The sequence below is a fragment of the Erithacus rubecula genome (genome assembly GCF_903797595.1).
Source record: "Erithacus rubecula genome assembly, chromosome: 14".
Classification (NCBI taxonomy): domain Eukaryota; kingdom Metazoa; phylum Chordata; class Aves; order Passeriformes; family Muscicapidae; genus Erithacus; species Erithacus rubecula.
Genome location: NC_136666.1, coordinates 10,223,408 through 10,367,586, shown reverse-complemented (window position 1 = coordinate 10,367,586; position 144,179 = coordinate 10,223,408). Strand labels below are relative to the sequence as shown.

General features: G+C 39.0%; 4 protein-coding genes across 4 annotated transcripts; 2 read left to right on the top strand and 2 right to left on the bottom strand.

The window, feature by feature from the left end:
- Window positions 1-59,394: 59,394 nt before the first annotated feature.
- On the top strand, window positions 59,395-80,882 carry TMC3 (transmembrane channel like 3; the record flags this gene model as incomplete). The annotated part of the gene is made up of 22 exons (XM_079318302.1): window positions 59,395-59,504; window positions 60,756-60,899; window positions 62,195-62,270; window positions 64,770-64,851; window positions 65,244-65,350; window positions 66,813-66,911; window positions 67,012-67,154; window positions 68,493-68,640; window positions 69,923-69,966; window positions 70,118-70,265; window positions 71,019-71,128; window positions 71,282-71,360; window positions 71,859-72,071; window positions 73,617-73,745; window positions 74,418-74,485; window positions 74,735-74,863; window positions 75,697-75,807; window positions 76,199-76,324; window positions 77,664-77,742; window positions 77,939-77,981; window positions 78,584-78,881; window positions 79,421-80,882. The coding sequence occupies 22 exons, from the start codon at window positions 59,395-59,397 to the stop codon at window positions 80,259-80,261; spliced, it is 3,327 nt and encodes a 1,108-aa protein (XP_079174428.1). The 3' UTR covers window positions 80,262-80,882.
- A 202-nt stretch (window positions 80,883-81,084) lies between these two features.
- STARD5 (StAR related lipid transfer domain containing 5) lies at window positions 81,085-85,469 on the top strand. The gene is made up of 7 exons (XM_079318301.1): window positions 81,085-81,425; window positions 81,526-81,575; window positions 81,671-81,803; window positions 82,650-82,767; window positions 83,434-83,527; window positions 84,010-84,418; window positions 84,474-85,469. The coding sequence occupies exons 1-6, from the start codon at window positions 81,336-81,338 to the stop codon at window positions 84,155-84,157; spliced, it is 633 nt and encodes a 210-aa protein (XP_079174427.1). The 5' UTR covers window positions 81,085-81,335; the 3' UTR covers window positions 84,158-84,418; window positions 84,474-85,469.
- A 1,821-nt stretch (window positions 85,470-87,290) lies between these two features.
- IL16 (interleukin 16) lies at window positions 87,291-125,964 on the bottom strand. The gene is made up of 22 exons (XM_079317781.1): window positions 125,634-125,964; window positions 116,420-116,473; window positions 111,817-112,222; window positions 104,082-104,218; window positions 103,318-103,450; window positions 102,486-102,579; window positions 101,894-102,030; window positions 100,105-100,215; window positions 99,674-99,788; window positions 99,407-99,480; window positions 99,100-99,313; window positions 97,984-98,101; window positions 96,780-96,912; window positions 95,978-96,065; window positions 94,791-95,263; window positions 93,120-93,261; window positions 90,794-91,874; window positions 90,082-90,265; window positions 89,776-89,877; window positions 88,862-89,114; window positions 87,856-87,981; window positions 87,291-87,632 (listed from the first exon to the last, which is right to left on the bottom strand). The coding sequence occupies exons 2-22, from the start codon at window positions 116,467-116,469 to the stop codon at window positions 87,439-87,441; spliced, it is 4,365 nt and encodes a 1,454-aa protein (XP_079173907.1). The 5' UTR covers window positions 116,470-116,473; window positions 125,634-125,964; the 3' UTR covers window positions 87,291-87,438.
- A 13,239-nt stretch (window positions 125,965-139,203) lies between these two features.
- Window positions 139,204-143,675, bottom strand: CFAP161 (cilia and flagella associated protein 161). The gene is made up of 7 exons (XM_079317543.1): window positions 143,553-143,675; window positions 143,351-143,440; window positions 142,927-143,180; window positions 142,220-142,304; window positions 141,194-141,352; window positions 140,471-140,544; window positions 139,204-139,524 (listed from the first exon to the last, which is right to left on the bottom strand). The coding sequence occupies exons 1-7, from the start codon at window positions 143,613-143,615 to the stop codon at window positions 139,347-139,349; spliced, it is 903 nt and encodes a 300-aa protein (XP_079173669.1). The 5' UTR covers window positions 143,616-143,675; the 3' UTR covers window positions 139,204-139,346.
- Window positions 143,676-144,179: the final 504 nt, after the last annotated feature.

The window sequence follows — 144,179 nt, the reverse complement described above, 5'->3', positions numbered from 1 at the left end:
ATGATTGGTAAATTCTCATTTATTGAAGTTGGATGCCATCATCGGCAGGTACCTTACAAAGTTTCTGTTGCCAAAACTGCCTATCATGTTTCATAGGTTGGTTATTTTAAAGATATTTTGAGGAAATTTCATTCTGAACTAGTTTAAGTCATCAAAGCTCCATTCATTTTTAAAGTTCATTAGCATCAGATGTTACTACCATCCCAGATTCTGTAATTTCCATAGTGTTTGAGTAGATACAACCTTTAAGTCCCATCTTCATTAGAATAGAGCTATTTTTTATTTCTATTATCCTGTATAAGATGTGTTAATATAAGAAAGTCATCTGCCATCCCTAAAAATTTCTTTGAATTTTGCTTCTAAAACTGTTCTTTGAATCATATTTTCTAGAACCTCTTAGGGCCTTGTGCAAAAAATCATTCTCTTCAGCATTACACAGACATTGACTAGGAAATCTCTTTATCAGTGGTTTGAATCAAAAGTAATTTTTTTTCCTAGAATCCATTTTAGTCTCCTGTACTGCTGGTTCTCAGTGTGAAAGAATCTATTTAACTGCCTGCTTTTTGGATGGCTTTTAATGTTGTTTTTAGATTTATACAAAGAGTATTTTGCCAATGAGCCTCTTCATCTTCACCACTAGAATGACTTTTAATGGACATCCAGTAGTTTCATACTAAGTAGTTTCTTTTAGCTTTATTCTCCCTAGGGAGGAATGCACTGAATGGCTGGAAATGTCAGCAGCTGCATTAGCTGAAGAGTTTAGCTGCTGCCACCTCCTAGATAAATCTTGCCCTTTCTCATTTCTGTATTTCTTACTGTTTCCCTCAAAGTCAGCCAAAGAAACTTCCTGTCTGGCATAACACAGATTAGGAACTAAATTAGCAGTTATTATAGATGGGCATTTTTCTATTTATTTCAAGGCAAAATCCATTAAAACTGGCAGAAAAATTGGCTCCATTTCCATAGAGTCAAAAAAAAAAAAAAAAAAATCAAACAGAAGCATGAAGCTGAGAAAAAGGAAGGAATGTGTGCAGCTGCTGGGAGCCCAGTCCAGCTGAGCCATTGGGAAGTGTGACAAGGACCTGTCCTGACCAACAGGAGGTGGATTCTGTGGGCATGGACACTCCCTGGCTGGTTTTGACACACAGATGAGGTTTAACATGACAGTAAATTTGCCAGCACAGTCACCCTTTCCTCCAGAGTATCTGATCATGGGCCTAGCTGGAGATGGGAAATTAATTAAGTGAACCTTTGCTATTACTCAGCCAGGCAGTTTCTGTCTTGTCCTCATGAGCTGATAAAATTTAGTATTGCTGATAGTGATGACTTAGTCATGTGTTTTGTCTGAGAATGCCTAGACCCAAGTCTTCTCTGAGGCCATGACTATTCTTGGTATTAATTCTTATACTTCATTTGTAGGCATGTGGCACTGGTTGAAAATAACAGCTGAATGGTGGGGAGAATCCTCTGTGTTGTAATATTTTGGGAGTTGTTGACCTCTCAGGAAACATCTGTGATATGAAGTATGTGTCTTTTATTCATGTCATGTGATCCATACATTCAGAATTTTGGTTATCCTGCTCATTTTACACAGAAGCATGTCAGCCTGTTCCTTGGAATATAGCTCTGGATCTGTCCTTCATCCAAGTTCTTCAAAGAAAGAAGAGCTTGTGCTTCACAGTGACAGAATCACATTAAACATATATAGCTGCTTGATTAGCACTGAGATCTTGTGTTCAAAGTTCTTGATGTTAAACACTGGAGTCAGCATATCTCACAGCTGTGCAGTTATTTCCAGTGCCAGAAATCAGGTTTGTAGCAAAGAGATTGTATGTCTTGAGTCATCAGTACAGATTAGCCCCCAGAAATGTTATTCAGTGTGATGGGTTATCAAACTTCACAGTGATTTTCAGAATGGGTGTTTTTACAGATTACTGGCAAAAATGTAATATGAAATCTTATTTTTTGAACTGCTAAAATGCAGGCCACCTCATTGCCATGGTGCATATGTTGTTAATGAAAGTACTGGAAGGCTTTTAAAAAAAAAAATTGTCGCTGGTTTTGAGTTAGTCAAGCATTCAGTTTCACAAGTTTGTTCCAGTTAGAAGGAGAATTTGATGTTGGAGACAAATGTCTTTCATCTAATCCTGTTTATTTAAAAAGACATGCCAAGTACCTTTTCCTTGAGCATAGGAGGATCAAACAACAGGAGATTGTTTTCAGCTGGTACTCAGTCTCAAAAGCTGTCTAGGATTTTCTTTGTGCTGCATCCCACATTTGCCCAGCCTGCATCTGGATTTTCTTTCTAAAATTCTGCCTGTCTATTGTCCTTTTCATCATACCCACCAGTGAAACAAACAATCCTTTACATAGCTTAAATTCCTGACTGTTCTTTTCTATTCCTCTTTTGGCCTATGATAAGCTGTGTATTGGGTTCAAGATTTGGCTCAAGAATATTTGTTTCTTTCTTTTCTTTGTCTTGTCTTCTGTTAGTAATGTTATTTCTAAATGGTATTCCTTGGTTTGTACTACTTGTGAGCACATTTTATCAGTCTGCTGCTTGCAGAACAGAGAGGCTCTGTGGACAAGAGAAAGGTGAATGCAGCACAATGGTAGAACTAAGACTCAGGTAACCTGCCAATTCATTGTAGGAGAAGAGGAATATGCATAAATTTTCTTGAATACTGATTTCAGTGATTATTTTCTTATTTTCTTTTTTCGGCACTCAGGTTACAGAATATGCAAACCAGAATTCTAAAAGGATGATGGTGGTGGTAATAATAATAATAATAATGATAATAGATTGTGTCTAGAAGCTGAATAGTTCTGGTTGTGCTTCATTATTTACAAATCCCAAGCATAATTTAACATAATTTTCCCAAGCAGCACAGTGCTGTTGTACCATGTCCCCTCCCCAGATCATCTTTCCTTATTGCCAAAATGTCCCCAGATTTTCATTTCTGAATGGGGAACTGTCAGTTCTGTAAATCCAGCAGGCAGGACCAGCTTTCCAATGGCATCAGGACTCTTGCAGCACCCCCTGAGCTCAAGGCCACCCATCTGCAGCACCAGAACTGGTTTAAAATCCCTTTTCCTCAACACTCTCAAGCAGAGACAGGGGCACAGGGCTGAGTTTGCCACTTCCACACATACTTGTGGATAACTTACTCTCAGGATATCAGATTTGCAATAACCTAAAGCCATTAGAAATGGTTCATGAACATTCAGGCATGCATACATAATTCATGTTAACTGAATACATTTATGTGCACACTCATAAAATGGAAACAGGTTGCAACTTATTAGTGGAATAAATGGAATTGCTTCTTTATGGTGCATGTTTTATGCTTCTCCCTAATTTAAACCTAGATCATTAAAATATATAGTTGGCTGATAATTACAATAAATATTCCTATAACGTTTCTACTTGCCAGCTTGATCTTCCTTTGTTTCTCTTTAAAAACATTTATTCTTTTTTCAGTTTGTTCAGTGTATGCCATGAGGATTTAAAATCTGTGTACTGGTGGGTAACTAACTTCTAAATGAAGGCTTGAGGTAAAGTATCAAGTTTTACCTGAGTTAAATTAGTTTTCATTGAAAGGATTGAATCCACTTCACAATGGCTGTTGCTCTTGGCTAAATTCCTCTTACATTATTGGGCAGCTTTTCCAATGTTATGTCACTGTTGTCTAGAGGGAGAAAATAACCCACAGTCAACATCACTCATGTTGAGTAGGGAAAAAGTGGTGGAAACAGGCGTTTCTTCTGCATAAAAATATTTGTATTTTGCAATATTAATATTTAAAATAGAATAACTTCCAACAATTTTAATCTGCATGAGATGGTGAAGGACCACCTCACATGTGACATTCCATTAGGCTCAGAGAGATGTTTGTTTTTGGGAAATACACTGTGTGTCTCAGCACTATGAAGGAACATGCAAAGGCTTTTTTAGTAGGGTTTTTTTTTCAGTGTTTAAAAATAAAAAAGTCCTTACATAGTTACAATTTTGAGCTTCACTGCAGCAAAAATTAATTTTCGCTATACTCAAAAATTTATGTCTATCTTGGGGCTTGATATTTTAGATTAATAAGCAGCCATGCAAGTTTAAATCCTATTGCAGTCAGTGCAGGAAAAGCTGTCCTGTGGAACTCAATTTTCATCAAGGCCTAGAATCTGAGTGTTTTATATGTCTACAATTTTAAATCTGATAATTTTTAATAATTTCAATTATTGAATTTAAACAAGTGCCAATCAACAATTTCAGATTTAAGTTTTATTAGATGGATTTAGATCATGGTGATTTATACATTTGCAAATAAAAAATCCAAATGTATTCATTATTTATTCTTCATCTCACTTTAGTACTTGCCTTATTTTTGGGATGAACGACCTTGTCCTTATCCTAAAGAAGGAAGGTGGAATTTCAAAGTCACAGCTCTTGCACAAAGACAGTTAACTGAAGCTAGAGCAATTGGAATGACTTTTATTGATTCCCTGATGTATTCTTTTATTGTTTTTTCCACAAAGTGAAACAATTATAAACCTTAAATCTGTACACATTGATATAGAATGTAATACTTCCTGTTCTAATGTTCAAATAACCTTTTTAACAGGATTTGTTAATGAAGTTTCTTATATCTCTTTCTTATTTTATGGCAGTTGAAATACCAGTGGAAAACAGAAATGTTCTGGATTTTTTTTAAGACACACACGGTTGGATTAAGCTTTTCTTTATGTCATCCTAACACCCTCAGTATTTTCATCTTTGCTGTTCCTCCTTAGAATGAAAACATTTGTCCAGTTTTATCAAAGCTGACACCCCAAGCTCCATACTACACATCTTCCCTGTTTAGAAGGGCTCTAAATCATTCAGTTTTTGTTGTTGGTTTGGTTTTGTCTAACAGAAATCCAGGAGCTTCCAAATTCTTTCTTGTGTTGCATTAATGGAGGCTGGATGGTACCTGGATATCAGGAACAGCAGACAGGAATGTTTGCAGACAAACTTGGAAGTTTGGCTCTGGCACAGAGCAATCATTGCTGCAATCACCCCAATTCTTCTTTGGCAGGATGTTTAATGGCAACCTGGGGTATGTGGCCATGGGTCTGGTGTCTAGGTCAGACTACCCAGGATGGTTAGAACTTTAATTCCCTTGCATTAATCCTTTTGATGTACACCATGAAAGCATAGCCTGTAGCTGTCAAATTATATATGCACTGTGGTTGTAGTCTGTTTAAGTTCAGGACTTAGCATCATGTATTCCAATTCAATTTATTTTTATATCTCATCTTTCACACAGAGGGTCTGAAAATGCTCAACAGTGAGAGACAGAATAATGAGATAATGCTTTACAGAACTGTGAAAAGTGACTTGCATATAGATAGCAAGCAAGGCAAAGGTTGGACTTGCATGAGAGAAGACAGCTGTAATTTAAAAGCAGGAGTAGTATAAATGCAGAGTAATTCTGATAGAAGAGACTTGAAAAGTGTAGGGAAAAGGTTTAACTTGCTGTAAGAGTCAGTAGTAGAACAGTAAAGCTTTAACACATTCAGTGATGAAACTTGGTGCTAAATGATGTTTTGCATTGCAGGAATTTGTGTTATTGTGACTGAACAGCATGCTGCTAAATTTGTTACTTATGGCAGAAATAATATAAGGATGGAAAGGTAAAAATCTTTTGATAATATCTGGCTGGTGATAGAGTTCCTACTGAGGGGCTGAATCAAGACATGATTAAACTAGGAAGGAAGGAAAAATATCGAGGAGGGGTATAAGGATTATTTTAGACAAAACTTATTCTGGTCTCAAAAAGAATCAAAATGGAAGTATGGAAATAGTGGGAAGCCTTCTGGTAGGGAATTGGGATCAGGTGATAAAAATCTAGGAGTCTGTGGAGATGATTAGGTATCTTTGGGGGGTGTTCATTCCCAGATCATTTCACATGTCTTTCACCCAGAACATTTTCTCATTTCTCCCAACCTGCAATATCCATCACTGCAAAAAAGAAAGCAGATTTTCCCATAATGGGATTTTATCCTGGTTTTCTTTGTTAAAGTCTTTGTGACTTTCTTGGTAAGGTCTGAGTCTTGTGATGTTTAGTGAAGTAGTAAAAACAAGTTCTTAGCTGGAGACATTAGTAGCAGACAGAACATTCTACCTTTGAACTCCTCTACAGAAAAACACAACATACCAGTAGATTCACTTCCCCCACATTCCTGGATTACCTTAGTTGCACACAATCCTGATGTAGACCAGATTTGAATTGAGGACCATGGATAAATTTACATCAATTTCATAAGATTGATGCACCAAGCATAGAAGCTGAGGGGGAAAAAAAGGACAGAGCCTTCAGCAGTGAAGAATGGCAAAGGTATATAAAGGCTAAAAGCAAAAAAAAGCTTCAAATACAGATTTTGCTTTTTGAGGACAGCATCAAAAGCTGACTGTTGGAAAGGTTTGGGAAGGACAGAGTATAAATAACCAGTGCTCTTCTGGTCACTCATATTCATTTGACTACATGTAGGCTGCAGTCTGAGGTTTCTTGTGTCCCATGAGACTGAGTAAATAACTAAGTTTTAGATAAAAAGCAGATGTCAATGTATTATCAAATGGTTCATGGTCAGAAGCAGTTAGAAAAAAAGGCATGGCAAAAAAATATGTCATAAGGAAGATATCAAGTAAAAGTAAATGGATCTCCTTGTTGGAGTCAAGAAGAGTCTTGCCCCAAAACTGTCAAGTTAATTTGGTTGGTCTTTGCTGGCCTTCACTGAACTTCAGAAAAGGCCTGGGTTTAGAAGGTAATATCTTTCTGATTTGCAGAGTCATGAGCATCTGTGTACAGCTTCCTGCAAATTTTTGATATACACCTTAATATGCAGTGTAGCATGCTATGGAATTACCACAGAAGTTGTTTTGTTCCCAAAATTCCTTTAATAGAAATGAGCTGGCTGGAAATAGCAGACAATTGTGGGATGTTTCATACCCAGTGATGAATTTGTCATAGGACCACAATATAACTAGTTATTAAATATTGTGAATATATTAGCTACTAATAAAAAAGTCATGCTGTTTAGCATCATTACACTAACAAGTCACAATGACCCTTAATATAAATCCTGACACAAATTATTTTTGTTTACACAGACCTCCCAGAGCCTGCTAAAGGCAGTTTGCCAGTCCAAGTTTTGCAACTGTGATGCCTCAAACCTTTTATTCTTCACATCCAGGACAGGGCTGTAGTGCAGATTACTGGTGTAATGCATAATCAGTCCTGATTTCTGCTCCTTTTCTGCATATATGTTATGGAAGCAGAAAGGATGTTTGAAGTTGCCCAGGTAATCTGAGAGGATGCTATCTTTCATCTTCCATCTATCCTTTTTATCAATAACTTTGTAATAGTTGGTGGAAAATTGTAGCATGTTGAGAAAGGGTTTGGATCTAAAATATTTCATCACCTTTAAATGACAGTCAGTGAGGGAGCTTAACTGAACACATGCACTTTCTGCTCTATGGAGTAGTTAATAAAATATGAACTTAGCACACAGTCTAATATTGATTTCTCTGGGAAAGACTGGATTGATATTAGATAATGATGTTGCATATGGACAGCAAATGACTTGAAAGACCTACTCAGCTTTTTGATATTCACACTGCCTTTTCAGCAGATTCTGCAAATATATCAGAACATTTCCTATCTAACCAAAATCACTGCACCTGATATTTGGTAGAATGTTGATCAGCATTCTCCCTGTGCCTCAGTGAAATGCTTTAGGTCAGGTTTTGCAATCTGGGAGCTTAGTTGGAGAAAGTGGGGATGCACCCTCTGAAATTCAGAGAAGGAAACCTTCCAATATACCCCAAAATATCAAGTGTTGACTTTCAGAAAGTGAGTCAAAGAATGCTCTGACCATTCTCTGGGGAAAGCAAAACCTTGGCTTTCCATTCCCTTGCACTGCTAGCCCACAATCTGAGCTGTATCTCTACAAAAACATGAACATAGTCAGGAAAGTGTCAAGGAATGTCAGAAAATTGGTTAATATTCAGGGAGGGAAAGGAAGAGCTCTGTTAGCTACTGTAGTGTGTGTTGGGTCAATCCTTCAGTAGCTTTTGGTACTGAAGGTATCTTAAGCTCTTTCATTTATTAAACTACAGATCTAGTCAAAGGACCAAATATAAAGAAATTCACCTTTGCTCATACTATCTCTTTGCAGAATGTTGTATGAAATAATGCTCTGTGTAATTGAGAAGGGTGCATCTCCTATTTTTGGAGCCTTGGAGTTTTGCAGTGAGCCCCAGCCAGCATTAGGGTACAGTAAATTTAAAAGAAATGGTTTAGCAGTGGATAATGAAAGCCTAGGAACAGGAACAGGGTGGGAATTTGGACAAGAGGTTGGAGTCTGGGCTCTGTGGCATAGAGGGGTGTAGTTAAGACTGGAATTAATGTTGGTGTCATGGGTACCATCAGACTGTCCTAAATAGGGGGATGGATATTTTCCTTCTATAAAGTCTCAGTATCCTTTTGAAGAAGCTACCATAGCTCAGTCTGCAATTGTGAACCTCAGCCAGAAATAACTGAGAGAGGACATTTGGCTTGTGGTGTATGGTAGTCAGGCTAGATGACAGGAATTGTCTTTTATGGCTTCAGAAATATGACTTATTTGTTTTTCAAAAGATGATGAAGTCTGGTGATTTTTTTTTCTTTGTCTTGTAGATAATCACACTTGGAGTCTTCTGATATCAAATTCTTAAGCACACTTAATGCCATAGGAAGGCACTTGCTTACCTTCAAGTGAGATAGCACAAAAAAAATTTGAACATTTTTTTCGAATTAAGGATACATGTATTGTTTACTTCCGCAAACTTTTCTTTAGGACTCAAGGCTTAAATGACTGTTCACTAAGTTTATTGCTTTATAAATGAAGACTGAGGGTTTCTGAATGTAAGTCTACAGATAAAAAGCTGCCATATTGAAATTTATTAAAAGAATGTCAGAATCCTATATGTTGTTACTTAGCCCATGGTGAATAACTTATTTAAATTGTAAGAGGACCTGAAAAATCCATATGCATTTCTAATTGCATGCTTCACTCTTGCTATGTGGTGGCACAAGTTCAAATGATTTTGTATTTCTTTCTCAATAGTGTGATTTTTATTTGCCACATCTTTTAAATAAGGTAGACTGCTTTTTTTCAGAGTTTGGAGTAGGGATTTTTAAAAATATATTGATCTTATTTTCCTTTCATAATTAAAACTAATACAAGTAAGGTCAAAAGAGAAAAGTTAAAGAATCCACTCAGGGATGTATTTAGTCATGAGAAATAGCTGTGACAAATATTTCTTATCATTAAAACTTTAATCTAGTGAGCCTTGGAGCTTTGGGAGTGTGACATGCTCTGGGAGCAAAGTGCTGATATTGAGATTTGGGCAACCTGAGCTGCAGGAGCCCCAGGAAACTCAGCCTTTGGTCCCATTGCAGCATGGGCTGCACCAACCACACAATTCCTCACCCTGCTGAAGTGACAAGAGGAAATCTGATGGGCTGTGAGCCCCAGAAAGGAACCTTGATTGCCACTGATAATCTGGGAATGATACTTTGGCATCTTTAACCTGGTGTGGTGAAATTCTCTCTTCATCATCCTCTTCCTCCCAGGGCATCTCTGGGTTTGACAGCACGAGTGCTTTGGTTCCTCACCAACTCCAAGGGAAGGCTGCCACCTACTGAACTCAACATCTGCATTCACCAATTTCTCACCCCAGGCAGTGACCAAATCCTGATTTTTATTGCAAGGAATGTGTGATGGTCCAGGTTCCTATGACACATCTCTGAATAGCACTGCATTGGAGGGGATTACTGCAGCCTGGCACTTGCTAACAGATGTATTTTTCTCTTTTTGTTGCAAGCATTGGAATGTGTGTTTGAACACACCAATTATAAGAGATGGCAATAAAAGTGAAGATAACAGCCCACATAGCATTGCTATTATCTGACCCTGATCTGAACTCCTCACTGCTGTAAGTGCTAAACTGTTCTGCTAAGGATTTCTTTGGAAATTCATTATTAATTGGTGTGATATTTCAGTCCCAGCTGCATACAATTTAGAAGTGTCTTTAAAAATAATTAAACCAGTAGACTCCTCACACTTCCCACTAGATGCTCAAATGAATTTCATCAAAGATTGTCATGCAAAAAATTTCAATTATCATTGCATAGATATGGATGAAATAAAGTATGTATATACCCCATAGACTTTTCTATTCATTCCAGGATGACTGAAATTTCAAACCTATTCATTGTTTTTCATTCTAAAAATCATTCTTTTGGCAAAGCAGAAGGAAAGAAATTCCATTTTTGGATATGTCCATATTCATTCCCAAAGGACAACTTCAGTTTCATATAAAAACTGAATCTCACCTATTATTTTGAACACCTTTTAGATACAGGTTCAAAATTTTGTTTAAAGTTGGTGATTTGGCTTCTCATGGATCATTTGGATTAGAGGATGACTGTAGTAACTTCAAGAAGCAAACACAAATATCTCCATAATATAAAGCTTTGTTTCACATGCCTCTGCTAGGGGAAAAAAAAAAAAAAAAGAGAGACTGAATTAAAGTTTAAAGGGAGGGTCTTTTTGATTGGAAAAAATACTTTGAGAATTCTATGAAAGTTTATATTTGCATCACAGTTTTTTTATGACCTTGTGTAAACAGACTTCAACATCTGATAACTTGAGGTGCTTCCTTTAGGCAGCTTCTGGACCATTTGTAAAATTAGGATTGTTCATAGTTCCTGCCACACCAGCAAAATCTAGATGCTTCCTCAAAATCTGGCAGAAAAGACGACAATGGATGGGGGAAAGCACAAAAACACAATTGCAGAAATATCAAATCTATATATTTTATTTTATTTTACTTTTTTATTATTATGTCACTAAGCAGAGTAGGCAGTGCTGTTCTCTGCATCCTGCCTGGCAGAAGATTATCTTCAAGCAAAATCAGCAACATCTTGTGTCACAATTCAGTTCCTAGTATTGTTAGACTACAGAGGTAACTCTTGGCCAGAAAATTCCCATTACTAAGTATGTTCTGTAGTTAATGTTGCTTTTGGTTGTGCAGTGTATTTCTTAAGAGCTCACAATTGGTGTATTTTAGTGGAGGTAAAATTTCTTCAAGGCTGCAAGTGGTTCTAGATATTCCACATGTTTGAAAAGCCAGGTTGTGACTCAGTCACAGCAGAATATATCCATACTCCTTCACCTTGATTTTGCACTTCTTTAAAGGAATTATCTCATGGATTCATCTCTTTCAGGAATCAGAGCCCCTGCTGTAGCTCTGTACTTGGGGGAGAGTGCAGATAAGACCTGGTATAAATTAGCCAAAATGCTCACTCTGAGCTTAAGGGAAATAGGGGATCCAGCCCTGGTTTTAGTTTAATTACATCAGCACTGCTCCAAGCATCCTGAGCTGGTTGTTTTGCTTTTGGAAAAGAGCAGCTGACATAACCACACTTATTTTGTGATGAAGCAGAAAATTCAGTGGAAACAAGCTGGTATAATGTTTTCTGCCTTTTTCTTTGCCCTCCTCCATAGTTTCCATTCTTGGCTTCTTTTCAGGTGAGTTCTCCCACTCATAAAAGCTGACAGGTTTCAAAGGATGTTCAAACAGCTGTTTCTGAAGAAATGGTTACCTTTTCCAGCAGGCATTGGCTTGAAACCCATCAAGCCTTAGCCATCTTTCATAGGGATCAAGGGCTCAATTCTAAAAAATATTGAAGCATCCAAACACTTGTGATTGCAGTGAGATTACTCATGGGCTTAATGGGCTTAGTACCTGACTGATTCATGCTATAATAGGAGCCTCTTTGTGCTGCAGAAGGAATTAAAAAGAGGCTTGACTCTGCAGCTCGTTAGGTGAAGTTGTATAGTAAAGCTCTTATCACCAAATAGTTGGTATTTAGGGAATGATTCTATTTATAGAAGCACACTTTCTTTGTTTTATTTCCTCGCACTGTTTATTCAGAGATTTATCTTTTCTGATTATCATAAATATGTAGGTTGCTAGAGGTGCTTTTATATGTCATGCTTCTTCCTCCGTGCAAGAACAAACTGATGCTTTATTCTATTTGCAGCAAATTGTTGCTGAGTATAGATGGTGCAGAGCAGAGAGCTTCATGTGTTTTCTTTGTTTCTTTGCAGAAAAATGAAGTGACAGGTGCTTAGCCTCATTTTTCATGCTAGCTTTGCCATGCCATTTTCACCAATAATGAAGGCAGCTGCCAGAGCTTGAGGAAATCAGGCGAAAAATTCAGCTGGCAGGTAGACCCAGTCACTTTAAGAAATGTAATCTTATGTTAGCAGATGGTAATTAAAAGGCAGAAGAAATAAAATTTTGTCTCAGTTTTCTGCACTGTTACATCAATTAAATCTGCAATAGAAATGCAAGCAGAAAATATAATTCATTTTCATGTGGCTACACAGTATGATTGTATGCAAATCTAATGATTTGTTTTGCAAAGACAATTGCAGGTTTTTTTAACCTAAGTAGAAGAACTGATCATTTCCAGAGAGTAGGTGTGTGCAGTTAATCTTCAGTCTTTAATATGCCTAATGCAATGAAAAGCATCTCCTTGTTTTCTATTCGTTGTTAAACCTCAAATTATGTTCTACTGTCTGTACACTTCCAGCTTTCAGTAACACCAATTTAAATGTGAGCAGTTCAGTCTATCTGAGTGTGGAGAGCTAATCTAGCTCAGGCCTCAGCAGGGGTGCATCCTGTTAAAAGAGAATATCCAAAAAGTGCAAGATTGAACTGGTAAGAGTTGTTATAATCTTGCAGGAAAATGATGTTTCAGCTCTGACAAGATTTCCAAGGATTTTCTGTTGTTCCTGCTACTTGCAGACATCTAGCTTTGAGGACAGAGCATTATCATTTCTCATATGTTGCTACTTATGGCTTCTAGGATCACGAACAACATGTGCAGATCACTTGAAGTGTGAAATAATTCCATAATTAAAGCTCATTATGGCAGAGGGGAAATGCTGGTGTAGCTGTGTCACCATTTCCAGAGCTGGCTGGGACTTGCAGGGCTTTTATGAGTCATGCACAAATATTCACCCAATTTCAAAAAAATTCACCCAATTTTGAATGTTACAGTATAATCAAACTTTAATGGTATTTTACTGCTGTTCTTTATTTTTAAAAGATATAGGGTTATGTAGTTTAAAATTGACTGATCAGGTGTTTATTTTGTATTTCTGCAGGTCCAAGTCAGCTTTGTCTATGATGCTGAAACCAAATTTCCTTTCTTACCTCTCTTGCACCAAGTCTGCATTAAAGACAAATAGAAATAACCTAGATGTGTTGTTTAAAAGGGCAGCTCCCAGTTCTTCTGTCCCATTGACTGATTGCTGATGGCTTTGAATGTAATGGAAATTTTATCAGTGTAGATCCCATTCTAGTGAGACTGGCATGGCAAACAACATTTTTTTTTCAGCTTTTCTTAAGTTCTCAGTTGATCAGAAATGCAAACACACTCTTTAAAGCTGCAGTGATCAAAAGCATCTCTTCTGACCAGCGAGCTAATTCTGGTTGTGTCTGATGAAATTCCTGCTCATTTAAACATATAAAAATAGATGATCATATAAATATCTGGGATTTTTATAAGCTCTTATGAGTAACAGTGAATATTAGTTTTGAATCAGAATTCACATATATTTCACATTTGCCCATGGAGAATCTCCTTGTGTTTGACACATCATTGAAGGATGTGCTGGTGGGCAAGCAGAAAGTGGAGTGCTGGAGTCTGTACTAAAAAAGCCTCTTTTTGTGCACCTGGGCAGCAGCAGCTCACTGAGCCTGGGGATGTCTCTAGAACCCTCAACATCTCCTTTGCTTTTGCTGCCATCCTCACCCAGAATGTTCTTGGTAGTTAATTCTTTGGGCTCTTGTTTTCCCATGCAGCTATTTTCAGGTGGTGTGATGCTCAGAAACACATCTGTTATTTTTCTCTAGAGACCCAGGCCAGGGCTGATGCTCAGACCTGAAAAGTTTGGGCATTTAATTCATCCTTCCAAATATCAGCTTGTAAGTTCCAAGTTTTTGTGGTGTTTGCCTCACTACATTATGAAGCATAATTCTGAGTATCAGAGATTACAAAGGAACAAAATAAAGCAAGAAATTAGCAAGGTAAGAGTACAAGTGTGAGCAACTTTTCCTGCCTGCTCTGTGTTAAATGGGAGAGCAACTGATAAAGTTGGTTAGTATTTTTATTTTCTTTTTTTCTTTTTTTTTTTTTTTTGTAGTTATCATTGTACTTGGGCATTGAGTAAGGTATTCCACCACTGTTAAGCCTTTTGCTTTCTCTAGACACTGACATTTAACCTCTAAGTTGTTCAGCTGCAGGTTTTAGATCTGGAAGCTCCATTTGCACCTGGCTTTGCAAAGGTAAGTCTGTAAGAGGCACTGAATGCCTGGGGTATCTGAGGATGTTCATTGTTGTCTGAGAAGCCAGTGCTGCTGGATTTGAAATTTCATTTGTGCCCTCTGAGAAATGATCTTTTGCTATACCCAGAGGATAAAAAATGAATGTTGTATTTCTCCTGCCAGGACTTTGTCCTGAAGGAAACAGATGCTTCTCTTGATTTCTCCTCTCACACAGAAATCAATAAAAAAGGTAATATGGAGTCAAATTTTGAAAATGTGCAAAGGAAACTCAATGCATACTTCCACTGGGCATTCTATAAAATACTTCAATGCCCTCAGGAATCTTGTGGCCTTATTCTTAAAGTGTCCTATACAGGGCACTTAGACAAACCCAATAGTCTTAAAACTGAATGGCCTTTTCTGATAAATTTGGATTACTGGGGGTGTTGCATCCATCATTAAAATAACTGACAATAAATAAACAAACAGACAAACAAATAAATAAATACTGGCTCCAGTATTTATGCCCTGTCCCTTGTGAATCTTCTAAGCTGTATCCTCCTCCATTTTCAGAGTTGAAAGAAATTATGTGAGTGGTTTGAGAAATGGCAGAGGTGTTTGGACTAGGAAATGCTGTGGTCTGAAAATAAAATCAGAGGGGTTAAGCATGCTCTAAAAGAGGGAGGTGAAGTGGGAGAATAAGAAAATAGTTTGGATTCAGCTTGACATTTTCTTTTATCATACTTGCCCTCAGTCAGCTTGTTCAGCGATAGCAATTTCTCAGCACAGTGTCAGGTACATAAAAGAATGTGACAGCCTTCCCTGCTAACCCAGGCTGCCTGATAGAAATTATCATTCATTATCATTATTAGTGTAACTAACCAACCCCAAATCTGATCCCATTCCAGTGGCACTGAAATGGCAAAAATCCCAGTCACATCAACAGTCTAGGCTCAGGCCTGAAGCTCTATTATTTGAAGAAATCCAGTGGTGATTACTGACTGGAGTTCTGTTATTTTATCTGGGATTTATGATCTGTTTTTTAATGGAGTGTGTTAAATGAAAAGCTTTAAAAGACTAGCTACTACAAGAAAAATAATTTAATGTGATTTTATAGTTTTTATGTATGTTACCAGATGTAGCAAATCAATCAATGAAACAGCTTTTCTTTGAGAGCATTCTACTCCAGTGGCTAAACTTCCATAATTGCCTTACCACCATAATTAAAAATTATCTAGACTCCTTTCTTTAGTTTGTTCAAGCTGATGAGAAACTGATAAGATGGAGTTTCAGTGCAAGTGACATCTTATCACTTGGCAACTTTCAAATGCAGATTATTTCAAAACCAAATCTCTACGACTGCACATTACTTTGAGGAAATGTGTCAACAAAATGCTGTCAGCTCCTTGCCTCTTGACAAGCTGTACAAATTTCAGATGACTCTTAACCGTAGCTTGTCCATCAAATCAGCAGATGTCCTTTTTGGCACTACTGGTAGCACAGTTAGAGTGGCTGGTGGCTTTTTTAACAGGCAGGAAAGGGTTTCTGATTGTAACTGAGACATAAGATCTAGTTCTAAATGAGTAGAGAGGAACAAGCAATGCCTATTGCTGATGTAGCTGGCAGTGGGAAGAAGGAAGCCCTGAAGACTTTGGCATTTTGCTCTTTTGATCTCACATGGGGATGGGGTGTCCTGAAGGACAAGAATGACTAATTGGAAGCTGCTTCTCTCAGCCCTAGAAAATGAAACAAATGCTCAGAGCACTTGTTCAGGCTGCACAGTGTCACAAGTTTTCATGGTTTTTAGGGCTGTCACTGCAGTATGCAATTTCCACCCTTTCAAGAGGGACAGCACTGAAGCAGCACCATTTCCCAGTCTGAGAAAAGCCTCTGCCTGGGAGGTTCTTCTGCCTGCTCTTATCCCTCCTCCTGTGCCTTGGCTCAGCTGGAGAGGTCCAGCTGTTTCTATTTTCATTGAAAGGGACTCTAGTACACAGATTCAGCAGGGTTAATGTTTTCCATGCCAGTTTAATAGATTGTTAGGCTGGAGCATCTTGTCATGAGTTGAGAGATGGTGGAGTGCCTCTCTCAGATTTGTGTGTCCTGTGGGTACCCTGTGCTGTACTCACCTAGTGCCTTTTTGGGCTGCTTTTATTCCCTAAGGCCACTGTGCATATGCTTCTCAAATAACACAAAACCAAAGGCTGTTTGTAGCTTACCAAAAAAGGGTTTGAAGAAAGGAAAGCTGATCTTTTACATCATATGAATTCCTCAGTTTTAAATTTAAACTGGTTGAAACACCTTTGAACAGTTACACTTCAAAGGATATTTCTGTAGAATGTGTGTGCTTTGACTCCATCTTTGCTTGCAAATTAGATCTGATTTCCTTACATTCTGTAATAGCTTGCAGTTTTGTTTTTCCTGGCACAAAAGCTCTTCCCATTTGTCCTTCAGTTATTCAAAGGTAGAAGGCTCTCCCTGAGAGAGAGATTAGTTTTTCTCACTAGAATTTCAAACTGCAGCATGACAGTCTTCTCTGGCACACACTAAGCTCTCCACCATCCTCAGTATACATGAAATCATAATCAAAGACAGATGCCTTTGCCTGTTATAAATAATCAGTGCTGCTTGCACAGAGCAGGAAAAATCCTTGTTTAGACTGGTCTTACTTTCCTTCTTGGACCTCTGTATTTCCCTTGGCCTTCCTTTTTTTTTTTTTTTTTTTTTAATCCTTTCTCTGTCTCTAATTCTAGATATTTGCCTAAGGAAATAAAAGGAATGGGGAAAGTAGATCTTGGCACTCTCTGAATTCTCAGTGGATTACCCTATGGAGTGAAATTAAATACACATGACATATAAAAGGGAACAGCCTTTTAATTTATAGCAAAAACCCCAGTTCACAATAAATCTGTTCTTTCCTGTTTGTTCATGTGCATGATGAGAACATGTCATATGCCTCTGTGAAGCTGATATAGGAGCTCTTTGTTCTGTGTAGGATTAATTTGTTTTGAATTGGTTAAAGGTTCTCTGTAAATATCAAATAGCAATTGTGAATACACTTTTAAATTGGTGATCAAGTTCACTTGCTTTTACAGCAAACCCCAGTACAGCAGCACCTATTTTAACAGCTACTTGTAAAGGCATTGTCCTGCCAACTACAAATTGTCCTTGAGTAGTGGTGAGATTTCTGTCCTGTCAGGGCTCAGGTTAGAGCCTCTTTTGGGGGAGTATTTTCAGATCTTTTTGTGGAAAAATTCTGCTCTGGGGGTGGATGCCATTATGACTTTTTGGCCCTGGGCAGTGCACAAAGTACTCCTGTGCTGAGTTTTGGGTAAGGTACCCTATGCTTCTGCTTCAAATGTCCTGAACTCTTCCTGACTAAACTGTCTGAATGTTTTGCTGTGGTGTTTTGTCCTCTAGGCTTCTGAATTCCTGTGCTGGTTAATTTTTATAGGAGTGTATAGAGTGATGAGGCAGGGATTGTGAAAAGAGCCTCACACCACTAATGGGCTGCTGCTACACATCTAAGCATTTTCTGTGTTCTTACAGGAGTTTTGCCTGACACTAAGAAATGAGAGTATAATTTTGCTTTGTGTTTTTAATCCCAATGGTTTACCACAAAAAACACCACTGCCAGTGCTCTGGTAGAAATCCAGGCTGGTCCTGTTCCAGGAAACCCAGGCTTTTCCCCCAAAGGTCAACTTGATCATGATAAAGTAGGGTTTGAGAAATCTCTTTTTTCTTTCTCTCTGCTTGGTTTGTTTTGTTTATTGTGTGTTTTGGTTTTTGGGTTTTTTTTTAACATATGGGCTAATTCCAGTATTAACTGCTTCAACTCTTATTTCACCATGGTAAAAAATAAATTGCTATAGTTGCTTGCCCAGTACTATTTATAGCATTCTCCTTTGCTGACTGTTTTCCTCCTCTGCACAAGACCATAAATACATTAAAGAGCAAAGGAAGGAATGATTGGTTTGTCTTTGACACATAGGCTCTCAAGCTTGTTGATATTAGTCACATTAATTAATCATCTTATGGACTATAAGTTTTATTAATGGAAGCATCATCTGATTCAAGTAATTAATCCACTTCTGAAAAACACTCTTGGCATTAAGGTGACTTATTGATACCAGTTGCCACAAAAACCATGCCAGATAGGTCAGATGTGGTTAAACTGGGTCTTGGATTTCTGAGCAGCATCAGGCTTTGCCTATTATAATTTTCCCTGATTTTCCACTTCTCTGGGAATTATTTAAGAATATAATAATGCAAGTATAATGAGCTGAAATCCCCCTGCTTCAGCTGCCTTGGTAATACTATTTTCTCTCTCCTCTGCAGTGAGAAGGGTCTGACTCAATTCAGCCACTTGCATTTTCCTCTCACTGAAAATTTCCTCGGTCAGCAGAGCAGGGAGTGTGCAAGGGAAGGCCCAAAGCAGTCTGTGTTTTCAAACCTGCTTTTTCATTCATAGCCTGTGCAACTTTCACATTGTTCTCTTATGATATGTTCTAGGGAATGAAAATCCTGTGGGGCAAGGTACATGCTCAAGCTATCACTGAAATTCCTGCTCTATCTGGACTGCCACTGAGTCTTTCTGAAGCCTTTGAGTTAGGAAGTGGCATGTTTCCTGAGAGCTGATACTCTGTGTTTTGGATAAAGTCATGGCAGAAATGTCACACTGAAAATATCCCAGATTTTTACACCCATTTAATCATCCTTTGGAGAATTGAGGAGTGTCTCACTGGTGATATGAATGCTGTGTATTGACTTTCCAGCTCTATTGGACATAACTTAATCACATTTGGTTAATAAAAACCAATACATAAATTGTGCTTTGTTCCCTGGAAGAGGTTTCCTTTTTCCCCCTCCTCTGTGTTTTCCACCCTGTTATTTTATTTGTCTGTTTCTGATAAAATGACAAATTAGAATGAAAGTGAGCTAATTAACTTTATAAGGGAAAGCAGAATTATATACTGTCTTTGGGTCACAGTTGCAAACAGAAGCAGGAATTTCACTAAAATGTGGCATAAAATCCATTCAGTTAAACCAATGCAATCTGCTTCAATGTTTGTTCTTGTGGATGAGGGAAAACCAGCTGATAAATATTTTAAGATGAATCATGTAGTTACTACATTAAAGTGAATTAATATAGATTATTCTTTTGTGACTGACCAGCACAAGCTATGTTCCTGTAAGCCATCTGAAAACAATCTGCATCTCCAACCTTTTTGAGGCTCTCTTTCATCTAAACCAGGCAGTTTACCTGTATCCTTTGTCATGTTCTGCATGCAAAAATAAGGCCACTGCCACTGAGACAGTCTATTAGACTGATTTTTCAAGCACAGAAAAAACACTTTCTAGTGAGTAATTGTATATTTGACCTAACACACTATGTTTGCAATCCTTGCAATTGATGTCAGTTGAAACTAATTCATCCTTCCCCTCACCCGGAGGAGGATATTTGTAAACCAAAACCCAGGCAGCTGTGATTTCATCTTAATACCTGTTACACAGCTGAGAAGCCTGGCTTAATGCTGCTAACTGGTAGCCAGCTTGTCTGTGTCAAAGCAGTGAATGAAAAAAAGAATATTTGCTGTTTGTGCACAGGAGTGTAACATCAAGGATTTCAGTAGGGATGCTGTAAATAAAAAAGTTCATTACAGAAATAACCAGTTATGCACTAAGGATATTTCACTCTCAGGCATGAGTGAGTTAGCCTCTAGTAATTAATCAAAGCTCAGGTGTGTAGGACTAGGTAAGCCTGGATTATTTTCTCTAATGATGAGTCCACATCACAAAGTCACTTTGAAGAAAGTGGTTTTGGGACAAACATGAGGCAATAGATCAGAGCAAGGTGAGTGGCTGGCAGTGCAGAGCAGACCTTCAGATGTGAGAGCTGTTTGTGTGTGAGATGTCAATGAGTGGATCTGTGCTTCAGAGGCAGGTGTGGCTAAAGGGGAATGGCCAAGAGCAGGGACAGGGACAATATTAGACTGCTGAGGAGCAAAGATGGAAGGTAATATGGGATGTAACAAAAGCAAAAAGATTGTGAGCTGGATATGGACCAGCCTTCTTTTTCAGTTTCCTGGACAGAATTAATTCTGTCCAGCACATTTCATTTTAGATCATGTCTGTCTTACTTTTGAGTAGTCTGCTTCTGCCATTTGTTAGATATTGAAATGGCCTTTCTTACTTGTTCTTCATCCTGGCAGTTTTTACTGGGACTGCCAAGAAAACTAAACCCCTCTTCCTTATTCTTTGAAAGCATAATCAGGGAGTTAAGAAGCCAAGATTAGTCTTGCTAATAAATGTGTACAATATAACTCCTTTGGGGATTTCTGGTTTTCTAACTATTTGTTTGAAAGGACTGTTAGTTTCTACTTCCCTTGGGAGATAGGTGGAGTTTGTCTTGTCCTTGTCTGTGCTTGCAAGACCAGTCAGTCTGGTCATCCATTTTCCAAAAGACCCTTTTTTCACTATTTTGGCAGTGGTGGTGTTTTGCTTTCCAAGGACACTACTGAGACACAGCCCATTCCCTGAGGAACTCTGATCAGTACTGTTTCCTCCAGGGAATAGCAGCAGCCATGGTAGCTCTGTCAAATCAATGTGTGTCAAGGTCACCATTCCTTGCAGGGGCTGGCTGGCTTGGCTTGGAGCAAGAAACAAGGGTCTCTAGGTAAACAGAAATTGCTGTGTGATAATGAGTGTGCTTCACAGGCATCCAGAATCCTTATTTCAGTTTGCTTTAGGCTGTCTGAGAACAGGTCTCAGCATATCTTTGATGTCAGCTGTGCATTGGAAAAGGAGCAGGCACGAGCGGGTGGAATTCCCACTAGGGAACAGAGAACCTGCCCAGCAACCCATCACCCAGCATGTCCAAAGAGCATGAATAGAGCCAGCCTGATCAATGACTGTGTGCTGGCTGCAGCCACTGATTACTCTGAGACCATTCATAAATTATGGCTTAAACAGAAACATTTCTCAAGGGCTTGAAACAATTATGTGCATAGATTGAAATAACGCAGTGTCACGGTAGTTTTACATTGTGTGTCTGGAGTATGTGGCATTTTGTCTTCGCTGTTAGAAACCACCATCTGTGCAAACATTTTAAGTGATACCATTCTGAAAGAAATTTGATGAGTTGCAGGAAAAAAAAATAATGATTTGGTTGCACATATAGACATGTAATCCCTGGTCAGATGCATTCAGACATTTTGGGTCTTATATAAGCAGCATGGTTCATCTTTAGATAGCCAGTTACAGGCACCAACAATGAAGTTAATACAGCCAAAAAACCCTTTATTTCTGGGGGGTTTGGGGTGCTGTGTGTGTGTACTTTATCCCTCACCTCCTCTCGTGTTGCTGTTTTTGCCTTTTCAGCACAGCAACAACCCCTTCAGCTGAGGCCCATTGGATTGCTTTGATATAAACATTCAAAAAGATCAAAGAGAAAGCCAGGCTCAGCTGGTGGCCTTTCCCTTTAAAGCAGTGACTTTTAGGCCATGTCTCTGCTACAGATGTTTGCTGGCAGGGCTGTGTCAGAGCAGGTTTGATGGGGAGTTTGATCTCTGCCAGGCAGATTTCTCTGAGCAGATGAAATCTTTCTGGTTCTGCTGCATGTGCTTGCTGGGCAGGAGTGAGCAGTGAATGGGCTGATTGTGCTCCTGGTGCAAGGGCAACTTTGTGAGCTCAAAAGGAATTTTTGAGGTAACTCTGTCCTGCTCATGCAGTAGTGCCCAGGCTGAGCAGTGTTCATGGATGTGGCTGTGCTGCCCTGGAAGCAAAGCAGCTGAGACTTTAAATTGATACTGCTCTGTTGGCAAAGGCTCTGCAAAAAATGTAAAACAACTCTCTGGTGTTGAACTGTGTTCTGTTTTAGCAACTGGTTTAGCCTGTGCTGGCACAGAAACCCTCTGTGAGGCAGGCTTTATTCAGCTGGAATGGGTTTATCCTCTCTAGTTTAATTCTATTTCATTTGTTGGAAAACCTTTCTATGAAAGCAGGATGTCAGTTTCTCCCCATAGCTGGATTTTTAGTAGAAATCCTGCTGTGAAGATCAAGAGAGAGAAGATGGACCTCTAAAATGTGACTGGCCTCAGAAGCCTTCCCATTTTTGGTGGAAATGCAGTGCTTCAGTGTTTGCCAGAATGGATCATAATTCCAATGTTCTAAGAGATGTTTCCTCTTGGTAATGACTTGAACATGTCAGTAATTTGTGTGCTTAAGAATTCCTTTCATTTCCAGGATGCTGAGTTTGTAGTGCCAAGGAGATGCATTTTGGGGAAAGCAGCTTATTTCTGAATGACTAAAATGGAATTATGGGCTGCTGAGAATGAGCTTGCCAGAGGTGCTGCTCAGGACACACATCTGTGCCTACAACCAACATCCAGAGCTGCACTTCTGGAGCAGAAAAAGAAATTACTTTACTTCTTGCAGTGAGAACTGTTCTTGGCTTGGTCCTCAAACAAAATTTAGGGTGTGATCCTGTCTTCTCCTGACACAATCTAGACATAATTTAGACTAAATTACTTTTCCTTTTATTTAATTTCTTACTGGTTTTGTTTTTTTGGTTTGGTTTCTCTTTTGTATAGGCATTAAAGATGGTCCAGATTGTGGATTAGATGTGAGCTCCAATACATATTAATGAACCCCCCTACTGTGAATTCAGGTAAGTGCTATTTAAGCACAAGTTTTGTTTGGTTGGGGGTTTTAGTAAGATAAATTACCCTTACCGAAAAACAAGTTTATTTGCATGCTGTTTTCTAATGCCTCCATCTTTTTGAACACAAGTGGAATTTGCCCCTTTCCTAAAAGTTTTGCTTTTATTTTATCTAAGGTTTTAATTTTTATACTGTTGCTAGGTTTATTGAGCTTCCAGTAAAGGATTTGGAAAGGATTTTATAATTTTTTGGTTTTTTTCATAAAGATTTGAAGGTGTGAAGCTTTTTTTAAAGTATGGTCTTCAAGCCTACTTTTGCAACTACCTACTCAGTTGGGGGACAGATCCAAAGCTCTCTGAAATCAGTGGAAAAACCTCCAGAAGGTTTCATGAGCTTTGGCTGAGGCCTTTTTTTGAGAGCATGAGAATGAAGGCATTTTTGGTTTTCACTGTTGCATTCTTTAATCTGAATAAGCAGAAAATTGGATTTATTACTAATAGAAGCAGATCTACAAAAACAAAGGACCTGTAGTTCTCTGCTGTAAGGGATATGGTTTGGCAAGATGTAGAGCAGGTAACTCTTACAATGTGAAAAATGTAGACAATGGGAATTAACTGCTACCAAATGTAGCCTGGAAGCAGGGCTGTAATTTATAATGCAGTCAGGAATGCACTGCAGACTCCTCAATCGATAAGCTAATGGGGAAAAAGCCTGCAATTAATTACAAATCAACTGGGTCAATATCCTTCAAATGAAAGATATGAAATTGCTAACATTTGGATGGAACTTCTCTGCCAAGTGTATTTATAAACCTCATGTAAAATATGGTATTTATAAAAAGAATAAAAGCTCCTTTCAGTGTTAAAAGGCAGTGCTCTGAATGCCTGATTTCCTTTGGCTCTAAAAATTCAACTGAACTGACTTTATTTCAACAAGTTTTCTACTGTGTACAAAAGAACTGAAATAATATTTTACCTTAATTCAGGACCTTACAGTGAAGCACAAGAGGTATAAATAGGACTCACAGGGTGATGCTGCCCATGACTTCATGGTCAAAACACCTAAATTGATGAAAGTTTGTGGCCAAATGCTTCCCTTAGTCTATGTCAGGACCTGAAGCATTCTGACTGGTGATCTTGGCAATCTCACATCTTGTTACATTTCTAGAAATAGCCCCAGAAGGGGCAGGCAGGGCAGGAGGAGATGGGCTAATGCTGGCACTTGAAAGCAGCTTGTTTTCTGTGGGGTCTCAGCTTCAAACAACTCCTTTACAATTTGCTAAACTGGGAGTGCTGCTTACCCAGAACCCTTTTCATCTGGCACTGATTAATTTTTCCATATATATTCTATTACACTTCTGATTTTTATTCAAAAGGCGGAGGAGAATCATTGCCAAGGAGGAAATAATATAATTAAACTTGCGAATCTCTACTTTTTTATTTTAGATAACTTTGTTTAATTACTTTGCTGCATGATTTTTATTGTCATTTTTTAGGATTGCAATGTAATTATATAATATTAATGAGATTTCAACTGAAGAGTAACTGTTCTTGAAATGTAACACGTTCATTGAGAGTGAATTTTTTCCAAGCAGGTGGACAAAATGCCCTAAAAGACATTGACAATAAAGGAAAAGGAATACAAGTTTAGGGCTTTATTACTTAGTTTCTCCTTCACTGCAGTGTCTGCTGGATTTAATCTTCATCATCATAGAATTTCAGAGATATTACTGAGCTTCCCAGGTTGTCTGATGTTCCTAGAGTTGCTTGTTCACATTAAAAATATTCCAGTCTTCTTTGCTGCAGAGATGAGCAATTTTTTTCAACATACAAACCAGGAAATCAAATTCTGCCCACACAAAGTTCCTGGGTCCACCATGGAATTCCAAACCACATTATCCAGGGGCGTTGCTGAGGTGTGATGTGTGAACAGCATCCCTTTGTTTTCTTCATCTTTTAGGGTAGAATGAGACTGCAATTTCCAAGTCAGTGACAGAAAATATGAACCTGTGGGAAGAGCTGGAGGATCTGGAGGAGCAGTGGGAGTGGGTGAGCACTGACCCATTGAAAGGGGGTTTTTCCCAATGGCAAATGTCTGCAGCAGCCCCTAGCAGCAGGACAGGAAAAGGAATGGTTACTAACTTTGTGAACTTGCCTAATTCAGAAATACCTTGACAATGTATTTTTATTTTCCACTTTGTCTTTTAAGAAAACAAAAAAAAAATCAAAAAAACCAAAGCTATGAGCACTAAACCACCACTAACTTAGCAATATTTTAGGTAAGCATGGACTGTCTCAATGTGAATTACATTCTTGCCTCACAAAACACTTCTGCTACTTGGAACAAGAATGTGATCTGTTTCCAGTCCTCTTCACTCTTGTGACATGATTTTTCTCAGCCTCTTCCAACAAAATCTAGGGAATTTACATTATATAAAAAAACATAGATCTGTTGGTACATTGCAATATGCTCATTAGTATAAAGGCAGGAAGTAAGAAAACTACTACTGCTCATGATTCCACCAAAGAAGTCCATTTTTTTTGCTGAAAATTATATCATGTTGGTTGTTCGTTATCACAGAAACCAGGAATTCCTGCTATTTAACCCTTTTAGTATATTTTATATACATCCCAGAAGTTGTCATGCCACCTATTTTTCACCTCCAGCCTTTTTGGTCATCTCATCTGTCACTTTTCTGGAGTCTGAGTTCTGATTTCTCATTTGCAGTGAGAGAGAAAAATATTGGTCAGCCTAACCTGGAAAATAAATTTATTATATAAATTTCTAAGCTGTTCCTTTATTTATTATTATATATATATATATATATATATACACATAGGCTCCTTATGAGAAACCAAAACAGAATATTTTTTTAAAATTCCAAAATGAATGAATACATGAATGGCTGATACTATTTCAATAAAAGTATTAACTTTTATATCATTGGCTTAGTCAAAATGTTAGTGGCATCACTGGTGATGATACAGACATGTGCAAATTACCAGAGAAAATGCCTGAATTTCACATCTATAGAAACAGCACTGCAAAGCTAATACTGCTCATTCCAAACACATTCCACCTGCTCAGAAAGTTACAGATAAATTAGAAATGTTGATGAAATCTGTACAAGAAATTCTGTTACAGTGACATTAGCTGATTTCTCTTCAACCGGCAGAAACACAACCATTTTTTTTCTGAATTTGCTTCATTATAAATTCATAATAAACACACAATACCTGCATTATTAAGAACGTATTTTTATTAAGCTACAGAAAATAATTGGCACTGAAATTTCTTTTCACATGCAATTCATGAGGTTAAGTCTTTTGAAAACTGAACCACAAAACAAACACAACAAAGAAAAACCTAATTAAACTAAACCTACAACAGTTTTACACAGAGATATCTGCATTTCTGGTCAATTAAAGAATGCTGCCTCCACCATTCTGTTCTAGGCCACGCTTCATTTCTTTTGACTTTCTCTTCAGTCAATCATTGGGTTTCATAAATACAAATGCATTATGACAATAATCAGGTTTTAATTTAAATTTAAATGCATTCCTTAGTGTATCAAGTCAAGCTGTCTTCCTTCCTTCCTTCCTTCCTTCTGATGTGGCTCTTTTGGGGGAAAGTGAATGCAACTTCATAGGATTTTCTTCTGTCTTTGTCATTGTTTGGTCAGTCATTCCTTCAGAGACAGACTCTGACCCTTTTACAGTCATTGGCACGGTGAGGCTGTTGGCATTGGCTGGTCTAAGTGTAAGTGGGAGTGGAAATGGTTCTATAATGAATTTGTGAATCTGAACAGAGGGGCTGAGAGAGCTGGGAAGGGAAGACATTGAAAAATATGAAGCTGGAGACATTTCTTGTCTTATGCTGAACTTGCTATTACAAGAAATAGCAGTGATCAGTTACTTAAAAAAGGAAAGAAATACTTACCCCACTATTGCAGGCTTCTTGTGCTTGTTTATTTTGATCACTAAAATTCTGTGCCACATAACAGTATGGCCCTTCAATAGCTGAACAGCTGGCAAAATACAAAACTAGGCAAAGCAGCTTCTTTGGTGGGTCAATTCTCACCATACAGGTGTGTTCTTTTATCTGAATTTCAAAGTGTAACATTTTCTTCTTTCAAAAGGTTGGAGCAGGGCTAATCTACAGTTTGTATGGTCCTTATTCCTTATTAAGGCATCAGGTGGGGAGTGTCTCAGGTGTGCTGCTTATATCCAGTGGCCTGAGTTCAAATAAATAATGAAATAGCATTTCTTGCTTTTATTTCCAAGTGTGCTGTTACTTTGTTCCATCACCTTGCTCAGTTCAGTTCAATTTACCTGTTTGTAAAATGTGTTCCATAATATTTGCTTGATTTACTGTGATTAAATCCTCTGTTATTAGTTTAGGTCCACTTTCTTCTTGTTACTTTATAAGAAATCAAATTTTCTTCTTTGGAGGAAGTATTACCTTCATACATAATGTAAACAGAGCAGCACAAAATTCTAGGATGAATTAGGGGAAGCAGGGTAGCTGGGAGCACAGAAAATAACATGGACATTCTTTGCAAAGAAAGCTGGAGGTGTTGAACCAACACCTGGGAATTCATCAATACATGGCTTATCTGCTCTTTCTTCTAAAGGGGCTAACCTGATTTTTAAACAATTTATGAAAGCATTTTAGGAACTCCTTGAAAGCTTCCAAAAATAATTATATAAACCACATATGTATTTTGTGTACAAAGTGAGGCATAAAACTCAATATATGGTAGGAGTGGGGTTTTTTAAAACATGCATTTTATCAAATTGACAAATGAAAAACTTTGTTTTCTAAATTAAAAGAACAGCCAATTTGTCATGAATTTTAATATAAACTAACTCCTGACCTTTCCTCCTTGCATGTCCTCACATAATTTCTGTAATTGGTTTTAGCAGTTACGTGTATTTATTTAAATTCCGTATATGGAATCAAATACTCCTTTTGGTTTAGATTTGAGTTAAAAACACACGTTCTGGATGTTAAGTCAGCCTATAACAAAGCTCAGTTGTTTGGCTCTTATGAGACAGAAGTGTAGCAGTGTTACACATGGGTTGCTTGGAACCAGCTACTGAAAGTTGTGCTGTACACAACATTCTCCTGGATTTAAAAATTATTTTAGCATCCTGACACAGTGCCTCATTGGTATAAACAGCTGCCAACAGTAGATACAAATTTAGTGTGTCCCCAGCCTGTTTTGTAAAATTATGGCACAATATTTTGGAACAATGCCAGTTTAGGATGCAAGGAAAAGTGCTGCTAGCCCTGGCTTGCTACTGTAAATGTAAAACATTAAAATTATGATTAATGTGAAATTGATGGAATTCCATCCTGCCCAGGAAATTCAAAGACCTAACAGGGAAAGGAGACAGAAATGGGTATCACAGTTCTGGCACTTGATTTGTTTTCTTGAAACCTGATTCTCCTCTGCCTGAAATCTGCTACAAGTTAGGGAAGATCAATAGTGTTTGATTGTGAGACTCAGGCAGGAAGGGAGTGCTCTAGGTTGTGCTAACATGGGATAATTTCGATTTGCTGCTATTCTTATTCCTCTCTCTTTTCTAATCTGCAAATTCACTGTACTTTGGCACTGTTTGGTCTGTGACCTTTTCTTCTGGCTTCTGGGGTTTGTTGTTTTCCTTTGTTGCCATCATCATCATCCCCAGTGCTTGCCACACCCTACTGCAAAGGTAGGAGTCAGAATTCAGATCCAGGAGGAAGCGCCTGGGCAGCATTGACAGCTGAACCTCACCTAGGGGGTAAAAGTCAGTAAACTGAAGAGTTGGTCAACACGCTTTCCCCAGTTTTTTTAGCATAGTTATGTGGCAGGTTCCCTTGTGTCAGGGAGGCAGTAGAGAGAAGGAGGAAAAGAAGCCTCTTGAGAACTTCACCTTACTGTCTGAAAAGCTCTGTTAACTCTATTTTGTCCCTGTAACTATTTCAGCCTTCTAAATGCCTCTGTTGCTGCAGCTGTAAAACAGCAATAGCACATCTGCTACCTGATGCTGAGGTGATTCTTGTTTTGAAACTCCTCTGAACACATAAAGTGTGAGGATTGCTTATCTGTTTTTGCTTATCTATTATCCTAGCAAGATTTCACCATGGGCATTCATATTAATTGCTCAATATATTTATTCCTCAGGAATCCTCTCACCCCTGTAGTTTGGAAATGTGGGTGTATCTGAATGACACACAAATAAATCTGACTGGGGAAATGCTGGTATACTGAAGGTATATTGATTTGTCCCTTTAGTGCAATGTTTATGACAGGTGAAGTCAAGGGAAGAGAACAGTAATGTCACTTATGCAGAAGAACCTTCAACAGAAAAAAAAAAAATCTTCACTAAAGCTGCCAGAAATGCCCACAATTTCATTCTGGTCACATTGAGGTAACTTAATCCTTCAGTATCTGGTACTTTTGTTTTGTGGTTATGTTATAGCTGTGCAACAAAATTGAAAAGAAATAAGTAGCGTGCTTGGGGTGAATTTCATGTCATTAAATTGAAGCATATAATTTCCTTTAAAAAGTTAACATGGCAAGAGATTTAAAAATGTGTTTTAATTTTAATAGATACAAATCACTGTAATCACATCAAGAGATAAATTACTATAATCATGTCCCTTAAATCTTTCAGTGATTATAATGCCCTTGTTTCAGTGTCATGTTTCTAACAAGATATTAATTCCTTGTAGTGATGGTCTCTGATGGATATAACCCTGTATCTCTCTTGGGTGGGACAACTATCACTTTCAGTGGCACAACACAAGATGGGCAAAGCAAGAGAAGTTACAGCAGGTGGATGTGCAAACAGGATAACTCTGAGTTTATCCTGTCCTCTCTGCTGGAGAGCCAGGTCATCCCTGCTCCCCTTGGGAACAGCTGTGGGGGCTGCACAGGGACACTGGAATCCAAGGAGGCATCCAGTGCCAACACTGGCTGCTCCCAGGTCAATGAAAAGAGGGGAGGGGAAGGGAAAATCTCTCCACCAGCATCTCTGAGGTCTGTGTGCTTACAGGGGGTTTTTCCCTCTGCTGCTGTGGAAGATCCTGGAATCCACCAGGACACTGCACAGAGACCCTCTGTAGAGAAACCTGTGCCCACATTGCTGTAGGTATTTATAATGACTTAAGGAAATTCCTGTGACAGTGAAAACCAATGGGTTTTTTTTCCTAAAAATCTGAGAGTAAAATGCTATACTATTTAGGTCCTGTTTTGATCAAAATCCATGTGGAATATTTTTGCAAGTCAAAACAATGGAAAGAAGTCTGTTCTGTAACATTTTCAGTACGGGAAAGGGAAAAGTTTTGCATTTGAAGCTCCTGCAGCATATTCAGCGGGGTGTTCACAATTTTTGGATGTTTTCTGTGTCAGGGACTTTTTCCTGTCTTTCTTTTGGGTTAATTTTCAGGAAAAAAAGTTGAAAAGGTAGAAAGTGACTTTTAAACTTCTGATTTGCTTTTTGTCAACTTGTTGCTTGATAGCAGCTTTGGCAACCTATAATTTAAATAACTGTGCTTTTGAGAAATATATAGTCCAGTGAAATATTTTCTTTACTTCTTCTTAATGACTAGGACTGTTCATTGAGAATAAATATGTAAATAATGTTATTACCATGGAGGAGAGTTAATAGCCTCTAATGGCTTAGAACCTGTGAACAATTATGCCCATGAGGAACTCCTTATACAAATAGTCCTGGTAAACTCAACAGGAGTCTTCATGTGGTAAAATTACTCATACAAGTGTTTGAGAGGAAAATGTCATTGTTCCTCTCCCACATTCCTCCTGTTCCTCCAAGAAAGAAAGCCAGAACATGAACATCAGAAGGCATTTTTGGTCTAATATGTCCCAAATAAGGATTTAATCTAGACTAAACAACTGTTTTGAATATTTGCTGTAACTGTTATTGAAAATGTTTTGAATTTTTCTGTTCACTTTCTAGCTTTTGGTTCTTGATTTAAATCATCTGTAGTGTTCCTACTTCATGCGTTCCCTTGGTATTTAATGTTTATAATGTCTGTTTAATACACTTCAATAAGCTCTACAGTTCAGCTGCATTTTACTTAAAAAGCATTCATTACTCTAAAAAGGTTTTGGAATGAGTGATTCATCAAAGAAGCTAAAATAGCTCAATCTTGTGTCCTGCTAACAAGACACAAGATTTATTTTTTTTTAATTTTAAGTGCACATTCAAAGCATTTACACTTAGCTGTAGTGTAGTTTTGAAAGAAATACTGTCTAGAAGGAGCTGTCATTTTTGTCTGACAGCAGGTTAATCCAAAAGTCACAATTCCCCTGAAGGCACTGAAGTTATCCAATTACACTTCTTGTTTGTTTATTACAATTTGTGTGTTTTGGTAGAGATCTTTCATGGAGAAATGAAAACTAGCTGATGAAACAGCTCTTTGCCTGAACCAGGTAATAAAACTGATCACAATATACCTGTGAGTTTTGGGAGCAGGTGTGCAAAATTTCCTGGGGTGATTTTAGGGGTTTGGTTGTTTGGGTTTGTTTGGTTTTTTAGTTTTTTGGGTCTAGTATATAATCCTTGTCCTAAAGGCAATATAATAACTAGCTGCTTTTCATTTAGGCTGATTGAGTCAAGTCTGTATCTGCTGAGGAAGTTGACTGATGCATCCTCTAATTAAGTCCCTGCAGCACTTTCCTCTTGTATAAATGGGCAGGTGGATTCCTGGATGTTTTCCTGTGGTCACCAGTGCAGCTGAGGGACCCATCTGAGTGACAGGTACTTACATTCATTTGGAATTTTTAATCACAGCTTAACACTTGTCAGCTTCAAAGCAGACACTGAAGGGAAATTAGTGTCACACCGTGTGATGCAGCAGTTGTAGGGCTGCAAAGAAAACAGATTGTTTGATTGTTTTTTTTCTTCCATGGCTAAGGTTAACTGTCTGTGCAGCTGAGCCTTCAAGGCACGCTGCTTTATCTGATTGGTCTCAGTCTTGATCTGGCACATGAAAGGAAATGTGAGGAAGTCTCCAGCAGAGATCATTTTGCAAGTCCAAAGATAAGGGCAAGGCCAAGTTCACTTGTGTTTTCACAGTGTCTTGTTGCAAACATCAGCCCAGGTGCCAGCAGACACCAGGTCAGTCTGGCAGGGGTTTGCACTCACAGGAGATTTGCCTTGCTGGGGTTTTCTTCATGTTCTGCTCACCAGAAAAACCCACCACAGCAAAGCAAGAGGTGACTCAAAAGGTGACTTTTCCTTCTAAGGACCAAACTCAAGGTGATTTTACCCAAGTTTTGATGTTTAACTTGCACAGGTGTTGCCAGCCTCTCACAGGGCTGCAGGGGAACATCAGAATTTAGTGAAGGAGTAAGTTGTCATTATCTGTGTTACATTATTTTAATCCATAAGGTTTCACCTCTAGGAAACTACCATTTCTTCCATGCCTTCAGAACTCTGGGAGTTACTGCAGGAATATATGAGATGGGAAAATACAGCTTCTTCATTTTATCTTTTTAATTTTTTTTTTGTTTTACAGTGTCCTTTATGGTTATTGTGAGTAGTATGTGAAACTTGAGACTTGTGGCCTGAGGGTGGGAGAAGCTGTCTCTGCCCCATGAGGCCCACGAAAAACATTTCCTGAGTTATGGATGAGCATTGCCTTACAAAACCCAATCCTACACACTGCCCTCCCCCTGAAAACTCTTCCAGTCTCAGTTCTGGCTTCTCAATTTGTAAAATTTTATCTTAATTCTGCCAAGGCCTTGATGAGATTTCCTAATTACTTTTTAATTTCTTAATTATGTATATTGTTATGCTGCAATGCTTTATGTAATCAGTTTTTCTTATGGCAGAGTTGTTGGTTATCAGTGCACTTCAGTAAAAACCACAATTTAAATTTTTCTCTTAGCTGTTGCTACAAGCAGTAAATTCTGTGGTTAAAGGAATATTGAGTGAGCCTGTGCACTCTTCCATTCAATCACCTCAAATGCTGTTTTGTGTATGCTGTGCATGTGGAACAGGCCTGCACACTTGTGACTGCAGTGTAATGTGATAGTTCTCAACATCTTCCACAGAGAAGCAGAAGTTGTGAGGGGTTTTCTTTCCCTTTTCTTTTTTTTTTTTTTTTTTTTTTTTTTTTTTTTTTTTTTTTGAGGTCTGCATTTGTCATTTCAGAAAGGAAAGTTGTCATCCCCCAAGATAAAAATCCATATAGTCAAATAAGTTGGCCTCCTTTCATGAAAATATTTGCTGTCTACCATGAAAAAAAAAGGATTAGAAATTGGCTATAGAATATTTTGATTGCTGTCATGCAAAATATTCTACCGTTCATTACTAAACACAGTCAGTACACTGGGTAAAGAGATGCCTTCCTGATCTCTTTGGGATATCTTTTCACAGAGACAATTACAATGGAGCAAACTATAATACAATTGTGAAATTAAGGTGAAGTGAATGATGTGCTGCTATACAAAGCTTGAAAAGATCTGTTAAAAATGAGTTATGGTTTTATTGTATTGTAAATTCTCCAAGGTTCTAGTCTGTTTTGGATTTTGAAATGGGTGGGTGGTGGTAGTTCTGTCTTTGGAAAAGCATCTTTTATAATTAAAGAGGCACCATCCTGGGATGCTCTGGTCACTTGGATGGTTATTAGGGGAGCTGTGTGCAAGCTGGCACTAAATTAAACCCTCAGTCCAAATCCCCACTGTGCTCTGAGAGGAGATTCATACCAAAAGGAGTGTATCATGTCCTCATGTCTCCTTTGCTGACATTACTAAGGGCTGGGATGATTTCCTGGGAATAATGATAGGAGCATGTCCAGCTCTCCTGCAGCAATCCATGCAGAAGTGGGAGCAGAATGTGCCCAAATGTTCAGTGCTAGCTTCAGTTTGGGCAATTTCTGCACTATTTTTATCACTTCATTTAAAAATCCTGGCTGTCTCAAAGCATTTCTCTGCTTATCTCTTCTGTTTTCATATTTTTTTCCTAATACCATGAAATCATGTTTAACTTCATGTTGTGCTTTCTTCCAGGGAGAGCTGAACTCCATACAAATTTATCCTGATCAATCTGTGTCCAATCTGTTACTGGCTTGATCAGATAGAAATGGATGATATCAGTGAAGCTGGCACATTGCTCCTAACCTTTCCTGATGGTATATTCAATACTTGAAAATACCAAAGGTCTAAATTTAAAGGAAGATCTATAAAATCACTGTCCCTTTTCCAAGAGATATGTAATATGTATCTCACGTCTCTAAAAGTCCTAATTTGAAACCATGTGGTCTTTATTCCCATTTAATGTTTAGGGTATGACATATTCCCCCAAGTTTCCCCTAGTTTTCAAGTTTTCATCATTATTTTGTATGCTTTTAAAAATAAAAGTAATGAGCATTTGCCTTTTAGTGAACCTGCCCTTCCTTTTCAAAACTGTGATTTTTTATTATTGATTTTCAAAGAGCAAATCAATCCCACTAAACTGCCATACTTTTATCCTAATTATTTTTTCAATTGCTCCTTTTCTTATTAGTATATCTGCATTAGTATAACTTTGGTTTTTTGCCTTTTAAACATACCATTAATGCTCATTTATGTCTTTTTACTTTCCAGCTTTATGAAGGCTCTATTGACTCTCACCTTTGTAAATGTCTGCCCTCAAAGTTTTAAATGTTTGCAATAAACACACAATTTTGCTGCTATCATTAGCAGCCACTAGCCATAAATAAGCTACTTAATTTCAAGTTCAACTTCCATTTCTTCAAAAGTACCATTTAGAATCCTTCTGTCCTGGCCAGCCTTACACTGGTGGAGTAGGGAGATCAATTTCAAAATTTTAAGAACCACATCAGTGTAATTTTGACTGCAGTCAGGAATATACCCTCCTTAAGTGTTTTCTTCCTTTTTCTTGGCTAGTGGAAATCCTTTGGATAGTTCTGACAGTGTTTGCCCCCTGGAATGTCTCAGTTAAATATCCAGACATTCCAAGGCATTGGTGGCAAGCTCCTGAATCATAGCCGTAATAAATTTCTGGTGGGTGTCACTGCCTTTTTAGGTCCCACCTTTAATCCATGCAGTCAGACCCTCCTCTGCTGTCATGACTGTGACTGTGAAGGACCAATTGTCCACTAAGACAATTTTTTTCAGTGATGTGTCCATGTGACCTGACTGATTCTGGGGTGACAGCACTGGCAACAAGGAGACTCTGGGTAGGTATGGGCTCTTATTTTGGTCCTTAGATAAATATGGCAAGTGTACTGTAAGCATGGGATGGACTGTATGGAAGAAAACATTGTTTGTATTTCTCTGGTTATCTGCATTTTTAGGTTGCTCACTCAACCTAAAAAGAGTTAGAGTTTGAAAAGCAAAGACAATCTAAAGGAGATTGTTTTGGAGAGAAGTGATGGCTGATCTGGGATAGCAGTCAAGAAAACCTCAGTGGTGTCACTATTCAATTACAAGGAGTTAAAAATGTTCTGACAAGCTCTTCCATGTGAACCAGGTTTATATTGCAGAAATTCTGTGTGTTCTGATGTTGACTTGCCATTGATATTCAGCATCCACACACCAGGGGAGGAGCAGAGGCTGCCTGGGGCTCCTGGGGAAGCACAGCATGTTCAGCAGCTTCACCTCCCTCTAATTCAGTCTCCCATCCCTTTCCTCCCAGGACTGGGTGCATTCCTCACCTGGTGGTATCTGTGCTACAGACATTGCTCTTCACCCTCTCACTGGAACAGGAGAGATACTTGTCTGAGTTGGCAAGGTGATCTCAAAGCTGCAGAAGCAGATTTAAAAGCCTTGGTTGAAGGGAGACACCAGAGCAATACCCAGTCATCTAAAAAGATTTTACTTCAGTTACAGAGACCTGCTGCCCTCAAACAAATTGGGAAACCACAGTGATAAGCTTTGTTAGGGTCAGTCTGTGGGGAGGTGCTGCTTCAGAAATCCAAATGTTTTGTTCTCTGATTTTTAATTATTATTTTTTTCTGCATTTACCCAAATCAATAATCCCTTTGATAAAGTTGCTCCTGACTTGCACACAAATGTGCCAGTCCCTTTTGTTCCTGTCTATCTTAGAAGAAGCATGAGGAATTCACCTTTTCCTCACTTAATTTTTAGTAAAACATAATAATTATTTTTAAGTAGAAAATAGACTCAGGCTAGGGATCTTGCATTTTGAAAGGCACCATTTAAAAAACCAAAGACAGATTGTCTATTGTACCCATAATTTCTTCTTATAAAATGCAATTTGAATTATTCTCAATGGACTCAGAATATCTTTTTTTTTCTAGGCATAAGCCATTAAAAAAATTTTTTTCCCCTCCAGCTTACAGAGGAATATACACTAGATAATAAATACTTAATGCATTATTTTTTTGCTCACTGTGAGATGCCTCTTAAATATCTGCATTGTTTACATGTACATGTATTGCAAGCTAATAGTAATACAAGCTATATTGAAAAGTCATGTACATTATTCAGATATTTTAATGTATAGAATCCAGTAATTTTTTTACAGAATTGACAGGAAAATATTTAAGGATGCAAATGTCCTAGTAAATGAATCCTTCAATATTTCAATATATGCTACAGATGAGGCCAGTAGGGAGGACAAAATGCAGTGGGCTCTCCACTGCTTTTAGGACAGCTGTTGTCTGTGCCCTAAGGCTGCTAATAATAATAATTTGGCTTCAACTAGTGCAGCTGTATGTCTTGCAACTCAGATTTATATGGATTTATTGATACATAGTGGATATTCACATGTCCATTTTAACTACTGTGTGGTGCAGTTCTTCCTAAATCCTCTTTAGAGCCAAAGGGGAGAAAAATATTCATGCAGAAGGTGCTTCAGAGAAACCTTGGGTTCTCTTTGTCCAGGTAATCCTCTCTGCAGTGATAGCAGAGGGAGATAGAGCAGCTGAGCTGGCTGATACAAACTGCATGGTGTTTGTGGTTTCCACTGAATGCACCCCCTTAACACAGGGCATGCACAGTCTCTGGCAAAGCCCTGTGTCATGAAAATTCATTTGGTGCTGTTTCAAAATACCACATCAGCTTTAACAGCTAGTAACAACCATAATGCAACTACTCAGTTTTGTGGCCATGAGCAGAGCAAGACACAAAGGGGCTTTTAGTTGGGGGGTGTGGGGTTTTTATCATGCAGTGTAAAATTTGCTGTATCTCCTAAGGCCATGAGGAGCCTCTCCTGGCCCTTGCTGGTGCTCAGCAGGGTGGGTGGGCAGCTCTCTGCCCCTGCTGCCAGCACAGAGCCCAGCAGAGGAACAACAAAGATGCAGTGAACAGGGTGGGATGGGGACTGAGGTCCCACAGTTTGGTGGCTCTGCAGTAAATGTTTGTGGCAGAGCTTTGCCCCTGAGCTGTGCTGGAGCTGCCACACATCCTGGTCCCATGGGACTCCAGCCCCTCCTGTTCCCTCACTTTTGGGGAGAGAAGCAGTGGAACAACAAAAGAAAATTTCTGACACTTTTCTCTGGCTTTCCCCCCCTCTCTCTTTGTCTGGGATTATGTTGAATATAACTTAAACCCTAGTGCCCTCTTCTGATCCTGAAATAGGTGTCAGCTCTCAGCACACCTGTCCCTGCAGCTCCTGCTCAGCCAATTGTTTGAAGTTAGGAAAGCATTTGTGGACACAGATATTTTAATTTGTAATCAGCTTTAAAGCTTTAAAGCTTTCAACATTTACTCTGATCAGAAACAGGAGTTTAGGCATAAATTAGCCTTTTCTATTTAAAAAACATTTTTTTTTCCTTGTCTCCCAGCAGGAGCTGTAGGCTTGATGTGAAGTCCACAGAAGTGAAGGGATAAACCCTTATCAGCTCTGGCCCAGCCCTCCACACAGTCACTTAGGCTGAAAGAGGTAAACTACTGAGAGATCTTCAAGGAATAAAGACTAATTAAGGATAATCTTGTAGAAAATGTTACAATTTTTAGGATGTATTTAACATGAGAAATACTGGTAAGTCATAATTGTACAATTCCTTGGCTTTTCAGAGCTGGTAACCCAAATTTCGTTTGTGTCCTTATATCCAGCCATGTGTAATGTATATTAGGTATATCTCTGACACTCAGCTGCAGACTGTATGAATCAGTTCATTCATCATTTCCAGGCTGCCACCTCTGGGATGGAAGGCAGCAGCTGGCATGGAGCAACAGCAGCTCTGCACAGCAGCCTCAAAGCCAAGCCAGAAACCCTGCATCCAGTTTGTAGTGTAGGGTGGTTCCACACAGGGGGATCTAGAAACCTCTTCTTTGCAAAAACACACATTTACTTTCTAAAATAATATTTTTTACTGATAGCCATTGAAAGAAAAAAAAAATAAAAAGTTTGCCCATAAGGCACACGATATATACAAAGTATGCTAAATGTTGCTAAATCTTCTAACACTAAATTTACTGCAAAGTAAGGTTATGAATTAATTTTCACAGTCCTGGCTTCCCTAGACTGTAGCTGTTTGCTTATGTTTTAAGCAGATAATATTCTGCAAACTGAGAGTTGTGCAACTGCAAATAAACATTCTCTACTGACCAAAGTACTTGTTGATAATTTTAGATGGGAATTTTTGAGAGACTGATGGGCAGATTAACACTAAAGGCCTCTCTAGCAAGTGGTTTAACAACACATTAAGCAACAAAAGGGATATTTATAGCACTTTGCTGGAATATGTGTTCTCCAGCTCTCTATTGCCATCTTGAGTCCCTGACTGCCTTCAACAGAAAAAAACAAATTGGGGCGTAACACTGAGAGAGACAAAGGGAAAATACATTTCCATCCTGATGACCAGAACCTCTCCAGTTATCAGGGAAAAGTCATCAAGTATAAAATAAACAACTTTATTTGCTTTAATTGAGGTTATGCTCACTGTGACACAGTGCAGGGAGATGCCAGGGTGGTGTCAGTGCAAACCAGATCTAAGGGGTGCAGAATGAGGCTCTTGGAAAGCAATTGGGGAATTCTTGGGCATGTACATCACCTCTGGCTGTCAGATAGTAAGAGTTTAGAGCATATTTGCAGGTGGATTGTAAAATTCTGAGGGGGCTATTCTTCCTCCTATGCAGAGGTTTTGCTGCCGTTCTCTTTGTCCTATAATTGTCCTTCACAAATTCCTCACCTTCCTCTGAAAATCACAAAGATGGGAACTGCAGCACCTGATCCATCCTATGATATTTTAGTGTGTAGTTACTAGATACTAAAGAAAACCTATGGATTGCCAAGTTCTTTGGGGTAGGTGGCATGAAGGGAAGCCTGAGGCCTTTCCTATGTGGGCATTTCTCTAACACCTCCTGCTTTCTACCTTGTAATGTTCAAACTCCTTTTTATTGGTTTGCAACTTCCAGAAGTCCTTCTTTTTATTGTTATTATTCCCTATTCACTCCCACTGCCTTATTTCACACTTGGTAGCAGTGTTTTCAGCTCAGTATTTTATGAGTAATGAGTGTCCCAAGCAGCAGGAATACATTGTGAGATCATTTTAACTAATTGAATACTTGGTGGGGGATCTCTTCCCCTCCACTGACTGCTTGACATAGACTAAAAATAAGTTGCTAAAACTTGTCTCTAATAAAATCTACTGCCCACAGCCTGTTTTAGACTCATAAGTGTATTTGAGCATAATATTAGCCATCCCAAGTACTTTCCTCTTCCAAATAAAGAATGTTGTTTTAAGGTGCCATTAAAACTCATTTTTAATAAATCTCAGAGTAGCAGCTGACACCAACACAGTTTGAACTGTGCTAGCACAGAGTTTAATCTAACTTTGATGAAAACTGTTTCTGCTGCTGCTGTACTGCAGCAATATTGGTTCTCCCTCCCTCCTGGTTTGTTGGTCTGGGTGTTTCTGCAGGGCCAGGCTGGTCCAAAGGGCTCCTCAAACCCCTGCCTGGGCTGGGCTGAGATAAAAGTGCCATTCCTCAGTGCCAAAATACAGTAAAACTGTGAAGGTGCCAGGCCTCTAGGCTATTATTCCATAGAATCATTGGCATGAAAGAAAATTGTATATTTTGTGAATATTTTGTGCTAGCTGCATTTGAACAAACGAGTGTCTCTCCAGACTTCTGAAATCTCAGGTAATGTGGTTTTGTACTCATTTCAGTACTTGCTTTGCCCTCCTAGGATCTGGGTGGTTCTTCAGGTATTGGTTATGTATCAACCTTAGAATTTCTTCAAAAGAATGGCCCCTTTTATTGGATTGTGCCTTCTGCACCCTGCTGGCATGGCCTTCCAAAGGGGTGCTTTGCACACCCATCCTGGGCTCCCAGAATTCACAGAGCTGATTATTTTTAATAACATTCTTGGAATAATCTCTGGATGGTGTATATTTGCATTTGCATTGATGTCATCACACTCAGTTCTGACAGAATTGCAGTTTTGTCTTCAATGCCCTTTTTTATACATTTCCTGCAAGTGCCACATTAAATGATCATGGGATTCTTGGAAAAGCAACAGGAAATTATATAATGGTGCCCACAAGTCTGTGTATTGACTTTTCCACAGACTTGCTGGTCTCTGAACCTAAAAATTGTTGGTAAAACAAAGATATTTGATCTTATTTTCTGTTCTTGATTCTTCTTACTGTCTGAGAAGTCCTGATCTTTTGCTGTTCTATTATGGAAAAACAAAAAATATAAAAAGAAATAATTATAGAGGTCATTGTGGATTTGATTAAAAGGATACTTGTTTAATTTAGTTGGTTTACATTCTTAACTAACTATCAGCAGGAAGGTACAACTGGCACTGAGATGAGCAGAAATGTCTATAATAGAATCATAGCTCTGGTATAAAACTTATAGGATATTGAAAGAAATAACTGCCTTTTAAGTCTATCTCATATACTCAAAAAAGTCTATCTCAAATAATCAAAAAGCATAACCTATAAAAATGGAGAAAAGCTACAGGGAAAACTGATGTCTGTGGCATTGTTTCTCAGAAACCTTACACAGGTCATGAGCTGTGGAGGACAAGGCAAAGGTTTCTATGGAAAACTGTAGAAAAACCCCTGATGCCCATGTCCCAGAAACAGGAATAGCTGTAAGGCCTGGACTTTTGTCTGTATCTAAGGGGTTCTCAAAGTGCTTCATGGAATATTTTGAATATTTATAGCTGAGAATTCAAAATCCTTCTCTTTGTTGGCCTGAAAATAGCCTTGCTTTTGAATATACAGTGACTATTGTGGTGATTTTACCAAATAGCTTTCCCCTCTTATGGGTTTAGTTTTTATCTGAGGGATAATATATCCCCTAGATGCTGGAAATAAACAACATATTACATTGCTTGGAGCTTTACAGTCTCTTGGATAATTCCTTCAGTGAATTCCCTTCTCATCCAGGATGGTTCTTGGCCAAGTTGGGTTTTCAGCACATTCCTTCAGAAATCTCCTTGCAGGGTGAGTCCCAGTCCATGTCTCAGAGTAGCACAGTGAGAGGTGGTGACACAGAATTCACAGAATGACTGGGTTGGAAGAGCCCTTCAAGATCATCGATTCCAACCCATGCCCTAAGACCTCAACCAGACCATGGCCCCAAGTGCCACATCCAGCCTTTTATTAAACACATCCAGGGGTGGTGACTCCACCACCTCCCTGGGCAGACCATTCCAGTACTTCAGCACTCTTTCCATGAAAAACTTATTCCTAACATCCAACCTGTATCTCCCCTGGCACAGCTGGAGAGTTTTCTGTCCCTTATGCTGCCAGGGACCTGCCAGGATCCCCCATGGCACAAACTGGTGATAAACTGATGGCCACAAAGCCAAGGAGAGCCAAAGAGCAACCAGCCTGCTCTGAAACCTGCAGTGAAGCCTTTCTCTATTAAAATAACTCTGGTACCAGCAACAGTCTAATCTGACCAGACTGAGGTCAAAAAGTGCTGCTTTACCCTGCAGCAGAATGCTTGACTCAAGCAGCAGATGAAATTAATCTCTCTTGATCTCTCCTTTGGGACTGCTGGATGGTTTCCAAGGTCTGAGCAGACCTGTGGAGCATTAGCTCGAGTATTTCAGGGTTCCTGTGGTCCCAAAAAAGACACATCCCATAAATGCTGTTCAGGTCTCCTCTCCAAGCACTGGCAGCTCCATGGATGCAGGGGCAGACATCAGTGGCTGAGATGTTTTTTTACTGAGCTTCATCACAGGACTCAACCCAAGTGCAGCTTACAGCTCATCAGTCCCACATTTCCCCCTCCAGAACAGAGACACTGGCAGTTCTCCTAAAGCATTAAGCTCTTACATGGTGATTTAAACAAACAAACAAACAAAACCCAAAGACATTTGGGGTGTGACTGCAGAGAGTATTTTAACTCCACAGGCATGAGATTCTCACACCTACTGTAATTCCTGAGATTCCTACTTCACAGTTAATTGAAATTGATATTAATTTGTGTTTTCTAAATAAGAACAACCCCTCTGGCATTAATTTTAAGATACACAACTTTCAACAAAAATTTGGAATAAAACTCACACTGACTCACTATAGTAACATACTGAACAGAAAGTTTACTGAAAAATTGTTAATTTCCCCCCCTCCAGCACAGAACCACTGTTTTACTGTGCTGCACAAGCTATTTGCTTCCTACTGCTTGGGAGTTTAAACTGTTTGGAGAGACTGCAAGTGAGAACAAAAAGTATTGGAAAACTCTAGTGTATTTCCTGAAAAAGTAATCCTCTTTAGTTGTTTACTTAAATCTTTTCCCAAAGTAGATTTTTGTAGCCACATTATACTATTATCGAAAAGATTTGATTCAGCCGAGGAGGTAAATGAGACCAATGTGTTTTGTCATGAGTAAGAATGAAGAAAAAATTAAGCTTCTTTCCATTGTAAATATTTGCACATTGGGTAGTGTAAAAATTTACTTTGTGGTATTTTCAGTGGAAACACCAACTGTTTTTTAAATAGCCACAATGTTCTGAATGTTGTTGCTAGAGCTTAGTTACTCTTTCTTCTTTGTTTTGTGACAGCTTGTATGATGAAATGTCAGGTAATACACTTTCAGAGCATGAACCACCATCCTGTTTTATTGGTTGAATCAGTGTGAAAGGAATGATTTAATTCATTATCTAATTACATTCCTGACTATGTTCATGTTAATAGGCTCAGTATTTCCCTAATTTATCTGCTAATCATCAGAAATGCATCAGAGACTGCAGTGTCCTGGGTTTCAAGCTGGGATTAGCACAGTTCTAAGCAATTCAGAGCAGGTCTGTAATGGAATTAGAGGATCCTGCACACACTCAGGTGAGAGCAGCTGGGGCTGGTGGTTTGTGTGTGCTCATCTCCACAGGCACCCACAGAGGTCAAGATTTTCTCTGGGGTTGATGCAACTTCCTTAGCAGGGTTTAACTACCAGGAAAAGTGCATACAGTGGCAGAAAATCAGTTTACCACATAGTTAAACTGGTCTTGCACTTGCATGTTTTTGAGCTGGGTGAGTGGATTTAAGTACTTAGATTGTAGTGGTTGTACTGTAAATGCATCTCTGTTTTCTCTGCAATAAAAAATGTTTCTTAGAAAAATTTACCACCTGGGTGGAAACTCCTACCAGGTGGTAAAACTTCTACCTTTCCTGGTAGGAAAGGGTGAGATTTGCTTGTAGCATTATCACAAACTTGTTCAGCACAAATCTGAAAATTGAATTAATAAATCAGGGGATTAGTTTTGCTAGGATACTTTCCCCACAGCAAATGAAATGCTTTGAAAACACTGTTCATCCTTCTTAACTAAACAGAAAATATTCTTTATTATTTATTTATGGAGTTATGAATATTATTGATTTCTGCAGTGTTCTCTGTATAACTCGATGTTTATTAGAAATAAGCCAAGCCTGAGTACTGAAATTAAATAGATTTTTTTCAATGTCTAAAATTTTATCATGTTATTTGGATTTGCCATAAAAATAGTGCCAAGAAGGTTTCTAATAAGTCTCAGGGTATACTGCTGCATAAGAACTTCTCTCAAAAGTAATATTTTAAATATATGATTAGGTGATTTCATCAAGCCTTGAGTCTTTATTCCCCTGCAAAATGCAGTGTTTGGACATGATATGATGTTCTGTTTCCTGTTGGTTGTAATCAGACCAAGAGAGCCAAGCTTCCCAGACCTCTCCGGAAATAGGCTGATTCCCAAAAAAAAACCTGACAACAAGAGTTATTAATGTCCCCAAAAGCAAACTCCCACTCTGCAAGATAAATAGAAATAGTTCAGTCTTCTGCAATAGTGTCAGTAGAGTTAGATAAGTTAAATAAAAGTCAGATAAGATCCGGGGTCAAGAAGAAAAGATAAATAACTGAAAGTCACTCTATAGTCAGTTTAATATTTTGTTACAGCTGCAGTATTTAGCCAAGTGCATATAGACACAACCCAGTTTTGATGCACCTATCAGAGAAATTATATAATTTTAACGGAGCTCCTTTAAGCAAAATATCTATTTTGATCCCCTCTTGGGGAAACACATTTTCGTGTTCCAGGATGAAACACTTGTTGCTTTTTGCTCTTTATGTTTCTAGTTCTGCAGTGAGAGTTGATTGACAAACAGCAAATGCCATATGCCTCCTCCTCACCCTGCAACCAGAAGGTTGGGGTTAAAAGTGAGAGGGAAAAATGGGAAAAGAATAAATGAGAGCAAAAGAAATTTGGCAGCATCAGAAATCTGTATGTACAACGAAGTGCTGAATGACACATAGAGACAAGTCAGCTTAATTATGAATTATATGTGATAAATTTCAGGATAAAAGCATTTTAGAAACTAAATCTCATATTGGTGTGTTGCGTTATCCTGAAGTGACCCTGGGCAGCCAAATGTTCTTGCAGTCTGTCCTTGGCTCCTTTTTGCATTATACAGGTTCCTAAGCCAAATTTGCAAAGTTAAACATCTGAGCTGTAAATAAAGATCCCTAAAGCCTACTGTGCTTTCCTTGTTCTAAGAGTCCCTTCACAGTATGGCCTCAATTCAGCTAAGTACTTAATATGTACTTAAATCCCACTTAAATCAATGGGATTTAAACATTTGCTTAAATGCTTTGCTAAATCATGGCCTATTAAACTGTCTGTGTTGGAGATCAAGCTGTAATTTATATTGCTGTGATTTCTTCTTGTGGTGTTAAACATGAGACCCCAAACTGCATTTCATGTAGTCTTGCTTGACTGAGGCTGAACTGTTTAATGGGAATGTGTGCAAGACCTGTGCAAGAAACAGGTTTTATTTATTTTGGTCATCAGCTGTTGTAACTTATGTTCCTGCTAAAGTGAAGTCAAATAAGCTCCATTAAGAGGCTGAGTGTGTCTCACACCATCATTGTGAAGATGAATAGCATGAAATTTTTCTTTTTCAGTAATGAGTGCAGCTCTTGGTTAAACACAGGAACATACAGTTATTTGTACAAAATGGAGATACATGAAAACATTTGGAAAGGAAGGGGGAAGATTTTTATTCTTTTACTGATTTGTTGGTAATCTCTTCCTGGCTTTTTTTTTTTTTTTTTTTTTCTTTCTTTCTTTCTTTTTTTTCGCAAATGCAACTAGGGTTGACAAGAAAAACAGCCTTTTGTAGCTGAGGAGGCAGCAAGAAAAGAAGTTGCCAAAAGAGCTGTCAAGACTCCCCATGCAATTGGATGTGTGGAGAAAATATGTCAAAATTATTGCAACTCTATGTAGCATAAATTTTTCAGAAGAAGGTCAGATGTCCCACTATGCCTATAGAGACTACTCTGGCCTTATCACTGTTTTTTTGGAAAAGAGTGAAGATGAATGGTGGGAAAGTGAGGACACTTCTTGACTTCTTCTCTTCTCTGCTTGTAGTGGAAACCAGCCAAAAATACAGCTCATATGCCAAGAAAGCCCAAATTAAGAGATGAGTGGAAAATACCAGATGCTTAAATTTGTCTTGGATTTTCTCAAAACTGCTAAGACTGGTTTTCTCCTTAATTAGCCAAATAAGGGATGGAGTGCATTTCTTTGTCATGTGCAGATAGTTTTTGGATCCTCTGGGTTAACCACCTCTAGGGCACTGCTGTCCATGTCAGAGGAACAGAAAACATCAACAGGAGAGAAGTGCTGAGAGCATCCCATCCTCCTCACCCACCCACTGCTGCCCTCCCCGGATTCCCCAGACTGAATTCCTCACACTCCTGTTGTCTGTCACTTTACATTTCTGTCCTGAGAAGGAATTACTCTCAATGCATGATTTTTTCCACGTAGACAAGATATATTTTCAGTCCAAAAGTTGTCTTTTGTTCAGTGCTTAGTTTGTTGTGTCACTTGTAATGACTATAGTAATATCTGGAAAAAGAGATAACTAGAAAAGCCTAGAGCACTTGATTACTCTGCTCAGAATATCTGATAGAACCCTTCCAGACAGCAGATGTAAGTGGTATGAATGCATACAGTTTTATAGTAATCTTAATATCCCAGTCATTTCCATAATTTTATACCATATACAAATATATTAATATTAACGTCACACTTGGAAAAATGAAATACATGCAAGATAGTTTATGGTTTAAAATGAATGGATATAAAAGTAATGTTTATATTCATAATATTTTTTAATAACAATTGACTACTAATATTTAAAATCCATGTGTCATTTTTTGGTAAAGAAATCCTACTTAAGAATGTAAATGATTCAAAAAATTTTAGGGTTCATTGCTGATCTGAAAATGCTTGTTATTAATTATTATATATATGTGTGTATACATGTATATATAATAAAATTGTTTCTTAGCAGGTTTTTTTAAACTCTACAGTCAATCATTACAGAACTTCAGTGAAAGGAGAAAATAGTGGTTTATTGAGCAGGGGAAATGCATCATCTTCTCATACATCATCTGTTTTTACAATCTCTTCATATCTGTGTGTTTATTGAGAAATCTTTCTTTTGCAGCTTTCTTTGTTCCCAAGCCTAGATAACAATTACAACTACTTTTAAAAATCTTTTATAAGGTTTCAGCACACTTTGTTTCACCTCAAAGGCTGATTTTTGAAGTGAACATGAAAGTGCTCCATGTTTTCATGTTAGTTTTTTTAAGATTTAAAGTTTCCACAAATATTTACAGCTACCCACTCTTTTCTCACAACTAAGAAGTATAAATATAAAAATCCATCCCCTCTGATTTTCACACTCTTTATCACATACTGAATTAAATTAGAAGGGAAAATGGAAAAGAGATTAAATTGCAGTTACATTACTTTCTGCAAATGATCATAATTTGATTTAATTTCAAATAAAATATTAGCAAAGTGCTAAGTTTTCTTGGTGGGAGATGCCATTAATGGAACAGTTTCCCAGGGAAACAGAAGCAAAGTGATTAACTGTCCTTTCTGCTTCAGTAATGAGATCTTTCTAAAATAAACAGTTTTGCCTTGTTTAGCATTTGTCTCAAGTATTTATGCCCAGTTCTAGAAACACAACCTATGCATGGTGTGTTCTGGACCTTGTTTTAGGGTCTCTTAAATCTCTGTTTTAATTGTCACACTTTTTGGAGGTTGTAAATTGCAAGTAAGCCAGAAGAGAATCCTTTTTAGATTCTGTAATAAGAAATAGGGAGGAAATAATATACATGTCTAATTTCAGTGACACAATGACTGAAAGTATTTTAAAAAAAATAAATGTGCAATATGTCCATATGCAACTTCTCATGAAAAGATTCAGAGGTTCAAAATTAGATCATTTTAATGTACTCTCAAGGTTGGTTTTCAGTTAGAAAATTGAACTCCAGAAATGTCCCCCTGGCTAAATGAGGGTTTTGCAATGTTGAAATTAATCAATCAACCCTCCAATAAGAGCCAAGCCTCAAATCCACAAGCATGAACCAACAGCTAGTAATGGCTATGTGAATTGATTTCAGAAGGTTAAATGTGCACATTCAGGGCTTAGAACAAAGTTTTGTGGCCTTATCCAAAGGGGATATCTGTGTGACTCACATACTATGCATACACTGTCATAATGAAAATTAAGGGACTGGGTTTAGATGAGGCCATAAAGGTTTATTCATGGTCAAAATTTAGACCAGAGTTGCTTTTTTTCCTGATGAACAAGGTCCGTGAAAGTCTGACACTGAATAATTTTGTTCTCTCTAGGGGCAGAAAAAAAATGATGTAAAAAATCCAAAGGTACTAAATATATATGTGATGGTAGACTTTTTTTTGTTTTGTTTTGTTTTTAATTGGTTAATGGTTGGGCACATTTAAAGGATAAAATAGGAATTTTTTCTTAGACCTAGCTGAAAATTAAAATTGACAACAGCAAAAGTTGTTGGCTTCTATGCTGAGCTTGTGGCTAAGGCTGGCATCAATTGTTTGTTTAAACTTTAGAAGAAAAATGGGTTCATGGTAAGAAGAGGGTGTAAATCTGTAAGTAAACATGCCTAAAGCCAGGCTGGGTAGAAATAGGTAGGCTTTGTTTACTGTTTAGCCAAAGTTTGGCTAAACAAAGTTTGCTCCAATATTGGCATAATTAATGAATTTGAACAAGTGTAGCAATTCTGAGAGGCAGAGAAACTTGACAATGAGCCAGGCTTCAACCAAGAGTGGGATAGAGATGGATTTTGGAGAAATGACATGTAGGTTTTCTCTGTGGGACCTTCCAAACTAAGGCTGTTATTAGATATGGGCTAAAAACGGGACTCTGGCTAAAATCAATGCTTTGTCCTTCAGACCCCAGAAAATTCCAGTTGTCATAAGGGCATGTGGATGTCCCTGGACTGAAGTGTTTGTGTTACCCATGCTGAAACTGCTCCAGACAGATGAGGTAGAACTTGGATTTCAGCTGTTCTCACTCAGAGGAGTGGGAGTCCTTGGCTGAGATTGCTGTTCAGGTGCTGTTATCTTCCCTGCCAGGGCAACACTTCCAGGGCTAGGTGAGCAGCCAAGCTTCTCCTGCTCCAGCCTGTGTTTAGAATTATGCCTGAGTTCCTTGGCTGAATTGGAGCTTAAGACCCACAGCTGGTGTCAAGCAAGGAAATGGCATGGACAGTTACCAAAAAATCCAAAATGAAAAGGAATGGGTGGTGCAGTGAACAGGCACCGTGAGCAGGGAAGGGCAGCCAAGCATGGGAAAGATGGAAGGTTTGGCAATCAGTGTAATTAACACAAAAAGCCTAATTGCAGAAAACAGAGATGCAGAGGCTTCAAATGAACTTCCCTAAAAAAAGACTGATTTCAAAAAAGCAGAAAGGAAAAATAGAATGATGATGATTTGAATTGTGTGGAGCATATAACCAAAAAATGAACAGAACAAAATGCCAAACAGGAAGGGGGAAAAAATCTAGAAACAAGGCAAATTATTAAATTCCATTTTTAAAAAATCATGTTTGGTGATGTTTTGACAAATGCCACAAGGAATTGCATTTTTGAGAGAAGGAACTTGTTGCAGTGGCCCTGTGCATTTGAGGTACTTGGAGCCCTTTAGCAGAGCTCTGTGTGCTCGCTGCAATGCCACAGCCTCTGCAGCCACCTCGTGGGGACACTGAGCCTGGTCACAGAGCAGAACCAGCCTGGGACACTGAGAAATCTATTTCTGTTTCCTCCTCCCATGGACTCAGATGCCTTCTGTTATTCTGTCTTCTCTGATTATACCCTTCCTGATCCCATCCAACTCAACCTGCCAAATTCAGCTTGGGACGGTGCTTCCTTTTTCATAACTGTTTGACTGCCTTCCTCTCTATGTCTGCTTGGCAGTTTTTTGCTCTGCAAATCAGTGAAAGAAAGGCTGCTCATTTCACTGGAAATAGGAATCGTTTTCCTGAGGGTTTGGTTTATTCAGCTTACAGAAAGGCAGAGACCAAGCAAGCTAATTTGTCCTGACAGGACCAAGTGATGGAGGTACTGGCCATTCACTTCATGGATCCTTCTCTAAGGGCTATTACCCAGGTTTCCAAAAATGCTTTTTGCTGAAAGAAAATCTTCAGACATCTCAGTATTTCCCCTATAACTTCTGTTCCTAGGAATCTCAAGAATTTTCCTAACCTGATAATTTCTCTTTACGTGTCACTCATGTTATTTTCTGAAACACACATGGTCCATGAACAAGCAGTGAAACTCATTGCTAAATGATATTTAATATATTCTGAGATCTGGGCATTTAGACAACAGGAATGGGTGCTTGACAATTTTTACCTTCTAAAATGGAGATTTACGATCCAGGGACTTGAACCTTTCCCCTTCAGGTATTCCTGGTTTCTAATTGATCTCCAGCAAATCACATTGATGTTAAATGTTCCAGGAAATCATTGTATGTCATCTCAAATGATAGAATCTTGTTTAGCTGCATTCATCTCAAATTCCAGTTGTTTTGTCTCTGTGCATGTCTGTGGATTTATTCTTTTGGCTTTTTTTTTTTTCTCAGAGAAGAACAGGTTCCTAATCTCATTGATTTGGTTTCTTCATTTTAGGTCATGTTACATGAAATTTCAAATCAGGTTACAAGGAAATCAGATTAGTTTCTTGTGCTTAAACAGACCATTTAAATGTCTGGACTTGGTACTTAAAAACTTATGTTTTACAGAATTTGTCTGCTTTGGATGTCAGGAGGAGCAGAGCACTCAGTACTGGATGCATCACCTCTTAATTTTATTTCAAAGAGATTTTTCACAAAAAGCAAACAGTGGATTATACTAATAGTCTGAGAAAGTAATTTCCAAAAGTGTGCTCTGGCAGTTGAAATATCAGTGCTGTTTCAACTATAAGTTTCATTTACCTTCTTCAAAAAGGACTATGAATGTGACAGATCACATGTTCTGCACTCCAAGCTTGTTTAATGTTCTGGCACTTCCAATATATTGATTTTATTATTCATTCTTACAAGAAGAAAGAAATTAGTTCTATGAAAATCAGACAATGAAATCATGTTTCTAGGAAACATTACTAATTAGAATCAGATGCCTCTTTAGTCTCAAAAATTTCTAATTGCTTATGAGAATTTCACCTTTCAGCAGATGTTATTTCTCTAAATTTTTTTTGTTGACAAACGTTAATAGCAATAATATTTATTTTTCTAGTCACCTGCAGATATTAAGAACTCAATGCAGAACTGAATATTTATGCTATGCTGAAGAAGTAGTGCTTTAAAAGTTCACTGAAGAATTAAGGAGAAAGATTAAGGTAAAAAACATTCAATTTTTAATGTTACTGGTACTAAAATGTAAAGAAAAAAAACCCCCAAGCCTAAGTGAGAGTGGTGCAGTTTATATATCTCAGAGAGGAAGAAGGATAATAAAAGCAATTTATAATATTTAATTTAGAATATTAAATATATAAAAATTATAATATATAAGGGATTTTTTCCTAATTAATTGATCATACCTTATTAGCAAATAAAAATTATTGTTTTTGATTTTTAAACTCTGCTATGGACTTCGAGTGAGAATTTTACTGTTTCTAGACTTTTTTCCTGTGACTTTACTGCTCAGGTTTATCTCAGCTTCCCATCCTATGCCCTATGTTAAACCACATGCATGTGACTGTATCTGGAGCGTGTATCTGAGTTTATTTTCAGCTGAAAGCACCTTCTTCTCGCCGTTCAGAGTTAACCCAGGTTAGCCTGTCCCCGCAGCCGGTTCGAGGAGCAGCTTGGCCACACGGTGGAGCGTTCTGCAGGGAAAATCCCAAATCCCGTGCCAGGGATGCTCCAGCAGAGAGGGGTGCTGAGAGCCCTGCAGGATCTCCTGGGAGCACCGATCCTCACGGGATTTATGTTTATATGTGCAATAAGAGGTGAAAATGGCTTTTACCCCCGCTCAGGGTTGGAAACAGCATCTGATTAATGAATGAAATGAATTACCCGGGTTGATTCAGGCCAGCAAACCCAGTTTCCCCTCAGCATTAGGATTGCACTCCTGTCAGGTGAAGGGTTCTCATCTGCTCATCCCCCCTGGATGCATCCAGCCCTTCCCGGACTGCAGACAGGAGCAGGATGCTGTGCTCACCCGTGATGGGCTTGGATCACACCCATGGAAAGGACAAGGACCAGCAGCAGATCCAGGAACATCGCTTAATAAATTGCTAATACGCCCTCATTAACAAAGAAGCCCTTCCAGAGTGGATATTAAGACAAAGAGCTTTTGGCATTTGTGCAGACTTAAGGGAACATCTGTGTTTGTGATGGCAGAGGATTCATTGTGCGATAACAGAAATGGAGCCTCAAAGGAAAATCCTTTTCCTCATAAAAAGTAGGACTTTTTAGAAGAACTTTCACTCGTGTTCTTTTTGTGTTTTTTTTTCCAGATGTCACCACCTTCATAACTTTTTTTTCCTATTGATATGATAACTATTTATCATATGATACATTATATGTTATTATATAACATAACATGTATGACCAATATATTATCAATATGATACATTGATATGTTATCTATTTAAAAACAAGTACACATCCTGAAATGACTAATTAAACCATAAACCAAAATTTTCAGTAGTCTGTTTTCTAGCTCACCTTTACCTTCTTTGAAATACAAAACAAATCTAAAGTTCTGCACAGGCTGAATTAAATAGCTTCCTACTTTGGAGTGGGTTTAGTTTAATTCTTTAAGCACTTAAACCAGTTACCCAATTAAACAAATCAGTATTAGTTACAGCTAAGATGATTTACAAGTTGTGAAGAGATTGCACTCATTTAATTAAACCTAAAAAAAGTTATTTAATTCTGTGGAGATTTTTTCTGCATTCAGGTATCACTTTAGAAATATTTTTAAATTATGAAAAGAGCTGTACATCTTAAAACCTTGGGAAGAATATATGGTGGTTTTTAAAAGTGTAAAAATTAAATACTGTAATGAGAACTTAATGACTATACCATAAGCAGGAAATACAAGAAAGGGGAGTGAAAAAAAAAAAGCAATCAGACTGAGTTTGTTGTGTAATAATAATGAAAAGCTAAATATTAATGATAGGTTGTGAGTCATAATTTTCTTATTAAGATTTAAACTGTTTTGCTTGAGGCAAAACCTTAGAGGCTGCCCATATGCATCTTCATAGCACATCTCAAATCTTAAATGGGTTAATTTAGCAGAGCCCATGCTGGCTATTAAAGATCTTTCTCAAAACATTCCACCTACAGAGGAAATAAAACCTACCATGAGACCAGTGAACACAATAGATGAAGTTACAAAAACCAGCATGTGTTTAATGTGTGCTGGCAGGAAGGAGATCATTACCACAGTAACTAAGTCTCTTCACTGCTTTATGATTTCAGGCTTTTCTTGTAACTTTTGGATTATGGATAACCTCATTGATAACTAATTCAGCAGCAGGTAAAGGTATTTGCATGGTGAGATCCTGGGAAGAAAGGACTATTTGAAATATACATATCAAGATTTTGTTAGTGTTTACCTAATGTTTGTAAACTGCATTTTGTATTGGTTTTTTAATCCTTTTAAGGGTAGCACACATAAAAGCCCCCCAAAAGCAATCAATGCAAAAGTCTGAGATCCTCACTTTAAAGAATGGGTTAAGAAAGGATCCTCCCTTGAAGATATGAGTGTTCCATGTGGACTCCTAGGATCTGGCTATGGGCAGTTAATAAAGGGCTGTGGGGCTGAATTACCATGAAGGGAGGGGGAAAAATATTATTTTATTCCTCATTGCAGTGTTCCCACTGTTCAGCTGAATCTCATCAATTCTCAGAAGTTCTATAGCTGTGTCTTTTTCTTTTGAGACTGAAAAGCTATTATGAGAAAACTTGTTATGTTGAAAAAGCAAAGGTGCTAATGGATTATTAAGTGTCTAGGTTAACCTTACTAGAGATGTTTTCATTGGGATAACTCAATTTAATATAGTATAATAGAATTTTCTAGTATATGTGAAAGTCCAAATGGTGATGTGTAACAGCAAAGATGAAAAGTCCCATTGAGAAATCTGTTTGAAAGCTGATTATTTGAAATTGCTGTAACCCTATAGCTGCTTATCCTAGTGATGAGATAATGATATAATTTAGAAGTGGGAGGCTTAGTGAGATATGTTTCATTTAGATTCTTCCTAATAGGTGACATTTGTTGAAAGCTGACTCCTGAACTGTGCTGCATGCCTTTGCTATCTATCTGCCTTGGAGCTGTTGGAGACTGTAATTGCATTTTGCTTCATTTCCTGTATAATTTATGTGAAAATCCCTCCGTGGTAGGAAAGTACAAAGTTCAGATAATGAGTACATGACAATGTATAAGATTTAGGATGTTGTTTAGGTTGCAGCTTGAACTGCCTGTGACTCAGGCACTTTCAAGGTCATCTGATATTTAGAAAGCTCAGGCAGCAGCACTGTATAAAAGTAAAAACATTTTGCCTTCTTTTAATAAACATCAGTTTGAAGATCTTATTTTAATGTAGAGGTGTGTCTTTGGGGTAGGGTAAGAAGAAATGACCAATTTTATTGCATTGAGTTACTGCAGCATTTAGCCACCAGCACACTGTGTGAAGAATATTAAAAATAGTTTTTTGCAAGGGTGTAATATTTTGAAGTCTCCAAAGCTTTTCAGAATTTCTCCTTCACAGTTTCTTGATCTATTTCTAGATCTATATTTTTAACTGATGTGTTGGTGCAGAATTGAGGTGATCATGTAAGCACAGCCTGGTGCCCCCAGCTTTCCCAAATACAGTGTTGATGCAATCCTGGAGAGCAAGAGGAATAAACTCATCTCTTTGCAGACAGTAATTTGAGTAGCTGCATTTGTGGTTTTTTCCTTGGACAAATGATGATTACTGTTTGCTAATGACTTAAGTATTGTGTACCTAAACAACCTCCTAGGTTGTAATGGAATTACTAACATTCCTTATGCAGTGAATTAAGCTCATCTGAATTTCCTCACCCATTTTTTATGAAAATCTCCTTTGTGAAGATATTAGTCCATACATGTAGGTGAACTAATCTTACTATTCTAATACCAAACCCTCTAAAATTAGGGTGTGATTTCAGCCTGGGAAATTGAGTGGATGTTAAAAAACCCAAGGAAGCTAGAAATAGATTTTTATGGATGTCTTCTCCAGATACATCCCACCTCTTCCAGGCTTTAAACTAGCAAGGTTGTCCCAAATATCATCACTGGAAGTCCTGGCTATTCAGTTACTTTCTTCCATTGTCAGTTCCTGGAACTCTTCCTCTTTTCTTCTAAAATGAGAAATTTCTTTGTTCTTTTTCTTTTTTTTTTTTTTTTTTTTTAATGAATTTATTAAATAGTCTAAAATTATCTTCTTCATTTTCACTGACTCCTTGGTCTGGCTTGTAATGACTCACGTAAGTCTGGAAAATAATTTGGTTACAGTGCTTTCCAAAAGGTCTCTGGTGAAATGCACAGGTCTGTGGGATGCACGTCATACTGCTGGGTAGGCAAAGCTGCACAAAAATCTGATTTTCTCATCGCAGAAGAATCTGTAGTTTATGTATTATTCTTGAAAAATCAGTTTTCTGATGATGTCTAATTACTTTTTTTTTGCCACCTGAAAGTAGAGACACAGGGACAGTGAGCCAGGCATCATCTGAACTGGCAGTAAAAGCTGTTCATGCCTGTTCTGCCCCTCTGTGAGTGTTGGGCTTGGCATGGGGCTGTTCCTATTTGTCTTCAGCCCCTTTGCTTCCCTTGCTTTTCTTTCTTAGCCTCTGTCTTAGCATTGGTCTCTGAAACACTCCTGAAAATTTCCTCATTTCAATATATTCTCTCCGAGTTGTACTGTCACAGAAATTTATATTTTAATAGTCACAATTCTCATCCAAGAATACAAATAGTCATCTCATGATACTGTAAGATCAGTTAACTGCACAGGAGGAGCTTTTTAAATGCATTTTTTTTTATTTTTTATGTGGGATGTGAATTCACAAAGAAAATTGAACTACAGTGGGAGCATTCCCCTTGATCCAAGTGTGATAAATGTCAGCAAGAGTTATGAACATGCTGAAATTGAAGAGCAGAACCTACTGTATGAAATTAGACTGTCCAAGCAATCTTAGGGGGAGAGAATGATTTACCAGAGCTCAGTAGATCAATTTTATTCTCAGTAAGTGAAAATTATGTCTTTAGCACTGCTACCTTGGAAATCCCTTAACTGCTCTTATGTCCAGCTGCATATCTGTGTTAGCTCTGGGGACTAAACAGGTGAGCTGAGATGGCAATTTGAGAATCAAGTGTTTGCCTTTGAAGTCTGAGGCGTTTTTTGATCTTAGTTCTATCTAAGAACTAAGTTTTTTACTAGCTCTACAAGTGAAGATCCTCTGGCTACAAGGAGATTCAATGTTTTCACACAAAGTTGGATGTTCTGCAGCATCATTACCTAGCACTGGGGTCTGTGAATGTTTTCAGCACTACTGATATTAGTTTACTTAAAGATACACAAGCTGTCTTGGTCAGTGTTTCCAAATGCTTTCCTCCCCCCCTTTGTTTTATGTACTTAAGGATCTGGAGAGATAATATTCTCTTTTTCTTACAAAGATGACTGGAAAACTGGTTCATTTCTTAAATTTTTTACCTTGAAATTGAGATCAGAAGTTCTGAAAATCCCCATCAGGGAGATTTTGAAAAGGTCCCCAGTTGAACTGCAGTGCTGGAATGATGGGTAAAATTTAAACTCTACCTCTAAGGGAATAGAGTGTATGAGAAAGGGCAAAGCCTACTGTTTCCATAAATTTTCAGTAAGCAGAGTTCACCAGCCTGGGTAAGTGTTTGAAAATGCAAAATGATCCTATGGATCAAATGTGAGTCTTCCTATTACACAGAGCTGAAAGTTTTGCAGTAAAAGGCTAATGTCCTGTTCTACATCCTGTTAATAGCAATTGAAATCAAATCTATAACCCCTGTAGTATTCACTCAGACTAAAACAAACCCAAGTAGGTTTCTGGATTCAATAGAGCATATTGAAATGGGCAGCTGGGTGTTCTGGTGGCTGAACTGCTGGCTTAGTTGAAAAGCAAAACCAAAACCCTCTTTGTGATCTGAATTAACACTTGAATTCTTTAAAGAGGCTATTGCAGGGATCATGGACAACAGAGGATGTTGCCAACTCCAGGGATAAGCTCCTGAAGGCTCCTTTCTCTTTTCCCTGCATCCTTCTGTCAGATGGGCTCAGAACTCATAAGTCTCTTGCTGCTCATTGTGCTTTTAGTGTTTGGTAGTAACTTCATATGATGTATGTGCCTCAAGCACTGGCACTATTAGAGCTGTATAAATGTCAGGTTTAAATTGTCCCTTTGTTTTTTTTAGACTCTCAGCTTCCTTCTAACAAAGGGAACAAAATTTGTCTGTCTTGTTGACACGTTAAGATGCACTAGCCAATTAAATCCATGTAAATCAGTAATGTTAGTGTTTTAATGGATTTGGTAGTGCTGTAACACTATGACATTAAAGGATACTGCTTTATTTGTGAAATAGAGTCATCTCTAGGAACTATAGATAATGTTAGATTTTAATTTCTCCACTGTGGTTCCTTCAGATGAAACGCAGGACATCTAAAATCTCAGGGAAAACTATGAGGCAGGAATGGTAGTACAGAAGGAGAGACACCTGTGTTTCTTTCCTGCAGATTTTGGAGATCTAGCTTATGTCTTCTGGGGAATTCAGGCTGTTACTGTGTCAAAGCCTGCCTTTTGAGACATTTCCTTAGTGAGTGTTTATCTGCAATGAGATTAATATTTGTGCATCAAGGTGGAATTAGCAAGGAGAAAACAGACTGTGGTAGAGTGGCCTGAATAGAGGATCCTTATCCTCAAGAGCTAAGGCAGCAAACCTGGCCCCCAGTGCTGTACCACTGGCTGGGGTGCAAAGGAAAATAACTACAGCCAAGGAAGGACATTTGGACTAACATATTCCTGCTTTTAAATTATATAATTGAAAATGTATCTTGTGGCATGTCAAAGAAAGTGGTGATGTGGGTGTGTTTGCATTCTCTGAGCATCAAAGCTCTAAAGGGTGTTCTTGGCACCCAGAATAGTTCTTTTGTTTTTCCAGCTGGGAAGGGGTGATAGGACTTTTAATGGAAATGTGATTCTGGGCTGATATCTATTCCTTTTGGCTGTTTGCTTTCACTTGATGAATGGTCTGACAGAAACAGGGTAGTGGGATGTTTCTTTTGCCCCACATAGGAAGTGAGTTTTAGCAGACTTTACTGGTCATGCATATGACACATTCTGTGGTGCAGAATACAGCTGAACTCTCAATAGGGGCATTTCTTTACTATTCTGCTTTGTGCCAATGGAACTCACAGATTTCTGGGGCTTCACCCAGCAAGAAAATGCTGGGCTTATTGTGAGATACATTTTGGAAATGCAGAATCATATTTATCTGTCCCTTACTTTTATCTCAGAAATTAAGTGAATTACACCAAATGGACTTGCTCTTTCAATACTGTAACAAAAGATAAGGCTTGCCACTACTTAGCCCTTTAGATATTTGGGTAAATAAGTCTAGGACTTACTACACAGTAAGAAAGTAAAACTTCTCACCCAGTGGCAATATTTTAGATTTATTCAGGATGGAGAGAAAAAGCAGCCTGTGCTATTCTCTACAGGAAATTTAGAAGAGAGAACTAAATGTTCTTTTTGTCAGACAACACAAGCAAAAGTGAACTACAGCAGACCATTGATTTATGCAATCAAAATTGTTGCTGCACTGTGTGCAGAGCTATTAAGGAGAGAAAATACCAAGTTAGGAACAAGTAAAAACTCTCTGTAAGCTCTTCCTTTCACTCCTACTTTCTGAGCATCAAATTATGGCCGCAGGAACTACTAATATCTAGTATTTTGGTCTATTTTACTGTATTTTAATAATGGGACCAGAATATGTGTAATTTCTATGATGGAGAAAAGCACTGAAAATTCACTTTCCTGGCCCCAGCAGAACCTGGAGCAGTTTATCCTGCAACCAAGCGCAGTATCACAGAGATGCTGACAGAGAGGTTGTGTTGGTGCTGACCACGGAAAGGGTGTCAGGGGACTCTCCATGATTAAAATTAGAAGCCCTGTAGGACAGTGACATTGCATGTTTATCTGTTACTGATAAAACACAAAGCATCTTGCTTTTCCTAAGTCAGAACATTATATCTCCATCACAGGAAGCAGTGATCATCAACAACACCTGCAGAGGGTTTGCTGGAAACATCACCCAGAGCGGGATGGCACTCAGAGGGATGTCCCTCATGCACAACGAGGGAAATTTGTGAATAAGGGTTTCCACCTCTGGGCTCTGCTGGGGGGCAGCGGTGGCTGCGTGTGCTGCGGCTTTAAGGCAGCAGCAGGCAGGGATCCTCTGACAGGGCTGGCAGCACTCGCTGCTCTCTGCCCAATGACATTTGGCTGCTGCTGCAGCCTGCCCAGCCAGCCCTGAGCTGCAGAGTCCCAGCTGCCAGCATGGCAGCAGCACCCAGCTCCCCTGCGCCCAGGGCTGCCAGGGCCTGCAAGAAGCAGCGCACCGTCAAGAGGCAGACTGGCATCTACACCTACCAGGAGCCACCCCACAGGTAAGGGAGCTGCCCTCTCCCGAGGGGACAGGCTGGGAGCTGCTCTGTTCACCTGCATGCAGGAATGTGTCAGACTTGAGAAGGGAATCTCTTTTGAGTAACAGTGGGGTAGCATAGAAATGAGCATGAGAAAAACCCTTCTCTGTATTTGAAGATGTATTTCAAACCTCTTTGGTTATTGGTTTTTTAAAAATTTTGGCAAAGTCATATTTCACACTGAAATACAAACGCTGTATGTAAAGCAAAGTAACTCCAAAGAGTTCAGGGTATAGCATGATAAGAAGTGTCTTATTCTTTTCCTGTGTAACTATAAATTCCACTTGAATGTTCCCTGTGACTGAAGGGACGGGACTGCAGACCAATGGATTCGTGGTCTGACAAAGTATCTCTCCCAAATATTATTCCATGGCATGGATTAAGTTATGATTTATTTCCAAGTGATTAAAAGGCTGCCTTTTCAGGAAAATTGTAGAGAACTTTCCCAACAAGTACATAGCAACACAATTGGAAACTTCTTGGCTGGGGGTTGTAGTACTTCAGATCCCTTCGTGTCTTTCAGGGAGAAATGCTCACCACAAGGTTTTTAGACCTAAGACTGCAAGAATGAATATTGCTGCTGTTTCATAGACCAACAGGGAATTGCAATTGTAGCTGAGCAAATGTGGTGACAGCATGAGAAAAGATGATTTAATCATCATCCAGAGAAATCTTTTCACTGGGACAAGTGACTCTTGTTATGTGGGGTCTCACACCCCTGTGCCCCTCAGCAGGGAATAGGATTAAACAGTGACCACAACTGAATCACTGGCTCCTCTCATTCTAACAGCAAAATATTTTATTATTATTACTGAAATAAAAATAATAGGTATGATTAATAAATGAACGTTATCTGCTCTTTCTGGAAATGTTTAGACAGCACTTTGTTCCAGAAGAATATACAGAGAGTCTTGCTAGCATGAGGCACAAGGTGAATGGCTGGAAATGCCTGGAGAAGAAAGACTGGGATTCATGGGCAGGAATGGGGATAATTTATGAGTGACCAGCAAGTGGTGGGGAGGAAAAGAGTATGTCCTGGAGATGGAGAAACCACCAAATTATTAATCATCTTTAAAGCACTAAGATCATGTGAGTTCCCTGTTCTCACAGTGCTCTAAGGGGTTGGATCCTGTGCACATCTCCGCTTTGCTGGGAATCCCAACGGGAATAACTTGTCTCCTTTTCCCTCTCATGACGTGTGTGCTGGGCTGCCAGCAACTCAGATGATGACACTGGTGAAGAGAAGGCTGAGAGCCATGACCCAGAGCAGATCTTTCAGAACATCCAGTACCAGAAGGAGATTATGTCCAACATCCGCTGCCGGCCGTGGCCGATGAGGCAGAAGCTGAGGGCACTCAGGTAAAAGTGCTGAACTTTTCAGGCTCACTGACTGTGACTGTGACACTCACACTGCTTCCAGCTCGGGAGATTTCAGGGGAAGATGGAAGGGTTTGAGCACAGGAATGGCTTAGAGCTGCTAGGAAAGTGTTCCATGAGGATGCTCTGGGAAGGTCTGAGGGCTGGCTGAAGGCAGCAGCCTCTGGGGGGACAGTCTGTAGGTGAAGTTGTCTCTAGTGCATGCCTGATTCCCTTTCGAGAGTCACAGCACAAAAGAGAGCAAGAAATCATCCTTTGGCTGTTCACTACTAAAAGAGTCTGCCAGCTATTCTGTGGTCTAAAGGAAGGCTGTTAGTAATGCTGCATAATGTGTTTTTAAGTTAAATAGTTTCACTGTGTACCAAAAGGAGAACCAGCCTGCCTTTTTAAGGTAATTACCTGGTATGAGAACAGAGCTGGTCATATCTTCAGGAAACATATTGTAAATGCAGTCAATACTGGACACTTGTAAGGTTAGAAAGTATGGTTGATGTAATAAAGACATGTTTCACAGTTTAGCATTTCAATTATTATAATTCCAGATTTCCAGTGAAAGAGCATGTGACTAGTACTCTTTGGGCCACCAGTCTAAACTGTGTTGGGTCTTTTACCTCATGATCTGTGTGTACTTGGGGTTTTTTGCCCTTTACATCTGGCATTTTTTCTCAAAACCCTGTATGGTGCTCAGATGGCAACGTAGTCATGAAGAATCCCTACCCTACCAAGAGCCCTTGTGTAATCTGGGAATCAGAGAGGATTTTTCTCTCTCAGGCACAGTCTGTGACTTCCTGCTGTCCCATTCCTTTTGATCAGATCTTGGTGGTCCCAATCCACATTTTGCTGAGGTCAAAGGCTGTGTATGACCAGATGAACAAGCACCTCTTTGCATCTCATGAGACAGCTACTCCATACCTGTAGAAGAGATGTCAATATTGCCAGACTGTAAAGGGAATCTTGCTATTTTACTAATTTGGGTTCTATAATTTTAAAAGAAAGATTTTGGAACAAAAGGACAGAGAAATAAATTAGAGGAACAGAAAACTCTCCCTGCAGTTAAACTCTTGAATGCGGAATTCTCTCAGGCAAAAGTCTGAGTGGTTTTAAATTACCAGGAAAAAGCTCAATTGTCAGAGAAAAAAAGCATTGCCTGGATGGGGGCTGATGGTGGGACAGCCCATGGCTGTACTTTAGAGCATCTGACCCTGTGGTAGGTGGTGCTTGAGCAGAGTAAGAGGTGTGGGTCGTGGATCAGGAGAGACTGAAGCTCCCTCTCGCAGGCAGGCCAAGGAGATCGTGCTGAAGTACGAGGGGAGGCTCACCAGGACCAGAGGATACCAGGCTGCTGGAGCTGAGGTATGGCTGCTTGCCTTAAAACCCCTCAATTTCTTGTTCCCAACATTTGCAGTTCTGATTCAGAGAAGTGTGTGTTTGCTGTGCACTCCTGATACTTCAGCTTGGGACTGCAGAAGGAGAAAAAAGCAGTTAAAAGCTTCTTTATTTTTTTCCCCTTCCCTCCCCCCCCCACCATTGTAATTCTAGTAATTACATTTTTGCAGACTAATTTCATGTGTTGAGGGATGAATATCCTTCTGTTAATGCAGTATAAGCTTTCTTTTCAGACAGCCTACAAATATTGATGCCTATTAGAGGGAGTGATATGAAGAGGATAGCAGCAAACATGATGCAGTATCCTCTGCAGAGCTATTTCAACAAACTGGGGCCACAGTTCAATAGCTTAGTATGAAAAATGTGTCTAGCTTTTAGTTTGGAAGACAATCCTACAAGAGCTTATGTTAAATGCATTATTAAGGAAAGAGTTTTGCTTGCATAATACTCAGAATTTGAATCAAATCTTAGCAAATCTACTTATACTACTGAAAATAGACACTGGCTTGAGATTCTAGAAATGTATAATATGCAGGAAATTATATTTAATAAGCAACCAAGAGAAGACTTCTTTAATAATCTAAGCAGTCAAGAATATTTTTTGTCATCATAGCAAGTAGACTTTTAATTGCTAATTTATCTTAATTCAGAAAGGCAGGATTAGGCCAATAGAACACAAGCATGTGAACAAGTGAAGAGCTGCACTGTTATCTGGTGCTGGCCCCCAGAAGCTATGTAGAAAGAGTAAGTTTTCCTTGTTCTTCATTTGCATGTGTGGCAAATGCAGTGGAAGTAAAAATGCTGTTAAAACAAACACTATTTTTTGCCTTTGACATGAGTGGAACCAGGACTTCAGCTAGAAAGAGAAGTGCTAAATCAGAATGTCAGTAAATCAGAGATTTGGCTCAGTGCTTGTTCATATAATTCTTTCTATACAAAACCAAAAGCTTTTATCTTAGAGTTCACAGTGAATAAAAGTTTGTGTCTAATCTAATTGCCTCTATTGTATTTGCTTGAAGACATTCAGCACAGGGATGTAATTCAGCAGTTAATTAGTACCACTCATTGCATGTAGCATATCTGTATTCTTTTATCCTAGCACAATTAGGGGGTATGGCCTTTACATTAGGGCTAAATTCAGCAATGGCAACAGAATGAACTGCCTTTTTTTGGTATGGGTTTTTATTTGCTTGTTTGTTTTTAACTGGAAGAGAATTTTTTTCCCCACCTATTTTCTTAGAAAATAACCTTGTGACCAAAGAGACAAAAATTGTAGCACAGCAAAACAAGCACTACATCATTAAAATTAAGAACTCAGGGGTTGAATATGTGCTAAGAACAAAATCCAGCTAATAGGTGTATATGTATATACATTTTTTTCTTTAATTTGCAAAATATATAGTGTTCATGACTGGACAATCCACTCATGGTATTATTTATGAAAATGAAGTTAAAATACATTTTTACTATCTTGTACTGAAGGCAATTTTCTTTTTTCAATTCAATTATTTTATCCTTTCTTTGTAGTTGTTTTTGGTCTGTTTTTATTTTTCCCAATTAAAGCCAGATGCCCACACTGTAGGTTCTAAGAATGTAAATTTTCCCTTCAGGTACACAGTAGGGAGGAAAAGAGATGATAGTTATCAAATTAAAATTTTAGCAAATTTTTTTTCACTGTGGACATATTGGTAGTCTTTATAAATCTATAGTGCAGCTGGCACAAGGGGCTTGAGTCCTTTATCATCCCTGTGGACCCTGAAAATACTGAAAGTTGCAATCCCAGCAATTCCCATGGAGTTCCCAGCACCTACAACCTTTTTAATTAAAAAAATTCATGCAATTAAATGCCCATATCATCATAAATATTATTTATATTTGGCCAAAAAGACTGATTATATTTTCAGTAACTAAAATGTTATTTACTCTTCTTTAATTTTAGGAGATTAAATTACATGACAGAATATTGACACTGCTATTAAAAATGCCTAAAATTTAGAAAGGATTTTAATATCCAGCTGTACTAAAAATACTTTATAATGCCTGGAATACAAGTCTTCCTGTTGATACAGTAGTTATAGCTCTAACTCAGTAACTCAAAAACTGCTTTCACTTTTGCACAGGTGGATTTTACTTTTTCTCCCACATGTGTACAATGTGTACAGGAAGATCCTCTGACCATGCAAAAAATGGAGGTTGAATAAAGACTCTACAAAACATAATCACAGGATTTCTGCAGGTGTTGGCTGCAATACATAGAGCTGAGAATATAGCAGTTAAATTTGCTGCTGTTGAATAAAAAAGCTCATTTTTCCTCTAAGTTAATTTCTTCTGAGGCATTATGCTCTTACTAAGATCTTAGTCATCAATGTTTGTAACAATTCTTGTCATAAAAGATATGACATGAGCAAAGTACTCAGCACTTCATTTTTGAAATTTTTATTTCATATTTCTCTGCTTTTTTTTCAGCTTTGGAAGAAGTTTATTCGACTTGCATATAATTTTGTGGTAATCTTTATTCCTTGGGAAATGAGAATAAAGAAAATTGAGAGTAAGTACAAAGATTTAATGGGATTAGTAAAAGACTTGCTGAAATGTTGAGCCTTATGGTGTATTTTTTTAATGTACTGAATTAAATAATATTTGGGTGGAAGTTAATGCATATTTTCAGCAGTGAATTATTTATTCAAAACTTTGCTTTTATCTTCTCCTGGTGCCTCAGAAACTGCACAGTTCTCCTTGATGGTCTCAGTTGGGGGCTAACTTTTGAAAAAGTCAATTTTGTCCTTTTGGAATTCTGAAAATTAAAAAATTCTCTAGTTTGCTTAGTGCCCTCTATAAGAGAGGTTTTTCTTTTTGGCCTGTTACTCAAATACTTCATGGATAAATGATACAAGCTTTTATAGACTGTGCAGGTCAGGTCACTGTTTTTTGTGGTTTAAGGTCATTTTGGGTCTGGAGTTGCCTCTTACTTCATCTTCCTGAGATGGCTGTTTGGAATCAATATTGTCCTCACAATAATGACAGGAGCATTTGTAGTCCTCCCAGAGGTAAGACCACACTGTCAATATTTACAGAGAAACACTTACAGTTGCACTTTCCTTTCTCAATGGGACAAACACCACACTTAAAGTCATGCATCAGTTTGAAATGCACACTGTGGAATGAATTATTTAAAATAAATTCCCCTATTAAGAGGTTTTTCTCTGCCAAAAGATAACAGATTTTTTTCTATTTGTTAGAGATGGTATTTTGTCAGCATGGTACTAATGCTTTTAGGGAATATGTTTTTATCTGATTACTAAAATAAAGAACCCATTCTTAAAAGATGTAGTGGGTGTTGAGAACACTCAAGTCCTATCAGGTTCATTAACAGGGAGAAAAACAGAACATCACTCTCCAGACTCTGTATTATTGATCATTACAAAGTATTTCCTACAAGTTCTGAACAGCCACAACTTTTAGTTCTTGCATATGAGTAAGGCAATTTGTTAACTTTGTTAAATTATTCATAAACATTATTTTGCCTCACCTACCCTGTGCTTTAATAATGATATCAGAAAATAGGAGAAAACCTGATTTTTTTTCTCACTGTGCAAAATTAAAAACACTAAATACCCTTTAAACAAATAAAAAGTAAACTGGGAGGGGGGACAAAAAGGTGTTCACACTTATTTTTTGATTTTTAAAGATAAGTGAATTTAATCCTGAGCTATCATTTTGACATCAAACACTGCCCCATTTAATTTTAAGATGTTCACATTGGAAGTATGATTTTGAGAGAGTGCCACCCATGTGGGCAGCTCCAGATGGGCACCCCTGCATAGTCCTGCTCAGATGGGCTTCCCTCTCTTTTCCCATCTCCTGAGACCTTTTCCTTTCCCATCCCCTGATCCCATCTTTCTCTCCCATCCCCTGATCCCATCTCTCTCTCCCATCCCCTGATCCCATCTCTCTCTCCCATCCCCTGATCCCTGCTCTCTCTCCCATCCCCTGATCCCTGTTCTCTCTCCCATCTCCTGATCCCTGCTCTCTCTCCCATCTCCTGATCCCTGCTCTCTCTCCCATCCCCTGATCCCTGTTCTCTCTCCCATCTCCTGATCCCTGCTCTCTCTCCCATCCCCTGATCCCATCTCTCTCTCCCATCTCCTGATCCCTGCTCTCTCTCCCATCCCCTGATCCCATCTCTCTCTCCCATCCCCTGATCCCTGCTCTCTCTCCCATCCCCTGATCCCATCTCTCTCTCCCATCCCCTGATCCCTGCTCTCTCTCCCATCCCCTGATCCCTGCTCTCTCTCCCATCCCCTGATCCCATCTCTCTCTCCCATCCCCTGATCCCTGCTCTCTCTCCCATCCCCTGATCCCATCTCTCTCTCCCATCCCCTGATCCCTGCTCTCTCTCCCATCCCCTGATCCCATCTCTCTCTCCCATCCCCTGATCCCATCTCTCTCTCCCATCCCCTGATCCCATCTCTCTCTCCCATCCCCTGATCCCTGCTCTCTCTCCCACAGCTCCTGGCTGGAGCCCCGTTTGGCAGCACGGTCAGCAAGACCATTCCCAAGGAGCACATTGCATCTGCTCAAGACCTGGACACCATCTGGTCACTAGGGGCAAGACTCAAACCACTCCTTATTTCCCTGTTATTTTCCTGTTGCTGCTCTGTTGTAATTGTTGGTTGCTGCTCTAACTGGCGGGCTCTGGTCTTTGCAGGGCTACCTCCAGTACTCTGTTCTGTTTTATGGCTATTATGGTCGTGACAGGAAGATTGGGAAAGCTGGATACCGGCTGCCTCTTGCCTACTTCCTTGTAGGAATGGCTGTGTTTGCTTACAGCTTCATCATTCTTCTAAAAAAGTAATTTACTGTTGCTCATAATCTTGTGTGATCAGGCAATCAGCAGTGGTATCTACTCCACTTCCTCTGTATTTATTCTGTGTAATTCTATTTACATGCTCACCTCTGCTAGTACCATGGAGGCAGACTGAGTTCAACTCTAGATTGCCCTCTATCTTGTTTTAATCTTCACTCTCTGTTCCATTTCCCAGCCCACAAAAGGAGGGCAGCACAGATCATCTGCATGCTTTGTCTTTGTGCAGTTTAAGGCATGGGGCCCATGGAAGTCCCTTCCACTCTTTTCTGTTACAAATATTGCTATGACAGAAATTTCTATTTGAACTGTAATGCTTTCAGCACTATTAATATTCACTTCTATTGAAATACAAATATAAAACTTCCACCCCAGGTGTAATATTTGCATTGCTATAGTGGGTACATGGCATCCCATTGGAATGTAAGCTTAATTTCTTTGCTGTGGAAGGGCCAGGAGTAGGAGTTACTTAGAGAGATCAGGACTGCCTGTGCTGACCATAAATCCAGGGATGTGCAATGCTTGGAGAAGGGGCAAGGTCACTCTCTCCTCCCCTGATTTGCTTTCTCTTTCCTTCTGGATACCCATTTATCTGGCACAGTGCAGTCCAGGGACGTTTTCAGTGCTGTCTGCAATAGCTCTCAGTTTTGAGGTCAAACCTTCCCTTTTCATTCATTTATTTTTAATCTACCTGCAGGTTTGTGCCAAGGGTCACTGGTATATTTGACACTGATCTACACACCTGTAATTTCTAGATATGATCAGCTCTTTTCCTTCTGACTTAGCTCAGTGATTCTTTGCTTAGCTGTGTACAGGTCCCTTTAACATTGTCCTTCCAGATGCCCTTTCTTTTATAAGCTATTATTCTTCATTTAATTTCCTATGTTTGCAATATTCTGCCACCTTGCTCACCTGACACAAGTAGAAGGGGTTCTCTTTTTTATTTCCATGGCTTTTAAAATGGCACTGGGTTTCTATTTGACAATAACATAGATTTTGAGGGTTAAAAGAGTACAGCAAACAAACAGATCTTGTGCACAATCACTAATTATGTCAAACTATTTATTTGCTTTATTTGTCAGTTATAAAGACTATAAATATTGAACTGCTCTTCTACAGTGAGTCATTTCTCTCTAGATGTAAAGTCAAATTAATGAGCTGCACCTCATCCTGTTTTATGTTCTTTAGAAAGCTACCAACAGCTACTGCAAACCTTTGGTAGCTCTAAATGTATAAACATCTGAAAACCATGAACCAATCCAGTGACTTCCTTCATTACCATCTTCACACACCAGAAGCAGTTAAATACTTGTTACTTTTTACAGAATGGCAAAGAACTCAAGAATGAGTTTAGCAAGTGCCTCTGATGAAAATTACACTTTCTGCTGGAGACTGTTCTGTGCTTGGGACTATTTGATAGGAAACCCTGAGGCTGCAGAGAGCAAAGCTGCTGCCATAGTCAACAGCATCAGGGTGAGCAGCTGACCTTTGAATTATTTCAAGTTCATTTGCTTGTTAATCTGTAAGCCATGTAAATTTTTCCTCTCATCTCCTTGCACTCCCTATTGTTTGTTTGTATTTATTTACAGATCTATTTGCCTAGGGGAGGGGTGATATCACATCTGTGTGGTGTTACATCATATTTGCTGACGTCCCAGCAAGGCCACTGTGTCCTTCCTTGGGAGAGGAGTTTTGTTTAATGAGCCTGTATGTGTGACAAGAAGTTAGATAACTAAAACCAAATGTGCTAGTGATGAAATTTCATTGAGTGTTGGAATCAAGTTTGTGTTAGCAATGGATTTTTCAGGAAAATAAACAAATTTATAGAATGTGTAATTGGTTTTATGCAAAGAAAGTGTTTTATGCTTCAGGGAATCTATGTACAACAGCTCATATTTTACAAGATTTTTTTTACAGGATAATAAGTTTTATATCTCTCTCTTTGGTTTATAGCTTCCTGCACACAATTTATTGTTCTTTCTTCTTTATTTTATCAGCTATTAACCAGGCTCCCCAAGGAAGTGGCCATGGCATCAAGCCTTTTGGAGTCCAAGGAGCATCTGGATGATGCTTTTAGTTAAATGGTTTAGTTTTAAATATTCCTCTGAGTATCAGGAATTTGGACTCAATGGTCTTTATGAGTCCTTTCCAATTTGAGATATTCTATGATTCTATAGTGTATTTAATTTGTCCATAACAAATAGAGGGACACATTACATGTCTCTCAATATTAGAAAACTGTTAAAAATACAGATGTTTTGCATCTAGAATTTAAGAGCATATATGGCTTCATCAAAAGTAATTTATTTCCCAAATTTGGTGCATTTTCATTATCATTGAACAAAAATTACTTCAAAATGCACCAAGGATAAATTAATAAGCTATGATATTTAGTTATTTCAATGACTGAGGATAACTCTGACGGTACCATATTGTACTGGTGACACCCAGAGTTTAAAGGCACATCCTGCCAAAAAATCTGCAAGTGTGATGCTCTTCTTATACCTCCTTGAACATGCATGGCTGAAAGTGCCCTAGTAGCTGTTTACTGTGTATTTGTTTCTCAGAAATCTCCATCATTTTTTAATATCACATATCAGTGATATTATGATAAACCAGTGAGGACAGTGATATTTATCTGCTTGCACCTCCGGGATGTGATAGGTTTTTATTAGTATACTTTAATTACTGTGAAAAATATGTGCATTATTTTTGCTGAACATTATTAAAATGGTAATGCTGTGTTTCTTTTAAGGAAGCTATACTGGAAGAGCAGGAGAAGAAGAAAAGCAAAAACTTGTATGTATATAAGAGATATTTTTAAAAGCACTGTTTTGATGTAGACGTCAGTGCTAATCTGTTTGTCTTGTATTTCTAAACCCTGTTAGAAATGACCCCTGGTGTCACAAGGCAACCTGCTGTATTGCTTGTATCTTCCTTTTTTCCCTAGGGCAGTGACCATAAGCCTAAGAATCATTGCAAACATCCTGGTGCTTCTGTCCCTGGCGGGCAGCATTTACATCATCTACTTTGTCGTGGATCGATCCCAAAGGTTAGAGCGCACCAAAAAGGAATTGACTCTTTGGGAAAAAAATGAGGTACACTCTTTATGCCACCTCTGTGTTACAAGCAGGATTGCTGTCTGGGGCTTTCTGTAGCAGTATTGTGCACAGAGGTGTAAATAGCAAGAGATGAGCAGGAGAGATGAGAATTAGTGGGCAGACCTGGATGTGCCTTGGCTCACTTGCTCTCTCAGCTCTGCAGCCAAGTGCTAGTGCAGCTGAACTGGGCAGAGCAGGGTGCAAGTGCTCATTTCACAGGCACTGCAGATCTAGCAGGACCCTATTTTGTGAGCACAAAGGCTAACTTCTCCTGTCACTTATCAATCTGCTTTTACAGCCAGGACTGAGCTGAGCAAACATTGGGCTGATGGACTAGAAAGGAATTGACTTTGGTAACAGTGACTGATTCAGTATCAGGGGATCCTGAATGTTGTGTGACTATTTTCACCCAGAGGAATGAGCAAGAGTAGGAAGTGAATAGGCACAAAGAAGCCATTCACCCATTTCAGAGGAAGATGCTAGCATTATATTTCCTACATGTTAACTTTTAATTCAAATTAATAAAGTAGAACTTTAAAGCTAAAATATCTGGAGTAAAGACACCCAAATGGTACTCCAGATCTATAATTTTTGATCATAACTACTGTTATTACTAATGACATTTTGAAGCATCTCCTCCAAGAAAAGCAATCACCAAAATGTGTGCCTCAGCAGTATTTCAATCAGCTCTCAAGATTCTGCAGAAGACCTTCATCAAACACTAAAATGCCTCATGTTTCTGTTCCATAGGTGAGCGTGGTTGTGTCACTGATCACAATGATTGCACCCTCTGCTTTTGAACTCGTGGCAGCTCTGGAGATGTATCATCCAAGGACCACTCTTCGCTTCCAGCTTGCCAGGTATGGGCATTATTCAGTGTAAAAAGCAGGTGGAGAGAAAAGGAGGAAAGGAGAGGTGTGTTCTGGTTCATGTTTCAGTACAGCCTAACCAGAGAATGTATGAGAAGTCAATGGTTACAGATGCTGATAACCCATATTTTATTCTCTTTTCAGGGTTCTTGTCCTATACCTGGGAAATCTCTACAGTTTAATCATTGCTCTTCTGGATAAAGTAGACAGTATGAGTGTCACTGTAAGTTTAACTTGATGTTTCCTGATGTGTAAAGCTAGTAGAATTCATAGACAGAATTCTGTTTATTGTGAAGTATATGAAGTCAGATGAAAATTTGTTTGAACTTGGTTAAAGTGCTATGGCTTGACAGGATTGTAGAGTTAAGTTTAGAGAGTAATGTTTATTTACAACTACTTATAGGGTCTTTTTAATTAGTCTTTACGGATAACTGGATCCATTTCATTGCTGACATAACTAGATAAATAGATTTTTGTACATTGCTGAACTACTAAAAAAACCAAATCTCATCACTGTAGGTCAAATATTTCTGCCTTATTAGCTTTAAGTCCTGCCCTTTGGTGTTCCATCTGACTCTGATCATTGACAGCTGTTTAACAGTTGCCTGACTGCTGCTTGGAAATAGATGAAGAAATGTCTGTGTGTGTGTGCTGCAGAAGTTGCAGACATCTGCACCTATGTACAGTTAAAAAGTAGCTTTTGGGACATTTATTATTTCAGGACTCTGATGTCAACAACAATGCAAGTAATTCTACCACCTCCTTAGCAACCAACACTCTTTCTAAGGACGACAATTTAACCATTCCTGGTGTACAAATTAAGAGAAATGGCTTCGTCACATTGGAAGAGCATCACACCCAAGGCCTGAACCAAACAATTTCCTTCAACACCCAGAACCCACAGGATCAATGCTGGGAGACATATGTTGGTCAAGTATGTAATTGTTTTATTGTCATCAACTTACTCCACTTAATCCACATTTGACAAAAAAATTAAAATCATGTTGTGCTGTGTTTAATTTTAGAACTTTTCTTTGTATAAATTCCAGAATTTAGCTAAGGATGATGTAGGAAGAGTAAAGACTGTGCAAAGTGCTATGGCCATAGATACAAGCTTTGGGTTTTGTTCAGTATCTACAGTATGTTTAGTGCTGTTCAAAAGTTCTTTTGCCAGGCTTTGGTCTCTGTCTTCAGCTCTGCACAGGCAGATCTGTACAGATCTGTGACTGGATCCTATTTTAACAGGGTACATCCTTCTAACCCCTACAGAGGAACAAGACTATAAAGACATATAAGCAGCAAAATACACTCAGTGCAAATTCAGATTGCTGCCTCAAGAGATGGAGATGCAGACCTGAAACAAGCACAAGATTGTGCTCCTGGTCATTTGTACAATATCAGAAGTCTCTATTTATTATGCCTCAATAAACCTGTAGACAATCAAGTGCTCTACACTGTTTCAGAGGGAGGAAGCAAGAACAAAATGTTTCAAAGTCCCATCAGTTTGTAAGAACAGGGACAGTTGGATGTCAGTGCCATGTTCCCACACTTGGGGTGCAGAAAATCTTCAGATTTAATAAGACATATTTTGCTTTCCTACATATGAAGGGTACATTACTTGTGACTTCCAGGAGCACTAATACATTCAGAGAGAAATTTTAACCACAAAAATGCAGATGATGTCATTGATCCATTTGAGACCATGGTTTCTGACAGTGTCACACTCATGTCTAGGCCACTGGATTAAGAACCATGTTAGTGTGCTTTTGATTTTCTGAGCTTCTTGTTGCAGAATGAGCAACATTAAAGGTCCTGTTTGAATATCAGGAGGAAAAGACTCCTCCAAGGTTTATTAGCCTGACTTCTATTCTCATATATCCCTTTTGTACAGTTATAAAGTGTTTGAATGTTTGCATTTTTCCCCAGAATGGCCTACAGATGTATAGAACTGTTTTTTTCCTATTTTAATTGTATATTTTAAAAGCTCAGGTAAATATAGGATAACCACATTCTTTTGTAAGCACTAAACAACTATTTTTTATGGCTTGTGGGTTTGTCTGAATAATAAGATTTTTCTAATTGTGAAACACTTTGAAAATATGTATTACAAGAGTCAGCTTAATAAATGGGTGCAATAGGAAAAAAAACCCATGGCAGTTTAGCTAGATACATTTTTAGAATATGAAAAAAGAAACTCATTTAAAAGAAAGTTTGATAGTATCATGACCAGAATTTTACTGCTGCAAGCCATAAAAGGCACCCTGGAAGCTTGATTATATTTATTCTCTTCAACAGAACAAAGACAAGTAAGGGAAAAATCAAACAGGAAAATGTAAAAAGGAAATTATTTATATATTCAATTCATATTTTATCAGAATACTAAGCTTGAGCCAAAAATACAAGTACAAATGCAAAAGAGCCATATGCAGTCCATTTGCTTTCAGAATGACTCAGTAAGTGTGAACAATGTGTATTTCAGGAGATGCTCAAGCTTTCCATCATCGACATGATTTTCACAGTCGCGAGCATCCTGCTGATTGATTTTTTCCGGGGACTGTGTGTCCGATATTTGAGTGATTGCTGGTGCTGGGACCTGGAAAGCAAGTTTGTAAGTACAACCCTTATTTTATCAAGCTAAGATGTTGAAGATGGGTAGGCTCCTTCTCTCAGTACTAAATGTCCCTAAAGTCTTCCCACAGATGAATAATGTCTTGGTAGCACACATCTGTAGAGGCATAGCTCAAACTAAGTTTAAATTGGAGGGTACAGGATGAATGCTGTGATTAATGTTTTTCTCAAGCCTACTCACATGGCTGTGGTGAAAAAAAAATTTGGTTTACACAAAATACCATCATAGAGCAGTTCCCACAGTCTAAGGTAACACAGAGGTCACATAGTTGTTCCCCACATCCTCTTTTCTGCAGCTGCAATATCTTTACCTAATATAGATAGTGGTCCAAGGAACAGTAACCAATGCACACAGCCCTTTAAGAAAATTACAATGGATAGTATTTGGTTAGCAAGAAGCTGTTGGCATCAAAGGCTGCAGACTGTTCTTTGTCCTAAAAGATGTGAAGTAAACTAGAGAGGAATAAATTCATTTAATCCCTGGCTGCAGAGCAGGTTTTGCTGTGTTCCCACTGCCTGCCAGTATTGGTATTTGATCTGGATGTTTCAGGCTATGTACTGTCTGAAAACTGATTCAGTCAAATGTATCTAATAAATGGTCTGAAAACAAGATGAAAACAAAGGTATTCATCTTACACTGTCTTTCTTGTAGCCAGAATATGGAGAATTCAAAATTGCAGAGAATGTATTGCATTTGGTCTACAACCAAGGAATGATCTGGTATGAAGTCCTTATGTGTTTTTTCTTGTCCTCTGCTGGCTGATTGCTAGGTCAATGTGATGATTTAAATGAAAACTTTTTAAGTAGGATATTGACAATGTAGTCTTCTTCATTAAGAGATCATCTGTTAATAGTGAGCTATTAATCTGTTTACCTGGTGTGGGGTTTAGGAGTTTTTTTTAGTCCATTCTACTGCTATCAAAATGGCTTCTGGCAGCACTGAGCACTGACATGATATGACTTTTCCAGGATGGGAGCTTTCTTTTCACCTTGCTTACCAGCATTCAATGTACTCAAGCTGATTGGGCTCATGTACCTGAGGAGCTGGGCTGTGCTGACGTGCAATGTACCACACCAGCAGGTTTTCAGAGCATCTCGGTGAGTCAAAATGAGGATGAAAGGTATGGGAAAAAATCAAATGCAGGCAATGGAAACATCTTTCATCAATACGAAAAAAAAAATTATAGGCGATTTTAGCTCTAAAAGTTGACAATCCAATTTCACACTAACACTGATAGCAAAGGCCTGAGGAAAAAAGACATGTTTACTATGAAACTGGAGAGTTTGTGAAGCAGGGTACTTGAAGACGTGCAAGAACTAAAAATATGTCTGGAAATATTCCTAGATAGCCATTATTGCCTAAAATAAATGCCTTATTTCCATACAAATCTGACAGAGCACAATAACCTATTTGTGTTAACTGTTGCAAGTCCTATTTCTTGATGTTTCTCTCTTTAAAAGTTATACAATATCTGCTTTTGTCTGTTGCATTGCACAGCAGATTTCCTCATTCTTCTTCTATCATGATGAATATCTTAATTGTTTATTCAAAATGGAAATAATTTTGGGCATCTTTAATTCTTAATAATCAATTATTCCCAACATTTTTTTTTAAGATGAATTGACTTCTGCTGCTGTTCTCTTTCTCCCCCAGCACAAGTGAGCAGTAAGGGCAGCTTTTTTCATAGATGCAATAACCAGTTCTCTGGCTGCAGCAGTGGTATCTGGAAAACAGTGCAAAAAGGATTTTGATCACTGAGAGTCTGTTTAAACCATCTCTGTTTAGACTTTCTAATTATAGCAGACTGATTTTAATCTTTCAGACATGTTGATCTTGGACTGAATAGGTAGACTCAGACTTGCACCTTTTATGTTGCTTCTGGTTTTCTCTCTGATTAATATAATCTGAAACATGTTACACTTCCTTGCAGATCCAATAATTTCTACTTGGCCATGTTGCTGTTTATGCTGTTCTTGTGCATGTTGCCAACCATTTTTGCTATTGCCCGATACAAACCATCCTTAAGCTGTGGCCCCTTCAGGTAAGGTACAATGGACCACTGAAAACCACAAAGATTTTATTTCCCCCTCTTACAATAAACTTGTCATGTTTCATAATCTACCAATTACAGACGTAAATTCAGAACAAGTTGATAGAACAATGCTTTTCTGCACCAATATTTTACAGTTTAAGGTTTAATAAGGTGAATAGGTCAAAGTTCTGAGTTGATTTGCTTTATATACATAATTTGGTTTGTTTATATTTACATAGTGTAATGTGCCACTGAGCAATCTCTCAAACATCACTGTCTTGTGTCTCCACTTAAGCACCCTCCAAGCTTGTTTTTAATTCAATGCAACACTGTTTAACAAATACACTCAAGATTCCTTACAACCTAATTTTATCTTTTTTCCCTCCCACACCTCCTTTAGTGGTCAAGAAAAAATATATGATATTGTTTCTGAAACAATTCAAAATGATTTTCCCACATGGTTCAACACAGTGATTACTTACATCAGCAGTCCTGTGGTTGTCCTCCCTGCACTACTACTGTTATTGTAAGTACTTTGGTTTTTGTAGGCAGATTAAGTTGCTTGTATTGATACTGGCCTTATCTCTGGACAGTCAAATGTAGATACTGAGGCACAAGCACTGCATTGTTGCAGTTTCATTAAGCACAGCTTAAAAGACAATTCCAACACCTCCCTGAATGTGTGGTATATGGATCAGACAGGAATGAAAATACGTTAAAAAAACTTCCAAAAGGAATTTCTCGTTCTGGGATACTTTATTAGAGCAAGTTCACTGTATTGTGTCAAGGCTTGAAGTGCTGATGGTTCCAGGCAGTTTAAGAACCTTCTTCCCTCTAAAGAGTTCCTCAGAAATAGATTTTCCATTTCTTCATGGGCATTAGCTCAGTCTGTGACAGTGAACAGGGCTCAGTTTGTCGTTTAAAGAAGCTACTCTGTCATCCTGATTTATGACAACATAAATCAATTATTACAGTCTGTTCTTAAGTGTTAATTTAATATAACTTGCTGCAGACTCTCCAGTGGAAGTCTTTTCTTATTTGAGTTATAAATAATTTTCACAGTTGGGAAATAATATTGATTTTGAGTTTTTTGAAATTCACTTTGCTTCTCTGAAAAGTTCTATTCTGTTTTGCTTGTGCCTTTGTACCATTTTTTCCCCTGTGTAAACTGCAGACAAAGGAAGAGTTTGTCCCACCAATGGCTTCTCAAATCAGAAAGACCAAAGCAACACTTCCTATTTCAAACTCTGTCCTCTAAGGTCCAAGCCATGTAATATTTACAAATATAAGTATTCCTATTGACTGCTTCAATCTGACAACTAAGCAGATATGTAATTAGTTGTGGTATGAAGTCTAGCTACCAGACTTTGTCTGAAAGCCAGTGCAATCCATTATGTCAGGCCATAATCTGCCAGGATCTCATCTGTGAAGGTAAACAAGGTGTTACTTCAGCCAGCCAACAAAATTGCATTGGTATAGTTGTGCAAACTCAGCTGTAACTCTGGTGTCTGTTCTGTAACCTTGGACTGGGAAAAAAAAAAAATACAAAACAATATCTGTCAAAATTATTTGTCTAGAATTTAAAAAAACTAAATAAAACCAGCTAGAAATGCATCCCAGGTAACACACACAATGAAAAGACCCAAAAAACACAGGTGAAATTAGAACTGCTGCTAAACCTGTTTTCAGTGTCATTTCTTTCATTCATCTATGTTTGCTTGAAAGAAGGCTGTAATCCATTATTACAATATAAGGAAATGCTACAGAGCAGTAGTTGAACTTGTACATCATTTTGACCTATAAACCCTCAAAAAGAAACTGTCAAGAATGTCTGAAGTGACTCATATCACCCCTTTCACTTCTAGCATGCTAATCTACTACCTACAAAGTATTGCAAGATCATTAAAATTCACCAACAATCAACTGAGAATGAAGATACAAACAGTAAGTACAGTGAAAAGCACTTTTACATGTAATTTGGGGGGTCTTCAGTAAAGTATGAGCCTAATTAAATGTCTAAAGTCATCTCTAGTGTTTCACAGCATAAAATCATCCTGTATTTTTCATCCTTACACAGCAGGGAATTTACTCTCTAATCCATAATAATTTACAGATTCTGATTCTTCTGAATGTATTTTAGGAAAGAACTGAAGATAAGAAGAAGGTGGTTCAGATGGCAGTAGGTAAGTTGGTGACCTTTAGAAATGCCACTATTAATAAAGTATTTGGACATAAATCCATTTTGATTTCTCATAGGGAAGTACAACTACCTTTTAAAACTGTATTTCCTGTAGAATCCTCCTTTTAGATGGTTCCTGAGCTCAGTTTCATTCAATCTTTGCAATACTGAAAGACACTGTGTGTGGTTTAAACTTGAATTCACCTGGAATCTTTGGACTGGGTATTTTCCTGCTCTTATCACCAACAGGGAAGAACCTGGGATGCCTCTTTGGTGATTCAAATCATCTCAGACTTTGCATACAATTCAGAGGCTGGTGGGCAGAAGAAAAATTGTCTTGTTGCCCATTTTGGAATCCCAGAGTGCAATCAATATTCAGTGTTTTTTCTGTGTCCCCAATACTCCATCTGCTATGTACTGCAGTATGAAGATCTATCTCTTGATCACCAATTCTCCTGGTGTGACACCAGTTTCTCTTCTCTGAGCACAGGGGGTTCTGTTGGCCTCAGATCCCTGAGTGAAGGGGGAATTTGAGCCACTGAATTTACACAGCAATTTTGAAATGTAGAGAACTGGAAAGTTCCTATAATAATTTCTGTTTTCTAGCTAGAATCCAAAATCTGGATGCTAATGACAAAAGACCAGAGCAAGAAACTGATATTATCAGCCAGGAGTCCTCTGTTCGGTCCTCAACACCCCGAAAGAATGGCAGTGTCTTGAACTTTGAATCTCCCGTGAGCAAAGGCACCAGAATACAAACCATTTCCCAGTCTGTGCCCCAAGCTGTGCCACCAGCTGATGTAGTGAGACCTGCAAACACAACTCCCACAACTTCAACCTCTTTAACACCAGCTCCCTCTGTGTCAAGTGTACAGAAACCAAGAAATGATCATATCACAAACAGGTAAGATTGCTTTGGTTTTGAAATGGTATTTATTCCAGGAACTCCATGCCATACATGTTTATTTACAAAACAGCTGTGCATTAAGACTATCTGGAGCTGTACAACAGCAGAGGAATTTTTTAAAAGCAGAGTCATTCACAGGTTTGATATTGATATCACTGGTGACACCACATCCTTAACAGAGATGGAATTATAAACCTTTTGAAATTATGTAGCTGTTGGAGTTTACACACAGCTCAAGCAAAGGTAAATACCAGACTTGCCCTCAGGCACATAACTAAAATACTTTGTGTAGGATACCATCTCCACAAACAAAACAAATGCAGAGTGAGGGCACTCTCGGCAGAATGTCTGCACAGCCTTAGTTGTGAGACAACCAGTGTGGCATATCAGTAGATGGATGCTTCAAACTATCTGTTGTTTTTTTCCCAAGTGGATGAAGAACAATTCCCAGAACAATAAGAAAACAGAGAGGGAATTCTATTAATTGATAAGTGTGTATATCAACATTTCCTCTATTTTTTTTTCCCTTCCTAAAGATACCCAAGTGTTGTTCATAGGAGTGCGAGTGAGCTGTGCAAAGCAAAGCCCTACACACCAGTGACTTTCAAAAAGCCCACTGAGGATGTTCATTCTGAGCCTCTCTACAGAAAAGCCATCCGGCAGGTGAATTCGGATGCCCTCGGAGCAGGGGCTCCTGTATTTTTGGGATGCAGACCATATGCTACCAGGTATTTTCTGGTTAATGAAAACGAGCCCCGCAAAAAATCGCTCCGTTCGACCTCCCGGCTCCAAAGGCATCTCAGAAAGGAGGAATCAGGAGACATCATTGAGTTGTATCCACGCCACGTCAGAAGATACGTGGTTCAAACACCACGCCAGGTGTATTCCCCTCATCCCAGCGAAGATGAAGAGGATGACGAGGAACTTGAGAGAGAATTCATGAACAGATCCCATCGCCCTCGCTCGCTGTCTGACCTTCGCCCAGCACCACGGTTTTACATTGGCGATCGTGCTGATGGCCACATTCTAATGAGCAAAGATCTAGCCAGAGTGCATTACAAATCCTGGGATGATGGGTTTGAGCTGGACCTGGACAGGCCTCCGTATGCTTACAAGAAAGTACACCTGAACTATCCTGAGCCACGTGTGAAACCAAAATCAAAGCAAAAGCTGGAGCAATCTCTAACAGAGTCTGATTCCATTTCCATTGAATCCAGCAGTGATCCGCAGAACAGCAGCAATGACCAGTACATCCAGGTCATTCATACCAAGGACAAGTACCCAAAAGCTGGGGCAAAACTCACCAAAAAGAAATCTAAAAACAGTGTTGATCTAAGTGTGTCTGAGCCTAGTGAACTGGTGTGCTCAAATGTCTGAGGAATTGCCCCAACCTCGCTGTGTTTGGAGCCGGTGTATGTGCAGTTGTACTTTTCTTGCTGTTTGAAGTCTGTCAGAGTAACTGAGATGTAGTTTTTCTAAGAATCATGTATGCAGCCACTCGAGGTAGGAAAAGCCTTGTGTTTTATTCTTTATTGTACCTTGCTTTAATATCACAACTGATATGCTGCAAATTTTAGTAAAGAAAATTATTCCAATTTATTCCTTACTGTTATGCTGTCAAAACCCAAAATCTCTGTGTACTGGAAAAACAAAAGCTATGTATTTGGAGCACTTCAATTAAACCAGTACAAAAATACATCAGATGAGGCTCTTTTTATCTGACACAACTAGAGCTGAAGACGCTTCCTGAATAAATTCAGCAGGGAATCAGCTTCCTGCAAACGGAGTTGCTACTTAGAGTTCATCTTGATGTGCTTCATTTGAATATGCTGGCCCAAACAAATCAGGAAAAAAAGGTTAACTAGAGAGAATAGTGAGTTGCTCCAGAGTTTATCACATGGGCAGAATCCGTGAGTCAGAATTCTAGATTAAACCCTAGATCCTATATGAACTTTCTGGTGAGCCTCAGACCAGCCTGGTAAACTTCTCCGTGGTAAACTTTCGATCCGTGTCCTTTAAAGGACATTACTCGGAGTTTCTAAACTCCATCCCATTTTCACACACATGCAATTTTGCACTTCCTTTAGATACCGAAGATTGGTTGGTTGGTTGGTTTTTCGCTTCTCTCCGTGTCACTGGGACTGGGATTACAGCAGTGACGAGCGCGGGGCGGCCCCAACTCTGAGGAAACAGCGCTCCGCCTCCGATCCCACACGCGTTACCACATCTCCGCGGTGCCATCGCCGCGGTGCCATCGCCCCGCTGCCATCCCCGCGGTGCCATCCCCGCAGCCCGGGCTCTGCCCGTCCCCAGCCCCGCGCTCGCTGCCCCGTGAGGCGCGGCCAGGCCGGGCCGGCGTCACCCTCAGGTGAGGGGCGGTGCCGCCATCGGCCCAGGGGCGGCGCGGCGCGGGCGCTCAAAGCGGCGCCGCAGCGGCTCCGCCCGTCCGCCATGGACCGTGTGGAGCGCGCTGAGGCGGCGGCCGAGCAGCTGCGGCTCTACCGGCGGGACCCCGGCGGCTGGCGGGGCTGTCGCGGCACGGTGGGTCCGGGGGCTGCCGCGGCACGGTGGGTCCGGGGCTGTTGAACGCCGGCCGGGGCAGCCGGCTCGGCCCGGGGACTGAACGCTTCCCGTCCCGCAGGGTGAGGTCGCGGTGTCCTGGAGACCCTCGACGGAGTTCGCTGGCAATCTGTGAGTACGGCTCGTTGCCGGTCGCGGGGTCGTGCCGCGCTCGGTGCTGCGGGAGGGTAGAGCGGCGCCGTTCGGTTTCGTTCCGTCCCCCGCAGGTACAAGGGAGAGGGCATCCTGCCCGGCAGCCCGCACAGCGTCTGGGAGTGCATAAAGCCCGTGGCCGGAGGGCTCAGGACCAAGTGGGACCAAAACGTGAAGGACTTTGAGGTCATCGAAGCCATCACTGATGTAAGTTCCTTAAAAACTGCTCTGGCGAGATTTATGCAGCGTTGGGCCTTATGAGACAGCCTCGGGGTGATAGCGAGTCTGAAGTTGTACTGTGTTTCTGGCTGCATCAGCTGAACGATGCTGGCTGGGATAAGGAACCTTTTTCTCTTTCGTTTTGTTTTTTTTTCTTTATCCTTTTCCATAAGTTCTATACATTCTACTAACATATATATGTATATAGACAATAGCTTATCTTTCTGAAAGAAAGTTGTATGTGCATGGAGGCAGCCAGGTGCAAACATAACCAGTTCCAGAAATGTTTGTGCAAGTTCCAGGAAGTTTATTTTTCTTGGGGGAATCCCATAGGCATTTAGTATTCATTGTAGAGAACTTCAGGAATGCTGCAGCCTGCCACTTGAAATTCACGGGCTTGCCAGCATGTACCAGTGTGGTAGAAACTCCTGTTTTGGGAGCCAATCAGGGAATCTGATGGTTGTGTTGATGTTTGTGCAGTGTAACAAACTGGGTTATTAAGTTGTATCCTATGTGTACTACACAAAGAAGTTCTCTGCTGGTGTCCTGGGAGGACAAGGGTTTTAACTGTCCTGTGAGCACAGATGTGCCAGATTTCCATTTTAACATCCCTTGTGGTATCTGTCCCCTCTGAACATGGAATGCCTTGTCACTGTATTTTTCCTGTCCTTGATTGATCATGGTAGTGCCTTTTGACTGTGCTGATTGACATTTTGTTCAACTAAGGATGTAGGACAACTCCTTGATGGAGTTTTAAAAGTATAACTAAAAGAGGAATTTTCTGCTGTACTTTTGAAAACATCAACTGACATCAGTCTGTTCTGTGATTTCCAGACTGTCTCTATATGCAGAACCACAACCCCTTCAGCTTGCATGAGGATTATTTCACCAAGGGAATTTGTGGATGTAGTAGTGATGAAGCAATATGAAGATGGCACAATGCTGTCTGCTGGTAAGGCACTTGTGTTCTGAACAGGTTCATGTTGCATTTGGAGAAAATCAACAGCTACTGGAAACAACCATGAAATGAAAGCTACCAGAAATCTACCACTCTTATATGTGAAAATAATTGGTTTTATGAAAACAAATAAGTTTGATTTTAGGGGACTGCCTACTGTATGTTTATTTGTTTCTTCACTTTCATTGTGTTGTTTAACTATTACAAGTTTGAGCTTTTATTGTCCCACTGTTCAGGTGTCCCATTTTCCCATCCTGTTCAGAAAAGCCTTGTTAGGAATTTGTATACTTGTTAGAGTGCAGCTTTTCAGCAGCCAAGTGATGCTGAGAGTAACCCAAATGACCTCTCAAGGAAAGCAGTGCCCTCTCACAGCATGGGCTTGATGGCTCTGTGTCCAAGTGTTGATGCTTCCTCCTTCAGAGCTCAGTAACAATTGCTTCTAAATTTAACATTTTTTATTTCCCTATTCTAAGGCCAGAGTGGTTCCTTCTAAAGGTCTTCCCTGACTACCTGTCAGCCCCACACTGAAAAGGTTGTACTGCAGTTCTTTTTAAATACATTTTGAATAGTGAGTTTGCTTCCCATCTGGAGCTCTGTGTACAAAGGACTCTTCCCTGTCTTTTGGAAGAATGACGCTTTCCTTCCTGCTTTTCCTTTCAGCCACCAATGTGGAACACCCACTGTGTCCTCCTCAACCAAATTTTGTGAGAGGTTTTAATTATCCCTGTGGCTGTTTCTGCATACCTGTTCAAGGGTAAGAAACAATCTGTTTGGATGTTACAAATTCTAAAGCCCTCTGTATCCATTGTGTGGTGTGTTTATGTGTTTCTGCCTCCCAGTAATCATTATTACTGAGTGCCCTTCTTGTTCTCATTTTTGTGCAATGAATTAGTTTATTTTCATTTCCTAAAGGGAAGTTTTTAATGTTACAGAAACTGTTACCATGGTGCAATTCTCCCTAACCTCTTGGAATTCAGAAATTCAGCAAAATGTACAAGTATGGTCTTAATTTTTGGTACATGAGTATGTGGCTGATTTGCCATTATTTATAGACAGTCATGTAGCTAATTAGGGCCTAGATAAACTAATTTTGTAGCTACATTCACTAGAATTTGTCTGTTTGTTTAAAAAAAGAAAACACTTGGAAGTTTCTATTCTAATACAAGTAAGAATCACTGAAAAGTTCTTAGTGCTCTTAAATCATGGACTATAAAATCACTTTCATTGTTTTTGCAGGGAGCCAGACAGGACTGAGCTCCTCACTTTCTTTCAGACGGATCTTGGTGGCTATCTTCCCCAGACAGTGGTGGATTCCTTTTTTCCATCTAGCATATCTGCATTTTACAGCAACCTCACCAAAGCTGTTAAGGCATTAAAAGCATGACAAGATGAGTTCCTGACATCAACAACAACCTGTCAGCTTGTGGGTAAAAATACAAAGTTGGCCTCAGGGCTTTTCTACTATCTGCTAAGATAGAAAAAAAGATGACATGAAACAATGAACTGAGTACAATACATTTTTAAAACAGCATTTTCTATCTGACTCCATGCAGAACAATGCATTCTTATGTAATATGAAATTATTCACTTTAATGATTAGAGAAATATCACACCCAAGGCTGGAAGAATCCTGGAGGCTGCAGTGGTGACTGCAGGGAGAGCACAGACATACTGCATCTGTTCTTGCCACTGTTTGTCAGTGTTTGTGAGGTGAAGCATTGCTAGAATCCACTTAGCACCACAGCCAGGTCAGCTCTGTTTGGTCTCTGAAGCTCCCTGTAGATTCCTGTGGAAAAATCTTCTCCCAAAAGAAGATGTATGCCCCCTGCTGCCAACACTCCTAGAGCTGCTAAGGTACCTCAGTGGGTCCAGCCTGAAAATTGTGAAAACCAGAACAAATGGGATTATGTAGAGGATTTCACTTGTTTGTTCCAGCAGACATCAATATTGATGGTAAATATGCCTTAAGTGCTTTTTTTTTTTTTTTTAATTCAAGGTCCAGCAGTGCTAATCAATGCACAAATGTGTGGACTGGCAAATAGTCACTCTCCCTTTCCCCTCTTTGGTACCAAAACCAAAAACCAGTGGTGTCACAGTGCCATGACACAAACTGAACCAACACAGAGGCAATAAATATAGAGGATTAAGCACTTTACTTGCCATTTTTTAAAAGGCAATGAAATACCATTTTGGTATTTGAATGTTTTTTGGTTTCCTGTGGTGAGAGGTTTTAACGGGTAATTAATCTTGTCATTGGCTTTGCCTTGACAGGCCATAAGAATGTTGATTTGTTCCTAAGACTGGTTTGCCTCCCAACAGTACGTTGGGAAATCAGCACCTGATTTTGTGTGCCAAGGTGTGTCCATTTTAAGAGATACCTATGGTGCTGGTTGCTGCAGGAATGTCAGACATTACCATGAATTACATATAATTAAAAAAATAAAAATAATTGCTGAGTGAGGAAGTTATATGCAGCTTGTGATTTTACTGTGGTGACTCAATTATTTAACAAGGCTTATATTCTCCACTTTCTGTCCCTGTATTTTTTTATCTTTGGTGTAGGGCATGGACTTGCACAGTAAGTTTCCCACTGTAAACTCACCCTATGGACTAGTTTTTCAAGGAAACAGTCTCCTTTGTATACAAAGATGTAAAACACTTGTGTGAGTGTGGTGAAATAAATATTTTTTGTGCTAAATTTTACTGTTTTTCCTGAATCATTCTTTGAAATGGCTCCTCATATACCTGTACTACTATCAGGGAAGCTGAAGAGATGCTTAGAGCTCCAGCATCTCTGAATTTAAGGCAAAGAGAAGGGGAAAAGCCTTCCCTGATGTCCACTACAGAGGGAAGAGGTGTTTTTGCTGCCTTCTATACTTAGGAAGAATAACAAGCTCACTGAGAAGAGTTGTGAGCCTTGATACTACAGTGGCTTACACATATTTTTGTAAGTACTGATGTTGTTAGGCATGAATTATAATATCTTGGCAAGTCTTGCCAGGATTATCATGAATTGAGTTAGCAGAAAGTTCAAGAAGCACAGCTGAGGTCACTACTCATTATTTCTGCAAGTAATCCAAATTATTTTTGCTGATAATGTGGCTTCTATTAGCAGTTCATATTTTTTTAATTGCTTTGAGCAGTGAGAAACTTCATGGAATAACTTAAGAACCCCTTTTCTGAGTGCTGAACATCTTCTATCCAGAATTCTGAGGCTTTCACATTCAGCCTTCTGCCCTGCCAAATTGGAATTGAAAACATCTTGGCTAAGACTTTTAGTAGGTACCAGTTCAAAAAAGTATAAAAAGATTTGCTCTCAAATTTTTCTTTTTGTTGCTACCCAACTAATAATTTTTTTAAGATGGAGATTTTTTGGGAAAGAGCTCAGCTGACTAAGTGTTTGGAAGTGTGGGAACAGATGGCTTGTCAAGAATGTTCTTTCAAGGATTAATTTACAGTTGTCTTGTGAGAAAAGGCCACAGCAAGTTCAATGCCTGGATTTAATTAATACCTTCCCCTGCCTCTGCTCCTTCCCTTTCTCTTAATTGCTGTTTTTGAGGCATTGTGTTAATGGAAATGTATGGACAGCAGCTCCTCAGCTCCTTAACTTCTTCCTGGTGAAATTAGATAACTGAAGAAGGATACAGAAAATTCCCATCTCTGGGAAGGTGAACAGCCAAGGACAAGAACCAGGTCAGCCATCTGGCTCTCAGCTGGGGAGTCACTACTTCCACCTTGCCATAGGTGCCTGTGCTGCTGGCAGAATTCCATACAGTGCATGTAGGAAGCAGTGTTTGAAGCATAGATTTGTCTCCAAGCTATTTATCTTTTCCAGAATAAACATTACAGTTCAGAAGTACTTGGATTCACAATTACTCCTGCTTCCCTTGCAAAATGAACACAGACATTTAAAAAAGAGTTAGGAGGTAAGATTTTGTTCTGAATGGCTTTGTTATTCTCCTGCTGTAGTCCTCTTGAGTCCTCTGGCCAGAGGAAGGTTAGGAAAACTTCCACATTACCCTCAGCTTCCTGCCTCCCCTTGGAATACCATGAGAACTCCTTTCCACCCTGTGTTTGCCTGCTGCAGTTGAGATGGCTCTGTCAGCTGCTAGTAGAAAGTCACTTCTACAGGTTTTGGCTGTCCTGAATGTCATGCATTTTTAATAGGAAAGCTGGAATTTTCTAGGGAATGTTATTTTGACATACAAAACTGCAACCCCTTTCTCTGCCCTACCCATTCTCTAAGGCAGTGTTTAGTTGTAGTCTTGTAGACACATTTCTTTTTGCTGGGAAGGTAGGGTAGGGCACAGGACATGGTGAGTAGCACTAAAAATTTAGCACAGCATCTGCTTCTGATACTTTTTAAGTTAATGGATAAATAGGAGAGTACTATAGCTGTCACATATTTTATTACAACCAGTATGTTATTAACAAAGTAATTATTTTATAATTATATGCTTTGTAACATCTGTTTCTGAAGTTTGAAATAAGAATCATGCAATTTCCTGCATGAATCAGTTAATCCCAGACAGCTTTCTCTGTAACTGGCAGTAAAATCCAGTGTACTCCTCATGGGTGCCTTCTGAGTATCTTGCTGTGCCAGCCAAGTGCTTGCAAGTAATAAAATCCTTTGTTTGAACATTGGCAGTAGTCGAATCCCTCCTCTCACAAAGTTTCAGATGACTTGCTGGTAACAGAGCTGGGATTCTTCCTCTTGATGATGGCTGTGATGGGCCCATCAGGTAATGCCTTGATGACATTCCATGCCTCAAAACGAGTGAGTCCTTGCATGGCAGTTGTGTGCACTTGTAGGAGCTCATCACCAGGCTGAACAGGGCTGCCCTGTTCCAGTGCAGTCCCTGGGGACAGAAAATGAACTTCCTTTAATTCATTCAACTTTAATGGATCTTTCACTTATTAGCATGTTTGCTATAAACCACCCGGTCCCAGCAGGCAACAAATTACTGGTACCAAACAATATAATGCTGCATTTGAAAAATAACATTTCCATAGTTATAAATCAGCAGTCAGTTATAAATCCCACAAGTCTGCCTGAGTTGGGAACATGTTAAGTGTGTTTACCTTTAAATATCCTGTTGATAGTGATGGGTTTATCTCCCTGAATAGAGCCTTTCCCTCCTTCCAGACTGAATCCTAAACCAGCAGGTGTTTTTTCTAGAGTTACAGTGCAGATTGTATCTCCAGTGGCTGGAAACAAATGGAAAGTTACCACATGGACAGAACAGTCTAAAAAGCTCGAACATCTGTTACAAAAAAAATAACTTTTGGATTGTTTGCAAAGGTCCAATAACCTGCCAAATGAAAGAGTAAAACTAAAGCTTTAAATTTCTCATTTTGTCATTTTTAGGTCCTCTGGGAAGCTGGGGGAGAAAAGTTATGTTTGAATTAATAGGAGAATGGAAATGTAAAACATTTACTTGAATTATAAAAATCTGGTAAATGAAGAAAATTTAAGGAAAATATTTGACTTCGTATTCATTATGAAATTGTTATTGACTACAAGACTGCTAATTTGCAGTATGGAAATAAAGCTACAGATCTCCAGATCATGCTTCAGAAAAAAAAAACAAAAACCAAACCAAAACACAAAACTATTCTGAAAGCAAAATATTCTGCAAAACTCTGACCTTGCTGTGTTTCAGATGTAGCCACCTGCTATATCAAACAACAGCACATTGTTAGTTCAAACTGAAATTCTCTTTCATGGAGAACAAGTCTGTTAACAATATTAGAATAAAGAATCACTGTCACTGAGTTGTCATTATACCTTCAATTAGATGTGTTGCTACAATAACCATCTTTGTACATCTACAGAAATACATGTAGAGCATCACACTTGTATTTATAAGGAGTTCTTTTATTTTAGAAATCCATTAATTCTTTTGCTATTCTAAAAAGTTATTTCAAATATTTCAATGTCTATTTCAGGAATGTTTTGTTAACTGTGCTGTCTTTAATCAAGGTTCACAGATTTATGAGCCACTGTTGGTTTTAAGAACACCTGGATTTCAGGTGATGCGTAAACACTTACCAGGTGGGGGCTGCAAGATAAGGCCACTAAACTTACCAGACTCTTGTGAGGCATCACTTGCTACAGATGATGTACTAGAGCTGATTGAAACATTGAGGTTTTTCCCTCCATCTTTGGATTTTCTGGTGACAACAACAGCTTGTCTGGGTTGCCGGGCCTGTCGCATGATTGCCGAGGCGTCACTGTGAGTCGCGCCTTTCAGAGACTTCCCATTAATGGAGAGAACTTCATCTCCTTTCTGAATAGTGCCTTCCTGACAGGCCAGCCCATTGGGAAATACTTTGTGAACCTATCAGAGAGCCCAGTCACCACACACACACAAGGACAGAGGAAAAAAGGACAAGTCACTGAATCCCTTAGTTAACACTTTACACCATGTGCATTTTCCATTCTTTGCCAGGAACAAGTTGCTTCTATCGCATTTCTGAATAGGGGACTGAATCAATTTGCATGGAGTTTTCCTGTGCACATCCTCAAACAGCCAGGGGAGCAGTTTGGCCCTGGTACCAGATGGCTAAAGCCCTGCTGCCTGTGCTATGTACCTTCATATTCTAGTTCCTCACCCTCTTGCTGTTCTGCTCATGAGAGAAAGGAGGTGTGAGACTTTTCTCTAACTTCCAGACCCCTGACATGTGTTCACCCACCCACTCCTTCAGACCATCCTGCATAGTCTTCTATAGGCACATAAATAAGATGTTGGTTATTTCCTGCTGAGGGCTGTGTGTTCTGCCTCAGCTTTCAGAGCTGTTGGGGAGGAGGTGCCCAAAGAAGCAGAACACTGCTGAAAGACACCTGGAGAGGCAGCTCTGTGCAGAAGGAACCCACTATGGTGCTTTGAACTCTATCAATACGTCTATCTGCTTTGAATATCTAAAAGCCAAAAACAGTAAAGTATTATGTATTTTTAGATAGATTGTTGATTTGGGAGTATTTTTTAACATACTACTTACTGTTACCACTTTGTTTTCTAGATCGATGCCCCCTGCCAGGCTGAATCCAAGCCCAGTATCTTCTTCTTTATGCAAAACTGTAACATGAATATCATCAAATTCCTAGGCAGAGAAAGAAATAAAGTCAAGAACTTCCCAAAAGATACATCACAATGACTGGAAAGTCCATTGTGCATTTTATAATGAGACTTACTGGCATAAGCATCATATTAAGTTGCAAACATTAACCAGACGCATTCACACTATAGCTTTCTGAAAATCATGCACACAAAAAAAAAAAAAAAAAAAAAAAAAAAGCAGGTTTACTTTTAAGGTTTCTTCATCTAGGGCTTTAACTTCCTCTATAAGCTTTGCCAGCTCCTCAGGGGAAAGCAGAGAGATGACTGACTGCCCCGACACACCGGATGCTTGAGGTGAGCCCTGCTCCTGTTTGTCTTCCTCCTTCCCTTTGTCTGCCAGGTTCACCGTGTATTCTCTCAGCTCTGAGAGGCTGTCCCATTGTGACAAGAACAAAAAAGAAACATTGAGCTATGAGAGAACATACTCACTGAAGCAAAAGTTAATTTTGGAGCAGTCATCTCTTCATCTTATTAGCATGTAATTCGGGTGGTAACTCCTACAACTATTATAAATAGGGCAAATGGAAATTAATCATGTTAACTTAAAGGAAGTAGAATCCATTGTATAAAAGAGTAAGAATAATCTCATGGCCTCAGGCAAATCTGCTTTATCATGGAGATACTAGAAATAATGTTCCTTAAATAGCAGGATGTTTGAAATATGTTATGTATGTAATACATATTACGTACATACATATTTAATTAATACAAATACAAAAAATAATACAAATTAAAAACAAAATTAAGTCATGAGTCATTTAACCTTCTAAAAAGTTCTTAACTTCATCTGTGCTTTACTTCTGTGTGCTGCTACCTTAGAACTTTAATCTGCCAGTGAATCAGTGCAGAGGCTCACCAATGCTGATCTGTAAATCTGAGTTTTAAATATGGTCTCTTACTTTAGGGAAAACCCAGTGTCCAGGTGATGATTCTCACTTGCAGGTGAGATGGAAGCCTCATCCTCCTCCATGGAGGACTGAGACACTTTGTCCAGAGTTTCCCATGCACTGTTTCCAGAAGAGGCTGTGGACTGAGGAAGGCAAAGCAAGGATTTCATTAAAGCAGATGACACCTGGCTGCTGATGGAATAGATTTTGCTACACTTCTCATCATAGGGCTTCATTATCTCACAAGCCTGGGCAGCAGTAAGAGGGAAGCTTCGTGACCTTAGGCTGTGTGCTTTTGCTACTGACACAAGATGGGAGTTTGCAATGGCTCCTGGAGTTAAGAGACTTGATGAGTTTTCAGTGCTGGCATTGCTGCTTTTCTCTGAGCTGGTTGCAGTACTCTCCCTGCGAGATGAAGTTCTGTCCAGGCTCTTTGTAGCCACAGGTGGCTGCTGGTGGCTGTTTTCAGCAGGTTGGAGGAAGGCTTGGTTTGAACAGACTGCAGCTGCCTCTGCCCCTGCTGCAGTGGGAGAAGGTTCTTTCTGCACCGATGGTTTCAGGCTCAACCTTCGGGGGGGTTTTTCAGGTGACTGTGGAGCACTCAAGGATTCAAATGAGCTTATTCTTTGTTTTATTGATGATCCTCCAGGAGACACACGTGATAAGCTGGATTGCAGTTTTTTGCTGGAAATACTGTCATGGCTGGGAGGGCTTTGATCTGCCTGTGGTTTTTGATCTGAATTTGCTTTCCTCAATCCTTTCAGACTTTGGCGGAACCAGGTGGGCTTAGGTGCAACTGGAGGACCCTTTTTCACACTGTCATTTTCATCTGGTTTTAGCACTTTGGAACTGACTAATTCTGATTCTGATTTCTTCAGAACTGTCTCTGCGCTGCTTCGATTTGGATTCTCTTTTTTTTTATCTAGGCCAGGTTGCAGATCTAAGTGGACGTTGTTTTCACTCATGGTAGGATTAAATAAGCTTTTTATGCAGTCAGAAATTTTCACCCAGGGGTCTTCTGTTGTATCAAGACTATAATCTACCCGTGCTTGTCTTTTAAGCACAGGCCTTTGTATTGATGAAAGTGGAGTCCCTGTAATAGAGACATTGATTATAAACAATCATCTGTCTGCTTCTCCCTCCCTTCTCATTGCATCATCATTAATTCATTAAGTTTGAATTTTATTCAAGCCTCTGATAGATTTTTTCAATGTTTCTAAAAGTTTAAACTTTTAAAAATTCATAACTCTTGATCTATAATACTGAATCCAGACACTGAAATTAACATATAATTAACAAGGCTCTTGCACATTTAAATACTAGATTGCTTTTTTAAAGGTTTTAAAAATACTGAAATTCTGGGGTGCTGAAATCTTGATACAGGCTGTAATAGCTAAAATAGAAATTTAAAATTGCAATGTTGTTTGCAGCCTAGAGAAAAAAGCTGGTGTTACAGTAATTATTTTTTAAAACATTTTTTATTTTCTACATTTATAAGTATATCTTACTCTAAAAAGGCTATCATAGGAAGATCTTCAATATCTATGCTTCTTCAAATTTCTTCAGACATTTCCAGTTGATTTTTCTGATAAATAAAAACTTGATTCTAATATGGGAACATTTTTTACTTCACAGAGCAATTAAGCATTTTAATGTTAGACATGGTGGAGCTGCATGGCAGCAAACTTCTGTTTGTGCAGCTGTACAGGTACTGTTTTCTGCTTCAGGGTGAACTTTTTTTAAGGCAACATTTTAACTTTTTTTAATAATCTGAGCCATAACTTACAGAATTACATAAGCCTTTGTGTTGTAAGAGATCTCTTGAGATTGTCCTGTTCCCTTAACAGTAAGTTTCCTTAATTCTAACTAGCACAGCAGAAAAGTAACATCAGTGGTTTGTACCATTGCAACACTAGAACCTTGAAATTGTGCATAAAAATATCCTTTAGAAATGCTAAAACTAAGTTTTAATATTAGATATTCAGTATAACTAAGCAGTTTCATCTGAAGCAATATACCAATATTGTAACTGTCCATTAACAATTTTTACAAAAAATTATCTTATGCTGCTTTTGATCTAGTTTCTCTTTTTTTTACAAAGATTAATCAATAATTTTTTCAAATTACAATAAATTATGTCTTATGCTGATTTTGATCTATTTTCCCCTTCTCTACAAAGATTAATCAATAATTTGGAATTTCATCTGTTCACCCCAAAATTTACAGATACATTTTGAAGACTACATTTAAAGAGAAAGTGAAGACAGCTCAATAACCATTTTGGAATCTAAACTATATATTTAGTTGGGGAGAAAAAAGTTCATGGGATTAAACATACCTAATTTTTCTTTTCTTTCTTGATCTCTGCCCACTGGAGCAGCAGTTGTGTGTTCCTTATCATATGCTGTAGGAGAAGTGGTGAAGACACTGTGGGTTACATCAGTTTGATGTCCCTCTAGCATTGGTTCTCCAACTTCCTGCTGAACAAACAGGAAAGAGAAGTGTGTCAGAATGCAATTATGCAAACCACACTATATGTGAATCTAAAAAAAAATATTAATCTGGAAAAAAAACAGAAACCTCATATAAAGTTGTGGCATGCAGCCCTCAGACTGACTAGTATACAATTTGTGGGGAATAAAGGTTAAAAAGATTAAAAGCACTAATAAAACCTTCTCTTAATGATCTGAAATACATTCTGACAAGAAACTCTCTTGGGTATATACAGATAGAGAAACTGCCTTAATAGAGGAAGTTGTCTTCCTGAACAGATCTTGATTTTTCATCAATTTTATTGATCTTAAGATTTATTTTTTTCTGGACTAAGTGTGAATAATAGAAAGTTGCAGGGAGTGATAAGTTCAACAAGTACTTGTTTTCCTTAATTTTATTTCTGGAAGTTGATTTTCTAGCAACTCATACTCAGGGGATGGTAAAAGTGACCTTACCTAAGATGCTTAACTTAATCTTCTTGGATATTAACATTCTATATAGACTTAGTTTGCTCTACCTAATTTTGTATTGATTTTTGCAGCTTGGAATCTCTTTGGCGGGGTGGGGGGGGATTGGGGGTTTTTTTGGCTTTTTTGGGGTTGTGTTTGGTTTTTTGTTTCTTTCTTTCTTTTTGTATTGTTCTTTTTGTTTTTGTTTTTTTTTTTCTCTTTGCATTGCACTGAAAACAGTTCATTTCTACTGGCATATTACTAAATATGGGGTAAAGAGGTTTCAGTTTTAAAACCACAATTTTGTTTCAACATGCAGATCTCACAATCTTTCACACTCATGCTAAAGTGAAACTGTGTTGTCTTAGCTAATACAGGGAACTGGAATTTAGTAATGTATGAAGGTATACTGTTTTCAAATACTGCAGCTCATCAACAAATAGGTATGTGCACCACAATTTGAATGGGTTTATTTAATACCTCCTGGTCTCAAGAAATGTATCTGAGCCCAAAATTCCCTGCTGTACATAATGTTAGTGCTTTCTTCCACTAAAAATCCACTACTGAAACAAAGAAATTATTGTTTCATAAGTGCTTCATAAATGCTATGACTCTGTGGCACAGGTAGTTGGGGTCAGCCACACCAAGCTGGCATCAGAGGCTGTTTAAACCCCTCCAGTCCCAGCCTAGGGCATAACCCTGGAACCAGAGCGTGCTCCATACCACAGGGACACATGCTCATGAGGAGGGGCAGGGTCTCAGATTCATTCTTGCAGCTGCTCTCATTGGGATTTTAACTCATACCTCAGTATGGAAGATTTTCCTCAGACAATTCTCTGCCTTCTGACTTTACTTAGAAATTAGCATTTTGTACTAAACTGACTTCACTAAGATACCTTGTTTGCAAAACAGAAGAGCCTCATCTTCTTCCCCCAGTTCTCACATGTATATACATTTTCTCTTTCTTTCCTACCCTTCTTCCTGCTGCCATGCAAAGCCACTTTGCCTTCCTCCTTCCCCTGCCTCAGAAATATGCAGACACAAGAAAAATGGAAATTTTACTTTACCTGAACACTTGCAGAAGGTGATGCAGCCACTTCTAATACAAGCTTTTCTTTTCTATCTGCATTACCCTGGTCATCACACGTGCAGTCCTGCTTGAAGTATTTCCTTGGTGGAGGTTTGGGCTTGGATGATTTAGGTTTTCTAACAAGGATCTCTGATGACTTCTTAGTGTTTTGCAAGGCTCGACCGTGTTCGCTACAGGTCGGAGGGGAATTTTTTCCTGAATTTCTGGCAGAGAATGAGTCCAGCAGCCCAGGCTGCTGGGTGATTGGTACATCCACGCTGTGTACTCTTGCTGTCAAGTCTGTGAGCTGGTGCACAGCAGCAGAGGGGCAGGAGGCCCGGGGGCTGTAGCTGCTGTCGCTGCTGGAGCGGGTCATGAGGCGCTGTGCCCTGCGGCCGCACCCCGCGCTCCTGTCCATGTGCTTCTCACACGGGTGCCTGCCGTGCCAGCTCACCTCCAGCCTCTTGGCACCTGAATCAAATGGTCAAAATGTCTGCTCAGGACAGGCAAAGTGCTCGCTTCTAAGATTCAGCTGGTGAAATCTGCAGCTAACTATCATCCTCACTGGATGCAAAGGTATGATTTGTGCATCGAACGCTTCTAGGGTCAAGAGTCAAGTTCCTGAACACCCAAATAACATTTTCCCTATATACAGGTATGTCAGCACTATAGTTTTACTGATGATGACTGTTACCTGTAGATCCTTTAGAAGACATTCAAAGGAGTATCATTTAACCCACTACTGGCAGAGGATGTCATACCTGAGCTGGACAAATAGCTCCAGCCATGACTGCACATGCCTTTCCTCACAAATAAGGGATTAACAAGGTTTGCCCCTAGGACATCACCTTCATTGGGCAGTTCCTTGTTACCACAGTCCTGTCACCTACAGACAGTTGTTTGAAAAACTCTAAGCAGAGCTTGTGAATTGGAGAGGATGAGCAACTGTGAGAGGAAGTTTGCACAAAAAATCATTGTTGGTAATCAGACAGACTTGGTCTGTTCTCATCACTGGTAATGTATCATTGGAGACATGTCAGGAGGCTTGTCCTGTGAGGTTTCCTCCTCTTTCTTTCTGCTCTGGGTTACTTGAATGTTCTCAAGTATTCTAATACAGCATGCACTCATCCTTGACTTAAAGAAGTCAAAATTTCCATGTCTCAGTGAATGTGTTTGTTCCCTTACCTTCAGTACTCCACTGGTGTCTCTCCTTTCCAAATCTGTTGCTTTCCACAGCTTGTGCAACAGCTTCTTTCAGCTGTTGCTCAGACACCTAGGAAATATCATGCCATTTTACTCTCACAAGGTGAGTTAATTGTACACCATTGTATTTTTATATATCCTAGTATAAATGAAGTATATCTATGGATGTGCTGGTTTTAGTGGCTGTTTAGGTAAAATGGGACCATTCAAAGATAAACATTCTTTTGCAGATTTCACTAGAAGCAGAGCCCTGGATTTGCCAGTATAAGGTAACTCAATACAGCATAGTTCATGTAACAATTTAAACTTGATCATAATTTATACTATAATTTATAGTACTTGGTGTTACGAAGCATTTCTTGCAAACCTTGCAAGAATAAAACATTGTACTTCAATATTAATTTAATTATAAATATTGGCAGGGAAAGACCTAAATTTTAATTACTGAAAGGCAAATGTATATACATTCATTTATTTCTCCCCCTTTCAAATTATTTACTTATTATTTTCAATTCTTTTTTACATAAGAACTATGGTTTGGGTTATTCCTTAAATGTTATTTCTGTAGTTTCCTTATCCACTGCATAGAACCTCATGTAAGACTGTCACCAGTGGTCTTCAAATCTTAAATTATTCTACTTAAAAGAATGCATATGTCAGATTTCTTTGTGTGCAGTGATGATCATAAAGAGATCAGCATCAACATTTTTCCTCCTGTACTAGCTCCCTCTTAGTTCTCAATAGATGCTATATTGAAAGGCAGAAAGAATACAGACTGTGCTACCTGTGGTTCAGGGTGTCTGCTAATAATGATTTGTACTGCACCAGGATCACAATGGCTTAGCACAGCATAAACTTCATTGAGGGTTGTATTTTGCACTGAAGTTTCATTAATTTCAAGAATTTCATCTCCACACCTAGAGAGAGATATAAAGAAAAAAGAGAGAGGGTGTAAACAAAAGAGACTTTCTCCTTACCTTGTCTTACCCATGTGAAAACATAGAAAAAGCAAATTTATAAGGACAAACACTAATTTGCTTACAGATTAAATCTGTCTTTCTGTCCTGTTACAGAAAATGGAATGGGAATGAGTTGGATGTCAGCAGATTTTGATCTGCCATGTTGCATGCAACCTCTGAGCTTTCTGCATGTTCAGCTGTGCACACTTGGTGTTCTTTCTGCTGTCTGCAGCTCAGCTGCTGCTTCCACCTACACCTTCCTTCCTTCCTTTCCAGCTAACATTTAACTTTTCATATCTTTATATTATGTTAGTACTATTTAAGGTCAGAAAGGATGTTATGTTTCTGCTACAAATGTGAATAACTTGTTAAAAGAAAAATTCTAATGACAAGCTATCAAAATCTGCTAAACTGAATCTTTCTAGAATAAATCTGAATTTGGCTCTCATGGAAACTGAGACTGCCTTGCTCTGCTCTAGTTCTCACACAGATTAAGAGCCTGGCTGAAGGCACTGATTTGTACAATGCAAAGATTCAAATAATTTAAGATTGTAGTTTTACAGTAGGATTACAGAACACCTAAATTTAAATCAAAAAGATTTCACTGAAACTGCTGTGTTCTGTTCAATTCTCAGTATGTTCAGCAATACTAGTTGTTCAAAAATCTCTGAAATTGAATTTCTACACTCTCACTAAAGCTCATTTCAGCAAATCTGTTTTTCTATTGGGCAAGAAGTGATAGAATTTGAGGAGCCTGTATCAGAAAAAAATCTAGTGCTCAAACAAGCCAAGTTATGCCATATGTTTAGGTTTTCCCAAACACTTTCTCATTTGGAAATTTCCTCCAGTTGTTGTGCTTCTGGAAATCCCACATATCCTGAAGACACATGCTCCAACCCTGAGAATAGCTTTAAACCCCAAATTCCCAGAAATCAATATTTTGTCCTGCCCAGATAGCTCAAAAATAAACCCATAAAACAGATCAATGAGAAACTTGTGGCATAAGACAGCCAACCTTTCTCATCCTACCTGAGTCTCCCATCCATATGTGCCACTGATCCTGGTGAGAGGGTGTGAATAAAGATCCCTGAAATACACTGGAAGTAAGGGATGCTACATAACCCAATTCCAAGGCCAACACCAGGCTCTGAAAGAATCAATAATAATTTTAAAAAGACATAAAAACCAGTCAAAGCAAACCATTGAAGAACCTTTTTAAAAATTAAATGAATTTAATTATTTTTTCTGTGCAAACCAGAACCAAAGTCTGGTGCTCATAAATGTTGCACATTCAGTATTTTTTGTTTTACTGTGGGGGCTTTTGTCCCCTTTATGATTAAAGCTCAACAGAAACAATGGAATGCAGGTTTATTTTGCAAAATATCTGTCATTACAGAAGAATTCAACTGACTTTACAAGGAAACAGAATAGAAAAAAAACAAACAAGGAGCTAAAATTAGGAGGAAAAACAAGTTAAAATTAAGGATATATGGCTACTGTTAGCTATATCATTTCAGTCCTCCCTCTGTTTTATATAATATAGCTTAAGACTTCTGTGAGTTTACCCTCTTCTCTGGACAGTCACTGATGTCAGATCTCACACTGTGTGTTTGGTAAGTCATTGGTACCTCATAGAGGCTTTGCTTTGTTTGCTTCTCTGATGTCTCCATATTTAAAGGTTTATTTCATTATGCCAGTGGTTGTTTATAAATAGAAAATGATGACAGTTGGAGAGGAGGTGAAAGAACTACAAGAAGATATAGATACTTACTTTATTTGGTTTTAAGCCTTTTCAAGAATGAAATTAACTGCTTGGATAATTATGGGTAAGAGTTGCACAGTCTGCTTAATAAGAGGCATTTGTTGACAAGAGTTTTACTTTTTCACATGAAGGACATGAACGTGACTAATGCTTGAGAAAAACAAAACCTCAGTGATTGGCTCTTGAGGACAGATGGTGTTCAAAATCCTGCTGTTGATAGATACTTGTTAGCACTGACAGACACCAAGATCTAATTTAATGTATTAAAAAAATTAGTTCAGGAAAATAATCAGGTTAGTGAGGAAAGACATTCAAAGAGCAAATGATTAGTGGTTTGTCAGTCAGTGCTTTGCTGGCAGTGCTCAGCAAATGTCAACACTCACCTTTGTTTAGGGTAACTTCCATTATCACCCTGTCATTGGGCTTTGTAGGATTTAAGGAGAATGCTGCATTTTCTGAACTGAAAGAGCTGTTTTCCTTGGTTATGCATGTGCTGGAGCTCAGTGACTGACACAAGAGGGGTGACTGACAGCTGGAAGCAGAATGAGGTGTGCTGAAGCTTGTCCTGACTGTAAGTGTCAGAAGACCCTTTTTGGCCTGCTAGAAAGAGAAGGCAATGAGTGAATGGGTTGACCTCACATGCACATTGTGTCTAAAACCAGAGGTTGTTCTGGAAGGAGAATACATAACCTTGAATTTCTGCAAAGCATCATAATGTGTTAATCCATGCATGGATTCTCCATTCAGTTCCAGGATTTCATCACCTGTTTTGAAAGAGAAAAAAAATATATTACTCTTAGTGCAATAAGTTACATGATAACATGCACTCAAAAGGACTATTGATATGCAGAAATAGATGCAGGTGTAAAAGTCACTTATGGCTCATTTCAGCTTCAATCTGTCTTTCAGTGTCATTTTTTGGAAAGTGGGAAAAAGGAGAGAAGAGGTATTTCCTACCTTCTTGTAGCCTTCCATCAGCAGCAGCAGCTCCACCAGGAAAGATGGTTTTGACATAGATGCCTATTGGTCCATAAATGCTGTCTTTACCACCAACAATACTGAAGCCCAAACCCTAATTTATGGAAGAAAAAGTGTGTGAGAAACCATGCTCATCCACATTCCTGGAGTAAGAGTAAATGGGAATTTCTGCAGAATCCCCTCATGCTTTTTTTTTTTAAATTTATTTTTTTGTTTGTTTGTTCAAGCAAATTAATTCACTATTATATGCAGACAGGAAGGTGTCTAAATTTTTTTTTAATTTTTGCTTGGATATGAATTGGTAGCCCAAAAGTAGCCATGTTAATACCTGCAGTCACTTCCCTGCATTTTGCAGATCCCATTTGTGAGATTAAGTAAAACTCATGGTAAATCAAGAGAGCCAGTCTTACCTTCCCTTGTCCTTTCATCAATACAATGTTTGAAATTACTGAAGCCTGTGAGCCACAGGATGTGTGCACAAGTTGTGCTGTACTCAGGGATCTAGATTGCCTCGAAATTGCCTGTAAATATTAAAAAAAAAACCCAAAAAACACCAAAAAACAAAAAAAAAAAACCCCACAATTTTCTTTAATGCATAAGCAGAAATTCTTGAATATACATTGCAACAACTTGTTTATTTGAAATTTTCTTTCTTATAACTGATGGTGCTAAAAATTTATTTTAAAGAAACATGTTTCTAATTTTTGTAAGCCATTTGTTATTCAGAAAATTGCTGCTCACTGAATTTGTCCTGTAGAGACTGAATTGGAGAAAAAAAGGGATGTTGGTCCTTGAAGTACTACAGTGGTATAGAAACATATATTTGTGCTTTGCTTTGAGTCCCCATGCCAAAACCCCATTTGTGGGCATTAGGGGACATAAGCAAGTATTATAATTTTTGTCTTCAAGAACTGAACTAGAATCAAGACAGTCAAAATCTTTCCTTCATCTTATGACTTTATCTTGGCACATACCAAACCTGTTCTCAACATTCCCCCCAAAATATGAATTTGTGCTGGATTTCCTAAATTCAGCCTCTGAGATTTGCCCCATTTTAATTAACTTTAAATGAAATGTTTAGTGAAATATTTAATGAAAACCTCCTATTTCAACATGGAATTGGGTATTACAAGATAATTTAAGCACTGACAGAAATCATTACTCAAAGCTAACTATTCATGAAGTTCAACAGGGTCAGAGTTAATTGCACTCATTACACATCTGAGAGAGTTCAACACTTTTTTTTTTTTTTAATGCAGCAAAGTGAATCTAACAGGTGTTGAAGAGTGTGAAAAATCAGCTAAGATTTTGGCTTCTGCATATGCAAGAGTCTCAATTTTGACATGAAAACCAGATTACCTATTCAATTTGGGATTGGGAATGGGACTAAGAGGTAAACAGGTGTACAACACCAAAACCACACCAAAATGCATTTCTCTGTCAGAGCAGGGTGACTGTTTATTCCAGTATGGGTCTTCTGAATCTGAAATGGGAAGTTTTCATATTTCTTTTGCTTCTGTGTGAGGAGGTGTATTTTTTATTTCTGCTAGTTAAGGGTAGCCATACCCAGAGCCTCATACCCAGAGCACAGGCCACGCTGGAGCTTTGATGAGAAGGAAACAAAGCCAGTGAATCCCTGAAATCTGTCTGTGTGCTCAGGTGTGGCTTGGTTGGGGTTTGAGCTCTGGTTTGCAGCCTCCTCGTTCCTGGTAAAGCCTTGGGTCCCTCAGGGTGAGCCAAGGGCTGGGAAAAGGCAGGAGCAGCAGGGAGGGAGGTGGGAGCTGAGCGTGAGGAGCTTTGCCTCCCTCTAATCCGGGTCTGAGCCTGGGGATATTTGGCCATAAACACCCCAAGGGTGAGTGATCCTGATGGGTCACTTGGCATCCATCTGGAGAGCCCAGGAGCCACTCCCCACCCTCTAACAGGGTGTTAAATCTGGCTGGGCCATGGTGACTCTAGACCCGCTTGTGGCCCAGCTCAGCAGAGCTGGCGGCTCTGGGGCTCAGAGTGGGGTGGTGTAAAGCCCTCGGGATTTTAAACACCCCGCTGGGCAGGGGGATGGAGAACCTGGAGAAATGGGGCTTTGTTGGCACGGAGCCTCAGAGGACAGAAGGCAGGGCAGGCAGAGCGCCCATGGCCGTGGTCCTGCAGAGAGCCCTGCCGGGGACACGCCGCCTCTCCCGGGGGCTCTGCACTCACCGGGGCTCTCCCTGCGGGGCAGTCCAGCTGCTGGGACAGCGATTTGCGGCCGGCCTGGAGCGGCTGTCGGTCCCTGAGGGGCGCGGCTCTGCGCGGCGCTGCGCCCGCCGCGGCCCCGGCCCAGAACGGGCTGACGCCTGCCAGGGAGCAGAGACCGGGCTCAGTTCACGCGGCTTGGGCAAACTCACCGGCATTTCAGGCAAATCGTACCCAGACATGGTTTTCCCTTTGTAAATATCTTTGTGAAGGGATTGATGTTTTCAGTTGTCAATTTGGGGATAGGCATTAGTGTTAAATAAAGTAAAAAGCAAGCATTCCCTACCAAAAAAATGCTGGCCTATTTAACTTACACCATTAAAAAAGCCCCAAGTCATAAAATGCAAACCTTATGCACCACCAACCCTCATTCCTGGCTGCAGCATGTTGTGAATACAGAGGCTGATGATTTTATGCATCAGCAATTCTTAGCTAAGGATCCCAGAATAAATTTGGACAACATTTCTTTTAGCACTATGGTACTACCCTACAATGGGGACCTATGATCTGCACTCCCTGAGTTTTACAAGAAAACAGATTATTATCTGCAACTTACTGGTGGAGTTACTGCGAGTCCGCTGACATGCAGCCTTACCGTGCAGAAAACCATTCTGTATTTCCCAAGGCCTTTCCTTACATGTTGGTGTTTCCTAAAACAAAACAAACAGAAACACAACAAACAAACCTCTTGCTATGCAAGAAATTTACAAAGTGTCAGAGCATCGTCTGTGTGTTCTTATTTAACTGGAGCCTACCAAGACAAACGCTTTGTTTCAGGATCCTCATTTCAGGAGTTCTCTTTGGAGATACAGGACCTAAGGAATGCTGATTTTCCTCTTGGACAGCAGGTGGGGGTATTGCCAAATAGCAAAATCCTACTAGGGCTTTCCAGTCCCGTTCCCGTAGGGAACTCTTCAGAGTAAGAAATACGGAGAAGATCCTTAAAGATGAATTTTAAAAAGGATTTTGCAGTGTTTCTCTTATCAAGCTAGCTAGCTTGAAAAGTCTTTGCTATTAACTATAGTTTCTAGGTCCACAGAACTACTTTGTTACAGGGCCTGCTCTCTGGCTTTTCTGGGATTTATGAATCTTCCCTTAATCCATTTCTGCCTTTCTTCAACTTCTAAATGGAAAATTAACATTGGCAAGCTGTGTGTTTCTAAAAGAAGGGTTTGAACAACCCTTGCTAGAGTTTCCCAGGGCCTTGGCCTCCCCATAGCCTCTGTTTATCTGGGAAAAAGCTGTGCTGAAAGTCACCAGAGTCTGACCACAAGAGGTTTTGGGTTTTGTCAGGAAAGGCAAAACCATGTTCTTCTCAAAGTCTGATGAACAAATTCCCCTCCTGTCTAAAGTAAATGTCCCATCACCACAGAGTTGCTCATGCTTACTTTGTGAGCCATCGTGCTGTTCACCAGCTGTGTTGTTGGGGGAATGGGAGATTCAGCCTCCTTTCTGGACAGGTCTTTCAGTGAATGTACATTTAGTGTTAACAGTTCATCCCTTGGGCTCAGGCAACCATCCCTTAAAGGAAAAAATCATTGTCTATTATTTCATACAGAATAATATGGCCTTGTTCCATGTGCTACCTGTCTCACTGTCTGAGGAGTCAGCTGCAATTCTCCCTTTGCCTTGACCTGGGCTGCCATGAGGTGCCTGGATGTGTGATACACCCCAACCCCTGCTAGGATTGTATTGCTGCTCTCTCTGCTTAGTCCTGGTGATCACTCAGCTAACATTCAGGCAAGATATTCCTCGCTTCTCACCATCTTGCACTCGAAAATTGGTCAAAGACTGCATTTACTCCCTGTCAGGAGCCTTGGCTCACATTATTTTCCAGTGGCCTTGCAGTACCCCACACTGCCCTTTAACAGGCATCCCCATTTGAAAACCTGATGTTATGTACCCTCTCTCATTCTTCAAGGTTTTATTTCTTGGTGTAATTGAGCAGCATTAGATCCCTGAGTGGTTGCAGTTTTATTTTTCTAGAATCTTGACCTCTGTCTCCAACTGGAGGCAATGTAAGGAATGATTCCCAGACATCACTTTTTTCTGGAACTGGGCTTCAAGGCACAGCTTGTCACATAAAGCTGGTTGTGCAAAATCCATGCAAACAAATGTCTGCAATAACTTGCTAACTCCACATGTACTGTACCTGTGTGCTGGGCCTTCAGCAGGCACGTGGCTGCCTGTTAACCCTTTCCAGAAAGATGCACATCTTGGACTCCTGGAGAGCTTGATTCCTGAGCTGCTGTTCCCTGATGATGAGCACAGCCTGCAGATACAGCTGTCCTGATCCAGAAGATGAAAGGTTGCATGAGCAAAAATGTACTAAAGCTGTTAAAAGTTACTTAGACTTATTCTGAGCCTCTTTAAGAAAGGCATAGAACCAGGTTGCCTCCCAGGAGAATAGGAGCTTTTAATACTGTCCATTTGAGAAAAAACAATGGTATTATAGAGTCAGTGTTTTACAAAAGTTATTTTCCCTAGGACTTCAGTGACTTCTGCCTACAAGAGGGAAGAATTACAATATAGTGTCCCTTTGCATTAGGGGAAGAGAACAGATAACAGACTTTTCATAGTAACTGGATAAACTCTGCCTGTGCTAACTATTGTAAGAAAAGACAGGGAGGAAAATAAACACATGCCAAAAATTTAAGTGCTCTGGGAAACAGAAGATGTCTGAATGGAAAACAAGTAAAATAAGTGTATACAAAACACTAGAAGCTCCACCCCTGCTGCTGATTTGTTAAGTGGGGGCAGGGGACCAGAGAGGTCTGTAGTAGTGGAAAATTCTTTGTCCACTCCAGACTGGTTGAGGTTGCTGTAGTCTGCATTGCATCTGGAAGACTAATTGTAAGCATATCTTTAATGCAGCTATGAATCATTAACACAGGGCCATTCAGAAGGAGAAGTAGTGCTTTGAGACATATATGGAAAGCAAAGAATGGAGCAGCTAAGCACATGAAGCACTACACATTTGACTAAGAAATACACTCCTGTGGCACAGATGTGAACACCTGAAAATTCTAAAGAGATGAGGAAATCTGGAAAGTTAGCACACAAATTTTTTTTTGCCATTTGCTTAGTATTTCTCAGGAACTTCCCAGGATTTCCCAGGACACTCCTGATTGAAGTATTCCCTTATTCTGCTCCCAGCTGAACCCACCTCCTCTGCCCTCGCCAGCCTCTCCATACTCCACAAAGTGAAGAGGGCTCTCAGTGTATCCTGGATCCAGGCTTGTTCCCAAGACATTTGTGTGACTGAGGTATAGATTTCTGAAGGGGAGGCAAATTTCATATGTTAGGACAGGCCACAAAACATAACAGTGGTCAACTGTCTGCGTTGCTCCCAGGGCCCCTGGTCAAAGTGGCATAAACTATTTCCAGTAATCTGTAGTCCTCTGAGAGCACAAGGAAAGCTGTGTAGCCACTCTCACCATCAGTAGGGCTTCATTTCTGCCCTAGGCAGAGTTCATCCAGCCCTGAGGATGAGAATCAGTCTCCTTCACCACAAATCAATAGGGTTCACATCATACCTGCCTGACAGCAAACACAAAATGCAAATTTACAGCAATGTCAATAAAGGTCATTATCTTTCAGACTGGCTGCTGAAGCCTGGCTCTCATTCTGAAACCTGCCAGAGTAAATCCAAGGCTGTGAATGAATGAAATATTTAACTTGGGGCCCTGCTCACTGCAAGATGAATTCAGTAGGCAGTGGATGAGGGCTGTGCTTGTATTGACTGACTTTTAACTCTGTGGGTTTGCTTACATTCCAGATTGTCTGCCTTTAATGAGGGGTGTCTGAATTTTACGAAGCCTTTTTTGTTCATAAAGAATTCTTCTAGTGAGTAATATGTTGGTAAGGATATAAGCATGGACAGAATTCTATCTTAAACTAGTTGGTTTGAACTCTAATATTAGTTTTGGAGCTTTTATATTTACTTTTCACCCAAGATAAATATCTTGGGAAATACTTACTTGAAATCAGGATTACATTATGTTCTTTCTTTTTCTTTTCTTTTTTTTTTTTTTTTTTTTCATTTTAAGGCTGTTCTGTGAAGTCTTCGGCATGGTAACAAAATAAAGATTAACATTCTGATGCCTTAAAATTTGAGATCTTGAGTAGCAACAACTGTGAGTTCTCTGTTTGTTTGCACTGTCTTTTATTTCAGGTATGATTATGACATTACAGGTCAGATACTGCATTCATGGACCATCCTTTAAAACTCACAAGGTTTTCAATCAGGTGGTGTTCTTGTTGTAAAAGACAAGAAATGTAAGATAGAGATATTAAAGATAGGAAATTATTCTACCATTTGGCTGAGTATTTCTCAGATGTCAGCTACTTGTGGATTGGGGCTTTTGTGAAAGAATAATGGTATTAAAAACTCAGTGTATAAAAAAATAACTTCCTTTGTTTTTCCTGTGGTCAGAATTCAAGTTTGGACCTGCCAACTTCTTCTCAAGAAGAGTCCTTTCACTTGTGAAATGCTCCCTTGAAGATACAGGTATCTTCTGACAGGCACCTGTCAGACATACACACACACACAACTTTGCTCAGCTGTTCTTCACATTTCTTATTGATTTTCTTATTGATTTTCATAGGCCTTTTCAGACTGTCCCCAACTCATCTGTTAAAAGCTGAGTCACACCTTTCCTGTAGCTCGTTCACAGTATATAGCTATTGTGTTCATCATGTTTATAGATATCCTCGTAATTAATTGTGCAAAAGTGTTGTGTCTCTGCCCATTTTCACAGGACATCACAGTGGGTTTGGCTCTGAGGTTTTTCACTGCAGCACCATGTCAGTCCTTTGGGGAAAGAATTGTATTTTGTGCAATGGGACACGTGCCACGCTGGAAGTTCTATCGGGACATCCGAGTCAAAACTGAAAGGAAGATTTTTATGGGAATAGTAAGTTGCATGCACATAGTCACTAGGAAAGTAGAGGTTAAGTCCCTTTACACTGCAGAAAAATCTTGGGAAAAAGTTTTGTTTAGATATGTAGTCATCTTACCCAGTTGGGCTACATTTCAAATTAGCTCTGTGTCTCAATCACTGCTGCAATTCATTTAGGTGAATTACTTAAAAAAAATGTTTTTATTGGTCTATGGACATGTGTCAAATATCTGTATGCTGTCAATATTTTTTGGGTCCTGGATATAGATTATTATATTCATATCCAAGTTATTGCAACATGACAGAAAATTAATAAAAGCTGTTCTTCAGAAAACTAAATGTTTGACCAATTCTTGTCCCTGCAGCCAATTTGCTTTGGGTTTAGTTCTTTACTCTTGGAACCATCAGCAGTATTTCTATACATAAAATAATCAGAGAGACAGGAAAAAGAAATTAAAGACAGTGTTTATTTTTGCATTCTTCTCCTTTTTAAAGTATCTTGTTTGTTTTGAAAGGTGATTTGTAGGTCTGAATACAGTGAATAGTGAAAATTTGCTAAAAAAAGATTGTCAGGTTTGATGTGGGGGCAGGTGAATCCTAGGTTAACCTTGTCTCTTCATTATTAGAACATATATTTAATCATATATTTGCTGCCAGTGAATACATTTGCTCTATTTTTTTTCTCCCAGCACTTCAAGATTCTGGGTAAACTTTTATCTACACTGTAAGTTCCACTCAAGGCAAAATATGTATTTAAACTGAGTCTGCTTGGCTGAAAGATAAAAATTAAAGGAGTTTAAGAGCCCTCTTGAATTTTCCACAGGTGAGAATAGATTAACTTTTGTTGTGTTTAGTTCTGGAAAAGTAATTTGTACATCCAGACCAGCTCTCTCTTCCTGTTCCATGTTTTGTTATCCAAAATGCAAATCGTCTGAGGGTGCTTTTTATCTGCCATTTAAGAGATTCATTTTTCCTTCATGCTTTCATTAGACATTTCTAGCCCAGAGTCACAGCTCAAAACATCTAATTCCAGATGTTGTTTAGAAATAAGGGTAACCATGGCATCTGTAGAAAACTGAAAAACTTTTGTGCACTCTTAAAGTAAGACACAGTAGTTATATTGTCTGAATTGAAATGTTATACAAGGCTAGTTCAAGTAAGGTCTTGGACTCAGTTAACCAAGTGCATGACAATGAGCTAATTGACTGCTGGTTTGGAAAAAAAAAAAAAAAAAAAAAAAACGGAAAAAAAATATATCTAACAGCAGTACAATAATGTATTAAAATATTTAGCTTTTCTGGTCTTATGATTGTGAAATGGCTGGGATTTCCAAGAGAATACAGTCTTTGGGTATTTTCTTTAAGGAGCAATTTTTTTTCTTCACCAGTTCTAACAGAGAAAGGGCCAGAGTCTCTCTGGCATGAACTCACTGCACTGGCTCTGTCATACCCTAGTTCAATGCCTTGGTCTTTTAAAAATATTTATAGTAGATGTAATTCATTTTCCCAGCAGCATATTCCCTTTGAAACCAGTAAAATGGCAGAAGCTGGAAAGCAAGGATGATGCAAAGAGCAGGGCATGAGACCAAGCTTTGCCCTAGACTGACAATTCAGCACATCAGATGTTACAGAAGGACCTTTCCACCCATCATCTGCCCTTTGGTGTGTTTTCCTGGGAGCCTTTGCTGGCCTGCATTTTGCAGCACACACTGTATTAATGGAACAGCCCCTTCCCCAGCTTGCTCTGGGGGTGACCTGGGTGATGTGCACCAAAAGCAAAAGCTGGGAAGAGAGAAGTATGAAAAACTGAGGAGAACACATAAATATCTAAATAAATGCAGTCTCCTCTCTTGGCTTTGGTTTTCCATCCTGCCCGTGGGCTTGTGTTTGAGACATTACAGTCTGTTGCCATAGCACCTGTCCTGGTACCAAAGGGCAGCTAACTGCTGTTTGCATCAAGGCAAGTTAATAAAATTATATTCTGCTGATGACCAAAGGAGAAAAAATGCCTTCTGCCTTTTCCTTCCTTCATGCAGAGGGTCAGAGATCAAAGGAAGAGATGGTGCAGAAGTTTCTAGAACCAAGTAGAGCCATTAGCCCCCATATTTATTTCATCAGAAGTCAGCCCTTTTCTATTCTAGTTTATTATAGATGCTATTTCAACCCTACTGCCAGCCCCACTGGTAGCTCTCTGTGCTTCCCAGGGTTGTGGGGGTGTTGGGAAGATGTAATGGAATGCTTCTTGCATTAGTAGAAGTGCTTCTTGCAGCAGCTGTCACACTCAGCAGAGCCTGCTGTTCTCTGAAGGAGTTGATATCATCTATTCCTGCCCAGGTCTCCAACAACTGGAGTGATTTCAGTCTGAGCAGGCAGAGACATCTTCCACAGTGTTTGCTGTATCTGTGCTCATGGTATCAGATACTGCTTACCATTTCTTTAGCTTCTTTTCTTTCAGGCCATATGAATATTGCTGGTTTTGTGAGAAGCTAACTGTAAAGGAAATCTGCTTGTTTGGCAATCCACCATACCAGACCAAGCACATCTCATCTCAGAAAGTGTCTGAACAAATGATGCCAGGGTAACCCTGGGCCTCTGGACACAGCAAGCAATAGTCAGTATAAGCAAATACTGGGTCGTAAAAGCCAAATAATTCAGAGACTGTTCATCTCTTCTCATTGCTGACAGAATGTTAGAGGAGGAAAAAAAACCCCTCTGTTATTTAGTCCTGAAACAGTGATGTGCTAATGGTTTATTGCTTATGGTGAATCCCATGCAGTCAGTAGAGTGTGGCTCAGAGAGGCACTTAAGGTTTTCAACAGAAAAAAAAAGGAATTTGCATTTTGAGCACTGATGTTACAGGTTCCCCCTTACTCTGAAGAAGAAATGCACAGGGAACATTAAATCATGCAACACTTTTAAGAATTCTTCTCTCCTTCCTTGTGACAGCAATATTAAGTTGTTCAGTTCTGTGGGAGTTATTAACACCTTCAGAGTCACACTTAGGGCTGGAAAGCAGAATAGTGTAATGTCCTCAAGAACACCACAGAAAGAATGGAATCAATTTTCTTGAACAAAGACAAGGATTCTTCAGCTCTGAGTCACACATCATGAATTTCTGAAGTGTCACATTTAGATGGAGAGAGAATTACACTGGGACATGAAAAAATTCTTGTTTGACTTCTTAATGAGAGAAGGTTTAAGCTTCGTAAGACATGGTACAGGAAGATTGTTCTGACAGGCTTGTGCCATATGGAAGGTAGAGATCACTGCTTTCATACTCTAGGGGGAAAACCTCAGCAGCAACGCAGGACAGGGTTGGTGTGGCTGTTACCAATGTTCATCCTGCTTAGCAAGCCAAGATAAAATGGCTCATTGATCTGTGACTCTGAAAGGTAAGGATTAGCAAGTAACATTTGTAGAGGTTTAGATTGCTATAAGAGCTCTGGAGTGGGAATGTAATGGTACTCCTAGTCTACAGCAGCACTAAGCAACTCAAATGCTGCTGTGAGTGACTGAGCTGCTGTCTAATTATGTCAGCATCTGACACATGTCCTTCAGTGACACTGATGCTTCAGTCTAAGAGCGGATTTATACCTTTAGCAGTTCTGTTTTATATGTGCAAAGGCATTCTAGGACTTACTCTGTTCCCCAGATTCCTATTTTAGCTGCTTGCCAGCTGTAAAAGCAAAGGATCTAAACTTACAGTCTGCAATAAAATATTGTGTAGTTGCATATGGATATGGATCACAGCAGTTATTGGAGCCCTGCACACTTAGGAGATGTGCAAGGAAATAGGCTGTGGCAGCTGACACACACTTAAGTGCTTGACCTTTTGAAAAGAGATGGGGGAGTGCATGGAGGCCAGCTGCTTCACTCACAGAGGCATCAGCAGGGTGCATATGGGCTTTATCCAAAAAGGAGCAGTTTGCATGGTTTTGCAGGGAACTGAGTGGGGTTTAGGTCTTGGGTCTTGTTTTCTGTCAGAATGCAATAGCAAGCTGGTTTGGTTTGGTCTTCCTGCTGGGACTTTGCCAAGGGTGCAAACAACTTGCACCCATCCTGCTGCAGCCTTTGCAATGCTGGGCATGCTGTGGTCATTGTCAAGGGTAAGGGGAGATTCTGATTTTCAGTAGCACTTGTGCCACTGTGTATTTAGACATAGCTGTCTAATTTTAGCTAATGTATATTTTATTTTATATAAAATAGAATATACAAGAAGAACAATTTAAGTCAAGGAATGAGTTCTTTCACATAAGCACGTATCTGCACATGGCAGATGTAATTACAAAGGCATGTAATAATGGAGGTGCCAGGATGACACTTGCAGTGAAGTCCTTTTACATATCACAGCAACAGGCAGAGAGAAAGTGGAAAAATTAGACTATCCCACTGAAAAAACTTTCTAAAGCCATCTGAAATATATTGCTCAGGCTGAAAAATTTTTCAGACTGTTAGGGTTTACATAGCTGATTAAAGAATAACATTGTAATATGAGGCTCTTAGACTTTTCACATCTCTAGGAAATGTGACATCTCTGGTGGTTTCAGAGCCATTACTACCTTCCTGAATCAGAGAGAAAGAGCATCTACCTACTGAATCTCCTGTATCTGACACAGTATTAATATAATTCATGCTTGCATGGCTTGTGAGATGTCATGGTATCACACTACTAGTGTGCTTTGCTCCAGTGATGGGTTTATATTTTGAGCTGAAGAGTCTCTTGCAGCTAGAACATGCCAGCTGTACTTGTCTGAACACTGATAGTGGCCTAGAGGCACTGATTTCAGTAAATTGTGCATCAGCAGAGTGCAACAGCACAGCAGGGAAACCAGTATATTTTTGTGCCTTTTATGCAGAGCAGGAACACTGCAGGCTCCTGGGCTCTGACAAAGCCAAGTAGAACCCTAAGTTCCTGAGAAATATTAATTAATCCATTGAGGAGCTACTGAAGTGGGAAAGATTACAATACACAGCACGAGTTGCTTACCTTGGTGAGGAATTTTCTTCTTGTGTGGTTGCAGTTCTCATTTGCTGCAGCTTTGGACTGGAGAATGCTGGTGACCACGCGTGGAGGATCAGGTGGGCTGTCCTCTGCCTCTGATGTGTATGGCAGCTGTGTTCTGGGACAGCAGTCAAAATCCTCTTGACCCCAGCTGGCAGAGTTCTCAAAGGGATCAGGGCATTTCTCATCAGGACTTGACCCATCATCACTGGTTTTGGCATTGCAGAGTATAAGTGATCTTGAAATGGAGCGAAACTTTCTTGACTTCCTGTTCCCAGCGTTGTTCTTTTGATCCATCTTCAGAGAGCTGCTGCTCTTCTTCCTATCATTCTCCCATTTATGTGGCATGATACTTTCAATAATTTTCTTTGCTTCTGTGGTGCTAAATATCCTCCAGGAAAGGAAATATAAAAGTAAGTTGTAATATACCGCACTTTCTCCCACTTAATAACCTACGCTACTGGAAAGCCCTAATGAATAAATCGAATCAACAGAGCCTTTCAGTCTGAGAACAGCCACGTGGTATCTCATGACTTGCTAATTCTGCTTCTGTGCAGAGCTCTCCTAGATCCTCCTCCACCTTTTCATTCTCTTGCCATGTTACCCAAGCAGAGTGGAGTGCTTTTAATAAATGTTTGTGATGCTGCCATTGTCTGCTTGCTTTGGGCATCTGCTGAATTTGCATGTTGAAATCCCAAATTGAAAAGGAAGATACTTTAAAAGCATTATTTTATCCTCCTAATATTATTTGGAAAGAAGAAGCTCCTTCTGAAGTTTGATTCATGAAACCACTATAATTCAAAGAAGATTAATCAAATTGTCAACTCTGAGTTCTCTGCCTGGCACATCTGAGTTGTAAGTGGTTTAGCAAAAGTAGATCTTAGCCTTGAGAGAGTAAGGAATGTCAGGCTGCCATAAAACTTCCAGCTTTGCAAACCAGAACTCACTTAAGACTGTGCATTTAAGAGTAATGGAGAGATCCAGTGAAGCACTTAAGATGTGAATATCTGATTAGGGATTGAATTCTATAAAGGAATGCAGCACCAGTACATCAATCAAAAGGTGTCCTGTTACAGAAATGATTTGTTTCAGCACATGATTCAACGTATAAAATTAAGATAAGTTGGAAGAAATATATACAATCAAAATACAGTAAAATTTGGAGCTTTTGTAAAATGAGTAATGTAATGAGCATTTTAAGATAACAAAGGGGAGCCATTAAAACTCTCTCAGAAAAAGCTTTCTAGAAGTGCTTTGGTAGGTATGTGTCAATGCTGAAAATTCAACAAGAGGATGTCTAAATTAGTTACTTTGACTCTCTCACCTGGGTTTTATCATCATACTTACTAAAAAAACTTTTCTGTTCTCCTCACAGAATCTAACTGATACCAGTGTTACCATTAGAGAAAACAGCAATTGAAACTGAAGTATATTATTTGTAGATATATATTTGAAACTGATGTATATATATATATATATACACACATATATGTATATATATATATACACATATATATGTGTATATATATATATGTATATATATGTGTATATATATATGTATATATATATGTATACGATTATTGCATAAATTTAAGATGCTGTAGGTGTTATACACAAAACTGAAAATCAATGTAATTTGAAAAGCTCTTCTGAGGCATCCTATTGAGAGAAAAACTTCATCCATTGTGCTCTAAACTGGGTTGTTGTGTTTGTTTTGGTGTTTTCTTCTCCTGTTTCTATGCAGAATTAGGTAAATGTACATGCACTTTGTACCTGAAGTTCCACTGGTGATATAGAAAGGAAGGCAAATTTTCTAAATGCACCTTACAGCCATGACAATAAACACAGTCCTACAAACTCAGACCAAGCCAGATAATAAATCCAAGCCAGATATTGCAATAAGGCTGTAGGACTATTTTTCTTGGGTTTTTTTTCTTATACAATGAAACAGAAAAAAGAAAAACCAGACCAGTGATAAACACTATGCCACTGAGCACCTGCCTAAAGGAAATGTATGGCATTGCTGCAGAAATCCAAAGTTCAACATGAACCTGAATTTGCTTGAATTTGTAAAAATGAAACAATTTTCAGATGCAGCAGAGACATCCCAGAGAGAGATATGTTTATTTTCTGGTATTTTTGATAGGTAGTTCTTCTACAGCTTTCCAGCATTATTTATCTTCTATCACACCAGTCCTATTATTGCTCTGCCCCTTTACGTCTCTTTCTCCAAAACAAAATCCTTAACGCTTCAGGAACTCATGCCCTGATCATTGGAACTCCTGAGATTTCCTAACAAGACCCTATTTAAGGGCAAAGTTTGAAAGTAGCCAGAGCATATGTCAATTCCCCAAAGCTGGTGTGCTTTCTGCCCCTCTCTGTGTGTCTGTGGGCTCCTCTGTGTTCCTGTGGGAGTCTGACCCTGCTGGATTGGAACAGGGGGATGGAAGTCACTGGGCTCCCAGCCTCCCTGACACTGGCATGAGGGAAGCTTGGATTTGCATATTCTCCATTCCCTTCAATTCACAGGACATTCTACTTTCTTCTTTTTTTCAGAGTAGCCTCTCTTATGAATGGTGAGTTTGTTGTGATTGAGAAATGCCCAGCAGCACAGCCACGCTCTCTTCCTGTGACACAGAGCACACAAATGTAAGGATTGGAGATCTTGTTTGTGACTTTGAAAAATGCACTTTTTAGTGTTTTCATAAGCCTAAAGCTTTAGTCTGCCATCATATACATGAACAAAATTTTTGAACTTGGAAATCCCTGTTAGCATCCCCATTATATTAGGAAATTAATCTTGTTAAAGCCTATCATGTTGTGTTTCTTATATGTCTAAATTAAGGTAAAAAGGCAATCTGGCCCATTAGACCAGAATGCAGAGTTGAAAAAGAAAGCATGGCTGGGGTGAAAGGAGTTTCTGCAAGTCTCTACTCTCAGCACCTGGGTAGGAAGTAGCAAAGCTGGAGGTGAGTGGAATGTGCATCACTTGCAAATCTGCCATAAGGATCAGTGCTCCTGTGATACTGGCAATTGCTATTAGACACTGGTAACACCATCACAAATGTACCCAAGCTGCACATTCAGACCTTAACAATGCTGCCTGTGTGGGCAAACTAAAAGAAAGAACACTTTTCATTCTACTATTTAAATTTTGTACAAACATTAAACATACTGTTACTTTTCTCTAAAAGGAAGAATTTTAAAAGAGCTATTAAGCATTTGAATAAGCAGAAGACTTGGTAGCTTAATTGGTCAGAATGCAGCTCTCTGGAGACTGGCATGCTAGAATGAAGTCCTTTCTTGCTCTGCCTGAAGCTGTTGGGCTTAAGAAGGGAGAACTGCCATCAGTACTAAATATCCAAGAGGTGCCTCTCTGGCTCTGCTAAACATCTGGGATGCAGGGACACATAGAAGCACCTGTTGAAACAGTGAAGGAAACACGGATCTAAGTGTATTCTGCTTTCCCATCCCCCTGTAATGCTCCTGAGGAATTCTATCTTATGCAGAGAGAACTCTTTGCCCTGCTCCATCAGCTGTTTCCTCCTCCCCCACCCCCATGAGACCTCCATCCACTCAAAGACCAAGTTTAACCTTGAATGACTTACCTAAGCTCACAGCAAGACAGGAGCTGATGTGAAAATAAACCCTAGACCTGAAGACTTCCATTTAAATACTTGCTCTTTCTATAAGTATTAGATCACAAGTCCTAACTAAAGCAACATTCTTTCCAGAGTTGCTGATTCAGGGTTGCATAAGTGAAAAAAATATAGGAGGTACCAAAAACATAATTTATAAGTTTTCCAATAAAAATATCCAGAAATGTTATTTTACACAGCATACAATATCACAAGTGCCAGAGAAGCTTTATGATTCATTGCCATCTTCCACCAAATTTAATTTGAGATATTGATGGCATGGACAATTACTTCAAAGTCAATTCTTCAAATCATTCATCTTTTTCTCCAGTGCACTCACTGCTTGTCATTTTCTTTTGCCATTCTTATACCTCCAGTTTGCCTGATGGAAGCTGTCTGTGGTTTGTAATGCAAACCAAATGTTCCTTCTCTGTTTCATTTTTTTCCCCCAAGCTTTATTTTTCCAGCTTTAAATCTTAAAAGCCCAAACTCACCCTGTCTTCTGAAAACAAAATACATGATCTGAGCTGTGGCCATTTGGTTCAAATTTTTGGTTGGATATTAAACCAAGCATTTACAAGATACAAATAATTTGGTGTAGCTCCCAGATTGAATGCAAATGCTCTGCTGTTAACCAGGCAGTAGGAGAGACAGGACTTTGCTAGCAAGAGCAAGATGAATTTTACATTACCAAGTGCTAGCAGCATCCTCTTTTAATCTAGATCTTGCATCCTAATTTAATCTAGATCTTGTGATCTTACTCAGATTCATTACTGCACAGTACTATTAGCATTGAACTATTGCAGATGTCCAGGGTTTCCCCACAGTAGGAAGAGATAAAGATTTAAAAATTTTCTAATAAAGAGTAAGAAACTCTCAGAGAGTTGAATTTAAAAAATTATTATTAAAAACCCTTATGGTAAAATAAAAATTCGAAAGGAGGAACTTACAACAGCGAGGCAGACAAACCTGACTCCTGCAGAAGGCTGTTCCTCTTCATGGGCCTGGCAAAAAAAGACAGAGTGAATAATTGAAAACACACTCTCCTGGTGCCACGTGACTCAGTTTCAGTAATTGTGCTCAGTACATTGGAACGGAGCTATTGTTTCCTAATTGAAGAAAATGTCAGCAAGGCTAGATAAACAAAAGCAATGGGATGCAGTATTGGGGAGACTGTTTCCAGCAGGCTTCCAGCTACCCGGAGATGGCAGGACCATTTAAGGAGTTTGTGTCATTTGTTTTCCCCCGTCACTCTCTGGTCCAAGGATTGATGGGGTTCAGGCATGTTAAACCCACCTGAGGAGAGTTGGGGCAACAGCAGAGTCTGTGCTAACCCAGTGAAGGTTTTCTGTTGCAGGCTGAGATGGCAAGCATGTTTCTCTTATTTTTCAGCTGATATTTTAACATTAAACTAGTAAGAGTTTCATAGACAAATTCTGCTCCAGGAGCAAAATATAATAGGTGCCACTGTCGGATGCCAGACCCCTGTATTGTTCACCATGGACACAATCTCTTTAACCTACCAGTTCTTAAAAACTTTCCCCTTTATGGGCTAGACTGCAACTTTGTGATCCCATCTGATCAAGGACTCAGGAAATTGTTTATCACACAAATCATGTCATTCCCCACCTGTTCATCCTCAGTTGTGCTCAGACAGACAGATAGCAATCTTGCTGCAGAAACCTGCTTGCTCTCAATGAATTTATGTGATAACATTCATAAGGTGTTTGTTAATTTGAAAAAATCTGTAAAAGAAAGCATTGTATCTGACATAGTTAATGTTAGTTTATTGAAATAGTCAGGCCTGTTTAGAGTGTTCTCACAAACCATAAATCTCATGCTTCTCAGGAAAATGTATGCATAAACCTGGCCCTGTCTGGTCTTGGAAATGGTTAACATGAGAGTGCTTAGACACCTGCTGCCCTCTGTCTTCTGTGTCTTGAAGGTTCTGGTTTTATTACTCTGTCACTAGACTTGCAAAAGAGGGAGAGGGATTACAGTAGAGGTTTAAAATATTGCACAGGTAGGGACTGATGTTTAGGGATCCTATGGCTTCTAGGTAAAACATGGCTGTAAAGACAAACGTGTCCCATGAGAATTATTCCCATACTGGGAGAAAAAGGAAAGATGAAATCTCTGCTCTGTACAGTGTCTACAGAAGTCCTGGAAAACTCTGTTCTTGATAATCCAGTTGTAGGCATTCTGTATTTTGAATGTTTATCAAGAGAATTTGACACTGTTTTCCTAACATCTAAGTTTTTGGGATATTAGTTCCCAAAGAAACTAATTTCAAAGGAAAACTTCTCTAAAGGACACAGTTTTTACCTGACTCAATGGTTAACAAATGACACAGAAGATAATCCAACTCTTTCAGAAGAACCAAGCTTTGGCACTGAGCAGTGATCCAACAATTATGAGGTAGCTTTCCTGGAAAGGAGGAGAAATAGGAGCTCACTTTGCATTTTGGGAAAGAGTTTGTTGCCATATTTGAAGAGAGAGGACAGTGGCCTTGTACATAAAATGGGGTTTTATATGTAGTGCTAGTACTGTAAAAGAGAAATATCAACAAGGAAGCAAAGCCACAGACTGTTTACCACTTTACTGTCTTTCACTACAACACACACATGCTTTTGTTTAGCAATAGAGAACTCATTCACACAAAATCTCAACAGTCCCTGGGTTCTGATCCAAGCTGATTGAGCTGGAAGCTCAAAAGCATTGGAAAGCTTGTTTTATTTCTTCCCATTGTCACATGCTTTTGCATTTCCTGACTATGGGCTGAATAATGCAGTCCCTAAGCCACTGGGAGTTTTGTTCGTTCCAAGTCTGGACTTCTGCCAGGGCCAGAAGCAGAAACATAAATATCACAAGGAGGGGCTGTTTTTTCATGTTGCTTTACTCTAACCTTTTGCAGTTTTTTCCATCTCCTCTCTACAGTAATTGTTCAGTGCCCAGTGGTGAACAGAAAAACAGGTTTTTAGAAGCCATGAGGAAAAGGAAAGAGAGAGAGAACCTCAACTGTGCCTGCCTTGTTGCATTAATGGTATGCTTTGATATTGGATACTGTGGTCAATCTTCATTACTTAGCTCAAAGTTACTGTAGCAGGAAAAGGGTAATGAACACTGATCAGCGACTGGAATTTTGTATTAAAATATTGAAATTATGTGGACTCTCCTGTGGAAAAGGGAGCTTCATTGATAAAAGTTTATGAGATAATAGGAAATACAAGGCAAATCAGTGTGGTTTCTTTACTTCCTTCTCATATGAGGGACGGGAAAAGAATGTGGTGAAATAAAGAGTGTTCAAACAAATAAAAGGAAATACTTCAAATCTAAAGCATAATGAACGTGTGGAACAAGAAGGCAGCAGAAATCATGAGCACTTTGAAGTTAGGTGTTTAGTCTTTGATTTCAGTCAGAGATTTCACCCCAAGAGGGGAGTGGATGAAAATATGTATCTGTAGATAAGGGGAATAGCATGCAGAAGGGGCAGCAACTCCTGCTCCAGAATGAAAGTCGAAGAATGCAGTTAACAGGGAGAGTGATAATCCTGCCATGGGATAGTTACCATGAAATGGAGTAACTCTTCTGATGTCTGGAGTTAGTGTCTATTGCCTGTGGGTAAAGGAAAGAGAAGAGCCACTGAACTTATTAGTTATGGCAATTCTTCTCTTTTGCATGACTAAAATCAGGATGTGTCTGGAACTGTAGCAGATACAGGAGATGGTCCCTCTTTTCTCCAAATTATTTTCCATACACACAGGTTTGGATTCTAGAGGACAACTATACAGACTATTCAGTACTAAATATTTTGCCTGTTGCTACTGGTGATAACCTTTTCCAAAAAGGAATGTATAAATTTAAACAGGACATTAGTACTGGGCAAAGCAGATCTAAGTCCTGATCTCCACCCAACCCCAAATACAGCTTGTGTCAATATGAAAGGAAGCCAATAGTTTGGAGTGCTCAAGCTTTTGTCCCATCCTTACATTGTTCAGCAAACTGATAATTTACTTTTGCCTTAAACATACCCACAATTTTCACATTTGCCATATTCCAGACTACAGTTATTTTGCACAGGACAATCCACCCTCTCATTGCTGCTAAACCAGGCTGGATTAGTCATCTCTGTCTTTGGTTTCATGACTTTCACACAGCTCTTCCATCCATTAAAACACAGCTACATGGCATGTTGAATCACTATATTAGCCAAGCTAATCCAGTACCATTCTCTAACAGTAACTATGACAATTGTTTTAAAGGGATTAACTATTTAAAAAAAAAAAAAATCAAGATAGAGCTTTCTTTCAGGAAGAGTTTCTGGGTATGTTGATGGTACAGTAGACTGGCACTATGAGGTTTTGTATATTATCCCAAAATGCTTGGACATACCATGATAAGATATGATGATATGACTGATATGATATGATATGAGATGATATGATATGATATGATATGATATGATATGATACGATAGTCTTGTTTTAGCAGAAGTTACAGTTGCCCCATCTTGGGTAAGTATTTTATAATATCAAATTAGGTAAATTTCTGTTTAATTCCTTTTGTTACTTAGTACCTAATTTTTGCCAGAAAGCACAAAGATATTTTTTCCCTTCTACACATGGAATGAATCCTTTGTAATAGAACTGTAATTTATCCATTTCTGGCTCCCATTAAGCTTTTGATTTCAAGAGTATCCACAGGCAATGAGTTTCATGTGTTACATATAAATGTACTTCCTTGTACTTGTTTGAAATTTGTTGCCTCTAAGATTTGTTCAGTTCTTGTACTAGGAATAATGTTCTGATCTTCACATCTCCATGGAATCCTTTTCTCATTGATCTCTGTACTAATGTCATTCTTTATCTCCTGCATACTTTTATCTTTTTTCCTTCTGCCCCTCCTTCCAGCTTCACGCTGCTTTCATATGTTTGGAACTCCTCCTTTTGCTTCAGATCCTTTTAAAAAAAATTCACTTCCTTTTGTGAGCTTTATTACCTGCTATTTTATGATGGTATCCAGCTCTGCAACCTCCTAGACTAATTTCAAATGAATTGCTTTCCTGTGAATTAATAAAAGTTCCTTGACCTTGTCTTGCCAGAAACATTTGTGTTTCATGACTTGCACTCCCACTCTGTGATTACTAACCTCTCTTGTTGCAGTGCCCCAGAGATGAGCAGTAAAATACTGCTTATATAATTCTGTGCAAGAGGGTCTAATACTAAGAGTACACTCATAAAAAGTATTTTTACCTCATCTTGAGAACATATCCTTGAACTTCATGAAGAATATGTTACTTTACACGTACAATGCTTTGCTTATAGACAAAGTAGCCCATGTGATTTACATAAATGATTGTGTTAAGAGTGTGTGATTGAAAAAGTACAGCACTATGAGTGTAAAGTTTGTTGGCTGTAGCCATGAAGGGGTGCATGAGGCAAGAAATGGTACCCTTTCGGTTGAGTGGTGTGGGCTGTATTGTTATTTTGATATTTTTATAGTGTGTACATAGACTATGTGTCACATTATGTTGGGCTTTAAGAAACATTAAATATTTATGTTTCAGCTATGAAGTTACTAAATATCTGGTACTGAAGGAAAAGTCCATCTTTTTTTTTTTTTTTAAACCATTACCCAATACACAGTTTATAACTTAATGCAGCACCAGAGTAGTAAAATCATTATGTGAGCTCTCCTGTGTGGTGTCACTCAAATTTAAACAAATATTTTAAAAAGTTATGACTTTACCTCGTCTTTCCACATAATGCTCCTTTTTCATCTGACTTAGAATTTCCTTTAATTTATAGTTCCCTAAACTGTAGGCAGACATAAAGGGCCCTTTAAGCTGAATGAAAGGAGAATTATCAATAGCTAAACTATAATTTATAAAGAAAAAAACATAAACAGCAAAAGAAAACTGAATTGACTCTACCTACAAAAATGATATGAAAAGTTTGTCTGTATTTTTCATTAGTTCAGTTAAAAGGTGTATTTAGACCTGCCCTTTTTTTTAATCTGTTACTGTGAATCCATGTTGGATTTTGTCATACTTTTTGCTGCTGCCTTCTTTACTTCTTGAACAGCCAGATGTGAATGAATGGAAGTACTGAAAAGGGGAATATACTTAGTCCACCTGAGAACCAGTGGCAGAATTTGCTCCATATTTCACACTCTGGTCCAGGCACCACTTGCTCCAGCAGTCTGATCTCAGGCTCACCAGAGTCAGGGGCTCTTATCCTTTAGCATTTCACAGATGACATGCATGGTCTTCCATGGGCAGCTGGGTTTGTTGGTTTGGGTTGGGTTGTTTGTGGGAGTTTTTCAGGGGGAGAAGGTATTGCAGAGTGGGGTGTAGTTATGGTTTGGTTTGGGATCTTTTGTTTGTTTGTTTCTTTGTTTTTTCAGTTAGCATTGTCAGGGATTGGTGATGAATTATGCAAGCTCTTCTCTTGGATATTTGTGTCTGGATAAAATGACTTTACCACATTTGTAGAGTTGTCATTTCAAGCACAAGGTTTAAGCCGTAGCTATTTCTGAGTATTTGTCATCCCTGGAGCTTGGCAGAGGCAAAGCTACTTAACACAGGCTGCTTCTTAAGTCTGCATTAGAAAAGTCTTGAGGACCCTTCACATTTCTACTCCTGCACCTTATCTCCAAGGCTGTGACAATCAGAATGAAGCTGAGCAGACAGGTTTTGTTTGTGGTGTTGAAAATAACAGTATAAAGTTCCAATGGCAGCTTTCTTGTTTTTTGGCAATACTTTAGCTTTTAACACTGGCTGTAGTCACAGTGCACTCCACATACATCACTCACCAGCATTACCATTGACAGAAAAATAAGGTTCTTTTACAGGTTTCCTATGAGGGAAACAATATAATCTGTCCCATAAATAGGTCCCTGGCAAGGCACATAATGCTTCTGGTGCTTCATGAGATCTGATGATACCTTGGTCATAGGTGTGATAAATGGTGCTGGGGTCATCTGCAGTATCCCAACCAGTCTAGGATTTACTGTCTGTTTCTAGGATTTAGTTTCTTCCAGATTTTGAAATCAGCCAGTGCCTCCAGAGCAGTATCTAGTGTTAAGTAGTCTAGAGCTAGTGGATGAGAGCTCTCAGCTGAGGATTCCTGATCTTGGGTTTTCATTTTTCTACAGAAACAGTTTTCAAGCCCAGAAGTTGTTGTTCTAATTAGCTAGTATGATTAACCTATTGAAGAGAAAATGTTAACCTGTAATTCCTGTACTGATGAAAATTATTCCTACTCCAGCTAAAGCTTATCTTTTAAAATACGAACCAAATCTGAGTGTAAAGACGTTATTGCACCAGTCTTGAAAACTTGCTATACATTCAGATAGATTGTTACACTGCTTAGTTATAATTTCTTTTAAACATCACTGTGTCCTCATTTGCCTTTATTCTGTGTTGGCCCAAAAAAGCTTGACTATTGTTGTTGTGGCACAGTAAATATCTATGATCACTTCCCCAGCATTTTTTATGAACATCAGTAGGACCATGGAGTGAGAGGTGTCACTGAAGAGCAGCTATAAACTGGATTGTGGGACAGGCTCTTTGCCTCCAGACCTGGGTCTGACTTGTGAGCTGGCTCTCTGGAAAGACTGGATACACACAAAGAGTTGGTGTGAAACAGCATTCTGAGGCTCAACACAATGCCATCTACTAGAGCAGGCTTGGTGTACCTGGCCACTGAATGACCCTCACCCTGCAGCAGAGATGTGCTCAGAGAAGTCAAATTATCCTGTGTCCTCTAGTTATGTATGCTCATTTTTGATCCAGAGTATACCTAATAATGATTTCCATAAGAACTGATGGAAATCAGTTTGTCTCAGTTGGATTTCCCAAAAGAAGGAGCCTCTTCTGGGATTTAACTCCCAAGTAATTGTTCAAAATAGTGTTCCAAGACAAAAATTAGACCAGCAATATTACCCAGGATTTTCTTTCTCTGATTCTTTCTTTTTTATTTCAACACCTTTTAAACTGATTATAAATTTTGTATTTTTATTCATCAACTGAATCTTTAAAGATTTGGCTCAAATAAACACTCAAGAGTACCCAGACCATTGAGGGTTGCATAAGTTGAGAGGTTTTTTTATTTTTTCTGGCTTAAAGAAAGGACCCTAAATACATAAAATTAGAATTATAAGAATGTTAAAACTTGGACAATATCAGTTTAGGCTCAGCATTAATCTTGGGCAAAGAAGTAAACTACCCATAACTGAATCTTACCAACCACATCTAATGCACTATAAAGCAGTAAAAATCTGCCCCAGCTCATTTGTGACTGACTCTAATTGAGTCTGAGACCTCCTTCCAACTCTGATAGTGACCTGCTAGTTTGACCCAAGGTTTGCTTTCCCTCACTTCTAAATCCTTGTCTTTATTAAAGAAAAAGGGTTATGGCCTTGTGGTCACCTTCTTTCCTGGGCTTGTGGGGTGAGAATTTCTCTTATGAAAAGTACTGGAAGATAATTAAATGTTTGTTGTTTGTTTTTTTTAATAGGTCAGTGGACAAAATAATTAACAATTACTCTTAGAAAACAGTAAGAATTCACTGTTGTCAAGTAATGATATTCTTGCAACCCATCCCTATTTAGCAGAATCTATTGCATACAAAGCTTATTCCATATGATAAGGCATACAAGCTATCTCACAGGATGCAGTGTGTGCCATGCTGTGATACAGAGAGCAGAAATATTATAACAGCAGGAGGCAAATAAAGCAGCAGATCACATCCTGGTGCTCTCCACAAGCATGGAGCTGTAGAAGTGACAGAGGCCACCCCTGTCAGGTCAGTCCTTCAGCAATAATTGGGGCAGTCTGACAGCCCCACAGCTTTTTGTCATCTGTTCCCAGGGACAGTGGGGGAAGAGGGGAGTGTTTTGTCCCCATCTCCAGCCTGGGAGCAATCCCTCTGCAGAGGAGCAGCAGGGGCTGCTCCAGAGCCCCTGCAGTGACTGCATCACCCAGGGCTCTGCTGGCCAGGAGCTGAGTGCCCAAACTGGGCACCCCATCTGCAGCCAGGCAGCTGCACTGGCAGTGTGGACAGCACAGCACCCACACCCTGTGCTGCACCAGCCTGCAGCTCTTCCTGTGGGCTCACACTGTTTGAATCTGTCACTAATGAGGCGCAAAATACAGGAGGCTATTAAGGGAACCCCGCATTAATAATGCTGGCAAGGTTTCAAGTCTACAGATGTTATTTATAATACATGACTAAACAAATACATATCCCCTTAGAGGCTCAGACTCAGGAGCAATTTACTGATTTCCTGTATAGGCTGGTTCATACAGAGATTTGAGTAAATACTGCATTTGAACGTCTTGCTTGCATCTATGCTCTGGAGCTGTAGTAGATGATCACATTAATGTTTAACTTCAAAATAGTTTGAAAATTTGCTTTCAGATAATTAGATACTGGCCCTATCTAGTTCTCATAGAGGAATACATTTTTCTGTATTGCTTCTTTAAAGAAAAATAAAATATTGAAAGGATACAGCCTTCAGTTACACAGCACAGTGGAAATTGGTAGAAAGGTTACAGAAGATTCTGGGGGAAAACGGACTTATGAGAAGCTAAAAAAAATTTAAACCCCATATCCTCGCGTTTGCATCTGGTTTTGAAATTAATTAATCTTATTTATGAAATTTAGTTGCCAATAAAATGCTTTGTGGTTTTAAAAGTGTTTCCGAGTAACGAATCATTTGATCTGTGATTTTATTTCTTTTCTGCCTCTTATAATATTGCAGGTATACAGAGGCCTTCAAAACTGAAGAAAGCTGTAAACTCACAAAGGTCTCTGATCCACTCTGCAGACTTTTATATACATCAAAAGAAAGAGGAGAAATATTTTACAGCAAATCAGAAGTGTCTTAAATTAAGGTACTTGCATGAAGAGGGTCTCTGTTTAATTCATAAAGCTGATCATTGAACAATAATCATTTTCTTCAAATTTATCAGACAAATTAAAGACAAAGTAGTGATAATAGTGAATAGACAGACAAAAACGTAATTTGTGACATACCTCTTATGGGCTTATTCCTCTCTTTCAAATTCTGAAATTAAAGCAGTTGAAACTAATACATACTGTCATGTCAAAAAGCTGACTGCATGATGCTTAAATAATTTGCTATAAAAATATCACTTACCATTGACTTTGCCAAGTATCTTCTTATTTAAATCTGCTATTATCATGCCTTCTTGGATATGAAATACGCAGCAGAGTCCATTCCCAGTGTGTTAAATACTTGAGAAAATAATAAATGCAGTGTAACTCTAGAGTGTTTGGATATTTGACTGTAACTGCTAAGCATTCAAAGTGACTGCTCAATGTAACAACTTTTCCTCTGCAGAAAATGCCTTGCTATTTGCCAGCAAATCTTTAATGCTTTAGATTGGGTATTTCCAACTACCGCCCTACTTGCTAGGCAGATGTGTATAAAAGAGATGTTATTTCACTGAATCAACCACTGAGATCGTAACCCTTTTCCTGTACCACAAACAGAAATATAAAACCTCAGACTTTCCTTCTGGACTTTTACTGACTTGTGTCTGTTGTAAGAAAGCAAAACACAACTAGTCCGAGTGCTAATATATGGAAAATGTGTTAAAATATTTTAGATCATCTCATTGCTTCTCATTCCTGCAGTTCATCGGTTAACTGGCTCCTTCTGTGTTTATGTAGTTGCATGGTACAAATACAACACCTAAACTTCTCGCCCAAAGTTGAAATGATTCATTTATTACTTTTTGCGCCACCCCCAGGAAAAAAAAAAAAAAAAAAAAAGGAAGAAAGAAAACACACAGTGCTCATTTAACCCAAGTGAGTGAAAACGTCTTTCATAAGGTCTGTAAGGGCTTTGGGAGGTTTTTCTTTGGTGAATAAAGTCTGTGTAGTGGAGGGAAGAGTTTTGTCTGAGGATGGCAGAATTTAGGCTACAGCAAACAGACAAGCTAGAATCCCTTTGCTGCATCAAAAGGAGATGATAGTAAAGGAGGTGTAAGTGTTATTTATTCATATGAGATCAATTGAGATGGAGGCATTGTTTTGAGTGGAGGCAGGATGAAAGGAGGTATTTTTGTGAGGGTAGTGCCTTGCTCTCCAGAATTGTATCAATATTTGTTTAGGTCCTTTAGTGAGGTAATTACCCTAAATAGATCATACATAGGCTTTCCATCTTCTGGGTGCTTATAAATATTAGTTAACCACATTAATTATAACCACAATGGGGAAAGCACAAGCAGGACAATGAATGAGTGCCATAGTAGGAAGTAGAAAACAGGATTAAATGAAGACATTTCCTCTGCTTCTTTTTTAGAATGCAGAGAATGGGGCTGTGTGATAAGGCACTCTCCCATAGGATGTACCACCCTGATTTCTGATACAGCTGTGGGTCCAGTCACTGTTAGACAGGAGGGATTACAGTGGGTAACCCTTGTTCTCACAACAGCTCTGGTGGGACAGTTTCTCTGCCTTCATTCATCATCCTCTACAGATGGACACTAGAATTAATCAGGTTCTAGCCCTAACAGCTTGTTTCAGGATCACAGCTGGAATCAGCATGTCTAGACCAGAACTGACTTATTCCTGGCTCTCAGACCTGTGTGCATGCTACTATTCCATATGTTTCCTGTTAGAGAGGTAATAATGCCATTTCACAGCATAACTTCAGGTTCTCTTTCTTCCTCCCCTTTTTATTGTAATTAGACATTATTTTGCTTAAGTAAGAAAATGTCCTGCCCCTGCTCTGAAATAGATCAAACTTCCAGACAAACAAAATAAAGTTCACAAAGGAAACAGTTAAATTTTCTGACTGCCTTCACTGTCACAGAAAATGCTAAACATATTTGTAAGTTATATAAAACTGCATAAGTTCATATTTTCCTCTCCTGGTTTCACAGCCCAGAACAGCAAAAGGACCTTGTGACATCTCTAAACTCTCAAGAGTTTAGTAATAAAAATAAAAATAATCCTCGGCAGAAAACAACACTCCACACCCTGCTACTGCTGAGCAAATGAGTTTCCCATTTTCCTCACTTATCCTCAGACTAAACAATGTTAAATTTACAATTCTAACATCTATTTATAGCAGGCACTCTGCCCTATAAACCACAGAGGTTGGCATATATCATTGTCCTTAATCCGCAGGTCAGCTTTCAACCTGGCATGTCACCTAATTAGGAGAGAAATCTCCTGCCCTAATTAATATCTAAGTAATTTATGCACTGAGGCATGATAAAGCCCCAAGGTGAGGAGGGGGGAAATGGAAGGGGGTGCTCACCTGCTGTGAATTAACCTCTGATTTTAGTTTTTCATGTTTACTGTGAATAGCAACTGACAACGTGAACAGCACCCAGGACTTCTGTCAGGAAATTCCTGTAGGTGCAGCAGGGGAGGGAATTCCTGGGGGTCTGGCAGTGTTGATAATCCTGACAGCACACACTGAGGGAACTAAGCTGGGAGTGTGCCTGCAGGAGGGGAAAATGGGCTGGAAAGCCATGGGGAGAGCAGGGGTAACGTGTGAGACTGTGGAAGCAGCAGAGGGAGATTTGGGGATGTAAGTGCAGGGGTTGAGGGAAGGAAGGGATTAAAGGAGGAAAGAGTTCAGGTTAGGGTGTTAGGCTGGATTTGAGCAAGGGCTAAAGGCTGAACACAGGGTGCTGGGTGTAGGCATCAGCTGAGCCCAAGCTGGATAAGACCCAGCCCTGGACTGGGCTCTGCAGACTGGGCTCAGCACAGCAGGAAGGCTCTGTGAGGAGCTGATGCTTTCCATTTTTCTCTAGAGCAGCATGAAAATGACAATCAGGCCTTGTGCTCAAAAGAAGCTCATCTCATCCCTTATCTCAGTAGACATGACAAAGGGACAGATATTCTCCTGCTAACATTTTTTGCAAACTCAAGGACTGAGAAATAGAGAAATTGTTTAGAAAAAAAAAACCTTAATTTTAAGGACATCATAATTCTGATACCTTTTAAATATCTTTCACTTTGTAGTTTATCAATGCCCCTAAATGCTATTTAATTTCTCTTTTTTTGGTGATTCCCACTTCTTTTCATATAAAGAAAACAAAATATCCTCATCTTAAGATGAAGAATACTTTGTTGACATATCTGGTGGCATTGTTGTTCTTTCCAGTATTTTTCTTCAATCCATCTTTAATATAGCCTGACATTTTGTTTGCTTTTTTTGACCACTACTGTGCCCTGAGTAGAAGTTTCCATTAAGCTGTCTGCAGTAACGCCTAGATCTTTTCCTTGAGTGATTTTGCAAACCATCAAGTGTATATGAGTAGTTCAAATTGTTCCTTTTAGTACACATTACCTCATGCTTGCCTGTACTAAATTTCAGCTACCATCTTTTTTGGTCCCTTCTTTTAGGCTTTTGTTCTGTTTTATTTGCTGTTGGGTATTTTTTAAGTCATGGCTTTTCTAAAAGATCACATAATTACCAATTATGCTGTCTCTGCTACTGCATGCTTGCTTTCCACATGAGTAGCAAATAGATTAAATTAACCCCAGTTTTGGTGTAGGTCTCAGGATCTCCTCTTGTTAATATCCTTCCCAGCTCAAAATAACCATTGGTTTGAAATTTTTTATTTAGTCTTGACAACTTTCTGAGTAATAATATATTTCTTTTCTTAGACATTTTATGACATTCAAAATAAACATCTAGATTATAACTCTAAGATTATACTTTTATCCATCATTCTTTATTAAAGAATTTAATGGCAATTGGCTGTTGAAACTCTACATGGACAAGTACGGCCAGAGCAGGTAAAGTTAAAGCTAGGGTTTGCCTAGAGGAGCAGAATGGCAGGACAGAGAAAATCAATCTCAGTTTGTAAGAAGAGTGTCAATCTCTCCAGAGCAGTGTGGAACAATCCTCTCACAGCTGAGTTCAGAAAAGCAGCTCCCAGGTGCTCTTAGTCTAACTACTGAGTCCAAGCCTGTTCTATGCACCAAATGTGACTTTTCCATCTTCCCCTCCCTGCCTCCTTGGGCACAGGGGAACAGCTTGTTCTGCTCTCAAACTGCTCAGGCAGAGAGAAATGAGAGCAGGAGTGGGGTTTGAGGATGTGACTCCTTTCTCCAGCTATCCCCAGGCCACCCACCTTCACTGAGGTCTTGGATGCAGCCTTGAAAATGGATGCATGTGCCAAAAAGCATCAAGGAAGAACAGGATCCTTACTACTGAATAAAGCATTAAATGAGCACTCCATGTCCAATTCTGGCATCCACTCATTTTAGCACAGATGGCAACAAGGTGGGAAGAGTTTAGAAAACCATTATAAGAAGTCTGAGGAGTGTTTTGCAGTAAGAGACTAAAGAAGTTGTTTCATTTTCTTCCAGCAGATTGTTGCATTGTGATGTCTTTGCAGTCTGTGTACATACTGAGGCAGAAATCAGAGCACTGGAATGTGAAGGCAGATGCATTTGAATCACAAATATGGTTACATAAAAGTTCATCATTAAGGTAATTAGAATTTCCTGGAATGTTTATTCTGCTCTATGCAATTTATCACAGCAGTGATATACTGATTTTGGCAAAGTGGCTGATCTCATCTCAATGTTTAATACTCTTCTAATCAATTTTGGGAGCACGTTTCTGTTTAGCTCTTTTTTCCAAAGCCTGCTTAGTCATTCATATTTTGCATTAATGTCCTGGACTGGAAGAATGCAATGAAGTAATTGGCAAGATCAGATGAAATGAATTTACCTCACTCATGGTTTGTTTTCTTTACCTAAGGGAAGCTATTAATTGTAACTTACTATGTGTTGTCCTGATTGTACTCAGCATGCAAATGTTAAGTAGCTTAATGAAATGTGAGGCTTGAACCCAATACACTTTTATTCCACAACCAGTGGCTTTACCTTAGTAGTATATTTTTTGCAGTAATAGGAACTGTATGAGACAAACTGTTTTTAATGGTGGCAAAGGTGAAACCTCTTTGATCTCTAAAAAGCTCTTTCAAGCAAACATTTTAGCTTCAATGAACAAGGGAGAAATGTATCAACACAAAACGTTGTAGACTGTTATGGAAGAATAAAACTGTGGCTATATTTGTCTACTAAATTGGAATGATCATTTTTTATTTCTGTGCAGAAAGTAACGTAGGTTCACCTGCAGAAGCTTAATATCATATTGGATTCTCCCCAGGGAGAGGTAGTTCTGCAAGTCTGAATACAATTTAAAGATCTTTAGTTTGTGTTCTTCTCTTTCTCTGTAAATTTTGTTTCATGGATGTGTTTTCTGAACTCTTTAGGAACTCCTTTATTGCTTATATTTTCAGTTTCAACTTCAGTGTGCCATTCTCAGGAAACTTTTTATAGCATGCTGTTATGCTGAAGCACATAGAATTCCAGACGATGAATACTTTCTTCATGACAGTTACACAGGAGGATTGTTGTCACTTAATTACACTGTTCATTTGCAAAAATTGTTGACCTACCCTGGCATGATAAAAAATTCTCTCTTGTAGAATACCTTCAAATATATTTGAAAAATTATTATTGGGCATTTATAGCAATTCTGACATTTTTTGCTATAACAGTAACCTGATATTATTGCAGAAAACCTAAGATTTTATAGGTTACATGGACCTGACAAAAAAAACCTTCACCATTTGTTGGATTATATGTAGTGCTTAACTTCTAAAACCAAACAGCAAATGATTGTGTCATGTAACAGGCCAAATGTGTGGTACAAATTGACTTTGCCTCAATTCTTTCCATCATGAATGAACATTCTGTTCTCAGAAATAATTACTTGGATGAAAAGGTCGCACACATCAACCATGGAGTGCATGGTTACTCCCCAAATCCTTGTTAAGCTAATTTCATAGGAAACAGGAATTTGTGTTGGTGTTTCTGAATGCTGTATAAAGCCCAGTGTTCAGAAGAAACAGTTCAGTAGTCCCCAAGTGTGGCACTGTTTAAAATCAGTTAGCACTTCCAGACAGAATTCCATAACCACCCAACATGGCACCATCAGCTGATACATGATTAGATATTAATTAGCAAGGGGCAGATAGAAATGTTGAATTCCAATTACTTCTGCAAGCACCAAAATTTTCAACAAGCAATGAGAACAATAAGCTATGTTGTATCAAAGGTCATCCATGTGATGCCATACAGGGGTCATGTAATTATTGAGATAACTAATGCGTTCCTTTTAAACAAAATGTAAATTGTTTCTGAAAAACAAATGTGGGGAAAAGGCATGAGGTCTAGGGAACTCGTGTCTTACTTAATAAAAATTATTAATTTGACTTATTCAACCTGTGGAATTTGATACCGTTTGAGAAAAAGTATATGTAGACAAATTTCATGGAAAACTTTGGAATGCCAACACACTTAAGAACAATGAAAAAAGTTTTCTCTGTAATATTTCTTTGTTGTTCTTATTAGCACCTAATAAACATCCACAATCTATTTCTGACTACCTTTATGAAATAGCTATGCCCAGTAGGGGTAGTGATGCACAGATGTAATAAATGAAGGAAGAGTGGGCACATGATACACATGAGGAAGTGCAGAGCAGAACACCATTACCTGTGTTCAACAGGGAAATGGAAAGAGATTTGTCTTCCTTTGAAACAGTGGCTAGAGATACAAAACTCAAGCAGAGGGGATTTTTGGCTTGGCTGACCTCTGTTTTTTACCTCTACCTTGATCACTGAATTCCAGTGTTGCCATAAAAACAAAAGACAAAGTTAACTACTACTCCTCACCTGAGCTACGGCAATTTACAGTCTATGTAAGAAATTAGCCCAGCCCCCATATTTGTAATTATGATCTATTAGATATTCTGCTTCACAGCAGGGATAAACATGAGTTTGTGATGCCATGCAGCTGTGGGTGGCTGTCTCCTCCCCTGATGCTTGTCTAGGTGATTACCACCACTGACAGCTTTCTTCAAGGGCTTCTCAGGCCAGAGCTAACTGCACTAAGAATCTGTGATTTGCAGTTTCATACTCAGCCCTTCCCTTTTTTATCCTGATTGGCTTCCCCTTCCAAGGCAACACAGCAGGAAGCATTCTTTAGTTGCCTTTCAAGCCACCCATTCTGTCCAAGAGCTTGAATGCTGATGGTTTCAACTATGCCTGCTTGGGACTCCTGAAATTAATTCAACTAATACCACAGCAACCTGCTTAAATTATTAATGTAAGTTAGTTTGATTCAAGAACTAAAAATGTTTTGTTCATCATCAATATTTCTCACAATATGGTGACTTCTGGCAGAATTCCCAATTTGATCCAAGGCTGGTGTTTCAACAACAAGGTCTTAGAAGTAAATTTCAACTGCCATTTTGGCATGAAATTCACAAAACACATTAAAATAAATTGGGAGCTTATCACAGAAATTATGCCAACAAGGCTAAAAGTTACTTTTGTTGTAATTCTGAATTATTGACCACAAAATTATCTAGGTCCTCCATTCAATATGCTCTGGAGATAATTATTACCCTGACTGGCTTGGGATGAGCTAAGAGCAGAGGTCAATATGGTGAGCCATCTTTAGACAAATTTTTAGTTTCTCTGTAAGACTATGAGTAGAATCCAAGGTCAGCTGCATTTGAGGACCCGTGCAGAAAGGGGAATGGAAAGTATGAAAAAAGGGTGCATGGTGAAGCAGTGAGTATAGCTAGAGTGTTGTTCTGGATCACCATGTGATGCCATGGAGCCATTCATAATCAGGCCTGAATATGTCCCTGACCACTACAGATTATGAAAGAAATAATTACTTCAGGTAGTTTCAAAAAAACCCAGTTCATTCTCTTACATGAGGAAAGATTGTTCTCCTGCCTATGCTGCACTGGATGTGATTTCCATGTTAGCAAAGAAGTTCCCAGAGTGAGTATGTGTATATAGCAGCAATTCATTTATATTTCTCTTATATGTGTTTATTTTCATGGCACAGCTCACATTCACTGGTTATTTTTCAGACTATAATACATCTTGGGTGTTCTGGCTGAAATGAAGCTGCCAAAATTGTCAGCAAAAGGACCGGAAAAGCTGATTAACCTTAAACTTTCCCCCAAGCAACTGCTCAGTTGTTTCTTCAGGATATGGAAGAGGCAGAAAGTCCAAGCAAGAGGAGCAGGATGAATCCAGGGAGGAATGATAGAAATTTCTGTCTGACATGGATTTCACATACTTCTGTGTTTGATCTTTTACACACCCTGTAACAGTTATCCACAGGTATTAGCATTTTAGGTGTTATGAGAGGTTTAAATATAAAGAAAAGGTAGTTCAAGCTTCAGTTCAGTGCTCCATTACTCACTAGTTTCTTGCTTTCATTTTACTTAGGAATTTAGTATCTTTATAAGTTGTACCAGTAATGTTTTCAGGAACATCTAAATGCAATTTTTGAAAATTATCTTCTTAGAATAAGATCTCCAAAGGTATGTACAACACAATTCCTGACAATTTTAATGTGAACAAACTGAAGAAAAAGCTCCTCAGTTTCTCAGGACTGGTGTCTCTTTTGCAAATGGGATTTGTGCTAAGAGTTGGTTAGGTATTTTTAACTAGTAGGCCATATAATTAAAAACTAAATATATGCATAAGAATAAATACTACCATGGATAATTCTTATTCCACTCTGTGGGTTTGTCAGACCCACAGGGATAACACTGTGGTTTGTGGGATCTTCTCCTAGCAGCTCCAACTATCAGAGTTACTTGGGCAGCTGAATCTTCATACCCCACACTAAGAGTTTGCTACTTGGCAAACTCTTGGCTACTTGGCCCTGCTTCATGTGCAGATTTCATATGTCCATATCTCTGGCTATTTGCACCAGGTTTATTTCAGTTTCTTGTCATCTTACAAACACTTTTAATAACAGCATTATGCTATTACTTACTGAGCTTCTCTGCTGTAGTTCTTCGTATTTGGAAAAAAAAGAAAGATTAAGATATGGTCACTGCCCCAAGGCTATAATTAAAACAAGACCAGCATTATAGAAACATATTCTAGCTGGCCTCTAACTGGATGGTCTGTTTAGTTTTGTTTTGACATATTGTATGAAGCAGCATTTAACAGATGTTGGGAAATTAGCTCTCTGAGCTTCTCATATAAACTTTGAGCAGAAATTCATGTGTATGAATTAATTTCATCACTGAATGTGGATATTGATGTTATCAGGCATTTTTAAATGTTTGTGCCTATTCTGATGTGCTTTGAGTCCTCCTTGCCAGAAAATGTAGAAACTTGTCAAGAGAAAGTGCCTCAGTTGTAACAACACTTTCTAGCACCATACTGACGATTCTCTCCTGTTGAGTGAAAGATGTGACCTTGTATACAAGCCCCACAGTGGGGAAAAAAAGGAAAGTGTCAGTTGTTTCATTACATACCCTCTACACACAGTTTTGACCAAAAAAAACCCCCCAAAATGGAGGGGTCTCCCAGTGTCTTTATGCCTAGTTGCCCCTCTTATTGTCAGTGATGCTAATTTATCATATAAATCCTGTAGCTGATATCCTTATGGCTGCTCATACCCCTGCTGAAACAGCACACACCCAGCAGGATACATACACCCACTCCTCCTCTTTGCCAGGAGAATCGGGTGTTGAGGATTAGATTTCCTTTCACAGCTTTCAGGGCTAAGTCAAACAGCATGAAGGGGGGAGCTGACAGCAAGGCTTGCCCCTCTGTGCTGTGTGTGAGCAAGGAAAAGAGGCAGAGAATGGATACAAGACCTGGGACAAAGCCTAAAACAGAACAGAATTAGAAGGGAAATGCAGCTGACAAACTGACACAGAGATTTCCTAATTTCCACCTGTATTTAATGTATTTTGCATATCACATCTCTATTTTTTAAAATTAATTTTTATTTTGTAGCCTCCTAAGTTTAGTATACACACATTGAAGTCTTAAGTGCTTCTAAAACAACAGCTATGGTTTTTAAAGAACATTTCACACCCACCTCACTCAAATTACAACAGACGTGCAATATTAATTTAGGGTGAGTGGGCACAGATGTTATCAAAATCACACTCTTACCTGCCAACTCCACCAAATTTTCCAGTGCTTGGGTATTTTCTTCCACTGATGTGTGGAATTTTATTGTAATGTTCTCTGTGCCTTTTTTTCTCCCCCCTCAGATGTTTTATTCAGTTACTAAACCTGCATATGTCTTCCTCCTCTATCAGCTGTCTGAGCTAAAACAAAACTTCATGACAATCACTGAACAGAAAAGCAGCTCTGAAGATGCTGATGTGATTAGGTGTGAGGCCAAGAACTTGTGCTGAGTGCTAGAAGAGCACTTTATAACCACAGTAAATCAGTTTGGGCTAGACAACATGGCAGAGGAGAAGTGATGTGATGTGAAATATGAGTTGGGGAAGAATGTGAAAGAGAGGGAAGTGAAAAGGCATATTTAAACCAGATTTTCATATTTTAGTGTCACCAAAGTGTGAGTTAACCAGTCAGCTTTTCTTTGCTGACTCTGAATTATCTTCCTTACTTCAATATCATGCTGCTAACACACATCTTCACAGCAAAATGTGCAGCTATGAGCACTCTCTGTGCCCCAGGCCTGTGAAAAGCCATTGTAACACACCACTAAATTTGGATTAATGCACCCTGTCCCTCAGCAAGGACTAATAGCTCAGGATCAGCTTCATCCTAACAGCTTTTGAGCTGTCTGGAATGGAAGCAAAGTGAGTTTTATCTTCCCACAATGTACTTTGTGGAGCTATCCATATTGGGTCGAATTTGGAAGGAGCATTGAAAGCTTTTTTAATACATGACTGTGCCATGCACTGATGAAAAGCAAAGTGCATTGCAAAGGAGGGAAGCATCACTGCCTGTATTTTATGATATCAGGACAAGGAAAAGCAACACAATGGTCAGTTCTGGGTGTGATTCAGGTCTCCATTGCCTTATCCACCAGAAATATTGGAATAACTGGCAATAGCAGGATTGTTCATATTCTCCACTATAATTCAGTCCCATAATTTGTTATATTAAATCCCATGTTTATCAACAAATGGATAAATTACAAACCCTGCAGTGCACTCTACACAGCCTAATTTTTTCCTAGTTTAATACCTACAGAATCAAAGCAGAATTACATCCATCTGTTGTGAAAATGGGCATAATTTTAATTTCTGTAGATAGGCAAAAGTAATAACAGTACCCCTATGCATTGCTTGTCACACATCAAATTTCGTATCTTTACATAGAAAGTGAAAGAAGCTCCCACTTTTCTGTAATTATGCTTTGGTTGCAAATTAGTTAATGTTCCAATTAATATAAAGAAGTTGATTGTATGCAATACACGATGTCCTGGGTTGGTCTGCCTACCTGTGTGCTTAACTTTATTTTCCAAAAACGTGATAAAACACTAATAATATATCCTAGCAAGTCTGTTTTACCTTGGTTTCCTTCTGTGGCATTGTATCAGGGACTCATTTGGATTTAAACATCTCAGGCTGTTTTACAGACACAGCAGGAATTGTGCTGTTTAGAAACAAGTGCTTCCATCGTGTGGACAATGTTAAGAAGTGCAAAAAAAAACAGGTTTTCAAAAAAAATGGGGAAATGTATTTGTTATGGTGAATTAGATGAATTATAAATATGTATGATGTTAGATGATATTAGAGCTATGCATAAATCTGTGGGTTTAACATTGCTAATGGAATCAGAAATATTGATTCAATCCTGTTTATTTCCAGCTCAAGAAATCCTTTCCAATGAGCACAAAGTGATCAAAACACACAAGTCTCCAAGCTACTTTTAATTAGCATCCAATTCCAACATCACCTGCTTTTGTACTCATTTCTGTATCTATTTCTCACTTTTTCTCCTCTAAGTCTTTGCAAAACTTGTTTTTGTACAGCTTGCAGTGCTCCCCTTCCACTCACACACACACAAACACTCCTACCCCAAACATCAGCCAGCCCAGGCACCCTGCCCACACAGTCCTCATTCCTGCATCAGTTCACACGAAGCTTTGTTTCAGAAATGGTTTTGCTTTAAGGCCTCGTCTTGTTTCCTACATTTGATCCAGATTTAAGAGACTCTGAGTCAAAATAGCTGCATCTAATACCAGTAAAAGTCCACAATGGCAAAGTTAGAAACACTGCAGTGCATTCTTGCAGTTTAAGTCTTACTAAACTTAAATATCTACAAAAACTTTATCTATTTAACTTTAATATCTACAAAATATAAGCAGATTTATGTCAATCCATTGTGAAAATGTGCAAATTTTAACCTCTGAATGTTGAACTATTAACAGACACTCTAGAAAAACATCACACATCATGTTAATTATCCTTACATAAAGGAAATTAAAGGAACAAAAGTGAAAGAAGTTCCTAAAGATAATTTCCTCTATAACAACCCTTCTATAATAGATCTGTCAAGGTTTGCACACAAGGTGTGTGATTCTAAAGCTGTCCCCTGCAGTACAGTCCAAAGCAAACCTGCATGTCACAGTAGCATGATCTGCCTGCTGCTCTGAGACCCTGTATATCAATTATCAGCTAGCTGATGCTGCAGTCTGCTGACTTATTTATATTGAACAAAGGTAAAACTTTGTAAACCTTGCCTGTGGGCTTCAAACAGATTATTTGGGAATAGGGCTTAAAGATGTGTTTGGACCAATCCCTTCCTTTGTGAAAGTTTAGTGGGTTTGTTTTTGAAAACAGAAAGTTTTTATTGGCCTTTATAATCACTGAAGATCTTTGGAATATTTTATGGGATCAGTGTAGTATTTTACTTGGGTAGTCTTTGTGTAGAAAGAGAACTCTTGTGGTACAGTAAGAAATAAAATACATATTTACCTAAATTAATATAATGGAATGCAATACAGTAGAAGATTGTCTGTGATGCTTTTTCAGCTTCTATATAAAGACAGGTAAATCTATGACATGACATGACAAATCTAAAACAATGACATTTGTTTTCCAAGTCTTTGCATTTTATACTTGCTTGATTTATTTTCAAGAAAGTGTTTCACCTGAAATTTCTACCTTCAAAAGCCTTATTTTTTTTCATGTGGCTACTCTGTTGTCTAATTAGGTAGGAACAATCTTTTTCTTACTGGATAAACTTGCAGCATGTCATACTTGTTTTCTGCTTTGCATTTACTTTCATGAAACTTTTGGGTACCAAATTTTCTTTGACAATTTTATCTTATTCTCAAACTTGTTAGAAATTACTATAGATTGGAAAATGCTGTGGGTGAGAGGTAAGTGGAACATGGTGATCCATGGAAAAGGCTGTTGTAAGTCTCTAGTCTGCATCACTGTGCTCAAGTTCCTTGATATTAAAGTGTTGAGAATATGAAAAAACATTAAAAAACTCAATTTATATCCATGAATTAGAAGATAATATAAAAAAAACTCACTTGTGATTTAATAATTGGCAATGTTGTGCTAGATGGAGGGTGGATCTTTCAGAAGAACTTTAAATGTCAAAGCATCTCATGATAACTTTGCAAGTGTTTGGTTTTCAGTGGTTTGGAAACTGTCCACTCACCCTCTTAAAAATTGTGACACGGGTCTGGCTTTGGAAGAATTGGTTAAATATACTCTGAGAGCCAGTAATTTAATGAAAATCTATTATGTTTCCTGGGTTCTGACAACTCTTGTCATCAGTGAAGGTGAAAATGGGGAAAGGAACCTTTCCTGATTGACAATTTTTGATGTGTTGCTTAACAAAATTGTTCAGGAGTTTTTTGCCCATCATAACCTTGATGAGTCAATGAGATTGTGCAATAGTACTAATGGCAGACTTTCATGTCCATTTCTAAAATAAACACAGAAACTAAAATCTAAATAGAAAGAAACAAGAATCAGAGTCTCATCAGCCTCTCCTGGCTGCAGTCTTGGGCTTTTGTATTCTCTGTTTTTTCATGAATCTAATTTCTTCTTATACCCTTCTGGGAAAGCTTTGGGTCTGTCATGCATTGTACCATCTTCAGAACCAGGATTTGCTGTAATTATCTCCCAGTGATTCTTATCTTCTTCAGCTCTGTGGGAGTCCAGATAATTGTGACAAACTACTTCAAATTCTCTTCCAAAATAAGACCTGCAAAATCAAAAGAGATGGGATAGGCAGGGAGAATTAAGATATATACAAATTCAGCAAATCTTCATTACTTGCAAATTGTTCGAGATTTTCTTATTTTTCTCTTGGTTTACTCAGAAATATCACTATACTCAAATCACTATATTCAAATATTAGACCCTTACAGGAAACACAATAACCCATTTTATTTCCAATTAATAATTTAGGAATTTGAAAACCAAAATAAATGCCATCTTTCTAGCCTCAGAGCTGAAAGGAGCCCCAGCAGAACAAGGCCCTGATACACCAACTCAACTTGTAAAAGCTGGTTAGGCCCTCATCCCCACTTCTCTCTGACTGAGGAGGATCCTGGCTACTTAATTCTTCTTCAGCCTCAAACTTTCAGACCTTTCATCTTCAAAAACTTCACACAAATCCTCAGTCAGGTCTTGCTAAGGAGTTAAAGGGAAGAATTGGAATACTTAGCAAGGCCTAATCAATATTAATTTAATGTGTGTGTATTAACTGAATTGAGGGATTAACTTCAATTCGCTGAGACATTGATTCAGATGGATATAAGCACACAGAGTTTTATGCATTGTGGTTTTATTTAGATCCTCCTTTGTTCATTTCACTTCTTAGTAGATTTTTTTTTTCCTTCAAAAGTAACCCAAACAACTGACATTGCTCAAGGTATTCAAAGGGAGAACTACCAAGAAACTAGAGAAAAATAAAAGCATGATATAGTAATGAAAAATGAAAAAAAAATCCAAACAACTAAGACTGATCCAACTGTCTGTAGAAAAACAACAGCATGTTACAGCCAAGAAGAAAAATAAGAGAAAGGAGAATGGCATTCAGCATTATTTTCCCTTTCCTCAATGCATTCCTAAAGCACCTCTCTCAGTAATTCCTGATGTTGGCACATCACTGTGCACAGCCCTGCCAGTTGTTAAATTGTTCTTACCACACACAGAAGGTCCTTGGAACAGCCAAGTTGCGATTGGTGTAGCAATGAGTGATTATAATTTTAGTGTCTGCCTGGAAAAAAAGGAACATGTGAAGACACTTGACAAACATTTTTAAACCAATACTGTGAAAAAAAAACTCTTTAAAAATTAGTTAATTGTGACTGTGTTTATTAGTGAGCTTATTCATGTAAATGAGTCTTAGTTCAAGGCTGTAAAGGAACAGTTGCATTTGTGATATTGGGTTGTACACCAGCAGTTATCTGGTGCAGGAAAACACTGTATTTACAAAAGGTTGAACAGACTGGGAAAATCATCCACTTATAAAGATGCCTTGAGAATGTTATTAGACATTTAAAGTACAGGACCTCTTATTTATCACATCTCCATTTATTGGAATATTGGAAATTGAATTTACTGTCAAAAGGCCTGAAAAACAGGTAAGTAATGCATCCTCACAACATGACAATGTCAACCTTTGAAAGTTTCTGATGAGAAAAACTGAACAAGTCACCCTCAAAATGAACAGTAGAAACACATATTTGTATAAACAGATTCCCTAATTAAAGAGATTGTTCCTTCCCCCTCCCCCATCCTAAAAGTAGAGGTCAGAACTGGCATAAGGGAAATACGTGAATAAAATCGACATAACATTTTTTTCTCAGTGCTCCACCTGTTTCAATTAAATTTTCACAACACTTCCTACAGTTTTCATTTCTTACAGGAACTGGAAATCCTTCGTGTTCCAGTCGCAGTTGTGGATCCAAGGACTTTGCTTGCCAGACAGCCAAATAGGAAACCTCAGCTGTCAGAAATACCTTCTGAAGGCGAGACTTTTTAGCAAAATTTTTAAATGTTTTGTGGTCACTTGCCAGATAAAACTGTAAATAAAAATATATATTAAGGTCAGTGTTAATGTAAAAGAAACAAGATATGTAATTTTAAAACGTATTTTTGAACAAAAAAAAAAAAATTTCTCTTGGATCCTGACTGAAAAGTCTTCCCAGCTAAAACTATGCAGGCAAAACCCATAGGATATAGTCTGTACTGTTGATAAACTCATTAAGTAGTTTTTCTATATGCAGATTTGTGAATACTAATTTAAAATTGAATTTGCATTCCAAATATTTTCATCTCACCAAAATGATTGTTGAGAAGGAAAACATGTTTTTTCAGTTGTGGTGATTTATTTTGAGTGCATACGTACATGTAATGCCTTATGTGCTTTTAATTTGCAGAGGGAAGGAATGTTACCATTTAATAGAAATCTCCTTCCTCAGAGTGATAAAACAGTGCATGACTTTATATTCCTACTATGGATTATCTTCATAAGCAAGAAAGTCTTCTCATTTTGGAGTTTCACTGAATATTCTGAGTTGGAAGGGACCCACAAGGATCATCAAGTCCAACTTTTAAGTTCAAAGTAAAAAAGCCCTAAAAAATCTCCTTGAAGAATTCTTTCATGATTCACAATCTAATTGTGATTTCTTTTTCTTTCCTTTTTTAGATTCCCTTTATTCAGCCATTCTGGCTAACAGCCCCTTTGGTCTGCAACCTGACCTCAGTCAAGTATCATAAACTTTCTAATTAGGTATTATTTATCTTGATCTATGCATGATTCTGAGCCTGATCTGTAAAACTAAGATGTTGCACCAGTGCACAGCTTTTATATATCTATTCTTAGAGAGGGATTGAAGGCACATTATCAGTATATGCTACCACTGCCATTTGCAATTTTATTGCCTTACCAATTTGTCAGAAACCCCTCCTTTTGTCCCAAGAAGAAAGTTTTGCCCATATCGAAGTGGTTCGCCCACTGCACTTCCATCAGCACTGTTAAAATTGTAAAGGGGAAAAAAGGGTACATTGAAATCATCAGTTGTACAATTGTTTAGGGGTTTTGTCTTCTTTGTTTTGCAGTTAGATGTTCCTTTATGACAACAACATTTGCATTGTTTACCTTTTAAAATAGGTAAAATATCTTAACCTAAGGCAGAGCCTTTGAGTATTGAGAAGGACCCTGTTCTTCTGTTTCTCCTCCAACAAACAGCAGCAATTAAATATATATTTGAGAGAGAGAATATGCTGGGCTTTTAGAACAGAACCATGTCCATGGAAAGCAAAAGCAATGACAAATATTTCTGCTTGCAGGAGAGTGAACATTAATACTAGTGGTATTTGGACATGTTTGGTGTGCAAGTGGAATAAAAACAGCGGCAGAATTTACCAAATAATATGGTGAACTTGATTCTGTCTTCACACTTAGGCTGATTTAGAGGTCACAGTAATATTCAGCATATAATCAAGCTTAATGCATGGCTGAAGACTCTTCCTTAAATAAATTAAATTTACTCATATTTCTTCGTGTATTAGCAAACTTAATTGCCTTTTTCTCAAAGCAAGATACCTAAAGCTAAAACAATAATTGAAAACTACTCAGAATAAAGTAGCAGACCTTACAATACAGAAAGCATTTCGACCTATGGGGTCCACTCTCTTGGCTGCACTAAGTCCACGTGAGATCTGCAGGGGTTCATCCGAGTACAGGGACACTTCTTCCATGTCCACAGCCAGAGTCACATCTCCACACATTTCGGGGTCCCTCTCCTCCGAGGTCCCTTCCAAATCCCGGGATTTGCTGTCTGGGTTCATTAGCAACACGGTGTCTCCAAAGTGAACAAATCCATCGGAAGATACTGACAGCTCTACCTAAATTAGAATTTACATCTTATTTTACACAATTATCTGAACCTAACATCAGAGGTAGTTTAGTATATAAATTCCCTGTCATTCTTAGTGCATGCAAAAGAGTGATAAGTGTTATGTCACTCTGGGGGGGGTTCATGGGGAGGTGGAGCACAACCCTCTCTTAAAATTACCCTCTTGAAAATATTCTCTTGAAGTCTGGCTAATCTCTGTACTAAAAGTTGTCCTTGCTCTCTCTTACGGATAAAATCCCTCAGGAGATCCTGTTGGCAAAGGAGAGAGGAGCAGACGTTATCCAGCACGCACAGTCTCGCGTCTAAAGCGCATTTAGAGAGCAGCCGGAGCGGGGAGGCGGCGATGCCGGGATGGCGGTACCTGATGCGCGTACTCGTCCTCCAGCCAGTTCCCGATGCGGACCCCGAGGCGGTAGGAGGCCATGGCCGGGCCGGATCGCGTCCCGCGTCGCCATAGCGACCGCGCCTCGCCGCGATTGGCCAGATCGGGGAGGGGAGAATCACGATTGGCCAACCTGGGGAAGAAAGAGCCGCGATTAGTCAGAGCGGGAGGGCGGAGTCCTGATTGGCCAGTCCGGGGCGGGGCCGCGATTGGCTAGTCAGGAGAGGGTGGGGCCGCGATTAGCCTGCCCCGGGCGGGGCTGCGATTGGCCAAACCGGGAAGGGCGGGGCTGGGGCGGGGCCTGAGCGGCGCTGAGGGCGGACGGGGCCGTGACGGACTCCTGGGACGCCTGAGGGGGGAAAGCAGCGTTCATATCAATATCACCCTGTCCCGCTGTAAATCCAGCACTGCCAGGTCCACGCGAAACCGTGTCCCCAGGTCCACACACCTTTTATATACCTCCGGGGGTGGTGTCTCCACCACTGCTCTTTTCCCAGTGCTTGACAATCGTTTCGGTGGATCAGTTTCCAGTCTAAGCTTTACCAACCTGAGGCTGTTCGCCCTTGTTCTGCCACTTTACATTTCAGTCTCCCGAGCAGTAAGAAC

Coding starts and splice junctions, on each gene's coding strand:
- STARD5 (XM_079318301.1), top strand. CDS start 81,336: ATGGACCGTGTGGAGCGCGCTGAGGCGGCGGCCGAGCAGCTGCGGCTC. Junction 81,426..81,525: donor GGCGGGGCTGTCGCGGCACG/GTGGGTCCGGGG, acceptor CCCGTCCCGCAG/GGTGAGGTCGCGGTGTCCTG. Junction 81,576..81,670: donor ACGGAGTTCGCTGGCAATCT/GTGAGTACGGCT, acceptor CGTCCCCCGCAG/GTACAAGGGAGAGGGCATCC.
- IL16 (XM_079317781.1), bottom strand. CDS start 116,469: ATGAAGAGGAACAGCCTTCTGCAGGAGTCAGGTTTGTCTGCCTCGCTG. Junction 99,314..99,406: donor ATGCTTTGCAGAAATTCAAG/GTTATGTATTCT, acceptor TCTTTCTAGCAG/GCCAAAAAGGGTCTTCTGAC. Junction 90,266..90,793: donor GACACTGGGTTTTCCCTAAA/GTAAGAGACCAT, acceptor ACAATGGGACAG/CCTCTCAGAGCTGAGAGAAT.
- CFAP161 (XM_079317543.1), bottom strand. CDS start 143,615: ATGGCCTCCTACCGCCTCGGGGTCCGCATCGGGAACTGGCTGGAGGAC. Junction 142,305..142,926: donor AATGCTTTCTGTATTGTAAG/GTCTGCTACTTT, acceptor CAATTTTAACAG/TGCTGATGGAAGTGCAGTGG. Junction 141,353..142,219: donor GAGGGGTTTCTGACAAATTG/GTAAGGCAATAA, acceptor TTTTATTTACAG/TTTTATCTGGCAAGTGACCA.